Raw genomic sequence first — 115,688 nt, forward strand, 5'->3', positions numbered from 1 at the left:
ATACAGTCACAGAAAACAAGAACCTCCTGCCCAGTAACTAGCTTTGCCTCAGAGAGCCACTTGGAGAAGGAATTGCTAAACCTCTGCAACCACCCCAAATGGCTTGCTGTAAGGTTAATCTCCATCACACTTTCCCCAACCCTTCTTTCACCTCTGAGTAAGTAAGGGGAGGAGACCCCTTTGAGGGCCTGGATGACGCCCAGGGGCTACTAGTTGTAGACCCTTCGACTCAGTGATGGCTGAGGGGGGCGGGAAGGCAGGGCAGAAGCTCAATATTCTACTGAGATTGTTGAGGGAGAACTGGAAAAGACCACGCGTGGCACTCGAAGCAAATGTATATGGTTGTGGAGGGGTCTCTCTGCCACCAGTGGGTGGGGGACAGGCAGAGGGTCACAGCCCCATTTGCCCCAAATATAGAGCCACCTCTGCTACTACTGTATGCCACTTTAGAATTTCCTCTGTGTTTACCTCAATAAAATGCCATTCCCTGCAGTTATTTGTTTTTGCTTGGTCTCTCTTTAAGGAATGCTATATCCTGAAAGCGGCTGCTGAATACAGGATCCTATTTTGACGATCCAGCCCTATGATTGTTTCTGAAATTATTCTTCTGCACACCATTGCACACAACCCAGTGAGTAAATCAACCTCATATTTGCACAAACGAATAGGGTATATCTAAACGGCAACATATAAGTTTCAAGAGAGGCAATCAGGTTGGTTCTGTATTTTCAGTCATAATATGATATTGCTGTGGCCCACTGTACTCTGTAGTTTTGTATGCCTACTTTGTGACCTGCAGATTAGGATACACAGTATGCATATCACCAGCCACATATAAAACAATGTCTATATCATTTTGCAACTCCCACTGTGCATATATTTAAACAAGAACCAAATTCCTCAATTGAGTGTACAGAGTACTTTTTCAGCCTGCCATCAGATGATACGCAGATTTCAATTTGTCCCTTCAGTCCCATCACAGCTAGCGCAGTTAACAGAGCTCCAGAGTGCCCCCCCCCCGGTGTGTGCCCGCTCATTGGCAGGGAGCCAGGGGGCAAAAGGATGCCTCAGCTCATTGCTGCTCCATCAGGCTATGTTTTACCTGAAGAGGACTTTGCCCTCCCATGGCAGATCCCAAGAAAGGCACAGCACTAGGCTCTGCCACCAAATTTCCCGGAGTTGAGCTTGGCTGTTCTTTGAACAAATTATCTTTTTATAAGAGATGTGAGTGGACAGGGGGTGGGTCGCTTCAGCTGTTTCCCTTTGGCTTCAGCCAAGCCATAGAGGAATGCTCCCATTCCATTCTTTTTCACCATTACAGAGAAAGAAAGGGAAGAATCTGAAAAGGCAACCCTGCTGTTTCTCCACTGTTTTCTCAGAAGCCTCCAGCTTCTGAGGAAGCCCTTCAGATACTCAGTAGAGAAATCAAATTAGGCTGCCCCTTGCCCATTTTTATTTGCTGTAATGTTTTGCTTTAAGGCCTTCTGACTCCAAACTTTTCTTAACAAGGAAAACTTGACTAAATTCCTGTGCAGCTACAGTTGGCCCCACTCCCACCATCTCAGCAGTAGGAGCAGACCGGTATCCTTCTTAACCCTCTGTTACTACATTCAGGGTGATGATATTTGAACATTCAACGTTTGCTCTAACCCAGGGGCAGGGAACATTTTTTTTCCTATGAAGAGCCATTGACCCACCGGAGATATCAAGCACAGGGCTGCAGCTGCTGATGGGTAGAGCCAGAGCCCAAAGCGGGTGGAATTTGCAGCATAGCTTTTCCTCTCTCTTCCGCCCTGTCCCTTCTCCATCTCTTGGTCTCTTGCTTGTGTAATTCAGCTTTCCCTACCCTGGTGTCCTACAGATGTTTGGACTACAACTCCCAGCATTCCTGACCAGTAGCCAAAGTGGTTGGAGCTAATGGGAGTTGAAATCCAAAACATTTGGAGGGCACCAGGCTGGGGAAGGTTGATGTAATTGCAGCCACCCCAGCTCCAACCCTCACATTTTAGGCAACTCTTTTTGAGGGATCCACCATCAGCTTGGTATGTTCCTAAAATTGAAGCACACACTATATATACAACAGCAAATGTGTTTTCCTCCATGTGCACCAGTAGTGGAAAGTATGGCTAAACATGCACTCCTATCAAACTGAATATACAGTCATCCCACGTACACATGGAAAAACATATGCACTGCTTTTACCTTGGTGTGACTATGGCATGAATATATTTGCATGAACAATGTATCTGGTAAAGTAGCCCTAATTGCACCTCTGTGTACTTGATTTCTTGAAGTTTCCCTGGCTGTGACTTGCTCTTCTACAGACACCTGTGGCATGATACACTGGCCACGTGCATGTCTCTGCTCTGAGGGAACCACAGGATAATATAAGTCCAGCCTCTGAACTAAATGTAATGACGTTCAGGTCCCTCTATACTTTTTCTTGAGCTGCTCTGAACTCTCATAGAGTTACTATCTTCACTCATTTCTCCAGCATTCTCTCCTACAGATGCTTTCCGAGGTTAGGCTTGCCAGATTCTAACCTGGCTATGGAGCCTTTCTCCTAGGGGAAAAAAGAGCCCCTCGCCTTCTGTATAGGGCAAACACCTCTTCAGGTCCAAGAAATGAAGTCCAGCAGCATCTCAGACACAGATCCCGAATGGCTGAGAAGACACTAGCCTCATATTTCAGCTCCACAGCACATGCCTGCCAAATACTACATTCTCCAAAATCCCCTCCAAACTTTAGCCACATTCATTCATTATTATTACAAATCCAGACATTAATTTTACCTGTTAGAATCCCTTCTTAGCTGTAGAGTCCAGTCTTCAGATATATGGAGCAAATCCAGCAGAATCCAGAGAGATTATAGCCTCTCTGTGCCCTTGACAATAATGTGGTGGGCTCCAACTCTTTAACTGAGATCTGTGGTAGAGCAATATTCCTTAATGTGTTATTCCTCTTCTGCATAGTCCCACTTCCTTAATTTTTCACAAGCATCACTGCATAACTGTCAGGCAGAGAGAATGTCATCACAAAGCTTTTTAATAGTTTAATACTGAAAGTAAAAGATGCGAATGCACGCTGCGTCCAAAGAAATGGAACCTCTGCCCCTTTTGTTACCATTGTAGAGATTCTCAGGAGCACATGGGTACAAAAACTCCAGCAACTGACAAGGGGTTTTAAGAAAATGGCTCCTGCTTTGTAGCTGCATTTGTGAGTAGTACAGAGGACCTACTGCAACTCTTAGCAAGTACCAACAGCGGTGATACTCTTGAAACATTGATGGCAGAGGATGCTGGATTATCTATTAAGTATGTAGGCAATTAAACATCTGCCAAGTTATGTGGCAGGATCACTCTTATTCCAAGATATCACAAACCCATGCTCACCTAGACCACCCTTCTCCCCTCCCAAACATTTCCAGAATTAGCAAAATCTCTCATGGATGGTTACAGTGTAAAATATGAATTCAAACAACATTCAGCAATAACAGCTGTCCAGTTGTGACACTTGTTCCCCAACATCTGAGTAAAACAGGGACTGGCAACCTGCAGCACATGGCCTAATTTCAAAACTCTCTGCAGTCAGTTCAGACTTCTGGCAAGAGTGTGTCCTTCCTCCTGCAGCTTGCTTTTGGGGGGAGGGAGAGAGAGGGGAGGGAGGGGAGGGGAGGGAGAGGGAGGGGAGGGGGAGGGAGAGAGAGGGGAGGGAGAGAGAGGGGAGGGGGTGGCCCCATACCCTGCTGGTATGCAGCCCCCAACAGAAAGAGGTTCCCCACCCCTGGAGTGAACATTGCAATGATAATCTTTTACTCTTTATGGTTTGTATGTTCCTTGCCTTTCAAACCCAGTTGCAGGTACAGGCTTCCTCTTAACCATTACTGCAATCTGCTTATGCCTGTTTCTAATACCCGGAGTGACAGCTCAATCAGAAATGTACAACACATGAGCAGTATTCTTCCTTCCCTCACCTTGCTCTGGAAGAGGAGGGTTTATGGTAATACATTCTAATAGGTAGGAACTGTATAAAACAGAAGGAGTGCAGTCTTTTGTTTTGAGCAGCGCCCTGTGTATGCTGCCAAAAACCTGATGTATTCTGAAGCTCTAGTATTTTACTGCTTCTAATAATCACATGCTGTTCTCCGGGGAACATTTCCTGTAAAATCCGTTCATTTTTCCCCCTCTGATTAAAGATAAACAACCAAAATGCCACGAGAAGGAAAATCAATGTGTATAATTACTTCTGCAACTTAATAGCAAGAAGCAGATCTCTAGAATCTGCAAAACGTAACAAGTATTTCCAAGTCCAGCAAGGAAAGGCTATTAGCTATTAGCCTTAAAATATCCCAATCGATAAAAAGCCAAGTGCTATCCATTCACTTTTAGAAGGAGGCTGTCCATTTCATCTCCATGGGTATAAATTTACTTTGGTCTTGTGGTCTGTACATTGGCTTGGTAGCAAAGCTGCCACTGGTCTTGGAACTAGCACTATAAATAGGGTTTATTCTATTTTTCTAATCATTATCCTGCCATTCGTCCCAGGAGTAGCATGCATGCCCCCCCCCCCCTCACATTTTAACTTCATAACAACCCTGTAGAGCAGGGCTGGGCAAGAGGTAGTCCACACCTGCTGCAGCCCCAACCACCCCTGAAATTGGCAGTAGCAATTTTTTTTTTGCTGATTTGCTGCCAAAAATCAGCAGCAAGTTGCTACAGAATACTACAGTGGCCAAATTTAGCTTGAAATTTGGCCATTGTGGCACGCTGTAGCAGTTTGCCACTGAACATTCTGCCCTGTGAGATAGAGAGAGAGACTGGACTATAGTCATCCATCAAGCTTCATATCTGAGTGAGGATTTGGGATCAGGTTTCCCCAGACTTTGACACACTAACAGTTCTATCAAACTGGCAAACTAGCTAAGAACCTGTCAATTTGATGGCAGCACAGAGCACTATTCCAACATGTCTAGTTCTCATGTCTAGTTCTCCAGCAAGTCAAAATTCCACTAACAGTTGATATACCCACTGTTGACAAAGCATCATGTACTAGCCTGGCTACACTGTCCCCCATTGCTCAGCAGTGGCAATCAATGGCCCGATTTGCACATCATGGCTACCCAGTGTTTAAATAAACCCTGGGTGACCATGAATGAGCAGGAGTGAAAGGGCATGCTGTCTCCTGACTGCTCCTGCTCAGCTGAGCAAGCCAGGGACACTCCATCCCTGGATTGTTTATTGTGATGTCCAAACCTCAAATTGGAGGTTGTTGGAGGATGAACAACCCAGACTTGAAACCCAAGAACAAACCATGGGTTACAAGTCTGGATTGTTCTTTCCCCAACAATTTCCAATTCCAGGTCCAGTTGTCACAATAAATAACCCAGGGACGGAGCATCTCTGGGTTATTTAACTCAGTGGGAATGGGTGGGTGGGCACCAGCCTGCTCGCTCACTCCCACCCACTTCTCTATCAACAACCCATGGTTAACAAACCACAAGTTGTTTTTGATGTGCACACTGAGTCAGAGTCTATAAAAGGCATGGCAGCCAACAATTCACATAGACCCACCACAACAATTCACATAGACCTACCATAAGGTAAACAATGGCCAAAGCTGAGGCCACATCAGATACAGGCCTGGAGCACCCCTTTGGGGGGAAAGTCATACGGAGGTATGTGGCAGAGCACCACAACTTTAATGGGGTAGAGCAAAGGAGATAGAAGCTAACTAGGAGGCTGTGGAATCAATAAATGACTGTCATCTGCTATGCAGATAAGCAAACCAGGTCATGGGAGCAAGGAATACAAGAGCAAAAGAGGCAGACAACAGAACTGTGCTGGGTACCCACTGGGCATGTACAGCCCCAGCCACATTCATGAGGGATTGCTCTGTTGCATCACTGTGCCTGTTGAAATAGGCATGCCTGAATGGTACCAAATGGCTTCAAATGTAACTGTTCTTTAGCACAGCCTTCTCCAACCGCCAGATATGTTGGACTACAACTCCCAGGATCCCTGACAATTGGCTATGCTGGAGGGCACCAGGTTGGGAAAGACTGCTTTAGCATTAGGCTTTCAAATTTTCTGCATCAACTTCTCTGCTGAAGAGTTGCTCAGAGTTGCAGCGGATTCTGCAGAATGTTCAAGCAGGCTTATCCAGTTCACGCACTGCACTGGGCAGGACGGTTGGGCCTCCTTGCTACTCCACGGGAACTGAGAGCACACCTTACGAACCATCTGACTCTCTCCTGCAGCTGCACATGGCAGGGAACATTCAGGAATGGACATGCTGCCTTCCTGGGAAGTTCATCTGCCATTACTGATCTCATTTGGAGGAATCCCAGGATTCCCCAGAAAACAGCTTGAAAACCATTGAGCTAGGTTACTATTTCTGGAGCAGCATCTTTCTAAGTGATCTACCATTCAGTCCCCTTTGCTCTGAGTTCCGGAAGGAAGCTGAAAACTAGCACACGACTAACAAAATGCTTTTACAATGGGACTACTGTGTGGACAACAACTAGAGGGATCAAAACAGCTGCAAAAATACGGGGAAAATGCAAACGCGGTATTGAAAAAGACAGTATTTTTTATTATTGACTTATTTTAAGTGAATCTCTTTTCAAGGGAAATCGCCTTTTCAAATAAGGCAGTAGGATATGCTTACTGTCTTAATACTCATGGCCAAAAAACCTATTTCTTTTTACATGATTAAGACAGAAGACTTGCTCAAATCCCCTTCAAACTGCCTCATTTTTACACACAATTTCTCTTGAAAAAAGAGTTTTTTAAATGCGTTGGGAATAACAGATTCTTTTTCTACACAACACTTGTGAGGACACCTCAATCTTGTTGTAGTAGGGGCACCTCTTGCAATAAGTTGCAGGAATAAAAATATACCATGATTTGCTAATATGAAGGTAGCTGTCACTCTATATGCATATGGGCTTACTTGCCACATCAAGTGACTGAACCAAGCAAAAAGGGTTGTTTAATGATTTTATTAGGCACAATTCTTTCCAAATTTACTAGGGAAACTTTACATCTCTTCAAGGCTACAGCAGTCTTCATTTCAGCTGCTGGGCAATGCTATTTATAGAGCTAAGGAGTTCCTTAAAATAGCCATCTTCGTCCCCTTCCTTTTGCTCTTCTGCTGCCAGGTCTTCATATTCTTGGCGAAGGAGGTTTAGCGTGTGGTTGAGGTTGTGATCCCCTGTGTAGCTGTCCCTGCATGAGGCTAGCAGCACATGCACAGTCTTTAGAACCTTTTCCCTGGTGTCATGCTCAGGCATCTTCAGGAGGTTTGAAATTATTGTGCACCAGCCCTGTTCAACAATGGCTGGGACCAAGTTCACTTGGCTGTATTGCCGAGCTCTCTCCTGGATCTGAGTATTGTTGTCATGCGGGTCCGTGAGCAACAGCTGCAACAAAGTTCCCTAAAATTATTATTTGTACAAGTATACCTGCTTTCCTATTATATGCATCCACTTATATGAAGACTGGACCATCTATACTCTCTTTCACTTACAGAACAAAGACCTCTTGATTTCAGCTTTTCATGCAAAAGAGGGGGTGGGGTTTCCGATTTTTTCCAATATACTGTTGGCCTGGGGAATCTTTAAATGTTTGTTTTCTGCTGCTGTGAATGGATATCACAGAATGGAAAAAGACACAGACAAATCCAAATGGATGCCATCATGGCTAAGCAGCAATATCAAAAAGGCTTTAAAGCAGGGGAGTTGAGCCTCTTTCCACCTGAGGGTCAAATGCATTTGAGGAAGCTCTAGAGAGCCAGATTCTAGTGGTGGGTAGGGCCAAAGGTGTGTGTGTGGGGGGCAAAATACCAAAACTACCAGCTTATTTTCGCTTCAAGCTCTTACTGCTAGGAACGAAGCCTTAGAGAGGCATTTCAACCTTTTAGAATGGGGGAAAAAACTGCACAGAAGCCACCAAACAATCAGGGGTTGGGGGAAAGAGGGAGGGGTGTGGCCATCTGGGGAACCCTCAAGGGCCAGACTGGGACCCCAAGCCTGAGGTTCTACACCGCTGCTTGAAAATATAAGGCTTTATTTAGATGGGATGCCTTGTCCAAATGAAGACAATGCGGAGAAAAATACTGTGAAAACCATATGCAAGTTGACAAGAAAAGCAAGCTGAGGAACAAATTGCTAAAGATATAAAAACTGATCACAGGGGGGACATTTAGAAGCAAGAAGGCAGCCAGCGACAAGACAAGTGTTAGATGAGCGAAGTGTAAAAGAAAGACAGAAAAAAAGGAAAAGAGAAGATACATTAATTAATTATATTAACTTCCACTGCTGAAGCTCTTAGGAAACACACATCTGAACCATTGTTTGCAAGCAGCATGGTGCAGTAAGGTCATTTTAGACTCGGGATTTCATGGTTTTACAGGGCCCTCCTCTTTTGATGGTAATCTGTATTACTTCACTGACTTCAAAACGTGGTAAACCAGCCCTGCTGCATTTGTGGGCCCTCTTGCTCATTCTGCTAAAGGGGCCCTGGACGTCTGCCCCACAGGCCTGCCCTGACAGTACCACTGAGTGCATCACAAATATGACAAATAGCATGACAAAAAATGAAAAGTTGATGAAAACCTGAAGATGTAACACGTGAGCAGGACTAGACGTCATCGGCCCAAGCAATATTAAACAATGCAGAATGGGAAGTTAACAGCTTCCAACCCTTGCTCCCCACCACCCCCAAAAGTCATGCGTCTGTGTGTGGTAGGGGAGAACGGTTTTCTGACCTCACCACAGCATTTGCACGCTAAACCTGGGCTGGTTGGAAAGGGAGAGGCCTTCCACCCACCAGGGTTCAATAAAGCAGAATTTGCCAAGCCCTGATTTCTTGGAATGATAGGCTTGCCGCTCATTTTTCTATCTCAGCCTAAGTGGAGCCTTATGTGTCATCAGCCAGCCTTGTATAGGAATTTCCCAGCCAGCAATCTTCATGAAGATAGCTTTGAGAGGGGAGTAGGGGCTGGTTTGAGCAACCCCACTGGAAAACCAGGGAAGAGTGACCCCACTTAAGCAAGAGATTTCCTAGATGCAGTGGAACAACTCGCAGTACCCACTGAGAGAGAGAGAATAAAATATGAGTGTGTATGCAATGTTGATGGGAGCATGAAATGGCTTCACTACCACAAGCACAATACAATACAAGAAGGAATTATTTAAAACGCCTTGAGGATTACAGTAATAGCAAGGGTCTTTTTTTTTACAATGTACAACCTTAAATCTATCCTGCTGTGGTTTAATACCACTGCTTTATTGTCTGTCCTTTCTAGAAAAGGGTTAGCTTTGTCCTTCCTCCCCTTTCTGGAAGTCTGCTTAAATATCTGAAAACTATCAACCACTGAGGCTATTGCAGTTGATTGTTTTGGAATCACCAGTATAACAGAACTTTGGGAACAGGGTTTCTTTATTAAACAGATTATAGACTCCTGCTTTTAATGCTCTTTGGGCTCCTTGGAGAGGTAATCAAAATCATGAATGACTAAACAAAAGTGATTCTTCCAAAAAAGAAAACACAATGAGCCCACCAGGAGGGGTACAGATGACATTGGGGGTAGGAACACAAGCAAAATGCTCAAAGCCCATTTACAACCATTCCATGCAGAGTATCTTGAAGAAGGTTACTGCAAGGCAACAACCGATACTTCCCACACACCCCATGGCTGTCACTCTGTAGTTTATAGCATCTAATCCTACCCATAAACGATCATATAATCTCTGTGAAACACATATCAATGAAGTACCTCCCATAGCAGGAATGAAGGAGGGGCCTCACTCGTATGTTTCCCAAAAGATTCGGAAAACCGTTCTAAGAGACTCAAGTCTTTTATTTATTTATTTATTTATTAATATTTATATACCGGTTTATACTAAAAAAATCTCCAAGTGGTTCACATACAATATTAAAAACCACATTTAAATTTTAGTTGCTGCGTAAAGGCATCTGCAGCTGATATGCAGCACAGGAAGGAAAGAAGAAATCAAGGTGAAATTTCTCAAGCTAAAACAGATTTCTGCGGAAGTTTGGGACACGCTGAAAGGGAAGGGGTTTTCTGGCTGGAATTCCTCTGCAGGATTGTGCCCACCCTTACGTTGTTTACATCTTGTTCCCATGTTCCCTCACAAGTAAATAGCCACATATACAGGACAACCCTATGCATGCCTACTAAGTAAGTCCCATTGTGTTCAATGCAGCTTACTCGCAAGGTAAGTGTGCGTAGGATCACAGCCCTTGTATTTTTGATACAGCCAAATTGGGGGGGAAAAGAGCTGTTTTTAGATTTTTCAGAGACTTTTCTTGGGGTTCGGGGGAGGAGGTATTGTAGAGCTGTCCTTGCCCATAGCTAAACAAAAAGAAAGTTTCCTGTGAGTGTGTGTGTCTGGAGGTGGTGGGTGACGGGTGTCTGTCTGTCTTGCTGTGGTTTCTGATCAAACTTCTTTTGCACATTTTCACAGTGCTTCAGATTGTTCCCTGGAAAGGCCAAAACAAACCTCCAAGAAGTATAGCCCACATTGTTGCAACAGATGTGCACACATTTTGGCATGGCTAGCTGAGTGCCTACCAGTTGATGCCCACGTAATCCAGCCTTCTCCTCAATGGCTAGAGCACTCTTGGGACTTAAAAAAATTACATTAAAGGGTGGATGCTTACCCACACATGTATTAAATATGGCCCTTTTTTAAAAGGGCAAGTTTCTCTGAGGGTTGAAATTAACTAGACCAGAAGCTGCTTGCAATCCAGTCTCATCCGTTTCATCATTCCCTTGCTTCCATGAGATTGGGGCAGTGGCGGCAATTAGGAAATTTTCCTTATTAGGAAAAAAGAGGAAACAGGCTTTTCCTCCACAGGAAGCCCCCTCCCTCTACCTTTACACTGTACAGTTAAAGACACACACACACCCATTCTATCAGGGCTAGTCCACAGTAGTAGAGAAGGGGGAATTTGTTCCTCTTGTTCCACAGAAATAATCATCTGGACACAGCCAAGAAGCTCAGCCCCATCAACAGAACTCCCACATGGGTACTGCAAGCCAACCATCTGGATCAGCTTATGAAGTAAAAGGTTGCTTACAGCACATTGCTGCCAGACACAGAACACAATGGGGGCTGGCACTCTTTATAAAAAAAACATTCCTTTGCTTTACTTGGCAGCCTCCTGTGTTAATTGCTATATATGTGCTTCATTAATTAGATCCTAATCACAAGAATCTCCTTACTACTATATTATAATTAAGGAAGATTGTTTCTATGGGTTAAGAAGCGCAAAGTCTAGTCAAATCAGCCAAATTATAGCAGAATGCGCACTGGGAACATGCCATGCTCCCTCTGCGTCTTTGGCAACACTTAACACTTAACAGAGATGTTATCTGTTAACTTGTTCCTTGAGGATAATCCATCCAGAGATGCCCATGTGACCATGCTTGGTGAGAGGGAACAATGTACTAGTTAATGAACTTGATGCCTAACCCAAAGGATAAGCAGAACAACAAGACAGCATTCTGCAGAACCAGAGGCTTTGACAGAGGCTCAAGATGTGGCAAAAATACACTCGCTCAGATGGTTTGCAAGTCTCAGCAACTGTGCCAAGGAGTGGGGAACCTGTGGCCCTCCACAGGGTGTTGGACTACAACTCCCATCATTCCTTAAACACTGTCAGTGATAGCTGGAGGGTGATGGGGGTTGGAGGGCCACAGGTTCCTCACCTCTGTGCTATATCCAGGAGTCCTATTCACGGAAAAGCAGAGAGAAGCAGAGAAATGAGCCAGTGGCATTATCAGAAGTAAGCCACACCCAGGTTCATCTGCAGTGAGTTTAGTTTTAGTAGGGCATGGGCAGCCGCTGCTGCACCTGATGATGCTGTCATCTCCTTCCTTCAGCTAAACAATGACATGGAACTTCCAGCTGGTGGTTGTCAACAAAGCACCGAAATGAATGGATGTCTCTACACTTAAGGAAAAGTACTTTCTAAAAAGAATAATGCATTCAGGGGATGGCCTCTAATTTGTAACTTGATACAGTGCAGCATGCCAAATGCAGCCATCCATGGCTTTTGTGAAGAGTTCCCTCTTAAGAGAATATGGGCAACAATGAGTAATCACTGCAGGGCTAAATAATTATCTTTACCAGAGCAGACATGGGAGAAACATCAGCAAGCAAGTATGAGCTAGTGGAGCACTGGCTAACAGACCAAGTTAGCACTTGAAGACCACGCTGGGAATCTTGTCTTTGCAATGAATTAACTAAGTGGCGTTAGGCAAACCACCCCCTCAGCTTCCCATCTGCAATATGGGGATAATGATCCTGACCTAACTTACAAGGTTATTATAAGGATTATGTGAAATGCTTTGAATATTCTAAATCACTCCCTCTTGTGATTTGGAAACTCAGGTGGTGAGTGCCAACAGAAATGGAGCCTAAACTGGGCCACTGAGAAACAAGAGGGCAGTATGAACATGCTCTATAGAACACCAAGGTTTGCACAAGTATAAAACATATGGAGAAAAACAAACAAATACAGATGAATCAACATAGCTAGTTCAGCATCCCTATACTGCTCCCTACAGGGGTGCAGAACCTCAGGCCCAGGGGCCAAATCCAGCACCCCAGGGTTTCCCCAGATGGCTACACCCCCTTTCCCCCAAACACAGAAAAGGCTGAAATGCCTCTCCTTAGGCTTAATTTCTTTAAGCTAAAATATGTTGGTGTTTTTGGCCCTGCCCCTTGTACCTTCAGCCCACCCACTACTGGAATGTGGCTCTCAACAGCTTTTCCAAAATGGAATTACGCCCTTGGGCTGAAAGAGGTTCTGCACTCCTGCAGCAGGGCCTACAGGTTTGCACTCTGTACAAACTGTCCAGTAATGAAGACAACTGCCTTGTTCTCTAATCCTTCCAGATGAAATCCACTTGTGGAAATTACTAACTAATATCCAACATGAAGGATGATAAAAAGGGGACCTTTTGGCAGCCAAAAGGGGGTATACAAATAATTTAATAAACAAAATTAAAAGCTTAAGAGAAATGATTCTGCAGCTCTTTGCCTTGGACCTTAGCATTTGAGCTTTGCCTTGGGCCTAAGCATCTCATGAGCTGTTGCAAGAAATTAGAATGGCGTAAAGTATCCTAATTTTTTAGGCTCCATCAATCCACTTCCCTTCCTTTGTTCCATTAGTGATAAGAATGAGGTCCTCTCCCTACAAAAACAAGGGTTTGGATTTCTTAGGTGATATCTGGCCCATTCCCATGTACTCATGCTTGTTCTGAGGTTAGCGCAGCATAACAACTTCTCTTACCTTTTCCACTATTAAGTCATAGAGAAGCGTCACAATGCGGATATGCAATGTCTCCATTCCTTTCTCTGAACAGAGATTTCTAAGAACCTGAAGGCCTCCGAGCTTGAGGAACCGCTGCTGGGCATATGGAAAGTGTCGCAACATCGACGACAAAGCAAAGAGAGCCTAGAAACAAACAAAACACACCAGGTGGGAGTTTGCTTTTTTACCTTTTTGGTCTAGCAGTGCCTTTCTGCACAGCTTCTTTAGCCCAAATACCTCACCTACATATATCTAATAATGCAGATTTCTACATTTTACCAAAGTTTTGTTTTGAGGGATCCATGGTCTGAAAGGTCCAATGGCTAACACAGCTTGATCCTCCACTCAGGGTCAGGGCACCTTATTTCAGGGAAGAGCATTGTTTGTTGTACAGTGCATCATGGTAAACACATGGAAAAATTGATACCAAGATGAAAAATAATTAAATCCTGGCTTGGAATGCCACTCTCAGGACACTCCCACTAGAGGAATGGGAGTGGGGCAGAGAATTTTTAGCCAATTCCTCCTTTTCCCTGTGGCCCCTGAAAAGCTTCTCCCAGGATCCTCCAATGCATTGTGGGAGTTGCAGAGAAAATCAGCAAAAATTGCCTCCCCCTTCCTCCATCTTAAGCCACTCTGTATTCAACTTCCTAACTATCTTCTATATAAGGTTTCTAGTTTGGGCTTTTCCCCTAGACATACCTTCCTTGTGGGCACTTTACATGGCAGATAAATTTCCAGCTTGATCTACTTTGTGTCTAGGCCGTGAACTGTGTAATGTTTGAAACTGAAATGCAGGTCTGCCAAACTTAGGTGGATACATGCTAGGGAGGTAGCTGACCACATCTCTGTGCATTTGGTGTTACATGCACAGTGGACAGGCTGGAAAAACAAGCATGAAGCAGCCCTTAGAGATAGCTGTAATTGAATTCTCAGGGCCCCCAACTCCCAAGCAGAGATAAGCCATTTCAAGTGATCATTTTCTTCACAGGACTGACTCAGACCTGAACACTTGTGAGTCAAAACTATAAACACTGGAAGCAGTATGTGGAGCCCTTTAACATGTTTTTAATGATCATCATGTTAATACGATACTGGATAATTACATAGTTATCTCTGTGGCTTAGGAAAGATTCTATAAAACTCTCTGGACAGAATTTTACGAAGATCCCATTTTAGAGCAGCATTTTCAGTGGAAATCACACACAAAGGGAGGACTGTAGAACTCTCCGTTTTCGCTCCTGTTAATGTTATAAAAGGTAGCAAAGGTGCCCAGAAATCAGAACTACTGGGTTGTCCTCATGATTATCTGAACAGATTCCTTCAGTACAGTGAAGGTGAGACACCTTTCCTGTGCTACTCCTGGGCAGATCTGAGCAGGGAGCATTTTCCCCTCTCTTTCCAATTCACTCTGTGTCTCTATTACATTCTCTCCTGCAATTTAGTGGATGCATCCACTTCTTTATCTAGACTACAGCAAAGGCATGCTGTGCTGCTTCAGCTCCACTGCATCACAAAGGAATGGAAAATAAATCTCAATCATGTTCTCACGGTATTAGAATTTTGATAGGTGCAAGTATCTCTGTCCTTCTTAAATGCTAATGCAAAGGGCATTCCAGCTAGTGCTGATCCTTTTACTCAGAGAAGAGCTAGAAAGAAATACTGCAGGGGAGGCGGTCGAGTGGTCGGGATTCATATCTGTCTGCCCGTTCTGCACCCAAACTGCTTCCTGATAAAAAGAACACCTCATCCCAGGTTAGCCACTGATAAGCACTCCCATTTATTCTTACGTTGCTTTTGCTTGAGAATTTATACCTTAGTGAAGTCCTACGATGTTACCCCGATTAGTCAAATGTCTCTCAGTGTTCTCCTTCCCAGCCTATCCCCTCCCCTCTTGCTGCATTAAAGGCACAATCCTATGCACATTTAGACGGAAAAAAAGTCTTAGGACTTATTTTCTGTCTAAACATGCATAGGATTGTGCACTAACTGGACTAACTTTCTCCCTCCTTTACAATTTGTAAAGCTGTTTCCCCACGAAATTGTGTGTTAACCCCTCTTGCGAATGTATTTAGCCACTGTGTACGGGGGGAGAAGGAGTGTGTGCACAACCATGGGTGATCATGATGTCTCCACTAGTAGTTCTTGTCATATTTCATTTTATTCTATTCCCATCTGTCCGTCTTCCTGGTACCAATCATATTGAGTTGCCTGACTGTACACACATATGCAAAAGCAAACAAGCCAAATAAAGTCTGGTTGGTGCCATTGCACTCATATCTATTTGATGTGGTCAGTATGCCAGAGGTGTGGCTGGGGAACACTGTGGTGGTTTGGGGACACTATCCCTATAACCTCTCCAGGTCCTAGTGGAAAGAATTAAAGACAGTCTACCCTTCACTTAAACCAAGCTGCTTCTGCATGGTGACTATCCCTGCCCTACCGATCCTCCCAACATTCCAGAAGCTTCCTCGCCTGCACTGGATGCTGCTGGAAGCATCAGCATGGAAATTCTCCACAGGATCTGCTTTGCTCCCCCTGCCCCTTACAGGAGAGCAAGGACAGTTAACACAGAAGTGGCTTGACAGTAGGATAAATTGAGAGCCAGCATGGTGTAATGGCTAGAGTGCTGGACTGGGAGCCAGGAGATCCGGGTTCTAGTCCCCACTTGGCCATGGAAGCTCACTGGGTGACTTTGGGCCAGTCACAGACTCTCAGCCCAACCTACCTCACAGGGTTGTTGTTGTGAGGATAAAATGAAGAGGAGGAGGATTATGTACGCCGCCTTGGGTTTCTTAAAGAGGAAAAATGGCGGGACATAAATGTAATAAATAAATAATCAACATATAGACCTTCAGTCAGGTTAAAATCCCCTTGCCTCCTCAGGGCACAGCCCTAAGGAGGCACAATCTCCCCAGTAAGGCCCGCCTGGCACCAACATTTGTCATCTTTTCAGCGCCAAGTTAAGACCTTCCTCTACTCTCAGCATTTGACAGCATATAGGAGGTTTTAAATTAGGTTGTGGGATTTCTTATTGTTGATTACTAAAACTGATATCTGTCTGTCTGTCTGTATATATGTATGTGTGTGTGTGTGTGTGTGTGTTTATATGTAAATCGTTTTCATGTTGTTACAATATCATATTTTTACAGTTTTTAATCTTTGTAAACCACCCAGAGAGCTTTGGCTACTGGGCAGTATAGAAATATAATAAATGAAATACAATGAAGGGCTGATCCTTTACAGTAGCCTGCCTTCAACTCAAGCGAGAGGGAAGTGTAGAGTTTTAGCTATTCCTTGTTAATGAACCTTCCTATATAGCAGGCAAGGGGAACCTATGGCTCTTCAGATGACGTTGGACTCCAAGAACCATAACATTTAGCCTGCCTGGCCAAGAATCAGGGATGCTGACAGTTGTAGCCCAACAACATCTGGAGGGTCACAAGTTCCCCTTCCCCTGCTATGCAGATTCTTTATGGGACAACAGAGAAAGTGCTGCAACTTGGTAAACTAGGCCAGCAGTAAAGCAAGCACTAGGTGAATGGCCAAAGCAATTTGAAGAAAAGCCCTCCAGGACCACACACTGAAGTACAATGAGTAAACATCAAAGGGGAGGTAAGAGGAGATTCCTTATACAGCACCCCCCCCCAAACCACACACCCTCCACCACTCACGTTTGGACACTACTAAGCACTTAAGGCAGAGGTGAGCTTTTTTTTTTTAAAGAAATGGACAATATACAGGCAGACTGAAGGAAGCAAGTTCTCCCATCCTCCATTCTTCCCTCTAGGACACAGGCAGAACACTTTGTAAGATTAACAGTACACTCAACGTAGCTTTCAGGAACATGCCGTAAACATTTTCTGCAAGTGCAGCTTTATATAAGGGTCTGCAGCTAGGAAGGGATTCTCCCTTAGGAAGCATTTTACTCTTACATGAACATATCCATCAGTCTTGTTTCATTTTCCGCAGCACACACATCCAGAGAAACGCTGGGGTTTAAACACGGCAAAAGGCTCATATATTCCAAGGCACCCTTGTTAAAATGCTGACAGCACAGTCCTAATTATTACACCAATGCATGGTGCGTTATGAATTAACACAAGGAGCTACCTATTTACTCGCCTACTGCAAAGGGTCACTGAAGTAAATTCTGAGGAATTCGGCGCATTTGTGACCACTAACAACAATGCTAACTCCGCACGAGAGGCTAAGACTAAATGGATCTCATGCATCAGGGAGCTAATTCATCACTGACGAACCAACCCTCCAGCCCAGTCAGTCAGTCCTGAACAGTTAACTAGAGGCACTGATCAAGGCTTTGTCCCTTACCAAAAGATCAGCTATTGGTCACTGCTGGAGGCAAGCGACTGAACTGCATGAAGCAATTATCTCATTCTCTGAATGTCTACTTCTATGTTTGTTAGTCTCCGATATCCAGGCCTGCCAGTGAGATCAGTGAGTTTCCTTCCTGACAATCAGAACTATGCAGGACAATCTGCCCTGCGGTCCTCTAGACCATGCTTGGCGAGCTCCATTTCCCCCTTTCAGTGCTATGAAGCGGTCAGAAAAGCCCAGCCCAGCAAATACCAATGTAACCAAAGTGAAGGGACAGTGAGCATGCAATTTGCACCTCATTATTATTCCAGGAGAACAGCCATGCTCATCTTTAGCAGCAAGAGAGCAATGCTACCTTGGCACCATGCGCTCCTTGTTGTGACCTTCAAAACCCTTGACAGCCTAACCCGCCACACCCCTTAGCTCTCTGTTCTTGTATCCTGATACTTCCCTGCCCATGGTCTTTGCACTCCGACATCCAAAGGTCTCCTGCTCCTTCAGAGACTCTGCCCTTTCTCCCTTGCTCCCACATATGCTTGGAAGTGCCTCCCAGAACACCTGCAACTCTCTTACTTCCTTCAGATCCCTCCTCAGAACCAACCTTTTCCAAGATGCCTTTGGCGCAACCCCACTAGTTCCCACACCTTGCTGGAGCTCAGCCTGTAACAAAGGCCTAAGTGAGTGCAACTAAAACAAGTGCATGTAGCTTCCCTGTTTACTCCTCCCTCCACTTCCTGCCCCTTCCTCTGTTCTTTTCCCCCATATGCCAAATGTTAGAATGTAAGCTCCTTGGGGCAGGGACCTGTCCTCTTATACACTGTAATGCATTGTACACACTGATGGCACTATAAATAAATTTAGCCTTCAGTTTTCATAGGCCAGAGCTACAGACATGGTATAGCACTGTGGTTAATGGCAAGAACTGTGAGCCAGCAAGCCCTGAGTTCAAATCCCACCGGATCCCTGGACTCACCGGGGTTGTAGGTGCATCATAGTTCCCTTGGCCTCAGCCCTCCCCCATCAACAATATGGGATTAATACTGACCTGCCTTAGTGGGTTGCTGAAGCAATATTGGATGTACCTATTTAGGCATTTATAAGCAATATTCTATGTCGTTAATTGGCACTCAAAGGAATGGCCAAATTAAAATAAGAAACAATCTAGAACAAACCATTATACATAAGGCATCAATAAAACCATAGCGAAACAGCCAGATCAAACTTCAACAGCTAACTAAAACAACTAACAACTGACCACAGTTTAAAATGTAACCAGCCAGCCAGCAGGAAATGGCACCAGAAGACCATCAGCATATGGGCCAGGCATACGCTACAAGAGAGGACACTGAATAATGTGGGGGGACCACCACAGAGAAGGCCCAGCTCTGCACCAACATGTATGGGAGGAGATGTCTTCTAATGCATGCAGGCCCCTAGACGGTCTGGGTCATTAAAGATAAATACCAGCATTCTGAACTGAACCAGGAAGCAGACCAGCAACAAGTGCAGAGGAACTAGAAAGGCTGTCATATGCATTCTACAACTTGCCCTCTCAGGAGGTGCGGTACTGTAGCTAACTGCACCATGTAACCTGTCTTCAAATGCCAGCCCCATGTAAAGTAAAAGCAGGAGTTACTAAACATGGACAATGGAGGCCAAATCTTTTTCTGACAGAAGTGGCTGAAGACGGCTCATCAACCCAAACTAGTAAAAGCTGCTCCTTACCTCTGCTGCCTCATAGGTATCCAGGAGCAATGCAGGCTGAACCTTATCGTTTAGGGGGAATGGACCCCACCTAGCACAAGCAAAGCAGTGCCACCCTAGATCTAGGTTGGCTCACCACTGTCTCCTCTGTCTTATTGGAATCAATTTGTTAGTCCCCATCTAACAATTGCATCCAGGCATTAATTTGGGGACTAAGCCACTTTTCCTGGATTTGATGAAAACAAAAACAAAAATAAGAGTAGCTGAATCAACATATGGACAATATTCCACTTCCAAACTCCTGATCTCTCCCAGCAGCTGTATACAGATGCTGAAGAGTACTAGGGACAGATGGAATGTAGCTCAATGGTAGAGCACTTCCTTTGCATGCAGGAGGCCACAGGTAGGCTGGGAATGACTCCTGTCTGAAAATCTGGAGAGCTGCTGCCAATCAGTACAGTCAGTATTAAGCTAGATGAACCAAGGGCCTCACTTATTAGAAGGTAGTGTCCCATGTTCCTAACCTTGTGATATGCCCACAGACCATATTCCATGGGGTAGGGCAGAAGTCACCCAATGACAGTGGGTGAAACCAACCCATAAAAACAAAGGGCCTGCAGGAGAAGCCACCACCACCACCACCACCGGGGAAGAGGCGTGCTTGCCGCCGCTGGGCCTGCTGCTGCCGCCGCTGGGCCTGCTGCCGCCGCCGCTGGGCCTGCTGCTGCCGCCGCTGCCACCACCACCAGGCCTTCCTTGTGGACTTCTGCCTAGCAGACGGCCAGTCCCTGCAGGACCAGGCCCCCAGGTACCGAGCCAGCTGTGCTGCTCCACCTGCCCCTCCCTGGAGGGGCTACATAAGCTGGCTGGCTGAGGTGGCCAGGGAGAGCCAGGGCCTGCAGGAGAAGCCACCACCACCGGGGAAGAGGCGTGCTTGCCGCCGCCGGGCCTGCTGCCGCCGCCGCCGGGCCTGCTGCCGCCGCCGCCGGGCCTGCTGCCGCCACCGCCGCCGCCGGGCCTGCTGCCGCCGCCGCCGGGCCTGCTGCCGCCACCGGGCCTGCTGCCGCCGCCGGGCCTGCTGCCGCCGCCGCCGCCGGGCCTGCTGCCGCCGCCGCCGGGCCTGCTGCTGCCACCGCTGGGCCTGCTGCTGCCACCGCTGCCACCACCACCAGGCCTTCCCTGTGGACTTCTGCCTGGCAGACCGCCAGTCCCTGCAGGACCAGGCCCCCAGGTACCGAGCCAGCTGTGCTGCTCCACCTGCCCCTCCCTGGAGGGGCTACATAAGCTGGCTGGCTGAGGTGGCCTGGGAGAGCCAGGGCCTGCAGGAGAAGCCACCACCACCACCACCACCACCGGGGAAGAGGCGTGCTTGCCGCCGCTGGGCCTGCTGCCGCCGTCGCCGCTACCACCGCCACCAGGCCTTCCCTGTGGACTCCTGCCTGGCATTTTTAAGGGGATTTTAATTGTTTTCTTGTTTGTTTTATTTTGTTGGGGGGGATTTTGTTGTGTTTTTAGGGGTGGGTAGCCTGCCTGATAGGCGGGAGCGAGGAGGCATGTGTCCACCTGATGGAGGCAGTGGGGGGAGTGTTGGGGGCCAGAACATACCGAGGCTGGGCGGCAGGCGCTGGCGGAGCGCTAGGGGCAGGCCATGCCAGGTAAGGGGAACAAGGGAGAGATGTGTAGTATCTGTCCCCTGCTCCGGGCCTGTCCAGAGCCAAAGGATGTCTGGGGGAGGCGTAACCCCATCTTCTGGCCTTCGTTTGCTGCTCTGCAATGCCAGGTCTGTTACCCAGAAAACCTCCCTCATCCATGACATGATCCTGGATGAGGGTGCAGACCTGGCATGTATTACGGAGAGCTGGCTGGCCGAGGCTGCTGCTCCAACCCTTGCAGCCATGTGTCCAGCTGGATTTTCGTATGCACAGCAGCCGAGGGCTGGGGATTGGGGAGGGGGAGTGGCTGTTATCTACCGAGAGTCCTTGGTCTTCACCAGACCCCCTCTCCGGGAGACCAAGGTTGCTGAGTGCATGTACTGGAGGTTGGGCCCGAAGGGCAGTCTGGGGATTCTGCTCGTGTACCGCCCACCCCGCTGCACGACTGACTCCCTGGCCGAGGTGCTTGAGGTGGTCTCTGATGTGCGTGTACAGTCCCTTAACTTACTGGTGTTGGGGGACTTCAACGTACATTCGGAGGCCATCCTCACAGGAGCACCTCGGGACTTCATGGAGACCATGGCCTCTTGGGAGCTGCACCATATTCTAACTGGGCCCACCCATGTAGCCGGTCATGCACTAGACCTTGTGTTTGTTTCTGGAGAAGCAGGGAGTGATCTGGAAGTCGGGGGTATATCCACCACCCCCTTGTCATGGTCAGATCACTATCTGGTGATGTTGGACTTCTCGGTTCCACAACCCCTCCGCAGGGGTGGAGGACCCATTAAAATGGTCCGCCCCAGGCGTCTTATGGATCCAAATGGATTCCTGAAGGCGCTTGGGGATTCTCTGGGGCATGCCAACGGCCACTCGGTCGAGACCCTGGTGGGTGGCTGGAATGCCGCAATTACTGGGGCATTAGATCGGGTGGCTCCGAAACGCCCTCTCCCCCTGAACAGGGCTCGGACTGCACCATGGTTCAATCCGCGGTTACGAGCTCTGAAACAGGAGGTGAGACAACTAGAGCGCCGGTGGCGGAAGTCTCTCTCCAAAGACGATCAGACACGGGCTAGAGCTATATCTTCAGCCTATCACGTGGCGGTGAAGGCAGCAAAAAAGGAATATTATGCTGCCTCCATCGCGTCTGCAGAGTGCTGCCCCAGGAGGCTGTTCCAAGTGGTCCGGAGCCTGGTCGGTCCTGTGGCTCCGGAACCACTGGAGCATTCTAAGGCCTCCTGTGAGGCTTTGGCAAGGCACTTTGCAGATAAAATTGATCAGATTAGGTGTGTTACTCTGCACACTGTGGATACAGTTAGTGAGCAGGAGGCGGCCTGTGGCAAACCGGTTTTGTGGGATCGGTTCCAGCTTCTTCCTCCTGATGAAGTGGACAAGGTGCTTTCATCTGTAAGGCCGAACACCTGCTTACTTGATCCTTGCCCATCTTGGCTCATTATGAGCTGCAGAGAGAGACTGGGTGAGGGGATCAAGGCGGTGGTGAACGCCTCCCTTGAGGAGGGAGTGATGCCATCAGCCCTCAAGGAGGCAGTGATAAGACCGCTCTTAAAGAAGCCCTCCTTGGATCCTCAAGTTCTGAACAACTTTCGCCCAGTCTCAAATCTGCCATTTTTGGGCAAGGTGATTGAGCGGGTGGTGGCGGGGCAGTTGAAGGCACACTTGGAAGAAACTGATTATCTAGACCCATTTCAGTCGGGCTTCAGGCTTGGGCATGGGACAGAAACGGCCTTGGTCGCCTTGGTGGATGATATGAGGAGGGCTCTGGATAGGGGTGAATGCTCCTTCCTTGTTCTCCTCGACCTCTCAGCGGCTTTTGATACCGTTGACCACGGTATCCTCCTGGACCGCCTGGAGGGGTTGGGCATTGGAGACACCGTATTGCAGTGGTTCCGGTCCTTCCTCTCCGGCAGGTACCAGAGGGTAGCACTGGGAGAGGAGGTTTCGGACCCGTGGCCACTTACTTGTGGGGTGCCACAGGGTTCCATCCTCTCCCCGATGCTATTTAACATCTATGTGAAGCTGCTGGGGGCTATCATCAGGAGGTTTGGGGTGCAGTGTCATCAATATGCGGATGACACGCAGCTCTACCTCTCATTCAAATCTTCACCAAGGTTGGCCGTAGAATCCCTGTCCAAATGTCTGGAGACGGTGAGTGGCTGGATGGGGAGGAATAAGCTGAAGCTGAACCCTGACAAGACCGAGGTACTTTTGGTGGGAGACAAGAGGAGGCTGGGGGATGTTGACCTGGTGTTGAATGGGGTACGGCTACCCTTGAAAGACCAGGTCCGCAGCCTGGGGGTCATTTTGGACTCCCAGCTGTCCATGGAGGCTCAGGTGTCAGCTGTGAGCTGGACAGCGCTGTATCAACTCCATCTGATACAGCGGCTGCGCCCCTTCCTTCCCGACCATCTGCTCCCATCGGTAGTACATGCCCTGGTCTCCTCTCGTTTGGACTACTGTAATGCGCTCTACGTGGGGTTACCCTTGAAGACGGTTCGGAAACTGCAGCTGGTACAGAACGCGGCGGCTCGCCTGATTAAAGGCAGCCGCTGGCGAGATCACATCACTCCAGTGCTGAAGGAGTTGCACTGGTTACCAGTTGTTTTCCGGGCCAAATTCAAGGTGTTGGTTTTGACCTTTAAAACCCTATATGGTTCCGGCCCAGCCTATCTTAAGGAGCGCCTCCAGCAACACCAGACAGGCCGCTTAACAAGAGAGGCCTTCTCTCTGTCCCATCAGCCAGGACAGCTAGACTGGTGGGGACGAGGGAGAGGGCCTTCTCTGTGGTGGCCCCCACTCTGTGGAACTCCCTCCCTAGGGAACTCCGTCATGCCCCCTCTTTAATGAGCTTCCGTTGTGCATTAAAAACGTGGTTGTTCAGGCAGGCATTTGGGGTGGGCTAGGGTATTTAAAAAAAAAAATTATGGTAAAATTTTATTGTTTTAAATTGTTTTATGGTGGGTTGTACATCGCCCAGAGTGGCTGGGTGACCAGTCAGATGGGCGATTAATAAATTTAATAAAATAAATAAATAAATACAGGACAGGAACAGCTGCAAAGCAGTGTCGCCATCTCTCAAACCATCTCAGGCAGTCTAGAAGAATTTGATGGTCTATGATATCAAATGCCACCGAGAGGTCCAGAAGAATGAGCAGGACTCCATTCTCCCTATCCCAGCTATACATGATGAATGTTAACCAGAGCAATTACGTCGTTTGAGTCTCCAATCCTGAAGAACTTTGAACACTTGAAATATGCTAGGCATTAATATTATTTACACACTGTGATTGAGGTAGGATAAATTCTACTTAGTGCAGAGCTACAGATAATTAGAATACACACGCAAAGTACTACAGCAACAAACATATATGAATACAGCATGCAACAGAATAAGAATCCATATATGTCATTATTCTAGCCCTGAGATGCACAAATCATTGTTTCTCATTTTGTGGGACCAGTAATCTTCTATCCTATTATGGCGGGTTCTGAACTTTTGCTGGTCAAAAGGAAAATTCTGTTACAGAAAGAAGGATGGGCCTTACTGAGACCCTTGCACATGTTGAAATAATGGACTTTGTTCAGAGGGCCCACCCATAAACCTTCAATCAATATGTAATGCCATCAAAACTGACTTGAATTCATTAGTAGTCCCATCTTTGCTAGGAGAAAAGGATACGCTCGTTTTGCGTTACATCTGTTCCCAAAGAGGGTCATAGACTGGAGATGACACCACAGAGGAAGGAAGATATACAATCTATATTTTTATGCTGAATGCGTTCGCCGCTGTGTGACTGCATAACATGATTTTTTAAAGAACTATTTGCAACCAAATAATATCGGCTCTGCTTAAAATTTTATTCAATGAAAACTAGACTAGCCTGCCCATCCTTTCTATCACCACTTTTACATCACATGTGCAGCAACTCTAGGTTCGAGCACTTCTTCCTCTTTATAGGATCTGAAAGTGCTTATTAAGCCTCAATAAACCCAATTCAGTCAAGGCATGTAACAGAGCTCCAGTGCTTAAAAAATAATATAAACATTAACATTAAACATAAACAATAAAAAGCAGCTTTGGGAAAGGAGGATTTGGAGTGGAAAAGCAGTGGATGAAGGGTTGCCTGGACATATTCAGAGGCCCAAACCAAACAACACATCTTCTTTCATTCTTCCCCCCCCCCCCCCGCATTGTTCTTTATCTAACATAGACTGTGAACCACTAGGATAGGCTATTTTGCCTTTCACTGTTGTGTAATACTATATCTGCACTTCAGATAGAGCTGGCTCCAAAATGTAAAAGATTATCAAATCTGGAAATCACTAGGGGGAAGATTACCCCTTAAGGAGGTAAACGTAGCAGTCCAGTGAAGGGATGCAACCCTCCAGTGCACTGATCCCATAACCGTGTGCATAGCCATAAGCCTTAGAGCTATGTACACCTACAGAGAGGTCTACCAGCATTCTAGTACAAAATGCAATTATATGAACTGCATCATTCAGACACACATTGCTGCCCACATACCTTTTTCTTCACAGCCAGAGGCTGATCTGTAGCTAAAATGACCAGCAATTTTTGTAAAGCACCTCCCTCAATTGCTGCAACTTGAACTCGGGGGTTGCTGAGAAGAGAGAAAATAAAAACTCATTAGAGTCAAAGACTGTTTAATGTCCTTTAAACTTTGCTGCAGTCTGGCTTCTACAAGAGACAATTGTGGGGCAAGTTATTTTTAATATATTGCAAGGTTTTAAATGAACATGAAGCCAAGTGCAATTGTATCACTAAACAGCATCCACATTTATTTCACCTCCGGAGTCGCCACCTGCTGGTGAAACTTGACAGCATAAGAAGCCCTAGTTCATTTCTTAGGAAGCGTATGTGTGCGTTCACACACGCGTGCAGAAAAAAACAGGAACCCTTAAATGAAAAGAAGAAACTTGGCAACTGTCACGTACTCCCTTTCTTGCAAAGAGATCATCCCACCTCAACAGGATTTCAGCTGTGTGTTTTTTAATCCTAGATTTACAGCTCAAGATGTTCTCTTTTTTCCTCTTTGCCAGAGCGGCAAAAGATCAAAAGGTGCTTCTGGTTTATACCTTTGAGGTCATGTTATCATTTTTGGGAAGGCACCAATCCAGAGGCAAGAGGGAAACGACCTTGAATATCTTAAGACTTCCTCCCCTTTGGTCCTCCATTTTCTGTGTTTAAAAAATAATTAAACTAGCAAGTACATGAAAATACAAGTGAGCCTGTTTTGAAACTGTTTTGAAACTGTTTGAAACAAGTCCTGAGCAGCTGAGCTTACAGTGTAACCATGTGGAACTTTGAGGCACGTTTATGTGTTAGTAATACACAACTATGTCCCTCGCCTCACCACTGGTGTATATCAAGGCTTCACTGTATTATTTTAAATGGGGCAGATTTTAGTTACTTATTTAGAGACACCCCACTTCTATCACAATTGCTTACTGGAAGTTATGTCACACAAGAGCCCTATATAGCAATGTTGCTGTTACTTTGCCAAGCTGATCAGTAACATTATCACTTCCACCACCATCAAAGCTGCTCAGTCAACCTGTAAAAAGCGTCTTGGAAGGAAAAGTGACTGCAGACACCTGGCCTATCCCTCTGCCCCACCAAGTGCAAAGTGCACTGTCATCGGCAGAGCTGATATCTACATCTTAGTTCAAGGGTGCTGAACCTCTTTCAGCCCAGGGGCTGAATGCAATTGCAGAGATTTTCTTGGGGGCTGCGTTCGGGGGGGGGGGGGCTGATGGCAAATTAAGCTTTAGGAGAGGTTTTCCAACTTTTTAGAATGGGAGAAAAACCTGTGCAAAAGCTGGGAAACAACCAAACAATTGCATTTGGGGGAAAGGAGAAGGGGGTGTGGACATCTGGGGAACTGGTTCAACATCACTGTCCTAGCTACTCTTGCCTGCCCTTGCCTCCAGCATCTCTCATTTGGTTAGTCTACAGCCCAAAGTCTTAGTCCTTCCCCATGAGCTGAACCTAAGCTTTCTGATGTGGTTACTAGTGAGCTGTGGAACTGCTCTATTAAGTTAGTTGTAGACAGAATCTTAGCAGAATAGGTAGTCAAGTAGACAGAAACACAGCTTCCTTTATGCTGGTAGATGATGATGATGATGATGATGATAATGATGATGATTAATAAAGCACACTGATTGTTTTACAGTCATCACTGAAATGATGATTGTAAAGCACACTGTGCTTTACAAACAACAGCTTTGAGAGGTTCCTATCCCAAGGGAGTTGCAATCGGAACACAGAAAAACAGTAGAAAGAGGGTGGGGTGGAATGGAGGCAGGGGCAAACAGGAGAAGTACATGTGATATGCCAATGACATGTACTTAGGCTTAGTTACAGCACGGTATTGGCTGTTCCAACAGCTTCCTGGAAAAGGTGCTATTTGAGGAGGAAGTATATAGATTTAAAGGCAGAGTGCCACACGGTCAGAGCAACGAGAGAGGTGGATACTTTTGGCAGCAGAGTGCTGGATGGGTATGAGTTGACCAAGGTGAGACAACAGACGACCAGAGAGAAGACTGCGGTAGTAAGGGCAAGAGATGACCAGGGCACAGGTCAGGTTTTGCTGATGGGACAGAAAGGATGTATTTTTGTAATGTTGTAAAGGGAGAAGTGACATGATTTGGTGACAGACTTAATATGGAGGGCAAAGGAGAGAGCAGAATCAAAGAGAAAACCAAGGCTTTGTGACTGATAAATGAGAGAGATTGGGATGTCATCAATGGGTAAGGAGACTGAATGAGTGGAGGCTTCCTCCTCCTTTTGAGAAGCTTTGCTTGAAGCCTTTGTGTAAACTGCTAATGCCAACAAAGAGAGAACAATGGCACATTGGACTTCATTTAATATGAAATACAGATTAGTGCAGCTTTGGACTTGGGGAAAAGTGCAACGGACATTCCCAATTCTCTACAAAGTGAAAGGCTTGGTGAAAAATGTCAGTGGGAAGAAAATAAGCCTTTGAATGTAGCTAGCAGTGTCAATTACGACATGAGCTTAATATTGCAGGACTGTAAGCAATAGACGAATGCTGAAAAACTACTGTATAATCAGCAATGAAATAAGAAGGGAAATATGACTAGCAATGGAAATGAGATATAGCACATAAAGGATACATGAGGCATTTTGGCTGTACCTCTTAAACGTCATAGCATCTTTTATTAATAAAACACCCTTCCTTCACTACTGGTGCTGCTTTAGCAAGGGAATGTCTCCCTGTGCTTTCTCCCTTGAGTTTCATTTACGCAAATTAATGGAATAATCTGCTCACTTTGTCACATCTGTTCCTTAATTTTTTTTAATTCAAGCTCATTTTCCACTTCTCCCTGGCTCTTCTGTTTCTATTAATATGATGATTTCTTTAAACACTTATTATCCACAACTGCACATAATCTTATTCTAGGATCAGTCTTTCGGCTCGAAGAGAATAGATATCCCTCCACAAAAGGCAAGACATAACAATGCAGCTTCCCTAAAGGATTATAAAATGGGCCAACTCCTCTCTGGCTCAGCTGGCACTGCAAATCTTATTATGTTACATTAATGTCCCACCTTTCTTCCATGGAACTAAAAGGTGGCACACATGGGGTGCCTAGGAACTCTCCCACCCCAAACTCAATCCTGCTTGGCTTCATCAAGGCTGCCGCTTCATATGCCTTCAGGCCATTCAAAGCTATCCATTTTTTAAAGATCCAGGGCCAAAACAACAGCTTTGTTTGGAATGCAAAATTCTATTTCTACAAGTGGGACCTCCAACAAAATGTTGCAGTGTTGAGTCCTGCTGCTTGGATTCCAGCCACTCCACTCCCTCATTTTCTATCCCCCCACAACAGTCAGCATTGTGTGGCCACTGAGCATGCTCAGTTCTCCCCCCTTAAAGTCCCCCCAACTTAAAAAAATTAATTTATCTTTGCAAACCTCAGATCCCCCCCTCCCCCGCCCCAAGTTGGCCAGTACCTCCTTCTTGTACATGGATGGTGCCATTTTGGCTATTTAAATTATGGCACTCAAAGTCTGAACATCAGAGGGAATGATATGAATTGAGACAAATGATATACCATATTATGCATTAATCTGGCAATTGGCAATCACAATAGATATCAGACATGCACATTTTCCTTCTTTTCCCTGATCATGATGCCTTTACAATCAGATCAAGACAAGAGTAATAGAAGCCATCCTGCTGGCTCAAAATAGCCAAAGCTCACACTCAACTGAGCACGCTGGTAGCCTTCTGAAACAAAAGCAACATGATTTTCAGTAGGCATGTTAGCATTTGTCAAACAGCGGGAGATCTACTTTTTATCCCGCCAACTATGGTGCTCCTAGCCTGGACCATAATGTATTATTTATTGCAAAGAAAAGAGCCTATATTGCGATTTCACAATTGCTCCATGAGGGAGGATTAGGCCAACAAATGTTGCCATTTTAACAGATGGGATAATGTCAAAACAAAGTCGTCCTAGAATAAGGTTGAATAGGACTGCATTGTACAAGAGGTGCAGAATTTGCTCCTCTTCCTGACTATAAATGGCAGAATTTGCTCTTTTCCTTAACTATAAAATGGCAACTCTCCCTATTACCACTTTTCAAGGATGTTACAGAAATTATTTTTGCCTATAAAAGTACTCTTCCATCCACGTAAAAACAGTCTAGGGATATTTAGGTATTTTTCACATGATTTACGACAAAACATGTCCCAATTCCATTCTATCCTTTGCACAATATTCTTGCATCTCTGATCCAGCAACAACAACATGCTATCCTACTCACAAATAACAGAAGGGGGGGGAGAAGTGTTATTGCTTGTGAATAGCTGTGTTGCTATTTGCTTTCTTTTTTGAACTGATCGATTTAATCTGATTTTTTTTTAATACTGGTCCAACAAAGGAGAGGGAGAATACACAACTCTCAAATATTTGTTTAAAGGGGGTGGGGGGACAAATTCCCAAATGAGTGTTTCAGGGTTGTGCAGCATGATATTGCATAGCCACTGAAGAACGTAATTAAGAAAAATGGAGCCCCCCCGCTTTCCACACACTAGGCAGGGGTGGCTTTTTTTTAGTTAATCCCTAATAGTATCACAAGGAATATCCGATAAATGCCTGTGACTCGTCCACAACTACCTTCTCACATGGCATTCGCAATAGCAACAGATATACTATCTGGTAGAAATGCTGCATTTTTCCAAATAAGGAAGTATGTACTTCAAGTTCATCTGCTCTGGATGATGCCATAGGAGTGGAACAGGACTTAGAGGCCACCTCACTCTAACGCCCACTATGGGCCTCCACACCAGCTTCATGCCTCCCAAACCCTCTTACCAATCCCTCTTCCCTTTTCCAACCTACCCGATGACAGCAAGGAAGGCTCACAGTGGGCCTTCCATTAGGCCATTGACACTACCATGACATGCTCCAGCAATATCACAGGGCTGGTTTACACAATCCACTGGAGCCCACCGTGACTTATTTAATAACTCTTGGGTTATTGAAGGGTTGTTTTCCCCTCCAACAAACCATGCCCCCCAATTTCGGAGGACACAGCAAACTATGCCCCCGCCCCGCCATTCAAAATGGCCACTGGCACATGTCGCACTCCGCTGTGCTGCTGTGCTGATCATGCAAACTTGGTCATTGTCTCACTAGCATCATTCGTGACCAGTACCAGCTTTTATGTCTCCCTCCCCAAATCTTGCAGCAAATCCACCACTGCAATTCACAGCGACAAGCAACTAGGGTATCAAACCTACTCTGCCCTTCTTCTCACCCCTCCCTCCACTTTTCAGCATGTATATTTTACATCTCTTTCCCAGAATCCCCTGGCCTTTTAAATAATTATTTTATTAACAATATTATTTAACACAAAAGAACTATCTGGGGAAATCGTGATACAATCATTTAAAAGCCATACTTCCTCAGTTCAATACTTCTCTTGTTTCCACTCAAACTTGTACTATAATCAATTATTATTCAATTGGCTTTTGACAGCCTCTGCATTTATTCCTACTCAAGGACCAACATTTTATAGATGTGTCTTACAAATAAAATATTGCTGATATTTTCCAGCCTGTGAACCATTTTATGAATGGGATAACAATGACTGCATTTGATCAAATCCTTAAAAAGGCACTGTGCAGCACAGCTGGGTGACCAACTCAGCACAGCACAGCATGGATCCTCTCTCTCCCCAGCCCTCTGGCAAGGTGCGATGCAACTGCCTTGCAAAGTAGTTCCTATTGTGTTCTGCAAAGCATGGCTCTCTTCTGCTATGAAGGCCCGCCCTCAGCAACTGTTGCCATGGTTATTACACTTCAGTGCCTTTATGAAGGGGAGGCTGTGAACGCAGGATTGCTCCTAGCAGCTGTTATTTATGTGGCAGCAGTTATGAATAACGGCCAAGAAAGCCAGCAACCCCTACTATTTTTTGTTTGATCTTATCACCTTCTGGTCTGTGCCAGATTAAAACATACCATGGAAACTTGGTAAATATGCATAGAAGAGTAAACGATCCCTAAAGGGAACAACAGCATTTATCTAAAGTGAATATATATTAGAAGTAATCCTTTATGGGAAAACCCACTTTTCAGACAATCAGTCACAGAAGGTTGCAATAGGGCAGAGCACTAGAGTGGATGAATACCATTACTGGGGGCAGTAAGTAATTTTATATTGCAGCTGAAGGACGATTTCCATTTCCCCCCAAACTATATGCTGGGGGAAAGCGTCAAGCCAAGGCCATGGCTAAAAAGAGAGCTGTGAAACCATGAGTCTGTTCCAGCCCCAAATGGGAGTAGGAAGGGGCATACCCCTGGCCAGTCCCAACCAGGAATACTATGCTTCCATTGGTAGAAGCAGAGGCCTAGGGCAGTTAGTCCTTTTCTTCTTTTTCTAAACACATTGCCTTGGATTGGCCGGTCACGGTCTCTTGATAATTCAATCACTGGCAACCAGAGATTCCAGGTGGCCACTGTTGGCAGCCAAAAGCAAATTATCTAACCCTTTAAAGCAGTGATGAGGAACATTTTAACCCCCAGACCCAGCTTCCTGTTTGGCTCACCTCCCAGAGGCCAAACCCTTCCCTCTGAAGCTCCGCCCCTGACATTATAGGTGAGTTTCTCCATGCAGAGAGGGAGGCAAGAGTGATCAAACCGCCACTCATGCACATCCCCCCACCACTGACCTCTTGCTCTGAGGACTCTGTCAGAGTGAAAGAGTGGGCTCTCTGGCCAGGCCTGGATGCCTTGCTCTGAACAGGAGGTGGTCTCCAGAGTCACCTTGGACACAATGCCTTGCTCTGAGGAAGGACCTCCTCAGAGTGAGGCATTTGGGCCTGGCTGGCTCGGCAGAGAGCCCGCCCAATCTCTCACTCTGGGAAAGTCCTCAGAGCAAGAGATTGGGCAGGCGGCTGCTCCACAGAGTTGTCTGCTCAATCGCTTGCTCTGGGGACCCCTGTAGAGCGAAAGATTGGACATACAGCTGCTCTGGGGAGCCCTGCTGGTAGCCAGAGAGGCAGCAGTGATAGTACCCGTGGGAGAACCTCTCAGCATGGGAGATGTTGTGATTTGCCACATCTCCTGACCTGCCACCTGAGGCTGTGGATTTACCCCACCTTACGGGTGGCCCAGCCCTGTGTTCTTTTGTGTAGTAGGGTCCGGGAGCAAGTCAAGCACCTAACATTTTTGGCCTACAAATACAATTAATTTAAATTGGTAAAGTCTAAAGTGTTTCTTACGTTGTTACTTTTACTACAATAAAAACAACTAACAAAAACAAATACTTGTTAAACAGCTAACTGAACTAGATGCTGTATGAAGAAACCAACTAGTACCTTTTTACTTTGAGATGAACAAAAATTCTAACTCCCACACATGTGAAGCAGAGAGATGCTCTTTTATTTTGAGTGGTAGAGCGTACGCTTGCGTGCAGATCTCAAGTACAATCCTTTCCAGCATTCCCTAATCTGGGCCCTCCAACTGTTTTGGAATATGACTCCTATCAGCTCTAGTCAGAATAGCCAATGGTCAGGGATGATGGGAGTTTTAGGCCAAACCATCCAGAGGGCACCAGGTTGGGGAATCATCTCAGGGTGCAGGACTGGGAAAGACTCTTCTGCCTGAGACCCTGGAGAGGCACTGCCCATCAGAGTAAACACAATACTGGACCAAAGAAGGCCAATTCATATCGTCATCAACTCCTTTGCTTTCAAGGGAGCCACACCAGAAGTGCCATGTTTACAGCACAGGCAGGGTCAGCCCAAGTCATTTTGCTGCTGGAGGCAAAGGACAAGATGGCACCCCCTGTATTCCACCCACAGAAGCCAACTGGACTGGCAGATGAATCTTACATGGACAATGGTTATCGGACAGCATCCTCCACTGCACCTGAAGGCAACAGGCTAGCTTAAGGGCTGCAGGGCAAGCTGCCTGGAACACATAGCTCTGTCCTCCAGCAGAGGGGAACAGCCACTGCTGCCCCCTCCGCACCACCCTGCATCTGCTATCTAAGGCGACTGCCTCACTCTGCCTAATGGTAGGGCCCTGAGCACAGAGCAAGACTGGTTTTAAAAACTTAACCAAGTATTTTCTTTGTCCTTCCATAATTTTTAACCCCGTTGTCATGCAGTCAATTACTCCAGGAGTGCCTTTTCACCACTATTATCATGAACAGAAGAAGAGCCATGCTGCATCAGACCAAGGGTCCATCTCATCCAGCATTGTGTTGGATGAGTGGCCAACCAGCTGCCTGTGAGAAATCCATAACTAGGCCACGACTGCAATAGCACCATCCAACTCCTGTTCCGCAGCAACTGATGTATTTAGGCACACCACATACATAGGAAGCTGCCTTACACCGGGTCAGACCATTGGTCCATCTAGCCCAGTATTGTCAACTGGCAGCAATGTCTCTCCAGGGTTTGAGAGATAACTTTTTCCAGCCCTACCTGGAGATGCTGGGGATTGAACCTGGGACGTTCTGTACGCCAAGCAGGTGGTCTACCACTGAGCTGAGGTGGCATATAGCTATCATGACTAGTAGCCATGGACAGCCTTATTATCCTCTATGAATCTGCCTAATTCTGATCCTCCATGACTTCGTCCAATCCCCCTTTAAAGCCATCTACATTGATGGCCATCACTACATCTTGTGGAAGTGAATTCCACAGTTTAACTCTGGGCTGTGTGAAGAAGCACTTCCTTTTATCTGTCCTGAATCTCCCACCAGTCAGCTTCATGGGATGACCTATTGGGTTCTAGTATTATGAGAGAGGAAGAGAAATGTCTCCCTACCCACCTTCTCCACGCCATGCATAATTTTATGCACTTCTAGCATGTCTCCCCTCTCTCACCATCTTTCTATGCTAAACACTCCCAGATGTTGTAACCTTTCCTCTTAAGGGGGTTGCTCCAGCCCTTTGATCATTTTAGTTGCCCCTTTCGGCACTTTTTCCAAGTCTACAATATCCTTCTTTTACGTGCAGTGACCAGAACTCTACGCAGTATTCCAAATGTGCTGTAGCTATATAAGCAAAGCCATATGAGATATGCCATACCAGAAAGAGTTTTGGGGTAACACCCAGCTTTACAGCTTGTTTAGGGCCCCAGCAGTCTGATTATTTTTTCATCACAATAGCATATAAAGTACACTGCAATTTTGTTAATATACTAACATGCTAGAAATCTGGATTCAGCCATTAAAGAAATACACATTCATGCAATGATTAAAAAATCTTCACTTCTTCTACTGAAAACAATATTGTATTTGACAGCTGAGTAGACCTTTTACAGTATGGGAAAGACTAGAGATCTCTTCAAGAAAATCAGAGATCTCAAGGGAACATTTTGTGCAAAGACGGGCATGATAAAGGACAAAGAAGGCAGGGACCTAACAGAAGCAGATGAGATTAAGAAGAGGTGGAAAGAATACACAGAAGAACTATACAGGAAAGATCTGAATGTCCCTGATAGCCATGATAGTGCGGTCACTGAACTTGAGCCAGACATCCTAGAAAGCGAAGTCAAGTGGGCCTTAGGAAGCATTGCTAATGACAAAGCTAGCAGAGATGACAGTATTCCAGCTGAGCTATTTAAAATCCTAAAAGATGATGCTGTTAAAGTGCTGCACTCAATATGCCAAGACATTTGGAACACTCAACAGTGGCCACAAGACTGGAAAAGGTCAGTTTACATTCCAATTCCAAAGAAGGGCAACGCCAAAGAGTGTTCAAACTACCGTACAATTGCGCTCATTTCACCTGCCAGCAAGGTGATGCTCAAAATCCTACAAGCTAGGCTTCAGCAGCATGTGAACCGAGAACTACCAGAAGCACAAGCTGGGTTTCGAAGAGGCAGAGGAACTAGAGATCAAATCGCCAACATTTGCTGGATCATGGAGAAAGCAAGAGAATTCCAGAAAAACGTCTATTTCTGCTTCATTGACTACGCTAAAGCCTTTGATTGTGTAGACCACAACAAACTCTGGCAAATTCTTAAAGAGATGGGAGTACCAGACCACCTGAGAAACCTGTCTCCTGAGAAACCTGTACGAGGGACAAGAAGCAGCAGTAAGAACCAGACATGGAACAACCGACTGGTTCAAAATTGGGAAAGGAGTACGACAAGGCTGCATATTGTCGCCCTGCTTATTTAACTTATATGCAGAGTACATCATGGGAAATGCCGGGTTGGATGAATCACAGGTCGGAATTAAGATTGCTGGGAGAATTATCAACAACCTCAGATATGCAGACGATGCCACCCTAATGGCAGAAAGCAAAGAGGATCTAAAGAGCCTCTTGTTGAGGGTGAAAGAGGAGAGTGCAAAAGCTGGTTTGAAACTCAACATTAAAAAAACTAAGATCATGGCATCTGACCCCATCACTTCCTGGCAGATAGAAGGGGAAGAAATGGAAGCAGTGACAGATTTTACTTTCTTGGGCTCCAAGATCACCGCAGATGGTGACTGTAGCCATGAAATTAAAAGACGCTTGCTCCTTGGGAGGAAAGCTATGGCAAACCTAGACAGCATAGTAAGAAGCAGAGACATCACCTTGCCGACAAAGGTCCGTCTAATCAAAGCTATGGTTTTCCCAGTAGCAACGTATGGCTGTGAGAGCTGGACTATAAGGAAGGCTGAGCGCCGAAGAATTGATGCTTTCAAACTGTGGTGCTGGAGAAGACTCCTACGAGTCCCCTGGACTGCAAGGAGGTCAAATCAGTCCATCTGAAAGGAAATCAACCCTGACTGCTCATTGGAAGGACAGATACTGAAGCTCCAATATGTTGGCCACCTAATGCGAAGAGAAAACTCCCTGGAAAAGACCCTGATGCTGGGAAAGACTGAAGGCAAAAGGAGAAGGGGACAGCAGAGGATGAGATGGCTAGATAGCATCACCGATGCAATGAATATGAACTTGAGCACACTCTGGGAGTGAGCGGAGGACAGGAAGGCCTGGCGTGCTATGCTCCATGGGGTCACGAAGAGTTGGGCACGACTTAACAACAAATGTACATATATATCACTGCATGTTTGCTGCAATGCCATTATGTAATGAAGAGAGAAAGTGGACATCAGTGCCAGCTCCACGTTTTGGGGGGTCCTTGGGCAAGACACCCTAAATGGGCCCCCTTCCTCAGTGACTCTACCTTCGCACAGAGAGAGGGGGCCCATTGGGAGAGGGCTCACTACCACCATTGTCGCCAGCTGCTATTGCTCCTCATCTTCTTTTTCATCATTCCTACCATGTGCTTACTTGACAGGCAGAAAGCCAGTGAGCAAGTAGACAATGGCAGTGGCATCGACTGTTCCTTCTTCTCACTACCACCATGGTCAGGGTCAGGGCGAGAGGCAGGAGCACAAGCAAGATGCAGTGGTGAAGAGAAGGAGCAACTCCGGGGGGTTCTTGTCAGTGGGACCCTGAGGGAAGAGGCCTTGGTGCTGGCCCTGGTGGATATACACATAAATACCAATGCTAGAAAAAAACTATACTGGAATCCCGCAATAAGAACCATGAATTCACACGGACTGAGTGCCAGAGCAAACAACAGTTTTGCAGATTCATTCCTCTGCAAATTCATCTGCAAATATTCTTTACATTTGCTATGCTTTTTTATTTTGTAAAAGCATTTTTTTTACAAAATAATAACTTGTTTTAAGTTGCAATGCCTGCTGTGTTGCTTGGAATCTATGCTGCGAATAAAGCTGAGTGTGAGAGACTGGTACTTGTAGAGACATTGACTGGGTTCATGTGACACGAAATCCATCATGGGTGACAAGCCACAGTGGGTTGCCATGTCATGTGAACCCGGACCAATTCCCACAGGGTGGCTTGTGCGTGGGAAATTTTGCCCCAACATTTGCACAAAATGGGCCTATTATTATTATTATTCCACCCCAGGAATGTGTGCAAATGTATTTGTAATTTTTATTAGTAGTAGTAGAATTGGTCGATTTCTCACAATTGCAGGGGTACACAATTGCAGCTGTCAAATTAGATATAACCTTGCCTTGTCTATTGCCTTGTATGTTTCAGCTGTCAAAAGAAACAAAGTATACTAGGAAACATACAACATAATTGACAAGAGAGGGCTACATATAGGCTAGAATGACAGCTTTTGACAGCTGACAGGTGGGGGGAAAGGGGACCAGAACAGCCCATTAGCCAAGTTATTTTCAAGTTTTACATTGTGGGATTTACCCTTGGGGTCCCCCCTTCCATTCCACCCCTTCCCAACTCTCCCCCAAGTCATTTTAAGGATGATCTAGGGTCTACCCCATTTTTGGAGTTTCCCTTTTCATGCAAATAGGAGCTGCGAAAATGGGGTGAACTCTAGGTCACTCTTAAAACCACTTGGGGAGACTTGGGGACAGTGGAATGGAAGGGGGAACCCCCAAGGGTAAGTTCCACACTTCAAACCCTGGGGATCAGGTTGCTAAGGGTACGATCTGATCCCCATTCCTCAATTTGACAGTTGTCAGTGTGCACAAATAACCCACTAACAAGGTGGGGAAATGGAACCAGATGGACCCTTAACACAGTTATCATTAAGTTCTGAAGTGTGGAACTTACCCTTGGCCACAAAAGAATAATAATAAAAAACCTCTGAAAGCAAGATAGCAGAAACCATTAACTGAGGTGGTGTGTCTTGTTGCCACATGTCAATAAAAGAATGTTATTGGGGGTTATCTTAATACAATGCAATGCAAGTGGAGATAATATTAATCCTTTTTTTCTTATAACAGAGACAGAGGAGTTTGACAAAAAGTTATACATCTGCTTAGATTGCTAATATTTGCAAAAAGGCTGCTTCACTACTAATAGTGACCCGGCTCACACATAGCAACTACCCATGGTTTAAACAACCCATGAGTTGTGCATGAGCAGGAGAGAGCAAGCACGTTGCCTCCTGCGTGCCCACAGCTTTTACTCAACAATCTACGATCGGCTCATTCGTAGGTTGTTGAGCATGATGTGCAAACCTGGACTGATGGGCTGTATAGGGAATAAACAACCCAGTGGTTAATGCATGGCTTGTTGTTGGGTTAATGTTCGCATGTCATCCTCAGCAAACTAGATAAGCCGATCGTAGACTGTTGAGTAAAAGCAGCGAGCAAGCATAAGTTGTTGAATAAAAATGGAAGTGGCTGGCGCACTGCAGGAAGCATGCCCGCTCTCTCCTGCTTGTCCCCGAGAGCCCATGGTTTATTTAACCCATGGGCTGTTGTTATGTGTGAACTGCAGCAGTGTGTGTAAATCTTAAAATTAAGAGATGTCCTTTTTACATACACATGCTGAAGTGTATGAGCTTTGATATATTTGCCTCTGAATATTGTCAATTTTAGATTTTGTTACTTGTTAACCTATACCAGCAATAAAACATTCGAAACGCTACTGAATGAGCTTGTGAGAAAAAGTACAGCTGCTGTTTGAACAACAGAGTTAATTGATATTTGTTCATAAATGGTTAATTCTGTTCTTCAATGTATATCCAAACTTTTCTGAGCGCTGGTATACTTCTTGGCTGGATCTCCAATTCTGCTGTTTTGTTTCTCTGATTTGTACCTTAATGGTGATGTGTGTTTTGGCCATTTTCTGTACAGTTCATTACATCAATAAGGAGCGTGTTCCCTTGCACTCCCCGGTACTCCATTTCCATATTGACTTTTTAAAAGCATTTAAAATTCTGGCAGGTGTGATGCTTGTTTTGCACCACAAAGCAAATCCTTACACCACAAAGCACTAATAATGTCCCAAGTCAAACACAGGAATGAATTCTGAAATAAAATGCTTTGATGGAAGTATTTTAATACAGTTGTCTTAACTTGGTTGTGTTAATGATTGATTGACGTCTAGCTATAGGCTAGACGTCAAAAGGAAGGTGCCACAGAAAGTCACGCAAATGCTGACAACAAATGACATCAATAAGTGGGAACTTACTGATGCCTGGTTCATACACCTAATACCAAAAGTCCCAAGGGTCAAAAATAGGAGGCCAGTGGCACACAAAGGCATATTTAATCATGTCATATATGCCACTACAGTGTGGAGCTGTGACAAGCAGTTTCCACCAATTAAAGATATTAGTGGACATGCTCCATAATCCAAGTCATGCTGCAATAAATGATAGTCATGTGACACTTTAAGACCTTTGTGGCATGAGGAATCCTAAAGCTGATGTTCAAATCAGTGGTTCAAGACACTGAGAAGGACTGATCTGAAAGGTGCCAGTGACATGCAACCGGATCTGGCAGCTCTGGGAATTTTATCCAAGCAATGCAAAACTCCTGTGCTTCTATCTGGGGGCATGACTGATAATGAGAGGCATACATAGGCCCCCAAACTGAAAACCTGAGGAGATTTTGCAAGGTACTTTTCCTTGGCCCGTACACTCTCTTTTTAAATTGCAAAATACTAACCCGCTTAAATAATTATCTTTGCTTACATAAGGGTTACTAAGTTTTGCCTTACCTATCCTGTGCCTCTTGGGGGATTCTAAATGGAGATGAACATATGCTTTATTTTTAATATTCCCAAGGATAGCATATATTCTCATGCAGTGCTTTGCTTCCGAAACGTCTGGAAACCTTTCAACATGGCATGTTTTAAAATCTAATTATCATCTAATTACCACAGTGTCTACTCAAGGATCTTGTTTCTTTGTTGTAAAAGATGGCACCCTGAAAACATGTACCTGAACATTTGGATGGGGTCAATTCTTTGCTACTGCAGCCGCATTCAGCAGCTGGACAGTTCCAAGGAAGATAAACAGCCTTGTGCAGTTGCCTAGCAACTGCAGAACATCTTTAATCACTTTTGGGTTGACCAGTTCTGACAATGAGAGCATCAAGCACTTGACCACAGAGCATGCTGCCCAAATCTATACCCACTGTGTCTAATCAGGTAGTCTGATACTGCCTGTTTATTAAGGTTAATTTTTCCTTTCTGCCAAGTTCACAGAAACCACACACACATACATACAGATGCTTACCTAGACAGTGCAGCTCCCAATACAAATGATATGTATTCCTTCATCAGTGGTTCAGTGCTGTTTAGCCCATTAATCAAAAGTTGTAGCCCACCAAGGGAAAGCAAATCTTTTGCATTATCCACCTATAAAAGATTTTGTTCCACATTCATGTAAAAACTTCTGTGCATGAAAGAATTTGAACAAAACTGAAAAAGCAAACCAAAAGAAGGAGGTAAATCAAGATCAAAACATGTTCCAGATACCCAGAAGATTAAGTTAAAGAGACTTTAAAAACAAAAAAATCTTGCCTCAAGAGATACAGCGCCACCTCACTTACAGAAACGTCACACTTCACATTTGAAGAAACAGTATTTACTACTGATTCTGTTTGGGATCCACACATTGTCCCTTTTGTAAATGGAAGGCCTCCTTCCATTCGCAGAAGGAAATGAAATCCAGTGGAGCCTCCTGATGGCACATACTTAGGAAAGAGGTGATTCTTCACCAATGCCCTCTTCCTCCTGCAATTCCATCACACTACCTCTCTGTTCAGGAAGATCCACCAACCCTCCAGAGCAGCTTTTCAGGGTGGCACAGAGTGCTGAAGGGGGAAGGAGGAATCGATGAAATCACCCCCTCCCCTTCCTGCAGAGGGAGCATCCTGTGAGCAGAGGCCCACTCATAGGAATCCTGCATCCAGCCCTGTGGCTACAAATACAGAAGGAATAGTTGAAAATTCATACAATGTGATTAGCTTATTAAAACCTTCCTCAGACAATATACATACTAGAAGGAACAACACTATCAAAACAAAAAAGCTCTCCTTTTTTTAGAATACCATTATTGGGGACTTGGGGAATTATACATGATACCTATACAATGTTTTAATTTAACCGACAGGATTAGAGAGTTAGAAATACTTGGGGACTCACAATAAGCATTGTATTATTGACTAGAAACTCATCAGCTAGAACGAATGAGGTGGAAAGAGAACTTGGGATATTGATTGTGAGATGGCTGAACCAACAATGTGACACATTAACAAAGAGTTTGAATTTCAGCCTTGACAAATTCAGGGAGGTTTTTCTAATAAGAACAATGATGCAGTAGTACTTTTGTTCAAAGAACAGGCAAGGCCATAGATGCAATGCTGTGTCCAGATTGCAGCACTCATGTTCAGGAAGAGTGACTTCTGGGTATAACAGATACAAAGGAATGAAGCTAAAATGATAACAAGAATGGAGAACTGACCATGAGCAGAGAACATGGTCAGCTTAGCATACAAAAGGAAAGCAAGGAGGAGATACAGTATGGTAGCTCTCTAAAAACGCTATCAGAGGAGGAAATACAGAAGAGGAAGATAAGCTAATTAAGTTAAATATGATCAAGGTACAAGAATCAGTGGCTACAAACTAGACTTAAAACCTGGTTTAGAAATCAGAACTGTTTCTAACTAAGGAAATGTAACCCCCCCCCCCCGATAAATTATTTTGGCTGCCCCTGAAATTCACCAGGTGTTTTGCCCAAGGAAGAACTTCCAATATTCACATTAAGGGAAATTCTGGTGGCAACATTAGTTGTAACTCTTACACATTTACTTAGGAATAAGGCCCATAGATTTCAGTGGAACATGCTGAACAAGTTCAGTGGAACTTGACTAAGAGTGCTTAGTCTTGCAAACCTAGATGAAAACAATTCCCTGGACCAGCTGGGCAAACAAAGACTCCATCACTTAATTTAAAAAGTGACAGGTGTCAAAACTCAAAGCTGTATTGTGTAACCCAAAAGCCTCTCCTCCCACGTACAGGTGAGTAGAGATGAGCCTTGGTTATTCAGTGGCAATGGAAAGAGTACATGCTTAGGAGGTGCTTACTCCCACATTAATATGTCCCAGGGCATGAGCCCTGGACTCAAAACAAATTATAGAACTGGATCTTGACAAGCCCTAGCACAAATTAAAGATCCTTGTTGGGTTCAAGGAAGACTTGACAAACTTACACCACATTCTTTAGAAGACTTCTCATATGTGTGTTAGGAAGCATCAAGACATGGCAGCTTCCAAATATTTACAACCCACTTCTTCAATTTCACACTTGACAGTGATTTTTTTCCCTTACAACTGTGTACATCAGCACAGGAAAAATATCATGTGTGAAGAAGCTGAGCACCACAATTCCAAACCATCTGGTACCTCAAGAAATCTATTTTTATGATTCTACATTGCCAGAATATCATACAACAGCTGCGAATGCTCTTTAGAATCTTCTTACCTGATGAACGTAGTATTCAAGATCGTAAAGTGCTGTTATTTTCTCCTCCAGCGTTGAAGCAGAACTGTTGAATTTGCTGATTAATTTAAACATAATTTCAAAATCTGTTTCTAGCTGCAGATTGAGCTCTCTGAACTCTTCCTTGAGCTTTTCAATGGGACGGAACCTTTTTCTGACATCTTCCTGATGAGCCTTTGAAACAAGGAAAACAAACCAAAATAACACACACCAAAGATAAACACTGTAGAAATCAATCATTTTGTTTCCTCAAAGCAAGTGGTGTGTTTAGGTATATATGAATAACCTCTATTAACACAATGAAACACAAACAGTCATGTATAATGTATGCACACTAATTATGCAGCTAAATATTTCATCTAAGGGACAAAACAGATGCAACATGAGACATATGTCATTGGATCTTCTGGTTGCTTTAAAAAAAACCCACACACCTTAAAAGCAGTTGGGGAGATTGTTTCAGGGGAAAATTCTTCTGCATTCCCAAAATTTCCCATCATTCCCTCCAAACCCATTATTAGCCCTACCAGGTACCATGACTTGTGGGGAAATAATTAACTATCCCCTTCCCAGCATCACCGCCCCAATCCAGATCTGCCCTGTCCTCAATGCTGCTTTTAAGATTAAAAAGAAATTGGGGGATCTGATCACAGATCTCCCACATCATGTCCGTTTTAGCCCTAAGGTTGGATCATACATTATATCCCATCTCTTACTTGTGCATTTGAACATCTCGGGCGGAGGGGGGGTAACACAGAACAAGGGGACTTTCACAATACCATAATCCAACTTCAATATACTGCTTCAAAGCACACCCTACTCACAGATGTTGAGCTATGGAATTGTGCAAGCCCCCCTCCCTTTATCTGTTGCATGCCTTATGTGAGTAGACCACTAGTCAGATATTTAATCAGCTCATGCAACAGGTGGGATATAACATATCAATCAGTATTAAGAGAGGAAAGAGCCTCAAGAGCGGTGAAATGAATTTCCCAAGTTCAAAGTCAAGCAGCTGCAAGAATACAGTAAAACAGCAGAAAGACCAGACAACACTCCTCATTATTTACTAATTATGTTTTCTTAAGATTCTATTTATAGCACTTACAAGATAATTAAAAAATGCTTAACAGATTTGGTAACCAAAGTGACATTAACAAAGGAAATTAAATCTTCTCTTGTGGTTTTTCTCTCTTTCTCCAATAACTCCTGGAAATCAAATGTGCTGAGATACCTGTCCCTACAGAGCCAGTAGTGACTTCCTCAAAATTTTTACACACAGGGGTCAGACAACATTCTGGATCAGTTTTTAATTGACCATTCCCAAATCTAGCATCATCATGTTTAACCCGAACAGCTTAATGAAAAACTGCATTCTAAATGAGTGAGTAGATGGGCCAAGATGAAGGTACTTCTAGGTCACCAACATGATGCCTGTGTACACCTCTCTTGGTGCCCATCACACTCCCTGCCCCTCCTAATTTTTATTTCTTAAGATTTTTTTTTTAATTAACTGCAAAACACTGCAAAGCAAACTGCTGCCCTCCAGCACGATGTTTGTTTGCGCTCAAAAGTGTTTTTGTGTTTTGGAGCTCACACCCACCACTGCTTTGTAGTTAGGTTCTTGAACAACTTACTTTCCTTTTAGTGTCACCAGCTTACCTTCTGAGAAATGAGTTTTGTGACTAGCCATGTCCACCATAGCAATCATTTTATAAATGGGCAAGCCCCCACTATGGCAGCCATTTTGTGAGAGCATCCATCTCAAAATCCTAAATGTGCATACTAAGCCAAAAAGATTGGGGACCCCTGAGGTACTGCATTGCAAACAGCTTCTGAAATTCTGCTGAGGTTCAAAAGCCTATTCTTTAAAAAAAAAAAAAAATGCCAAGAGCCTAATTGTAAAAGTGCAAGCTCTTCCATGATCCTAAAGCAGCTCTCAAGATCACAGCCAGGTCCCACAGTATTAAAAAACCATACAATGATTTCCTTAAGGGCCTACTCTTAATTGGAAGTCACAGATAACATTTCTAATGCCTTATAAGAAGCAAATGAAAATCACCTGTCATTCCTCAGGCTTTTAGGAGGGGTGGGCAACTTGTGGCCCTCCAGATGTTTTGGCCTACAACCCCCATGATCCCTCACCATTGCCTATGCTGGCTAGGGCTGATGGGAGTTGTGGCCCTCCAGATGTTGGGGCTACAAGTTGCCCACCTCTACTTTTAGTAACCCCACACGTCTAGTGGGCTGAATTGGAGATAAAGAACAGCCTATCACAATTATGTGGGGCAGGGAACAGCACCTCTTGCTACCTTGGAATGGGAGTGTCCCATCAAGAATGGTGTTTGGTCAGGTCAGGAATAGTTACTAGAAAAACTGGGATATTTCACTGGGGGCAAAAATGTCACCATTGTCTCTTCCAAGAACATTCATTTTATTGGCTTTGGGCAATTTATAGATTGAGAACGGATTTGCAGTGAAAGTTCAGAGCCTAAAAATCTGCAAATATTTAGGTTCCAGTGAAATTCCATACGATATTTGGCAAGAAGTGGAAAAAAACAAGCACTAACACCAAATCCATTTGTTTCAGCAGACTCCTGAGAATCCCTACTTTCAATTCAGGGCTGTTTCTTCCCCTTTTCAAGGAAGGAGAGAGGGGAGGGAAAGAGAAAGAGCTCTCTAGCTTTAATGAACCAGTCTCTCTTTGACCTTTAGATTTATTTGTTTTTCTTTTGTTTACATTTGCTTTTGTGAGGATCTGTGAAAGTTGGAAATTAGGCAAGCCTACTTAATGGTAACCTACAAATGTATCCATCTGTTGTTATGTGTTGCTTACAAAGCCTCCATACCTAAACAGCTACTCACCAGCAACAAAAGGCCACATAACAGAAACACACAAAGGGACAAGATCCTGCAACAAGATGTCAACTCTGTCCCCATATCTACTCAGGCAACTCTATTATAGGACGTAATAACGTCAGCCACAATGTATTCAAGGGTTCATTCATCTGCTTATGTTATCATCTGCCAGCAATACCCTTCCGCATTCTACATAGGACAAACAAGTCAGTCTCTACACAAAACAATAAATGGACACAGCTGATATCAAAAACGGTAGTTTTCAGAAAGCAGTGAGAGAACATTTCAACCTCCCAGGACACCCTGTTACTGACCTTAAAACGTGGCCAGTCTTGAACAAATGAACTTAAAAATGGGAGACTCCAGTATGGAACTGCTGAAGCAGTTCAGTTCTAACAACTGTGGCTTGAATCAAGATAATGATTCTGGTTGTATTGTTATATTGTGGTTTAATGCTTTTATATTTTATTGTTTTTCTGTGTGCTTTTTGGTTTTAATTTCTGCGAACCGCCCAGACAGCTTTGGCTATTGGACGGTATAGAAATGAAATAAGTACATAAATAAATAATGGGTTTTTATCCCACTACGGATGGAAATTAGTTTACCAGTGCCAGGACGTTACATACATTTAGGGAGCAATCCTATGTCCCCTAGACAGCGTTTAGGGGACACAGGATAACTCGGTTTCTGGGATCCAAGGTCAGAACAATGGCTCCAGTCAATGGAGCCCAGAAACCGCATTTCCCTCCCGCTCATAGCCGATGTGGTTCTCACCGCGCCGTGCTCGGAAACGGACCGCAGCGACAGTGAAAAATGAGCAGTCCCGAGGAGGAGAGGAGATCGCGGAAGCTGCATTACGCAGTTTTCTATGCGCGTCCCAGCCTCCTTCCTTCCCCCTCCCAGAAGCCACACCTAGACAGGCAAAATCACCCATCTAGGAAAAATGCAGGGTGGCCGGAGCATGGAGGCACTCCAGCCACCCTGCACTGAATATTTGGCAGCCTCTGACTTTGGGGGCTGCTGACTATCGAGATAGGATTGCACCTTTAAGCTCTGTGTAAATCTCATGGTCTGTATTTCTTGCATTTCAATTCCCTCTGACCATATTGCTTATATGCTTTTCTTTACACAAACTCATATACATGCTAGCATAGAATATTTATTTATTTAAAACATTTCTATCCCACCCTATATCATTAAGATCTCAGGGCGACATACAGAATAATACTTCTAATACATAGAATAATGTGCATGATGAAGTGGGCTCTAGTCCACAAACCTTATGCCAGAATAAATTTGTTAGTCTTTAAGGTGCCACAAGACCCTGTTGTTTTTTGCTGCAACAGACTAAAGAAGCTACCCTGAAAATAATTTTATTTGGTTATTACACACATGCACACATACAAGAATTGACAAAAGATGTCAATTTATGTTTTAATCCTGTTACCTGATCAAATAAATCATATTTGATTAATTGTATGAATTTTAATTAGCCGAGAGTAATCAAGTTAGAGGGCTGTTTATCTTTCTGTCTTCCAATCTTTCCCCCAACTCCCTTTCCTTGAAAAGGGAAAAGAACAGCCCTGAAATGAAAGCAAAGATTCTCAGGAGTCTTCCCAAACAACTGGATGTGGTGTTAGAGGCTTGAATTTCCCACTTCTGGCCAGGCAGCACAGTCTGACAAAACTCATATGAAAGCCAAACTGGAACCTCAATATTTGCAGCATGGTTTTAGACACTGAACTTTCGTAACGACTCTGTTCTCAGCTCACATATGTATCACAGGATAGGCCTCTCTCATCTTATTTTCCCCAACCAGATTCCAGCACATAATTATGAAGTTTACAGTAGCATTCACACTGACATTTTTTTCTGAACTAACAATACCTTTTGTTCCAGTGTATCATCTGCTTTCATGCTTTCCTTCACTTTAGCCAAAGCCTTTTTGAGTTCTTGCCTTGTAAATGAACTTGGGTCAATATCTATGGGGCCCAGCCTTGCACAAAACAAAAACATACATCACGCAAATGAACAATTGATCCATACTGAAACCACATACAAGAAACATTTGGCTGGCAACAGACATCCTGGCCCTCCTTACTTTATTTAGCACAACACAATTCAGAAACAGCGAATGCCATAATGAAAGTTCAATCTTGTGTTCATTTTAGTACTGGCGATTTAAGCCTTTTTTTTTTTTTAACTTTAGTCATAGAAGTTGGGATCTGACAACCCATTTACATAAACTGATAGAACCACTTTTTATGCATTAACTGTATCTCCTTACAGCTCATCTGGGAATATTTAAAGCAGATTAGTTACGTCTCCAAGGCAAAAAGCAGATGTTCCTTGTCTGCGACATGGAACTCTTAATATTAAAATTTAACAAAAGCATGCTTGCATTTAAAAGTAACAGATCAATACATTTGAGGTAGCATATAAACCTGCAAAAGAAAAAAAAATGAAAGAGGAGAGACCTCTAGCTTAATTCGAGTGTATTCTTAGCATAAGGATGCAAAACTTATAATCGGCACCTCCAATTAATGGCTAGCAGGCATTCCAGTCTAGTTTGCTGTTATGTGAATCCTTCCAAAGCACACTGGAAAAAAACTCACTTGAAATAAAAAAAAACTCATTTGAAAGAAAAAAATATACAATGGTGTGGATGGTTGAGAATAAAAATCATTCCCTCTAATAGTTAACTGAGGTGGCTGAGTGCCTATCAGTTTGGAAGTGAAAAGGGGCCACCCAAAAATAAGATATGGCTTTCTGCATGCTCAGGTGATGCCCCAGGTATGCGGAAATAGATAAGTTTATGAATAGAAAGAAAATGACATTAAAAGCAAACCAACCAAAACTGTGTGACACAACCCTGCGAGCTTAAAAATAATTTATGGCAGTTGAATCTACCGCAGGAAAAACACAGTTGGGGGAGGGGAGGATCTAAAGGAATTGCAAATTAGGCAGACTATGCAACTCTACCAATTAAGTCTATAGTCCCCTTGATCTATGTGAAAAGGCCTCTGTGAGTTCTGCAAGCGAGATTGGAATGCCTGCTAACTGTTAACTGGAGGGGCCAATGAAAAGTTACCTTAAAAAAAAAAAATCAAAATGCATATGCATATAGCATAAAAAAAACACCTACACCTATTTTTCTGACATTTGCCCCTTCTGTAGGGGCTACTATGCCTGCAAATATCATCCAATTCTAACTAAGAGGGGGGAAAGTTATAGCCATTTTTTAATTTCCCATGGTGGTAAATGAGAGGCATGACGCTTCGGATTTCCCCATCCCGGCTTAGGTTTGGAACCTGAGTGAAAGCAGATGGCCTCCAGATCAATCTGAGCAGAATTGGGCCATTTTCTGAAGTGCCATTTAGGGCACGAGTCGAATCCAGGGGTCAGTGCATACCACTAATAAAAAGCCTATCTTCCAAACCATAGCAGAGGAAAAATCTACTTGTCATCCTAGATATCACAAGCAAAACACTTCCTCCATGATAATTATATGATTAAGACTAAAACAACACAGGACTACCACCATCTGGCTTGTTTGTAATATCAATATTCCTAACATCTTCTGTAAATAAAATTCCCTTCCTCAGTTGTATAAATGCATATGATGTTTCATGCTTTCCTTAAAGAAAATCCTCAGTTCAAAGAGAAAGCTCTATCAACAGTCAATATGCTTCTAGTGAAGCTTAAAAAAACAGGCTTTAAAACTGTGTGCTTAAGTGTTTCAGAGCAAATGGCTGATAACATCTGCACTGTTGAATTACTGATACTGCATGTTCCCATATAGTTCTTGAAATCTGTTTCTTCAGCCCATTATTATATACATGTGAGAATGTCGTTTCCTGGATGCTTATCAGCACCAAGATATAGGTTTAGCCTCAGCCCTTGCCTATTCACTTGTCTGTTCAAGAGGGATGGAGTGGCAATACAATGGAAAACAAAACGATCAGAGTTCCCAACAACGTTTAGCAAAATCTGAGTTACTAAATTATTTTTCCACTTTATTTTTTAACACCTCAATTTGTTCAATTTTCTTATAAATGGCTCAAAATGTCTGATCTACTTGTCTGTCTCACAAAAAGATCATTTTGACTTCTCAGAACTACAAAATTCTATTTTCTATAACATCAACTTCCCCCCTCCTGCTTAATCAGATGATATTCAGCTTTTACATGAAGCACTTTCATCTTATTTTGAACATACTACACTAAGGCTGCAGTCCTATACACACTTACCTGGGTGCCACTGAACTCAGTGGGAGTTACTTCTGAATAGACATGTACAGGATTGTGCTGTAAACATTTTATTTCTCATAAAACAATGTATCTTAAGGTCTCCGAAAGAATGGGTGACAAAACATATCACTACTGACATTATTTTGATTAGATTCCTACAGATTTTTTTTCTTTCTATCCACCTCCCCCATAATGCTCACTTCAATTTAACTTTAAAAGTACCGCGGTTAATAATAATATCAGACTAAGATTAAACCACAAATGTAAACACACACTTGAGCCTGCAAATCACAATAAACTTATAAATATAAATAACTGGAGCACTGATCATACATTCAAGGCACAATTTTATCCATGTTTAGACAGAAAAAAGTCCCAAAACTCCCAGCATGCCCCAGACAGCCATGCTGGCTGGAGGATGCTGGGAGTTGTAGGACTTTTTTTCTGCCTAGGATTGTGCCCTTAGCCATTCATACCTTATAAGCAAAATGCACTTATTAAGCTCACAGAGAAAATATCTCCTCAATAGGTTAACCAACGGAGGCCAGGCCTAGTACCACAGAGTTCGTAAAGACCAATAATAAGGACTCTCAGATTCCACTGTAATCAGTACTAATACATGAAACTACTTATGTTGATCCCACACGCTAATGGCCTGCCAAGGATTACCAGTCTGGTCGAATGGACCTTATTCCTTTGACCATATTCGTTCAGCAAGCAGCAGAGGCACATCTGACCTCTGGCTGCAAGAGACCTTTTTAGGGAAGTGCAACACACTGCTGGCTGTTTGTTTATTTTGTTAAAACTCACAATAAAAATTAATTAAAAAAAACATTGTTGGCTGGAGTTGCAGCAGGACTACAGTGGCTGGCAAATCCAAAATGGAAGCAAAGGCAAAACAAAGCATACACTCTCACACTGTCTTTCTCCCAATTGGCACTGTGCTGAAGACTCTGTTTTGCTAAGAAAAGTGGGAAGGGGGAAAGTGAAGCAGAATGGGGAGGGAAGGCAGGAGGGCTACAACAAGAAACATAGGGAGTAACAGGGGCCAGAAGCAAGGTAAACATACATATTTACAGAAACGTACCAAATAGTAATAATAATAATAAATTTTAATCTATCTTGGGTTGTCTTATGGTTATGGTTGATTGCTTGAGATTGCTTGATTGAAGTTGTTTTAGATATATGTTGTCTTGTGTGAGTTTTTATGTAAATGGCTTTCAACCTCTGTATACTGTATTTTTAATCTTTGTAAACCACCCAGAGAGCTTTGGCTGTTGAGTGGTATAGAAATGTAATAAATAAAATAATATTTCACAGGCCATTTACTAGCATTATTTATATTAATGTCCCCTGGGTATACAATATACTAATTGGATGTCATCAATTCAATAAATTTCAGACTGAGCTGGGCAACAACATGTCAATATTAATGGAAGATGTTCATGAAATTTCTCAAAATAACAAATGGCGCCTGCTTTGGTGTATCATGTATCCCTGACTACTCAATAGGATAAATGCTACCAAAGTCATTCTAGCCCCTTAAAAAGTAAAATAATCATCTTGAGGTGAGCTTCTAAAGTCTTAGGAAAGTAGGGCCTTACACCATTTCCAATACTTTATACATTATGGGTAAGTCAGGCCCTGATATAAATTGCAATCTATTTCTGAAAAACAACTGTGATTCCCACACCACTGCCACTTTCCTGATGCAGCATGACTAGCTCTAGCAGCTGGAATACTTGGGAGGCTGGGGAAGAGGATTTCATACTCCTCAAGCACTTCCTCTGCGTGACTGTCAGTGTCTTCTCAGGGGAGACAAGGGAGCAGGCTGTGAACCATCTCGCTTAGTGAGGAGACCCTGTCCTCAAAAATATATTTAAACCAGGCTGCTGAGGCCCTTTGCAGTGCAACAAGACCAGCTCTAGTAGTGAGGGTTGGCTTGGGTTTTATTTTTTTATGGTTATTTTGACCTTGCTTCCATATTTGATATGTATTAAATTTGATTCTCCCATTTTCTTGTTACCTAAATTTATGCTACGTTTACTGAGATGATTGTCCTATTTGAATTTGTTTTAAGTTTTGTAACAAATTGTTTTTCCAAACACGATACTGTATTTTGCTGTTTATTGTAAATGTCTCTGGTCACAGTTGACCATAGCACAGAAGCAAACAACTAAACTAAAGCCATGGTTCAAACTGTATGGGCGCAATCCTATCGATTGTGCCCTTGCTGCTTGGAAGCCCCCAAACTCAGAGGCTTCCAAATTTCCTATGCCCTGCCGGGCTGTAGCTGGCAGGACGGATCGTGGCATATGCCCTGGTTCAGAGGTTCTCTCAAACTATATTGTCAGTACATTAGTGACCACTGATCACCTATCTACTGTGTATACAGTCAGATTCTCCTTACAACCAGATATTATCTGGAGCCAGTTCAATACTTTACTCTGAAATAGGTAATGCATAATTTTAGTTTTTAAGAAACACTCTCTGACAAGATTGTCTTTTTTGTCTTTTACTCTAAAGTATTAGTATAACAGTACTAAATACAAGAGCTTATGTATGCATTAATTTAAACACATGAAAACATCTAACATTCTTAAACAAGGCTTCAAAGGAGAGTTAAGTACATTTGCTAGTTCTCAATGATAACCAATATCAAGCTTACCAGGTTGATTCTACATGCAACATGTTGGGGAAAGCTGATCCTAAAGCTTCTACTTCTGCGTGTTCTGAGTCTCTTTTATATACTTTTTGGATGCTATAAAATATGTCTAAACTATTTTTACTACGGCTTATATTTTTCATCTAAGAATTCTAGAGATAACCTTTCTATTCTAAATCTTCATATGTCTAAATAAGAGTACTGAATTTTGAAGTTTCTTATCAAGACTAATGTGCATATTAACAACGTTATCCAAACATCTTAACCTTCTTTGACATGTTACAGGTATGTTTTTGACACAAACCTATTCACTTGATATTGTCTTGTGACCTTGTTTTTCTTACATATTTACGGTCTCAAGTGAGGCCTCTTCGTCACTTATCTGATGGGCCATCTGACTTAATGACTTTACGAGACTCCACTAATTGAAAACCATAAACCTAAATTTAACATTGACACCTCTTTATCTGGATTCTTTTGTAAGCAATAAAAGGGTCTATTTCTAATTGCCTGGTAACTGGCAAACCTTAGAGCTAAGATGTTTTAATTACTCAGAAAGAAAGAAGCCCATACTGGGTGATATTAGGCACTGGGATCTCATTTTTAATCCCAGAATTCTCTTGGAGGCATTTAATTATAGAATTTCCTAAGCAGGGTTAAGATCATGCAGATATAAAAGGTTTGCTTGATCTGTGACAAGGAGGAGTTCCAGAGGCGATCTTTGGTTCCCCATCCTACATCTTCCCCAATTTTCATTAGATGGGCTTTTCGGCCTATCTAGTGAGGGCACTTCGGAAGAGGAGGGAAGGAGGCTAGAGGAGGCTCAGGGTAATTTGTATCCTGGCCTTTCTGGTCTCCTTCCCTCCTCGTCCACCAGAATGCCACCTTTCCTCCTCCGCCAAGGTTGCTTTTCCGAACTCAGAGAGGGAACCAGCGTGGTTCTTTCCGCACCAGCTGTGAGGAGAGGGGTCTGGGGTCAGATCTCCAACTCCCCCTTCTGAGATCGGAGTATTGTCTCTGACCTCAGAGGAGTTTTCTTGCAATCCCATGGTCCCTGAGATGCTCACCCAGGGATCATAGGATTGCTCTCTCCACCATTTGATATTTGGATATAGTGGCCACATTTGAGAATTACACTTTATATGTTAAACAATCCTACTTTTAGTAGCACACCATGAACAAATATGCAATTTCCTCTCAATATATAGCTAGATAAATTTTCCTTTCCTGCATGTGAAAGTAAAAGAGCTAGGGTTTGCTTCCCCCAAACTCCAGAAAGATAGAACAATCAAAACCCAAACAAAAATCTATGAAAAGCCAGGCTACACAGCATCTCTAGAAAGCAAGGGAAAACCATCAGAAGCTCATACGGTATGTTCCAGTTTACAGGTGGGGAAAGTATTTTAAGCTACTGTACCTTTTACTTTTTGGAGGATCTTTCATGTCACTTTTTTCATTGTTGTTATCTGGAAGCTTGGCTATTTTTTCTCCTGTCTGAAGATTTAACTGCACATGTAATCCTGCAGGAATAGCCTGACCTGCAAATAAAAGGTTAGACATTTTAGGGCACATTTATTATTCTCAGGATCTTTTTTTCTTTTGTATACTGAAGACTGACATTTTTATATCAAAGCTGTACAACAGAAGGTAGCCAATCAGAAACAGTTAAACATGACTGAAGCTCTTTCATATAACCAAAATCAAACATGGGAACATATAGAGCAGAAATGGGGAACCTGCGGTCCTCCAGATGATATTGGACCACAGCTCCCAGCATTCCTGGCCATTGGCCATGCTGGCTAGGGCTTATGGAAGTTGCAGTCCAACAACATCTGGAGAGCCACAAGTTCCCCAACCCTGACCTAGAGCCTAGTTTCATGCTGCTGTATTGTTGTTTTTACAAAAGGCTAAGAGAATAAAGTGTTTCAAATTATATATTTATTCCTATTTGCTGCTACTCCTTAGGAACAAGCCAGAGACCCCAGTTCAGATGTAATGCTCAACAAACCAGGGATGGAGGAGCCATGGTTTGTTTAGCCACTCCTTCTGGCAGGAAGAGCCAAGCGGCAGTGATCAAGCAGCATGCACCAGGACATACTCATTCACAATAAGCCAAAACTTTAAAGAATTCTGGCTTATAGGAATATAGGAACTGCCCTATACCGAGTTAGACCCTCGGTCCATCTAGCCCAGTATTGTTGACACTGACTGGCAGCGGCTCTCCAGGTTTTCAGACACAAGTTTTTCCAGCGCTACCTGGAGGGGATTGAAGCTGGGACCTTCTGCAGGCAAAGCAAGTGCTTTACCACTGAACTACAGCCTGTTTCTGTTATCATTTTGTGCGAACTGGGCCAACGTAAGTGCATTTTTGGACCACCCTAAATGCTAAATTATTGTATGAGTGCCAGTTTAAAGGACCACTCTGTTAAGACCCTGCCACAAAAAGAGTTACACAAACATTTCTGGAAGTCATACTTCATCTCCTGCTGTGGATCCTGCAGAGGGATTGCCAGATTGCCACTATAACAGGTTCTATTAATAGAAATCTTTGGAGTCCAGGTTTTTTTGCATTTGGTGATTGATCATGATTACAGCATTGACAAAAAGGGCAATGAAAATGGATTCTATAATATTAGGACTCTGTGTTCTCAGATGTTGTTTAACTGGCCAGTTGAGGGAAGACTGCATTTGGCCATTATATTTTATATGTTAGAGGTTTAGCTTTTGTTGATAAGAATGTCATGATCGTGATATAAAACCTTGCGTTTCCCAATTGTTTACATGTGTATTTCCTAGTTTGCCTGCATGTTTCTCAAAGATGCACCAAATGAAAGCTACAGCTTTTGTTCAATTAAATGATTAAATTAATTCAATTTAAATAAAAGTACACATTACCAAAACCTTAGTATATGTGCCTTTTTGAGATATAGATGGAAATGCTAGGCAACATACAATTTAATGGCTACCACTCATTAGAAAGGCCATCTACAATATTTTTTTTTACTCCCTTATAAAGCGTACACTGCTGACATGAGAACCAAAATAGCCTCAGAAAAATAATAGTGAGTGCTTAATTTGCATGTCTACCTAATTAAAGTTTGCCCTCATTTATTAAAATTGGCTCAATCAATTAATCAACAGAAATTTTAATTGATTGATCTACCAAATAAAGCATGAAAGCCCAACTAAAACACAAATACTTTAAACAAAAATGGATGAACAAAAATCATATAAAATCACTTTTCAACTTGTCTATGTACCCAAGAGGGTGTACAAACCTTTTAGCTATGGCATTCCTCCCTCTTGATTATTTGGTTTTCTATACCTAAAACAAAGAGGCATGGCAATCCCACCATTTTCAAAGGCTTCTTTAAAATTTACAGTTGCAGTAGTAAAGAGCAGCTTTAGACATTTTATCCAAGTAAATTAGACTGAACCCTTAGAAAATGAGGAGATTTGTCATGCCTCTTTTTATGCACATTATTTTGACACAGCACAAAATTGTAGATTATTATTACTATGATTTATTTATTACACTTCCATACCGCCCAATAGCCAAAGCACTCTGGGTGGTTTACAAAGATTAAAAACATTAAAAATACAGTATACAGAGATTAAAAGCTATTTACATAAAAAAAAACACCAACAGACAATATACAGTCAAGGCCAGAAATATTGGAACAAGGATAACTGTTTTGGCAGTTGGCCTCTGTACACCGCCACATTGAAGTTGGAAGGAAACACACCCAGATGGGAGCGAAGCCAGGACTTTCAGCTGTAATTCAAGGGGTTTGACAAAAGTGGGGCACTAACCATTCAGGAAGTACAGCCAGTGGCATACACCGCCCCCATCGTTGGTGGCTCATAAGTAATAGAAAAACGTCTATTTCTGCTTCATTGACTACGCTAAAGCCTTTGATTGTGTGGATCGCAACAAACTGTGGCAAATTCTTAAAGTGATGGGAGTACCAGACCACCTGAGAAACCTGTCTCCTGAGAAACCTGTACGAGGGTCAAGAAGCAACAGTAAGAACCAGACATGGAACAACCGATTGGTTCAAAATTGGGAAAGGAGTACGACAAGGCCGCATATTGTCACACTGCTTATTTAACTTATATGCAGAGTACATCATGAGAAATGCCGGGTTGGATGAATCAGAGGTCAGAATTAAGATTGCTGGGAGAATTATCAACAACCTCAGATATGCAGACGATACCACCCTAATGGCAGAAAACGAAGAGGATCTAAAGAGCCTCTTGTTGAGGGTGAAAGAGGAGAGTGCAAAAGCTGGTTTGAAACTCAACATTAAAAAAACGAAGATCATGGCATCTGGCCCCATCACTTCCTGGCATATAGAAGGGGAAGAAATGGAAGCAGTGACAGATTTTACTTTCTTGGGCTCCAAGATCACCGCAGACGGTGACTGTAGCCATGAAATTAAAAGACGCTTGCTCCTTGGGAGGAAAGCTATGGCCAACCTAGACAGCATAGTAAGAAGCAGAGACATCACCTTGCCGACAAAGGTCCGTCTAATCAAAGCTATGGTTTTCCCAGTAGTAATGTATGGCTGTGAGAGCTGGACTATAAGGAAGGCTGAGCGCCGAAGAATTGATGCTTTCGAACTGTGGTGCTGGAGAAGACTCTTACGAGTCCCCTGGACTGCAAGGAGGTCAAATCAGTCCATCCTAAAGGAAATCAACCCTGAGTGCTCATTGGAAGGACAGATAATGAAGCTGAAGCTCCAATATTTTGGCCACCTAATGCGAAGAGAAAACTCCCTGGAAAAGACCCTGATGCTGGGAAAGACTGAAGGCCAAAGGAGAAGGGGACGGCAGAGGATGAGATGGCTAGATAGCATCACGGATGCAATGAATATGAACTTGAGCACGCTCCGGGAGAGAGCGCAGGACAGGAAGGCCTGGCGTGCTATGGTCCATGGGGTCACGAAGAGTCGGACACGACTGAACAACAACAACAAAGTAATAGAACAAATGGCTGACAAGCAGCTGCATGGCCAGGTGTGGCCTGTTTCCTGGGTACTCCATGACCAATCAAGCAGATAAAAGGCCTGGAGGTGGTTCTGAGCAGTACATTTGCATTTGGTAGCTGTTCACTGGCACTCCCAACATGAGATCCAAAGAGGTGTCCATGCGAGTGAAGGAGGCCATCATTAGGCTGAGGAAACAAAATAAACTCATCAGAGAGATAACAAAAACAGTGGGAGTGTCCAATGCAACAATTTGGAACATCCTGGAAAAGAAGGAATTAACTGGCAAACTCAGCAACAGCAAAAGGCCTGGAAGACCACGGAAGACCACTAAAGTGGATGACTGCAGAATTCTGCTCATCGTGAAGAGGAACCCTTTCACAACATCTAGCCAGGTCAAGAACACTCTTGCGGAGGTAGGCATGTCATTGTCAACATCTACAGTCAAGAGATGGCTTTAGGAATGTAAATACAGAGGCTTCACAACAAGGTGTAAACCACTGGTAACGCTCAAGAACAGAAAGGCCAGATGCATACCACATCATCTGTCAAACATGGTGGAGGCAGTGTTATGGCATGGGCATGTATGGCTGCTAATGGAACTGGGTCACTGGTGTTTATTGATGACCTGACTGCTGAGAAAAGCAGCAGGATGAATTCTGAAGTGTATAGGGCTATACTTTCTGCTCAGATTCAGCCGAATGCTGCCAAACTGATAGGACGCCGCTTCATATTGCAGATGGATAATGACTCAAAACATACAGCAAAAGCTACCCAAGAGTTTCTCCAGGCAAAGAAGTGGGATGTTCTTCAAGGGCCAAGTCAGTCACCTGATCTCAACCCAATAGAGCATGCTTTTCACATCCTGAAGACAAGACTGAAGGCAGAAAGATCCACAAACAAGCAGCAGCTGAAGGCAGCTGCGGTAAAGGCCTGGCAAAGCACCTTGAGGGAAGAAACTCAGCATTTGGTCATGTCCATGGGTTCCAGACTTCAGGCAGTTATTGAATGCAAAGGATTTTCATCCAGGTATTACAGGCGATCCTTAAGTTTGAAATGATGTTGGTTTGTTCCATTACTTATGAGCCACCAACGATGAGGGTGTGTGCATGTCACTGGCTGTACTTCCTGAATGGTTAGTGCCCCACTTTTGCCAAACCCCTTGAATTACAGCTGAAAGTCCTGACTTCGCTCCCATCTGGGTGTGTTTCCATTCAACTTCAATGTGGTGGTGTACGGAGGCCAACTGCCAAAACAGTTATCCTTGTTCCAATATTTCTAGCCCTGACTGTATGCAAGAGAACATATACCTAAAACAACTTCAAACAAGCAATCTCAAGAAAACAACCATAAGACAACTCAGGATCATTTAAAACTTTTCATGTGCTGCCAGATGCCTGAGAGAAGAGGAAGGCCTTCATCATCATCACTCGTGACCGAGTAAGATTGTCTTCCAAAGATATAGTCTATATAGATAACTCTTTAAAAGGATTAGACAGGTTCATAGAAGATAGGTCAATCAACACATTAATCTCTAGCAGTGGGTCTGCAGTTTGCTTGACGTGCCTTCCGCTGAGCTTGTTTCTCCCTTTTGCTCTGTACTCGTGCTTCTTCAAAGTCCATAGCACCTTTAATATAGGCTGACCTCCAGTTGAAACGCTCATGAGTTAGAGCTTCCCAGTTCTCAATCCTTATGTTACATTTTTTTAGATTAGCTTTAAGAACATCTTTAAATCTCTTTTGCTGTCCACCAATATTCTGTTTTCCATTCATAAGTTGGGAATAGAGTAACTGCTTTGGTAGATGATAATCAGGCATTCGAACAACATGGCCAATCCAGCGAAGGAAGGCCTTAACCTGGCACTGAAAAGATAACAATGTGGGCGCCAGGTGGGCCTCATCGAGGAGATCACTCCAAAATTGGGGGACCAGCACCGAGAAGGCCCTCTCCCTCATTGCCACCTTTTGAGCTTCGCTTGGAGGAGACACCTAGAGGAGGACTTTAGATGGTGAATGTAGAGTATGGGTAGGTTCATTTCAGGAGAGGCATGCTGTCAGGTATTGTGGATCCAAGCCGTGTAGGGCTTTATGGGTTAAGACCAGCACCTTGATTTGGGCTTGGAAACATACAGGCAGCCAGTGCAAGCGGGTCAGTCGGTCGTATGCCTTTGGACCTTCTGGTCCCCATTATCAATCTGGCTGCTGCATTTTGCACGAGCTGCAGCTTCTGAACCATCTTCAAAGGCAGAACCACGAAGAGTGCATTGCAGTCATCTAACTTGGAGATTACCAGAGCATAGACAGCTGAACCCAGGTTATCCCTGTCCAGATAGCGGCAGAGCTGGGCCACCAAATGTTCAGTTACATGTTTTCAGAGTTGGTAGAAAGCACTCCGTGCCACTGAGGCCACCTGAGCCTCAAGTGACAAAGATGGCTCGAGGAGAAGCCCCAAGCTATGAACCTGCTCCTTCAGGGGGAGTGCAACCCCATCCAGAGAAGGTTGAGCACCCTCCATCCGGTCAGCAGAACCACCCACCAACAGTATCTCAGTCTTGTCTGGATTGAGCTTCAGTTTATTAGCCCTCATCCAGTCCATTGTCACAGCCAGGCACCAATTTAGCACATCCACAGCCCTACCTGAAGAAGATGAAAAGGAGAAATAGAGCTGCGTGTCATCGGCATACTGATGACAGCGCATTCCAAAACTCCAGATGTCCAACCATAATCAGTGGTTTCATGTAGATGTTAAATAGCGTGGGGGACAAATCCGACCCCTGCGGAACCCCATACTGGAGAATCCATGGGGCTAAGCAATATTCCCCTAGCACCACCTTCTGGAGCTGACCCTCCAAGTAGGAGCAAAACCTGCAGGGCCTCCCACTCCCAGTTCAGACCATCATCCCAGAAGGATACCATGGTCGATGGTATTGAAAGCCGCCGAGAGGTCAAGGAGAATCAACAAGGTCACACTCCCCCTGTCTCTCTCCCGACATAGGGCATCATACTGATCGACCAAGGCTATTTCCGTGTGAAAACCTGACCTGAACCCCGACTGAAATGGCTCTCAATAATCGGTCTCATCGAAAAGTATCTGGAGCTGGCTGGCAACCACCCGCTCAAGAACCCTGCCCAGGAAAGGAACATTTGCCACTGGCCTAAAATTATTAAGATTTTCCGGGTCCAGCCAGGGTTTCTTCAGGAGTGGTCTCACCACTGCTTCTTTGAGGCGGCCCGGGACCACTCCTTCTTGCAAGGAGGCATAATCACCTCCCTGGCCCAGCCAGCAATGCCTTCCCTGCAAGTTTTTATAAGCCAAGAGGGACAAGGATCCAGTACAGAAGTGGTTGCATGAACCTGTCCAAGCACCTTGTCAATGTCCTCAAGCTGTACCAACTGAAACTTACCCAGGAGAACAGGACAAGGCTGTGCTCTGGATCCCTCACCAGACTCACCTGCTATAACACTGGAGTCTAAGTCCCGGCAGATGCAAGAGATCTTATCCTGGAAGTGCCTAGCAAATGCATTACAGCAGGCCTCAAAGGGATCTACAGTGTCCTTAGGGCCGGCATGTAATAACCCCCGGACGACTCTGAAAAGCTCCACTGGGCGGCAGTTAGAAGATTCAATAGAGGCAGAAAGATGGTTTTTTGCCGCCCTCGCTGCCCCTGAATATACTTTGCCACAGGCACATACCAGTGTTCAATTGCATCCGCTAGGATTTCTTCTCCATCTGTATACTCAGTCCATCTCCTACTTTGTTTCATTGCTCTCAGCTCCGGGGTATGTCACAGAGCAGTACGAGCTCTACTCAGGAGAGGGCACTCAGGAACAATCATGTCAACTGCCTGGGTCATTTCTGCATTCCACACATCAACCAGGGTTTTGACAGGAGAGCCTGCCTTATCAGCCGGAAACCTCCCCAGAGTCCTCAGGAAACCATCCGGATCCATTAGCCTCTGGGGGCGGACCATTTTAATAGGTCTACCACCCCTACAGAGGGGAAAAGCCGCTCTAAGTCTAAACCTCAGCAGGCAATGATCTGACCATGACAAGGGGACTGATGCAGAGTCCCCCACCTTCAGATCTCCATCTCCATGTCCACTTGAGAAAACCAAGTCCAGAGTATGCCCCGTTGGGCCGATGACATGTTGGGACAGTCCCATGGTTGTCATGGAGGCCATGAAATCCTGAGCCGCCCCAGACAAGGTTCCCTCAGCGTGAATGTTGACATCCCCCAGAAACAACAGTCTGGGGGATCACAACAGCGTACCCAAGACCACCTCTGTCAGCTCAAATAGGGAGTCTGTTGAGCAGCGGGATGGGCAGTATACCAACAGAATCCCCAATCTGTCCCGTTGGCCCAGCATGAGGTGCACACACTCCTGACCAATAGTCAAATGGACAGGGAGCCTGCAGAGGAAGACAGAATTCCTATTACATATGCTTAATAGGACCCCTTTGAATGCTCACTAAATTATTTCATACTTTAGCTATTTACTTATATCACTTGGCTATTTCAAATTTATATATGTAAGTAAATTATGTTTGCTGTATTATTTCCTTTGCATTCATTCATCAATTTATTTAGTTAGTTACTTATTTGATTTGTACCCTGCCTTTCTACCAAGAAAAATGGCACTCAAGGCAGCTTAAAATCATAAATAAAACTTGATTAAAACAATAAAATAAATGCATTAAAACACCATTAAGACCACAATCCTATGGCTGTTCATCAGTGGCTAGAGGGCCATAGGACTGGTCAGTTCCCAGAGAACTTCCTCCCCGCTCCCTCCCTCCCCGCCTCGTAGGCATGCTGATCGTCCCCATGCTCCGTGCTTGTAAGAGCGGAGCAGGGCAAAAGGCGGGTTCCCGTGGGTAGGGAGTGCGGAAGTGCCGGTATGACAATTTCTATGCATCATCCAGCCTCCCCACCCCACGCTCTGACGTCCTGCAGCTAGACTGCTGAAATCAGTGGTCTAGCCCTGCATGCAGGGCAGCTGGAGCATGGAGGAGAGGATCCTTTCCGTGCTCCTCCCACCGTGCAGTGGATAGGCAGTTGCGTCCCGGTTCACAGGCAGTCACCTCTCCACATAAGATTGCTCCCTAAAAACACAATAACAGAATAAAAACAGCATCCAACCCAACAGGCCTGCCAAAAGGCCTGCTTGAATAAAAAGGTATTTGCCTGCTGGCAGAAGGATTAAGTGGTTAAGTTTTCAGAAACAGATTTCCCCACCAATAAGGAGAATCCAAAACTACTTATAAGACACAACCGATTCCTGTCAGAACTGGGATTAAACTGAACACTACTAGCATTTCAGTTACAGTTATTTTTGAGCTTATACTGGATTGCAGCTTTTTTTCTAATTCTATGCAGTTTCTCTTGAGTAACACAGAATATGATTTCCAAAGTTCCGTATAATTAATTGTGGTTAATTTACCTGGCAGGATTGTCTGCCACTGATTTGTTGGAGAAAATACTTCAAGGTCTTCAGAATCAAGATCCTCCTCCTCCTCCACCACCACTTCTTTGCTGTTTTGTTCGTTTAAATCACTCTCTTCTTTTTTTGTCAATGCAAACTCCTTTGAAAATAAAATACTTTTGTTTTATAATTATATATAAGTTATTGTGCTATGGAAAAAATCCCACACATTACAAACTTTTATATTGTTTAAAAGCCTTTTAAATGCCCAATTAAATATGATTAAATATTTGCATTGAAAACATAGCCTTTCCCGCTGTGCTAAAAAGACAGATTACCCTCTGAAAGAATATTTAAGGCTCAACTTATCCTGCCAATACCAAGGCATTCAGATAATTTAACTTTCTCTGTACAGTCTATTTCAATATTCAACTATTAAGGATACTTACTGCTACTCTGTCATTTATACATGAAGAGAAACCTGTTATAAAAAGCAGCAAGACCACCAAATTGAGCTTCACCGCAATGGACCAGAAACAGATGCCGTGAGACATTGCAACCTGAAATTAGACAGATCATGAATAAAGATCCCTCACCATTTTCATCATGTCAACATTACTTTCACAGCATAGTACAATTTTACTAGCTAGCAATACTCCACAGACTGTAAAACTGCCACTAAGCAGTAGATACTACCCCTCCAAGTTTACATCCTGAGGCTCTATTCCCAAAGGCGCTGATGCATGAGTAAATCTCCTGGAAAAAAGATCCAAATCTGCATTTAAGCTCACAGAATGCAATTCAATCAGCAGCAAGCCCAATAATGATTTTAATGGTCCTAGACTGTGCCTTTAGGCTAAGTTTATACAATCAATGTGTAAATTGATTTAGTTTAGTCTATAACATAGGTGTACACTGTGTAATGTATACGGCATGATCTATACTGACCCAATGAGTGGTTTAAGGTATTTTGTTTTCCTTTGTATGTCCGGAAAGATGTATAATATACAAGTGTGTACGTGTACAGAAGTGGCTTCTGTTCTTAAATATGATTATTCTTTGGATGATATAACATAGATGGCCCCTGCACCCTGACTTTGGCTGGTGGGATAATGACTGTGCTCTGTCACTAGCTGACATTACTTCTGCTTTCAGCATACATGGAGACAAGAGAAGCAGCAAGTTACAGGCCACTGTACTGATTTCAATCATTATCAATGGTAGGCAGTTCTGTGGGACCAGACTGCCCAGCAGGCAACCTTGTTGTGAAGCCAACACTTTGCAGCGTCAGGTACAACAATCTCATCCTTCAGTTCCCTGTAAAGTTGGAATAATGACCTACCTCCTAGGACTGTTGCAAAGGCAAACACAGTAACAACTCTGAGACAGGAGTGGGAGGGACGGCATTGCAGTGGTTTCACTCCTACTTGGAGGGTCGGCTCCAGAAGATGGTGCTTGGGGAACACAGCTTGGCCCCATGGATTCTCCAATATGGTGTTCTACAGGGGTCAGTTTTGTCCCCCATGTTGTACAACTTCTACATGAAACCATTGAGTGCGGTCATCTGGAGTTTTGGAGTGTACTGTCATCAGTATGCTGATGACAGCAGCTCTATTTCTCCTTTTCATCTTCTTCAGGTGAGGCTGTGGATGTGCTAAATCGGTGCCTGGCTGCAACAACGGACTGCATGGGGGCTAATAAACTGAAGCTCAATCCAGACAAGACTGAGATGCTGTTGGTGGGTGGTTCTGCTGACCGGATGGAGGGTGCTCAACCTGTTCTGGATGGGGTTGCACTTCCCCTGAAGGAACAGGTCCATAGCTTGATGGTCCTCCTGGAATCAACTTTGTTACTTGAGGCTCAGGTGGCCTCAGTGTGGCCCAGCTACGCCCCTATCTGGACAGAGATAACCTAGCTTCAACTGTCTATGCTCTGGTAACTTCTAAATTAGATTACTGTAATGCACTCTACGTGGGGCTGCCTCTGAAGTTGGTTCAGAAGCTGCAACTTGTGCAAAATGCAGCAGCCAGATTGATAATGGGAACTAGAAGGTCTGCACATATAAGACCGATCTGGCCCACTTGCACTGGCAGCCTATATGCTTCCGAGCTCAATTCAAGGTGCTGGTTTTAACCTATAAGCCCTACACGGCTTGAGACCACAATACCTGATGGCACGCCTCTCCTGAAATGAACCCACCCATACTCTACATTCACCCTCTAAGGCCCTCCTCCAGGTGCTTCCTCCAAGGGAAGCTTGAAAAGTGGCAATGAAGGAGAGGGCCTTCTCAGTGGTGCCCCCCCCATCTCTGGAACAAGCTCCCCGATTATGTCCACCTGGCACCAACATTGTTATCTTTTCATCACCAGGTTAAGACCTATCTCTTTTCCCAGGCATTTGGCAGCACTTGATAAATTTTAATCAGTCCTGGATGTGTCTTTACTTATGACTGACTGTTCAAAGTTGCTTTTAGTTATGTTGTTTGTATTTTTGTCTGTGTGCTTTTATGTAAATGGCTTTTCAACTCTGTATACTGTATTTTAATGTTTTAACTTCTGTAAACTGCCCAGAGAGCTTCAGCTATGGGGTGGTATAGAAATGTAATAAATAATAATAATAATAATAATGACTGTAAAACATTTTGAAAATTAAAAACGCTTTAATAATCACATACCAGCCATGTTCCAATACCCTCCCACAAAATTATATTGCTTGCCACAGCTTCCTTACCTTTACCCCTTCTTTCCGGTCTGTTGCTTCCTTTATCCTCCTTCCTTTTCTCCCTCTTCCTCAGTATCAACCTTCTTTCTGCTTCCTTCTTGCTTTCCTCTTTCTCCCCAAACTTCTCCTTTCCCTTTCTCCCTCTCTTTTGGCTCCTTCCCACACAGCCACAGGCGTATCTGTGAAAATGAAATGGTGGGAGCAGCCTCAGTTATCTCCTTCTTTGGAGAGGGAGGAGCTGAATCTTCTAGACTGGGTGGTAATTACAAGTTCGGAAGGATATTTTTCTCCAAGCCTCAGGTTTCCAACTTGGTGGCCATGGGCACCAATGGACCCAGAAGACACCTCCCTTAGGGCCCACCAGGACCCCTGCCCCTCCTGACTCTAATTTCTTAAGATTTTTTTTTAATTAAAAAGGACTAACTGGGATGCTGGCATGGTGCAAACAATGTGCTACCCTTCACTGCCATCTTTATTTAGGTTCAAAATAGTGGTTTTATGTTTAGGAGCTCAGACCCCACCTCTACCTTGTAGTTAGGTTCTCGGGTAAGTTACTTTTCTTTTAGTCTCACCAGTTTGCCTTCTGAGAAATAAGTGTTTTGTGACTAACAAAGTCCACGATGGCAGCCATTTTATGAATGGGCAAGAACCCTGCCCAATGGCAGCCATTTTGTGAGAATGTTCATGACACTCCCTCAAAATTTCAGATGTGCCCACCAGCCCAAGGACCCTGTTCCAAACATGCCTCATCTGTTCCAGGCTCTTTGTCCAGAATATTGGGTTTCACTGATGTCCCTGTAAAGCTAGGATAGGTAACCCAGTGCATTCCAGATGTTTTGGACTAAAATTTCCACCATCCCTGGTCACTGACTGTACTGGCTGGAGCTGATGGAAGATACAGTATAAAACATCTGGGGGGTACACCTCCCACCATCCCTGGACTTTGCCCATGCTGGAAAGGGCTCACGGGAACTGTAGTCTAAAACATCTGGAAGATACCACATTGCCTACCCCTGTGGTAAAGTGCTTCCTGCTTAAAAGACCTGCCTTGTCTTCTGAGAGCTAAATCAGCAGGGAGGTGTGCCCTGCTGTTTCCCTCTAGCACAGCTACTTTTACACCCAAACTTGTGCCAGGAATTCGAAGCACTGTGCGCTACTAGCATTTGTAAGTCCACAACCTGTGCAATCTGTTCTACCTCCTCTGGGACCCTGCTCAGGGGTTCCTCATGAGAAAAACAATGTGAAAGAGCTTCACTGTGGCTAGGAAAAGATTCGAAAGGTTTTGGAAGAAACAAAAAACTGGCCATTCCATTTTGCATCATTATCGCTACACTAGCTTAAATTAGCACGCACACATACACACACATGCACATACACATAGGCACGAGAAGCACGGCCTCACAAGTTTGGCTGTCTGTTCCTTCCCAGCTGAAGAGAAGACAGATGGAAAGGTCAGGATAGAACATGAGGGACAGGATGAATCCTCCTTCCCCTGGTATGCCCCAGAGCCAGCTTTGGGAAGCCAATGATTTTCAGTGGCAGCTGTATCTTAGAGCTGTCACTGAGGCAGGGAAGTGAGAAGGAGAGTGCAGCACCAGAAGAGTTATTCAGCAGACTAGCCTGTAGTTCAAGGGAACTCCTTAGGTCAACTCAGGCTATGACATATGTGCCTTCTCCTCCCCTAAGCACCTTAGATACACAAAGCCAAGAGGAGCTTAAGGTCAGGGTATGAAGGACCTGCACTTTTGTACCAGGCAGCATCCTGGTGACACCAGAACACTGGCAGTGGCCAAACAGTCTTTTCCTCATGCCATCCTTTCCCACTTGGGAAGACAGGGGCCAGGTTAAGTGCTCCCTGGATTCATCCTTCCTTCCAGGTGGGACAGACAGACATGAGGAGGGGGTTATAATTCCCCACTTCCCAATAACCTGATGGCACCAAGGATGTCCCATTGTGGAGAGCAGCGCGAAGATTAACTTATAGTATCACTGAAGCACAAATCTCTGAATTGGCGGTCCACAAATGTGGGTTGCCAGATGGCCAGTGGCAAGGATAAATCTCCTTCTGGCATCTGTCACCTCTTGGATCCCCAGTGCAAAATGTTCCATGCACTGGTGTGTATTTGTGGGGACTCGTGTTTGTGTGTGTGTGTGTGTGTGTGTGTGTGTCTCACACTTCATTCCAGGTGAGAAAGAATGGCATAGTTAACACAAAAGAACCACCCAGAGTATGGGTTGAGTAGGAAGCTGTTTGCATGTAACTGTGGCAAGTCATGGGTTAATTAACTCACAATTTGCCATGACGTATGCCGGGCATTGTTGGCGAATCATGGGTTGTTGTTATGTGTGAAGCCTGCACTATGGGATAACTACAGATTGTTAACCACAGACAACTCAGAGATCACAACCCAACATATAGCGACAACTCACGATTCAACAGCAACCCATACTCAACCCCCACTCTGGGCTGTTGTTACATGTGAACCAGGTCATACTCTGGGTTGTTGTTACGTACAACCAGTTCACAGAATCTAAGCCTCCCCAAAGTTTTCTGGCACATACTGAGAACTTGTGCTAGGGGCATTGCCCCTTCCAGAAACTATGGCAGCAATGGCTTCTGTTACATGGTCCAGGATTTCTGATGTTACCTTCATGGCATGGGAAAGTTACATTGCAGCACTCATCAAAATGTTTTGAGAGGGAGGTTGTTGTTCAGTCGTTAAGTCGTGTCCGACTCTTCGTGACCCTATGGACCAAAGCACGCCAGGCCTGTCCTGTCCTGCGCTCTCTCCCAGAGTGTGCTCAAGTTCATATTCATTGCATCCGTGATGCTATCTAGCCATCTCATCCTCTGCCGTCCCCTTCTCCTTTTGCCTTCGGTCTTTCCCAGCATCAGGGTCTTTTCCAGGGAGTTTTCTCTTCGCATTAGGTGGCCAAAATATTTGAGCTTCAGCTTCAGTATCTGTCCTTCCAATGAGCACTCAGGGTTGATTTCCTTTAGGATGGACTGATTTGACCTCCTTGCAGTCCAGGGGACTCATAAGAGTCTTCTCCAGCACCACAGTTCGAAAGCATCAATTCTTCAGCGCTCAGCCTTCCTTATAGTCCAGCTCTCACAGCCTTATGTTACTACTGGGAAAGCCATAGCTTTGTTTATACGGACCTTTGTCGGCAAGGTGATGTCTCTGCTTTTTACTACACTGTCTAGGTTTGCCATAGCTTTCCTCCCAAGGAGCAAGCGTCTTTTAATTTCATGGCTACAGTCACCATCTGCGGTGATCTTGGAGCCCAAGAAAATAAAATCTGTCACTGCTTCTATTTCTTCCCCTTCTATATGCAAGGAGGTGATGGGGCCAGATGCCATGATCTTCGTTTTTTTAAAGTTGAGTTTCAAACCAGCTTTTGCACTCTCCACTTTCACCCTCAGCAAGTGGCCCTTTAGATCCTCTTCGCTTTCTGGCATTAGGGTGGTATCTGAGGTTGTTGATCTGCATATCTGAGGTTGTTGATAATTCTCCCAGCAATCTTGATTCCGACCTGTGATTCATCCAACCCAGCGTTTCTCATGATGTAGTCTGCATGTAAGTTAAATAAGCAGGGTGACGATATGCAGCCTTGTCGTACTCCTTTCCCAATTTGGAACCAATCGGTTGTTCCATGTCTGGTTCTTACTGTTGCTTCTTGAACCTTGTACAGGTTTCTCAGGAGACAGGTAAGGTGGTCTGCTACTCCCATCTCTTTCAGAATTGGCCACAGTTTGTTGTGATCCACACAATCAAAGGCTTTAGCGTAGTCAATGAAGCAGTAATAGACTTTTTCTGGAATTCTCTTGCTTTCTCCATGATCCAGTGAATGTTGGCAATTTGATCTCTAGTTCCTCTGCCTCTTCGAAACCCAGCTTGTACTTCCGGTAGTTCTCAGTTCACATACTGCTGAAGCCTAGCTTGTAGGATTTTGAGCATAATCTTGCTGGCATGTGAAATGAGCACAATTGTACGATAGTTTGAATACTCTTTGGCATTGCCCTTCTTTGGAACTGGAATGTAAACTGACCTTTTCCAGTCTTGTGGCCACTGTTGAGTGTTCCAAACGTGTTGGCATATTGAGTGCAGCACTTTAACAGCATCATCTTTTAGGATTTTAAATAGCTCAGCTGGAAGACTGTCATCTCCGCTAGCTTTGTTGTTAGTCATGCTTCCTAAGGCCCACTTGACTTCACTCTCTAGGTTGTCCAGCTCAAGTTCAGTGACCGCACTATCATGGCTATCAGGGACATTCAGATCATTCCTGTATAGTTCTTCTGTGTATTCTTTCCACCTCTTCTTAATCTCATCTGCTTCTGTTAGGTCCCTGACTTCTTTGTCCTTTATCATGCCCGTCTTTGCACAAAACGTTCCCTTGAGATCTCCGATTTTCTTGAAGAGATCTCTAGTCTTTCCCATTCTGTTGTTTTCCTCGATTTCTTTGCATTGTTCATTTAAGAAGGCCTTCTTGTCTGTCCTTGCTATTCTCTGGAACTCTGCATTCAGTTGGGTATTTCTTCCCCTTTCTCCCTTGCTTTTCGCTTCCCTTCTTTCGTGAGCTACTTGTAAAGCCTCATCAGACAGCCACTTTGCTTTCTTGCATTTCTTTTTCTTTGGGATGGATTTAATTCCTGCCTCCTGAACAATGTTACAGACCTCCGTCATAGTTCCTCAGGCACTCTGTCTATCAGGTCTAATCCCTTAATTCTATTCCTCACTTCCACTGTATATTCATAAGGGATATGATTTAGGTCATACCTGAATGGTCTAGTGGTTTTCCCTATGTTCTTCAATTTAAGCCAAAATTTTGCAACAAGAAACTCATGATCTGAGCCACAGTCAGCTCCAGGTCTTGTTTTTACTGATTGTATAGAGCTTCTCCATCTTTGGCTGCAAAGGACATAATCAATCTGATTTCAATATTGACCATCTGGTGATGTCCAAGTGTAGAGTCGCCTCTTGTGCTGTTGGAAGAGAGTGTTTGCTAAGATCAGCGTGTTGTCTTGGCAATACTCTATTAGCCTTTGTCCTGCTTCATTTTGCACACCAAGGCCATGCTTGCCTGTTATCCCGGTTATTTCTTGACTTCCTACTTTAGCATTCCAATCCCCTATGATGAAAAGGCCATCTTTTGGGGGGGTTACTTCTAGAAGGTGTTGTAGGTCTTCATAGAACTGATCAAACTCAGCTTCCTGAATATTAATTATTATTGGGCACAACTACTGTGGCAGAGGAAGATGGGGAAGACAAGAAGCATTCACACAATGGAAACTACTACTTTCAAGATTCTGGCGTGAACCGTCAGGCCAAAACATTTCCACTGTTATTTGAGGGCAATTAATACAAGTTTATTTGTTCCATTATTCCTTGTGAATCTTAAGAGCAGTTCTTCTGCAAACAGGATATGAATGCTGATACTTGAGCTGCTCCTGTTTTGGTGTTTCAGTGCTTTGTATTTATAATGTCATGATTGTTTGATGTTCTGTTCTAAGTTGCTTTAAATGGGCAATATCCAAATAGTTTCCATCCATCAACGGTTATTATTATTTTTTTTTTTTTGCAATTCTCTTCCCCTGCAATCCTCCCATCTACTCCAGAGGGTCCCCCAACTCTCCAGAGCAAATTTATAGGGGGCTGCAGGTGAGATAGCTGAAAATTGTCCTGCTCCCTGTTTTGCTGCCTTCCATTAGCAGAGGGACACTAGTTGGATACCACCCTATGTTTATAACATTAAAGTGCAATCCCATGCATGTTTAGACAGAAAAAGTCCTACAATTCCCAACGTGCTGGTTGTGGAGATGCTGGGAGTTGCAGGACTTTTTTCTGTTAAAACATGCGTGGGATTGCACCCTAAATGTTAATAAATTTCAAAAATCAGTAACATGCTGGACTTATATGGCATGTTCACTAGTAGGCTAATAGGAAGGTACAGCGGCAGAATAAGGATACTCCAATTATGAAGGAAACTTTTAGCGACTAGAATAATGAATATACCCCCAACAGATAGCAGTCCACTAATTCTAGAAGTGAAGCTCTGAGCAGGTGAAGGGAGGGAGCACAGCACAAGCCTGCAAAGTAAAGAAAATACAAGCAGCCAGCAGCACAGTATACACAGGAGCCATCTGCCAATGTACAGTGTATTCTAGATGCGATGGCAGTAGAACCATATATTGAGACATGAACCAGGGTCAGGGGATCACTAATATCTTACCAACTGGCCACCTATTATTTGACTGCAGTCAAATATTCTCAAATATCCCAAGAATGCTAGTGTGTATAAATGGCAGCTCACCTATTTCATTTCAGGAAAGTCTACCGGGTAGAGTGCCAGAGACTAGAACCAGGAAGAGCCAGGGTCAAAACCTCAGAACCATGACACTCATTAGGCAACGCTGAGCCAGTCACACACATTCAGCCTAACCTACCTCACAGAGTTGTTGTGAGGATAAAATATAGGCCCCTTCCAACCCTACTATTCTATGATTCTATGATACCCACCTCGAGCTCTTTGGGAGAAGGGTGAACTAACAATATAAATAAAATAAATAATTCATTACATTTTTAAGGTAATTAATTGTTCCACAACAACAGCCAGTGGAGGCTGGTAGCTCCTCTGTCAGTGGGATGGCGAATCCACTCTGGGTTTCAGTCAGAACTCTAAAGGGGCTATCCAAGACCCTGAACCCATTTTGGGGACAGGGTTCACCCCTTTGGATAGGTCCTTTAGAGTTCTGACTAGTTCTAATTGAAACCCAGAGCGGATTCACCACCCCACTGACAGAGGAGCGACCAGCCTCCACTGACAACAGCTACTTTTTGTTGTTCTTTGTAATTAGCATAAGTATCAGATCTGTCCAGGTTCCTCTTTTTTATGATTCTCATAAGAGCAATGGCATGAGCATACTTAACCAGTATTTCACCAGTCAAACGCTCAACCCCAGCATGGACCTGCTCCAATCATGTAGCAAGCAGAGAGCACGTAGGTGAGGCGAGCAAAACTGCTTCTACCCACAGATTATTTTTCTGCACCTTCTCTCCAACACCTGAAAGGAGCTTGGCTCTGAGAGAGAGAGCGCACGAGTGCCTATGGGGGAGGCTTCTGCACTCCTCACCCAGACACCACTTTTGCTGTTAACCTCAGACCCCCACACCTGTTTTCTTCAGCTAAGCGAAGTGGTCAGCACGTGTCTGGACTGCACCCTGCATACAAGGGGCTCCTATATTCGAATGCTTCTCCACACACGCAGAGTGGACAACGATGCCAGGCGAGAGGCTTTAGCCTTCCCCTTCAGACGCTGGTTTTCTAGATGCCGTTATGTGTTTACGGAGGCGCGTTCACCCGTGCGAGGCCTCCTCGCTGCCGTCTGAAGTGATCCGTCCAGACACAAGCTGACCCCCCGTCTCTCCCCAGTGAGCACGATAAAGCCGCCTCCCCCAGCCTGGCGCCCTCGAGATGTTTTGGACTACAGCCCGCCCCACCACCACCCACTGGTCGTGCCGGCTGGGGCTGATGGGAGTCGTAGTCCAAAAAACTCGAGGCCGACAGGCTGGGGGAGGCTACCTGGCCCCGGCGCAAGGAAAGGAAAGGCACGACCGGAAAACGTGCGCAAGAGCCCAGCAGCTTAATCAAGGGGAAACTGCCGGCAGTTTCCGTCTTCAGGACGAAAGAAGAGTTCTTAGTTTCCTCCCACGCCGCAACAGAAAAGCGACGGCCCGCCGGCCGCCTTCCCACCTCCGGCCAGCCCCCTACCTCCTTTCGCGGCTTCCTTCCAGTGGGAGCCAACGCCACCAATCACGAAGAGCAACGCCACCCACCGCCTAGGGAGTGAGCGGAACTCGCCCCGCCCGCTTAGAAGAAGCCGCGTTCTTAACGCGGCTCTCTTGCTCGGGCTGCCATTGAGATAAGAAAGGGTAGAGACACACCCTATTGTCCGGGGATGGAACTTCCTGGTTTCCTAGGCCCCTTTTAAAAATCTCCTCCCACTGGGGGGAAAGGAGGGCTGACCATAGAAAACAATGGAAGAATCTCGTGTTATATCTAGGGTGTGGTCCATGAAGAGTCGGACACGACTGAACGACTGAACAACAACTCCAAGGGGTAGAGAGAGGCAGCATGCACTGCCCCCGGTAATTGTGTCGCCCTTGCCAGGAGACAGATCTAGGTAACAGCGAAGGTGAATGAATGCAAAACGTGAGGAACCAACGCGCTTAGCTTCTCGCGATGGAGGCGGGACGCGACGCAAGCGTTGCCGCGGGCGCGCAAGGCGCATGCGCAGAAAACGTCATCCGCTGGCCAGACGGCGCATGCGTTATAGGCGGAGTAGCGGTCTAATACGCGCGGTGTGGGAGTGAAACCTACGCAGCTTCGTCTCGGGGTCTTCTTTCCCCCCCTCCTCCCCAGCCCCTTTTTTTCAGCTTATGTTTGTGGTGGTGACGGCAAATAAGTGAAAGACTCAATTGCTTACTGAGGTAGGAGTGGTATAATTGAGCAGTGGCTATTCCTGCCAGGCCGCGAAAGCGTCGTTTCCTGCGCCGTTCGGCCTGGACCGTTGGAAAACCGGTGGGGGGAGGGGGAGAGAAGCGGCGAAATGATGGCGCTAGAGCGCGAGGCCAGCTCGTGCGCATGCGCGGGGGGATTAGCCGTGGAGCTGGAGCCTGTGGGGTGGTCGTGCCCGTTCACGGGCTGGGAAGTAGGCCTTGGCGCCGGAGTCCGAGGAATGGTCGTACGCATGCGCGGGTCTCAGACGCCATAGAAGTATCTTCTGCTATTGGCTCCCTCTGATGGCTCTGATGCCTTTTTGTTCCTTCCACGTTCTTTTATGCGTAGGCCATAGTTGTCCCTTCCTGCTCTAGGTAATTCGCCTTGGTTTGTAAAAGCGGTGTCTTCAACTCACGTTCTTGGCTGCTTCAATACTTTAATACAATAATTAAAAAAGAACGGAAACGGTGGTCTTCACCGGGTCCTGTTACCAACGCCATTCAAGGCCCAGAAGCAAGTTCCACGTTGTTCAAGGATGCTTACACCCAGATATATTACTAGTGGTTGAGGCATATTTGAAGAATTGCTAGTTCTTAATGGCCATTGCTTCTTTGTCCTAGAAGACTTTGGTGTAATCTGTGATCTTATCAGACCCTACCCTTGTGCACAAACCTAAGTTTATTGAACCACCACCCTAAAACCATGCCAATGTTTTCTTGTGGCAAAATGTAGCTAGATGGTCAGTAAGGTGGTCTATGTCTGGGCTGAACTACTTCAAAGTGCAGGTGTGGACTTGCATGCGGGAGAGCTCTTCCATACTTTTTTTTTTTTAACTGCAGATAGAAAACTAGCATGTCAGGAAGCAGACTAATTCCTGGTCACTTTAGTTCTTTTTATATGTGTTCAGAAATACATATTGGATGGAAGAACCCCCATTTGGAGTTTGAAGTTGTTCAGATACAGATTGACCATCTCATTGAGAGTTAGACCTAAATTAGCTGGGTTTGAGGCCCTGCTGTATTCTTTTTAAGATCTAGGGGTGATGGTGTTAATTGTCTACACAATGTACTCTGACAGATCTTATGTGAAAGCTACAACTGTTATAAGTGAGACGACAGTCATTCACACATGCAAATCATTATTACATAATCAGAGTATTCAAGTGAAAAACATACTTTTGTAAAGTAACCCCTGGAGTTGGAATTGGTAACAGTACGTGGCTAACTTGGAGCGGTTGCAGTACTCGGCTAACTTGGAGGGTAAGCTAGCGGAGTTCTTTCTGTAACAAGAAGCACAACAGGGATGTAAAAACATAAGAAGAGCCACACTAAATCAGACCAAAGGCCCATCTAGTCCAGCATTCACACAGTGGTCAAACAGATACCTGTGGGAAGCACAAGTAGAACATGAGTGCAATAGCACCTTCCCACCTGTGTTCCCTAGCAGCTGGTATACATAGGCATACTGTCTCCAATACTGGAGGTAATGCATAGCCATCATGACTAGTAGACATTGATAGTCTTATGCGTCATGAATTTGCTTAATCCCATTTTAAAGTCGTCCAAGTTGATGGCCACCACTACATCTTGTAGTAGTGAATTCCACAGTTTAACTATGTGCTGTATGAAGTACTTTTATCTGTCCTGGATCTCCCACTAGTCAGCTGCATGGAATGACCCCAGGTTCTAGTATCATGAAAAAAAGAGAAAAATGTCTCCCTATCCACTTCCTCCATGCCATGCATAATTTTGTGCATCATTGTCTTGTCTCTCCTCACTCATCGATTCTAAAAAAAAAGCTAAAAAGCCCCAGATATTGTAATATTTCCTCATTAGGGGAGTTAATCCAGCCCCTTGATCATGTTAATTTCCCTTTTCTGCACCTTTTCCAATTCTACAATATCCTTTTTGAGGTGCAGTGTACACAGTATTCCAAGTGTGGTTGTACCATGGATTTGTATAAGGGCAGTATGATATTGGCAGTTTTATTTTCAATTCCTTTTCTAATTAGGCCCAACATGGAATTTACCTTTTACATAGCTGCACACGGAGTTTATATTTTCATCATCTGAGGTCCTATCAACATATTTGTAAAGTTAGAACTTTTTGCCTCAGTCGCTTACACTGAACTGCATTTACCATTTTAATGCCCATTAAATGGCAATGTATGTTGCATCACTTTGAACTAGAACTGCAAGCACCCAGTGATATCGATTTTCTGGAAACTTTTCAATTGGAATGTTTTTGCTGTCCTACATAAATGGAGATATCTCTTACCTGTTTGTTTGACTAACAGAAAGTCTTGTGTTAATTTTCCATGATTTGTAAATATCTGAAAAGGTTTTTTAGGGTGCAATCCTATGGCCACTAGTCAGCAGCTAGATGGCCATAGGATAGGTCTGTTCCCGGGAACCCTGTGCTCCGGGGTTGGTTCCCTGAGAACTGACCACCCGTTCCCGCGCTGCCTCATGGGCCACATAAATGGCTGCAATGATGAATCAGTTAGAACTTTAATTACCTAAAAAGTATCCTGATTAATTAGACAATGGGTTTTTTAAATTAAAAACAATGCCTCTAGATGGAGCTTCCCATCTGCATTCTCCCTTCTCTCAAACAAAGGAATGCCTCTTCTAAGACAATGCCTACAAAGGCATTTATCATCTAAAAATAAAGGGCTAAATTCAGTCTTATGCAAGTGGACTAATGCTTGCGCAATGGGAGCAAGCATTCTCCTTCTCTCCCCTTTGAAACAGATTTGGGATGCTCATGGGGGTGGCAGTGGGAGGGGAAATTCAGGATATTATCCTATTCTCTGCTCATGGGAGCAACTGCTTGCATAACGGGGCTTTTATACTTCTAAAAATAACCTGAAATGAGCAAAAACACTAGTTTATCACGGAAGGGAGCTCCACTGACCTGTTCTGATCCAGAAACAAGTGTTTCCGCTTATTTCTTGGGTTGTTTTTAAAAGCACGTAAGCCCCAATGCGCAAGTGGTTGCTCCTGTGGGCACAACAGAACCAGCAGAGGTGGAGTGACCCTGTTGAACACTGCTGTCCATCTGCCAACAGTGTATGTTCTGTTGGTGGAAGGACACCATTGGATACAACCCAAAAGTTTGTTTCTTGCTTCAGGAGTGTTTTTACCCTTATGCAAATTTAATGAATAGATTAACCAACAAGAAGTTATATGAGTCAATAAACATTTATTACATTGGCTTGTAACCCTTTAAATGTGGTACAAATGTATGTGGGGGTTTTGCGACGAGGGGGGGGGAGATAAAATGTGCCAGGGGATAGCTTTTTGGCCTGTGGGCATATTTGGAAATTTGAGAAACTGCTGTGGGCACAACCATAAAATGACTGCCATGGGTGGGCATGGCTAGTCACAAAGGACAAGTAAACTGCCCAGAGGCATTCATGGGAAATTAAGATAGCAGCAGCTAGAGGCTCTCACTCTGCTTTGAAGCAATCCCATTTGCCAGTAAGAAAATACAAAATTATTTTTTTTAACAAAAATTGGGAGGAGTTGGGTGTCTCGGGGGGCACCAAGGAAGGTGTCTGGGGGCACATTGTTGCCTACCCCTGCCTATGCCATCTTGTGTATTTGGGAGTAAATCCTATTGGTCTTGATGGGCTTACTTATTAATAAACATGCTTAGGATTTTGCTATGTTTTTTGAGGCATATGTTCTTTATTTATAAAACATGTGGATCAATTGGTTCTTGGATTCATTTCTATCTGAATTTCAGACTTTTGTCCAGGTTGAGACAAAATGCAGTAAGTATCTTCTAACAACTCCCATTAAAGCGATTCATTTAGTTTAAAATTTGCCCTTGATTTTAGCTTTCTATATTTCTCCATATTCTGTGGAAGATGTGTAAGGAACAAGAAATATGCAGCAGCTACATAATGATATTTACATGCTAAAAACTTGTACTTTTAAATATATTTCCTTTTGCATAATTCCCTTCCCGGAGTTTTTAGAACATTTTATTATAACAGAGGTTGAAACTTAATTTTGTTTTTGTCTACTAATAACAGATCTAGCAGACTAGAAGGTGGCAGAGAGAGGAGAAATGAAAGGGATGGAGTGCCACTCCTGCTGCATTTCTTCAACTGGCATGGCACTCGTGTAAACCAGTAGCCAATGTTCTATCATATTTTGGTGTAATATGCTGATGCTCCTTGTGGGTACTGCCTGACTCCATCAAACAGGGCACTTTCTCCACATCTTAAGTAAATTTTATTGAAGGGGAAGAGTGGCAGTACAACATTTTAATTTTAAACTGGTGCCAAATGAAGTAGGAAAAAGTGCTCAATATGCTTAGAAATTACCATCAAGCAAAATAAATTATCCTGTTCCCAGCAAAGCATTATCTGAATTCTAGTTCTCAGTTGTCAAAACACCATTTTTCAAACTTGGTAATATCTCTGTTTCCACCAGTTTGAGGTCTGTCCTGCGGGTGGGTGGAAATCTTTCTGTCACTTTTGGCATTTCTTTTCCCTGTGATGTTCCTTCACTTCATTAGCCCAATTGATAAAACAATTAAAATATTTCTAGTCAGATGTTATCATGGGCTGTTGATGCTCAGTTTCTTCCTTTCTTCCACCCTTCAGTCTGGACTGTTTCGTGATGTTTGGCTGTGGTTTGGGGCCAGATTTAGGCAACCTGGTTTTTAAATTCAGGCAAGAGGTTATAATGATTGGCAAGTTGTGATACAGTAACTATTGATGAGGTTCAACCTCCCCTCCCCAGTCTTGTGATGCTTCTGTATCCAGTGCTGCAGCTGGACTTTCAGGAACAATTCTCACAAAGTCAGTCCTTCTTTTGTAAACGTTAATTCAGAGTCAGGCCTAGCACCTATCATTGGCACCTTTAAAACGTTATCTTGACTAATGAGGGCTGCTCTTGAAAACTGTAAGGCTTAATCTAGCACAGATTGTGCAACCAGCCTCCTGACAGGTTACAGAGTGTTATACCAGTTATACTTCATTATTTGTACTGATTTACTGAGTGAAAAGACATGCAGAGCTGCCTTCTCTTAAGTCTATTGATCCTTCTATCCCCGTCTTGTTTACTTTTTACTCTCATGTGTGATGGTGTTAGCTTGGTAAGGCTTGGCTTGCTGCATAGTTTGTACACCAGTCAGTTGACTGGCCATTATGAAATATATGTGGGATGTGCAACAAAATGTGCTCCTGTTTTATCCAGGCATGCTCTCCTCCAAGGGTACTATAAGCTGTAAGGGGCTCAAGCAGTCAATTCACTCCTGCCCACTACCCAGTTTTTCTTCTCCAGCTGACATTAAAAAATCCTGTGATTGCTGGAGACCACTCAGCATGCTGAGTCCTCATTGGGAATTTCTTTTGGGGTGGGGGTCCCTTTGGCATCTTTTTTAAAAAATTATACTTCTGCATACTTCAAGCTTCACTAGAGTATGTTGACTCCTCCTCGTTTCTCAGTGACCCTTTGGGGGCTCTGTTTGTGCCAGCACTTGAAACCTGAACTCCCTATTAAAGGGAGTGATGATTCTGTGAAACAAATACTGCCCTTATGGATGTGGCTGCCAATTTATAAAAATCTAATAGCAAAGACAGAAGTGGGAACCAGTTGCTTCCCAGCCCCTCCCTGTAGGATTCTGGGTGAATATATACATGCGCAATTTAGAAATTGACACCCACTTCCCTGTACTAGCACTCATATTCTGTTTACACACTGTATAGATAATGTCTAAACACTATTTTATTAGTTCATTTTAAACAACTTGTAACTACTTGGGTTCTCCCTGGGATTCCAGGGTAAGAGCCAAAAACTGTTCCATTACATTAGGTTATAATTTAAGTTATTCATAATTAATGGTTTTTAGTACATGTCTTTGTTACAATTCTATTAAATTAATCCTTTAAACATTCTACCATTATTGACTTTAAATATTTGACCACCAGCTGACCAGTCAAATAGATGACTAGCTATCTGGCTGTCAATGAACAGGTTGCCTCCTGAAGAGAGATATGTCAGATATTAAGTGGTGAACACATACTAAAGATTCAGCTGGCTTACTAGCTTTAAATATTTATAGAATGCTATATGTTTCACAATCTCACTTTTCTAAACCCAATATGCTCTTTAAGATAAGGAAGCTGGTTGTTTATACAGCACTATTAATATACAAGAATTAGAGCTTTATAAACAAAAACAGGTCCCTGCTCCAAAGGGAACTTAGAATCTAAAATCAACAGTAAGAAAGACAATAGAAAAAGAGGAAAGAGTGTAACAAGGGATGAATGAGTGAACACAGCCATAGGTGTTAAAGCATGCTTACAATTTCAGATTAAGGGGTTAAAACAAAAGCTTTGTGGAAAATGTAGGTTTTGAGGAGGGTTTTAGGGGAAAGAGGGGCTAAGAGTTAAATGTTTTTTAGCTATGTTTAACTTATGAATAGTATCTTGCATGTTCCAAACAACTTCAAGTGTTCAACTTTTTAGTGTACTTGTATGAAGTGGGGAGTTTCTGTCAAAACTGGAATAGTATGATTTGTCTGCAGTGTAATACTTGAATTAGTAATGCTTTGACACAGTGCTAAATCAGTTTTAGAATAACCAGCATAATAGTCTAACTCCTCTTGAAAAATGATTTTGTTGACTTAATATTTTCAGCTTTATATACATGTGCACATGCGCGCACACACACACACATATATAAATACAATATCAGTAGATGGATGTTTTAATTCCCCCAATAAGTAAGGAATACATAATTCAAACCAAGTTCCTATTAGAAACAAGATTGGTAAAGTAATATATTTTTGTAGTGACTAGATTAGGCAGCATTCTGAGGAACATATTCTGCATTAAAAGGTACCATATATTAATGAATGTATCTGGTGTGGCCCCCTTTGATACGCTGAGATGTCAGTTTTTCCATAATTCTCCCATATTCTCCTAGACCATGCTCCTACTATGGGCTAGGTTGGTCCTCTGCAGCTACCCCTCTTCTGGCACCTAATAACAAATGGGAGATCAGGTCTTTATGTAATGTACCTCCTTCAGATTCTAGAAAAGCATCCAGCCATGTATTTTTCATTCTCAGGTATGTCTCTAGAAAACTAATGGTGGGATGAAACCACCACATGTGGATCCTGTTCTCCACATTCCCTCCAGTGATTGCTAGAGGCCAGACGGAAGATCTTCAGAGCCTCAAGCAGCATGAGGTTCCATTGAGACATGGTCTTAAAAGAATTCTTAAATTCTGACATGTAACCAGTTTCATTTGCCTTGAAGAGAATTTGCCCCCCCCCCCATTTATGTTCGCCAAATTCTCTGCCTGTATCCATTTGCCAGCATGCTTTCAGCTCGGTTGAGACACCACAACACTTATTTCTGACCACAGACTATCCAGCAAAATCTTAATCTCTTACTGTAAGGGAAAAAAGTTTTTTTTTCCAGTTCTTGTAGTACATTACTCTTTAGTCATATAATATAAAGAGTGTCTCAATTCAAAGACCTAGTAGTTTCAAGTACTACTATCTCAGGATTTACACGATAGTGAAATTGCATTGTAGAACTTCAGGGAGTATCTTTTGAATGAGATTCTGAACTTGAAAAGGTGGGAGGTGATTTCTTGCTGGTATAAGCTTAGCAGCTCTTTTTCCTTCCTTCCTTCCTTCCTTCCTTCCTTCCTTCCCTTAAATTTTCTAAACTGTTTTCAGGGTGCTAGATCAAATACCAAAAATTTAAGAAACTGTATTAAGTTTTGAAAATATCTATTCTAATTTCCTTCTATTTCATATTCCTTTATCATTCGTTTTTAAGTACAATTAGTTGAGAAGTAAAATCAGCCCAGTTTATATGGGGTATTGTTGCTACTGTCCTCCTTATTGCTCCCCAACCCAATTTCTGCCCATGCACTACACCTTTTTAGTGTTCTGTGTTCTTTTCTTTTTTTTAGTGTTCTCTGATATCTCCTTTTTCTTTGTAGGTTTACATCGATTTCATAATAAGCCTGGGCAGTCGCAGCTTGTGTGGAAACCAGGCTATGCAGTGAAACCATCTGCTGGGCAGCCCCACTCTCTCAGGAGGTACTCTTCAGATGCTGCTGGGTCTGATTTTATCCAAAGCTTTCGGCAGCTGACTCAAATCAAAGGTGTAGAGTTCTGCATTTTGTAAGGAATATAACCAGCCTTGCAAACAAGTTGCCCATGTATATGTGGATTTAAAAATAGTTCTCAAAATCCAGATCAATGCTTCTTATCTCAGACCCTTGAAAACCACAAGTAATAAGAAGCTGTTCTGGAATTGCAAAAGTAAAAAAGGAAAACACATCTTTGGCAGTTTTCCTACCTTGAAATAACGTCAAAAAGGGTAGATATTCACATCCCAGAGACAGAGAAAGGAACACATAGGAAAGCCAGCCTGCTAGAACACGTGGAAGGGTGCTAATTGGCTGAAACTGACACCTCTTTACAATAAAGAGCAGTTTATACCATGGCTTTGGCAGCTAAAGGTTAACATCCTTGTCTCCCGCATCATCAGTACTTAATTTGAATTGGTGCTTATCCTGTGTTCACTGCTAAATAAGCAAAGAAATAACACTAGATGGCTTCCATTGCTGCTGCCCCCCTTTTTCCCAGGCTGGCACCAGTGTGTGTATGTGTATTTTTTTTTATCAAAAAGAGCCATTGACTTCATGTCTTTCCAGCAGAATGTAAAAATTCCTCCCATCCACTATACCATAGGGGACAGTTTGAGTCAGGCCTTGCAATGCTCCATCCAAGCAACTGTTTCCAATGTCAAGGCTCTGCCTGAAAAATTCTGCCTAAGAACTACTGCAGTAATAGGGCAACCAAGCATCTGCAAAGAGTCTTTCATCGTCTTTCTATAACTATAGCCATCCCGTGTACATCTCCAAAGGGAATATCTCGATATACAAAAATCATGATCCAGTCTCCTCTCCTTGATTCCACACAGATAGCTTCATGTACTAAATTAACAGTTGTTTACTAACTTTTGCCTGTGACTGGATCTTGGGTCAAGCAGGAGTTGAAGAAGTTAAACAAAAGAATGTGAGCAGTAGCAAACATTCCAGTGGACCTCTACCACTGCAGATAACTGAACGAGAAAGACAAGCAGTTGCTTTGCTTCTGCTGGGAAGGCGTTAGCTAGATAATCCACACATGCACCAAAAGGTGGCAGGGCTCTGTACTGATCTTTAAATGGGATAGGCTCCTCTCCTGTGGTTCTATGTTGGCACCTGCTAGTCTGGGAGCAGTTTACTTGCCCTAGGCAAATGGTTGCTTCCAAGCCTGAAAAAGAACTTTGTCTTCTAGTTCTTCCAAAGCTGTGTGCAATATTGTTACTGAACATGTGATTGCCAGCATCTTATGCAGACTGTTAGAAAACTATTTTGTTTAGAAATTCTTATGTTCAGCCAGTGTCATGAATGGTATGTTTGTCACTTGACATTTGCTCTTTCTTTCTCTTCTACTTCCATTGACATCTGCTCTGCGCTTGCAGTATTTGGACTATTCTTCTAACTCTACATTTGCATCAGTGCTTTTCAATTTGTTCCTCACCCCCATTTAATTTGATAGAATGTAACTGGATATTACAGTGAAACTTGTCTTTATTACAGTAGTGACAAAACTGGCTTCTGGGGAATCAGGTAATGGTAAACAGCCACTTAAGGCAACAAAGTTTGTGAGCTGCATTTTAAATAGTCCCTGCGCTCTCTTTGTATGTGATATAAATATACATATAGTAAAGGTTTTCAGGCAATATAAGTATACATCTATATGGTATAGCATCTTATCACTGCAGAAATTAACAGTAGCTGAGTTCTTTGGTTAAACTAAAATACTGACTTCAGCACCTTCACTTTCCAGTGAAACATAGTACACAACTCCAAGAGAAAGTACACTTGTGAACAAAACTTGCAGGGAAGTGTAGTCTTTTCCTGCTAATTGGAAAACTGGCTATAGAATATATTCCCTCTGAATGAGACGGTGGTCTACCACTGCTTATGTCCCATCCCTAAAAGATTCCTCTATAGCACGGTGGGTACTATGAGGCTGCAGTTAGGGGGATTTTCAGAAGTGCCTAAGTAAATTAAGGCTTCAGTTTTCCTTGGGAGTTCAAGAAATGCTCATTAAAAGAATAGTCATATCAATGTGTCATGGGAATCTTATTACCACCTGTGGATGTAGTTTAATGTCAGGACTCATCTGAAAGATAGCAATGCATGTCCTTTAACAACTAGCTTAATTGGAATAGTGATATAGAATTTCTCTTCTTTAAGCAAAACTGTAGTCTCTCAGTTCAAGTATTGATGCGATCTGGTCTTGATTGGCTTGAGATCTTACAGTGTAGTCTAATGTGCCATATTCATGGTGTAGTATTAAAATATACAGATACAGTTCATACGTTGTGCTAACAACATATAAACTGTTACTTGAATAAGAGGTCTTGTGTCCTTCTACCAAATGTTAAACCTGTCTTCCTTCACAAAAATCTTATATCAGCAATTCAGTTTTACTGAGTAACAGTTAGTTGGTCTCATTTAGTAACTCATTCATTAGACACTTGTCCAGATATCAGCTACTCTAAAGTTTCTTCTATCATTTTCTATAGTGGTATAGGCTTAATTTCCAACAAATCTGAGTTACATTTCTTGGTTCCATGACTAGTGTATTGTGGGCTTTTTTTATGGAATCTAGATCAGTAACATAAGATGTATGCACCCTGCTATTTAAATATGAAGGCTTGAAACAGGCAATTCTAGACAACTAGTACTTGAAAAAATTTATCACCAAAATAAAAGTGCACATTTATAGGCAAAAACTGGTGCTTATCTGGGGGGAATTAGATTTTATCTGGAGGTTATGTATAATAGGGTTCTGGATGCATCTTCAATCTGTTGAAGCTGCATAATGAAAGCCATGTAAGATCTTAAATTGTTTTTAGATCAACATGATGCATACATTTTTAAACTGCATCTGCATAAAGGGTTTTATGACTAAAATTGCTTGTTTTTCTACAGACTTGTCTGGTGTTTCTCAGCTTGAAGAAGATCTACAGTCATTATTGATCCCTTTTCTTGGCGTTACCTTTTTGAAGTGAAGTTTACCTAGCTTTCTAGAGTGAGCTTTCTTTTCAGACATCTCTAACGTTTGATCCATAATAGACAAGCTATAGTTCAGCAATGTCCAAGTCATTCCACCAGTCATCTCTAAGTAGGGATTCCCAAGGTCATGGACGTGACCTATCTGCAGGAATAGGCCTTCTTGCTGCTGCTACCCAGTCTTTAAATGTGCCAGCATCTCTTGGAAGGATGAACCAGGGTACTGCGCGCCTTGCTAGCTTAATGAATCTTGGAATGAGTTCTTCATTGAATCAACAAGGATCTCATAGTGCACTGTCTTCTGCTAGTGCATCTTCCCATGCCTTACAGTCTATATTTAACATTGGAAGTAGAGGCCCACTCTCTCTGTCTTCTCAGCACCGTGGAGATGCAGAGCAGGCCACTAACATTCTGGCCAGCTTTGGTCTGTCTGCTAGAGACTTAGATGAACTGAGTCGTTATCCTGAGGACAAGATCACTCCTGAAAACTTGCCTCAAATACTTCTGCAACTTAAAAGAAGGAGAGCTGAAGAAGGCCCTTCACTGAGTTATGCTAGAGATGGCAGATCAGCTGCACGGGAGCCACCATACAGAGTTCCTAGGGATGATTGGGAAGAGAAAAGGCATTTTAGAAGAGATAGCTTTGAGGATCGTGGTTCTAGTCTCAACCGAGTGGTTGACTATGATCATGGAAGTCGTTCTCAAGAGTCTGTTTATTATGACAGAATGGATTATGAAGATGACAGATTAAGAGATGGAGAGAGGTGTAGGGATGACTCTTATTATGGCGAAACTTCACATAAGTATCGTAAATTTGACAGTGAGTATGAGAGAATGGGTCGTGGCCCTGAGAGATCTCTCTTTGAGAAAAAAAGAGGTGCTCCTCCAGATAGCAATATTGAAGACTTCCATGGACTCTTACCGAAGGGCTATCCCCATCTGTGCTCTATCTGTGATATGCCTGTTCATTCTAATAAGGTGAGTTAAGCACCAGATGCTTATTTTTCTTTACGTTGTAGTCCCTATTGCTTGTTTCTTTGCCTCAGTTTCTGTGTTCTGATTACTTTACACAAAGTTCTCAAAAGAGTTTAAGTGGAAAAGACATTTGGTTTATTTTCAGGGTGTCATTAGCAAACACATGAAACCAGGGCTTTATGTTAATATATTGTTTCACCCACATGTCTTAACTCCAGGTCAGTTATCATTCAGACTATTTATATTTTGCATCTGCATAGTCTCTTAACTTAGTTTGGGGTAGTTTTTTTTTTCATTTTGTTTTGCAGTTATACAGAGGCTAGATTCAGCATTCCTTCCCATCTGTCTTGATTGCTAATTGATTTGTAGTTAAGATACGTCCTTGCACAGTTCTGCTTTTTTCCTCTTGTCCATGGCCGGAGAGTTTATGCAGAGTCCTGGAACAAATTTACAGGATTGTAGTCCACATTTTTAAATGAGCTCATTCTTGCTTTTTAAAATTCACTTTAAAAACTGTTTTCATACTATGGCTGAAACTTCTCATTTTTTCTCCCCTTTCACAACCTTCTTAAACACTTCAGACTCACTTTTTATTATTACATATTGCATCTATCCCTTTTTAGAATCTCAAACATCAGCCTGCTGTTGCTGTGCAATATCATGCTCTTATTGGCATTCTCTACTTAGAGTAGATCCTTATTAAAATTTTGATCAAACTTCACTCTTTATTCATAATTTGGTTCTCAAACAAAACAGCAAGTATCCCATTATGACTTTATGCAGGTTTTCTAATTGTTTTACAAACTGTTCATCTGTTTGTCAATTGGATACTAAAGTTGACTATTGGTGTCACTATCCTTACACTTTTTGTTTTCAAAGCATGTTGCGAAAAATTCCAGGTAAGAGTGCACACTATGGGCTTAAAATTGTTTCATTGGGTTGTCACTAACGCTTTCTTCACAGTAACTGCTGGGAAATGCAGATACCTGTGTCCCTTAGTCTTGAAAAATAACTTGGTGAAACAAAATTGATTTAACACTAGTGAAAAAAATTGAAATGCTGTATGTGCTCATCTGAATTCTCAGCTTGATTCTTGTACATCTGAAAGTTTACACTTTTCTTGACAGCCATGATTTAACATCTTTGTGGATTACACTGAGCTGAATGTCAGATCCACAGGAGTTTTAAAAATGCAGTTATTTAAAACACTAGCAATAGAACAGATCTGTATTATGGCAACCAATTATGTAATTAAGGTTCCCTTTTTCACTTAAATCCTGTTCTACTGTTCTGGACAGAAGCTCTTACCTTGAAAACATCTGTCTCTTCAGCACATTAAAAATCCAGTCACCTGGCTGTGTCTATTAAGTGACTGACATCAAACCTTAGTGCACTTTTTAACTATAAAATCTTTAGCTGAATCATGCCCATAATGTTTTAAAACTTGAACAACACTGATGAAAACAGACATCTTAATGGAAAGAAAGAAGAAAGCAGTCGCTATGGAATAAGGTTTGCACTCTCAACAACTGAAGGAAACTTTCCATTATTATGGAATTTGCATGTAATTGAAAGAAAATGCATATTAAAATGCCTTTGAATGGGTAGAATTAAGAGCTTCTACATCACCAGTTTCATCACTCAATCAAAATATTTCTGCTGAGAGTAGGGGTGGGGGAGATAGAACATACATTCAAGTGGGGAAATCCTCTTTCATAGGAAACTTTCTTCCTTTTTTCTTGGAAGTTTAACGTAAATTTTATAAATGAAATCATCTATGCAAGGAACACTTCAAAATATGGGAAATATTCTAATGAATGCCTTGGATCAGGTTTCTTACATATTATAATTTTGTATTCTACCCAAGTTGCAGAAAAGGCAACGAATTCAGTTGAAACATCTAGATAAAAACACCCATCCAAGCTTCCAGAAATGCCTGTTTGGGAGCTAAATTAGATATGACAAGAAGGAGGGGGTATTTAAGCCTCCACCCATATACACTGTTTTCCCGATGAAGTTCCCCCATGCCCTGGTGGGCAGTTTTCATCAGGAAAACAGTGGGAGGATGGGACACAAGGTTGCTCTTCAGTTAAAAAATGAGAAATCCAATCAGATCTGTGGCCTCTGTGTCATTAAGCAGACAGCTTCATATTTACATTTGTTTATCTTGAATGGAGGAAACTTCTTATTCTAACTTCAGATGTGTTCACTTATTCTGCTCACAGGTGTTTCATACATTCACTATCTATACCTGATGCATCTGTTCTAGAGTCTCAAACGTGGAGCTTCTAAGTCCTGTACAGTGTGGTGTTTGAATATAGTTTCTTTAAATGCAAACAAAAAGTTTTAGGAAACTTGGTACAGGTATCTAGAATGAATCGTGTTTCAGCCTGCTTCTCAGTAGTTTGATCTATCTGGAAAAAACACACATAACGAAGCAGAAATGTAGTGTGGAGTAAGGGGTTCCTTAAATGTAAGCAAAAGACTTGAGCTGTCCCAAGTAGAAGGACTGCTAATTTGGGATGGACAAATCTGCCTGTTGTATTTTGTCTCATTTGCAATTTTTTCATTCACAATTTTGTTCTGTCATGTTTTTGCATCAATCTGCAACTTTTCTTAAAAGTCTTGATGAAAGTATGCATTTCTCCTGATATCTGCAGTTGCCCATCTTTTTCCCCTAATATCTGCATTTTAGTGCAATTTTTCCTTATGTACATATTTTTCATGCAGTTTTCCGTAATGCATGCATTTTTGTAAAGCATATTGTCATGATTTTTTTTTAAATGGAGAACTGCATCACAAAATTGTGAGAAGTGCAAAAACCAGATAACTGCATTCCAGTTTACGTATTGCTTTGGGGAGTGCAAATTAGGTCGGTTCTTAGTAGAATGTGAACTGAATGAAATTTTCCTCCATCCCTACTAATAATGCAGTAGACTGTGACAGATGGCTTTGAAAAATACTTTTCCTCCCCTTGGGAAGTACTACTGACATGATCCTTTCCCCTGTTAGCCTCAGATCACAGCTAATATACTCTGTAGGGGTCAGACAGGAGTGCAGTATCTAGGCAGCAAAGGAACTAGGAAAAGCTCCTTGGAACCCTCTGCTTGGAAATGTATAGTTGGGAGGAGCATCTTATTTTAACAGAGAATGTTTTATTTATTTATTTTATTTCATTTATATGCCACCTTTCTTCCATCATGGAACTCAAGGTGGCTACATGTGGTTCCCAAGTGGGCTCCCTTCCATGCACTGACCAGACCCAACCTGCTTAGCTTCAGCAAGGTGGCTGCTTCATGTGCCTTCAGACTATGCCCTGGGATCTCATGTGCCTTTAGACTATGCCCTAAGAATGGTAATGGTCTCAGAGAAGTGTTGGAAGTCCATTAACCTTTAATTGTGTGTATAGAAAACTTGTAGGCCTTCTCAATTTTTAAGCTTATTTTTAAATACTTCATGGCTGCAAAATAATTTCAAATGTGACATTTTTCATGAATCTATAAGTGATTAAAAATGCCCTAAAAGCAACTTTGTATTTTGTGTTTTAAAATTTGCATGAGTTACCTAATAGCTTGTACCAAGATTTTTTTAAGTCTATGACCTATGTAGGTTACGCAAGTGTAGCAGATTATCATAGTTTTGTATAATTCTGTATTGTGGGTTATGGATGGGCAGGGAACAGTGCAAGGTACTTAAGCCGGACAAACCCCTGGAAATCCTACTCAGCCTCCTCATTTTTGAGATCTCACCAAGTATTATCCACACTCTTCCAGCCCTGTCTTTGTAGCCATGAAGGCTAGAAATTTGCTTTGAAATTAAAAGGAGAGTTTGAGATTCACAGGATAGTGAATTCTGCATGTGGGACCAGTTTCTGTGCTTATGGAGAACCCCTATAAATCTGCGTTAAAAGTGGCAGGTTTCTTTAATTTGCTGTTAATGTTTGTAATTGTGAGGACAATGGTGAAAGCTAGAAATGCTGATTCGGCGAATGCAAGGTAAAGGAGCAACTAGAGAAGTTTTCATTTTTTACTTTGTACAGTTATTGATTCTTGGGGCCGGTGTTCACATAATGCAGCCCAACGTTTAACTGTGGATAAGGGATTGGGAGACAGCCTGTAGGATCTTTTGATCCCAATCCCCTCCCCTCCTGTGCCAGCCTTAACTATGGTTAAGGGTTGTCAGAACTGATGTTAACCATGTCTAATGTGAAGTAGGGGTTAAAGCTAGTGTAGAAACGGATTGGTGTTGAACACAGTTAAAAGCTAGTGCCAACATAGTCATAACTATATTTAAGGCCAGTAGGACGATTTTGGCCAGGGGGGGATTGTACAGTCATCTGGCCTGGTCCTCATCCTTTAGCTATGGCTATGTCTGCACTGAACCATACCAACTAAAGTTAGAAATGGCCTGATGCTTAGAAGCCTCCTGCTTTTATTGGAGGCTGGTGAAAAATGCAGTCTTGAGTGGTGGCTACGAAGCAGTACTTGCTTCCTCCTCATCCTCCCTGAACTTGAGTTGCAAGCTGTTCTTCTGTTTTTGTTTATGTTATGGGATGTGATACAAAATAAGATGTGCTAATTAATTAGTACAGCTATATAAGTAATGAAGGGTGTGTGCCCCCTGTTGCTGCTTCTGACATCTTGCTTCCCTTTGCCACACAAATATTAACTTGCGCAGCAATCTCAGTTTTTTTTACTGTCTTTCCACAGTCTGGAATGTAGTGAACCAGCTGTCTTGGTGGATGTTCCCTTTTACAGATGTTAATCAACCAAAGGCAACCTACTTTTAGACTTACATTGAAATACAGTTTTAATATTTTTTTAAAGTTTGATTTAAGCAGATTGCATCATTCAATATTAAAGATGGCTTGATTATTCTTTGTATCTCCACTTTAGATCTTTATAGCTCCTGTTCTAATATTTCTCTAATCTTTAGAATACCAAACTCATATAAGCAGTGGGTTGTATCCAATGGTAGCTTTGTACTAGCAAAAAGTACTTTTGCTTTTGTAAGATGGGGCACTTGATTTTAGCCAATCCCCCTAATGCACTGCAACCCCTCTTGTCCCCCCAAAAGCTGTTACTGAGGGTTGGGGGACTCTCTGGAACAGTATGGGATATTGCATGGAGGGCTGCAGTAGGAAAGGGGGATCAGTGACAATTGGCTGCCTTGCCTTACATGAGCAGAAGTGTTTTCCGCCAGCACAAAGCCACCATGGAATATTGGGGGGCGGAGGCGGATTTAGATAGATTTACTTAACTCTTAGATTTACACTTCTCCCATGATAAAAACTACACATTTGGGTTCCAAACCAGTCCTGGTTTGGATGACACTTTCAGTATCCTTTTGATCATGGTACAGGTCTTCAGATAAAGGCATTCCCTTGTACTTTTACACTTCGTATTTTGGTTGACTTGCAAATTATTCTGTAGCCGTTTGGAGTGTGCTTTTTCAAAACATTGTGTTCCTGATAATTCTTGACTTTGTACTTTGCTGCAGGAGTGGAACCAGCATATAAATGGAGCAACACACAGTCGACGTTGTCAACTCCTCCTTGAAATGTATGGATCTGAACATTTTAAAATGTTTCTTTTTCATTATAATTGCAGTATACCATTTCAGAAAGCACAAGTGTTTCCATTTATGAAGTTTGAAAATAATTAACTTAAACTGTTCCAATAATGATTCAAATTTTCAAGCTGACTCTTTGTATACCACTCTGAAGGCAAAGTAAATTGGTTTTAAACATTCCTTGAAACCATTTTCTATTTTGTAAGAGATTGTAGACCATAACAAAACGATGCAATGCATCCACAAAAAGCCCCCCCCCCCCATTACTTCTGACTGACTTACATAACCCAAAGGTGGTAAACCTCTTTCAGCCCAAGGGGCAAATTCAGTTTTGGAAAAGCTCTTGAGGGGGGCCAAAATGCCAAAAATACCAGCATATTTTAGCTTAAAGTTATTACTGCCAATAACTAAGCCTTAGGAGAAGCATTTCAACCTTTTAGAAAAAGAAAAAAATGTGCAAAAGCCAGAAAGCCACCAAACAGTCAGTGGTTGGAGGAAAGGGAGTGACAGCAGGGACAAGGGAAGGGTGTGTGGCCATCTAGAGAAACCTGAAGGGCCAGATTTGAACTCTAGATGAGCCAGATCTTGCCTGCAAGCCTAATGTTCAACATCACTGATGTGGCCCAACGGGATTTGTGGGTGGGGTCCATATTAACATTTCAAACATCCATGAAAAGTTTTAAAACTTTTCTCCTGTATATAAGACTACTGATAATATTTAATAGAAGGTTTAAATATTTTAAAGATTCATTATAAAGTTTGTAATTGGTTATGGATTCCATACTACCCAGGCTTTTATCTAAGGTGCCTCTTCTCCATAAACGGTGGCACAGACTAAATGTGTTCATTAGTAAATATTAGCTACTCCTAGGCCGCTCACTGTCTTGCTATTTATTTGCTAATAATTTATTTTTGTGGTGTTAGGAATTAAACTACTTGCTTTATGTAGATTGGAATTATGTTCCTTTTAATGGAGCACTTTATCAGACAGAAACATTCTTTAAAGCTATCTGTACTAGCAGCTATCAAAATATGCTGTGGCAGTGAATTTTGTAGATTATTGGTAAGGAATCTTATTGATGCTGAACCTGCTACAAATCAGTTGTAATCACATGACCCAGACATCTTGAGTGTGTTAGAAATTTCTCTCTACTCTCTCAACACCATTCATATTAGAAATCTCATGCCTCCCTAATATTTTTTTTTTTCAAACTAAAAGTAAATTTGGGGTACAGTGAGATGTGCCATTGACATAAACAAAACTTTCCCTTCAGTTTCACGTAGTATTAGAGATGTAAAAGCCCAGGGGAAAAAAATGGAAAATTAAAAGGTTTTTCCCAAGTTTTTCACCATTTTTGTGTGGGTTTTCATGTGAAAAATTGAACAGCTTTGGATTATGAAATACGTTCTTTTGGAATTTAAGACATGTTGTTTATATGTTACCAAGCCTTTACTCCCCCCAAATGATTTCTAAAAACTATATAATAAAAAGCCTTTTATAGAAAGACTAGAGATGTAAAATGTCTGGAAATAATGAAGCCATGAGGATAAAATGTTTTTCATCCTCTCTGTAAAATTCTCAGCATAATTATTTCTTCCATTTCCCATTAACATTATTGATCCAATGTATATTTTACTGATAGCCATTTTGGGATGCTCCAAGTCATGCTGAGTTTCCCAACATGTGAAGAGAGTCACCATATCCTAATATGGAAGAAAACATTCTTGGCCGTTTGAGTATTGTGGGTTTTGTTCTACAGAGTCCTGTGTTTCTGGACTTCTTCCTCCAATTCTTCCTGCTTCTTCTGACTTCTAGGATGTTTCACATGTTTCAGGGACTAATTGCTGAGGTTCCCTCTGGTCAGATATAAACTAAGAATCTAAAATATGTTATGTATAACTTGGTTTGTTCATAAAATTAATCATGTTTGGTATATTAAATTTTTAAAGTATAGTTTATTCTGACAATAATTACAAATTTACTAATAGAATTCACTTTTTAAAGTTTTTGAATATAATGATAATTTTCTGAGGAAACCATGTTATACATAATACAACTTTAGTAATAACTTTAGCCTTCCTCAACCTGGTGCCCTATAGTTGTTCTGGATTATAATGGCCAACATTTCTGACCATTAGCCATCCTGCCTGAGGCTGATAGGAGCTGAAGTCCAAAATATTTGGAGGGCACCAGGTTGGGGAAGGCAGTCCTAAAGCGACTTTAAAGAGTGCTTAAAAATAAGTATTGCTTAGTTTTCCATTTTTCCAAAAATGTCTGGCTTTACAAAAATAAATAAAAAAACAGGAAAAACCTGTTTTTTCCATAGCTTCAAAATTTCCAGAAATTTTTATATTTCTACATAGTATATAGTATTCAGAATAGTGTACATGGTGAATTTTCTATGGAACTTACTTCCAGGTATGTATCCAATGGATTCTGGAATCTAAAGTAACCTGTATACTTGCCTGTAAGAGAGATTGATTGCTTTGGTCATGTGAACTGAATTACTTGATGTGTTTCAAGAACACAGTACTTTAAGATACAAGAAATAAGAACCAAGATAGATAATGTTGAGCAGTCTTTCCTGTTGAGGGTTGGTGTGAAATTGCAGTAGTCAATTTATTTCTTCCACTTGATGTATTCGGAATGTTGGTGCTGTGATGAAAAATATAACTGCGTAGTATTTCTCTAGCCATAACATTTGCATTGCAGAGAATGACTTTATTGACTTTTTCTTTTTAAGATATCCCGAATGGAACCCTGAGAGTGATTCTGGACCTGGAATGTAAGTAAAAAAAAAAAATACTTTGCAAATGGAAGGAAACAAGTTGGCAGCATTTGAGAATAGAGATGTGAAGGCTAGGGAAAAAATGGGGAAAATTGGGAAAAACCAAGGGCCTTCTTGATTGTTATTTTTTAGACAACAACCATTTTGGATTGTGAAATATTTTCTTTTAGAATGATGAATAAAATGTTTAAGATAAGGATCTGGTTTGCCCATCGTCTGTTGCCCTATCCAGCGTTTGCCTGGCACATGATCAGATAAACCATGATCTCAATCCCTGGGTTGTTTGTTCCCCTTCTTCTGGTTCCTCCCTGTATCCCAAATGCCTTTGCAGTGCTGTAATACACAGCTGTGCAGAGTGGCTGGGGTGTTTTTTTGACATCTCTGTAGCCTGACAAAACAACCCACAGTTCAGGATTCACACAATGGTTTAAACAACTCAAGAGGTCACAACCTGACAACAAACCATGGGTTCTCTTTCTGGTTTGTTAGCACATCTGGGTTCACACATCACAGCAGCCCAGAATTCAACAACCGATGGGTTAAATAAACCATGGTGTTATGTGCGAACCAGGTTGCTGTGTTCAAATATTGGTACCCAGCTTTTACTCCCCTGAAATGATTTCTAAAAATTATATTATAGGAAGACTAGAGATGTAAAATTTCTGGAAATGTTGAAGTCATGGACGGAAATGTTTTTTTTAATCCCAGCGTAGTTATTTCTTTCATTCTTATTAGAATCTAATGTTTCTTTTAATGATAGATATTTAGGGATGTTCCAAGTCATGCTCAGTTTCCCAACATGTGACTAGAATCACCATATCATAATATGTGAAGAAAATATGCATTCTTCACAGTGCGGGTTTTGTTTTATAGACTCCTGTTTCTGGGCTTGTTCTGGCTAGATGCTGTAGTATTAAATGACCTAGTTTGCATGTCACAGCCAATTCCTGGGTTGTTTGAGGAATTGGTGGGAGAGTGCGGGAGCGAGTGTGCTGCTTGCTACTTCTGTTCACAATTAACAATCCTGGAACAGGGCATCCAAACCTGGAACTCGAGGTTGTTGGCTTAACTCTGGATTGTTTAACCCAGAGTTTCCAAGTTCTCATGTCACAAAACAACCCAAGGACAGGGCATTCCTGGGTTGTTAATTGAAAACAGAAGTGGCAAGTGGGTGAGAGGCAGCTCGCTCGTTTCCCCCACCCCTGCCAATTTATGAGTTAAACAATGCGGGAATTGGCTGTGGTGTGCAGACTGGGTCAATAAATGTAGTTCTAAACCCGACATGTGAGAAAAAACACTGTAGGTTATTATGTCACTGCCACTACATACAACAGAATAACGTATAGATTAACCCACCTTAGTTTGTTATTTTAATAAACAAGGACTGGGCTTGTACATCACAATAACCCACGATAGATTAAATAAGCCACCATGGTTTATTTAACCCATCATTGGCTATCGTGTCATCTGTTGGGAATGTTTTAATCCACGATGGCTTATTTGGCCAAAATAAGCTACTCTGATAACCCACGGTCTGCAGTAAGGGTTATTTAATGCACCGTGAGTTATTGTGTCATCTGGTGCCCAGTGTGGCTTATTTCGATTGCCTACAGAGTCGCCTGGCAAGAGCAGTCAAAACCATTGTGGCCGCTCTTCTCAAACCTGCAGAGTTCTGTTTCCAAGATCTGACAAGCAGCCAAGGAACAGCTGGAGCCAAACAAGCACAACCTTCCCTGATACTGTGCTACAACAAAGTTATACAGTGACAGCTTTCCCAGAGCACAATTATAGCTTCCCTTGATTGTGCCATTGCAAGGCTTCCCTGATCGCTACTGTGACTAGGGGAAGAACTGCGCACTTTTCCACGAATAAGCAAAATTGTGCAGTTATCCAGTACCCTATGTGAAGGCTCCCCATGAGGACACCCCACCTGTGTAGTTTGCCCCATTCCAGCACACTGTCAGGGAGTTATAGCTCCCACCCCCTTTTCCCTTTTCTGTGCACTTTCCCCAAGGAAGCAAAACTGCACAGTTATCCTGTACAGCTTTTGGAGGCTCCCCATGAGGGCACCCCACCTGTGCAATTTTGCGCCATTTCAGCAGACTTCCAAGGAGTTATAGCCCCCATTCCCTTTTCTGGCCGCTTCTCCGTGAAAAAGCAGAAAAGTTGGGCAGTAGCAATCTGCTGTAGTGTGGGCATGCTGTGTGTCAAGTTTTGTCCTGAGCGTTTACAGACACCACTCCCTTTTTGGCACTTGGGATTTTTGCTTTTAAACCCATAGACAATACTGCAGTAGCCAGTTTTAGCTGTTCCCCATACTGCAGTAGCGCTAATTTGCTCTTTCACTATATCACAGTTGTGCATTTAGATCCGTAGGTGGTACCCCTTTAAATGTGCAACTGCGATATAGTGACAGAGTGCTTTAGCGATACTGAGAACAGAAGCGGCTCTTCCAGGAACATCTGGGGTGGGGGAGGAATGCATAATTCCACTTTAGCATGAAAGCTATAGCACTTTGTCAATTTTGAGAACACTGAAGGTGTCTATGCCAGCAATGGCTATGGGGGGAAATGTGCCGTTGGGGGTTTTGTGGGTGCATTGGGAGCCTCCCAGCTAGGGGAGGCTGCCTATGAACTTTTGTGCTGATCCTGCAAACTCCCAAGGTGTTATAGCCGCCACCTCCTTTTTGGTGCACCTGGGGTTTTCCCTCCTCTGGGGTAATTGTGCAGGGTTTAGATGGTGCATTGGGTGCCTCCTGACTGGGAGAGGCTGTGTGTGAACTTTGGTCCTGATCCTGCAAACTTTCAAAGGTTTATTTGTGCCACTCCCTTTTTGGTGTACGCTGGGATTTCTTTCCTTGTAGCCTCTGCTGCGATGTAATGAATGGATGAAACAGCACTGCTGCTCTGGCAGGAGGACTATAGCGGGACAAGGGGCAGGGTGATGGGTCAGAGTAGGCATAGTAGCTTAATAAGCTTATTAACCCAGTCGTGTGGTGGGGCATTGTGAACTATTTCAAAAATAAGCTACTGTGAGTAGCTTATTAAGCCACCATGGCTTAAAGTGACATCCAAATGCAGCCAAGTACTTTGAGGCTTGGGTCTATGGAGCTCACCAGAATTTTTAATAAAGCTCCCAATTAGGCCTCACCGTTATGGAATGCTCATCAGCTATACAACCTTTTAACCACTCCCACCAAAATAAACCCTTTATACCTAAAAGAGTAGCTTTGTTTGTACGGCATAGGCATGGGATTGACACCACCACTAGAGACAACCTTCCAAATGAACAAAAATTAAGATGTTTATTAAAGGGAATTAATTATGAAAGGAAATAAAATGCCACTCTTCAAAAAAACAGGTTGAGATTGCAAACAAAGTTATAAGCTCTCAATTGCTTTTCCTTCAGACCATATTTCCCTAAGCTCCACAACCAATCCCTTGCAAACAGGTATAGATGCATACCAGTCTTCTCCCGCCTCCAGCACTTCCTGCTTCTTCTAGCTTCTAGGGTGATTCAGAAAGTATAGTTTATTCAGACAGTAATTCACAAATTTACAGATGAGTTTAGTTCTAAATGTTTTTAACTTTAATAGTGATGAACAAGCCACATTATACATAATAAATTTTATATTTCTAAAGTAACAAAAGTGACTTTAGATCTGTAAAGAGTACTAGAGAGCTTTGGCTATTGGGTGGTATAGAAATAAATAAATAAATAGAAAACATACGCAATATTTATTTATTTATTTCCCCCTAAATATTTGTTTTTTCCCCATGGCTTCAAAATTTTCAGAAATATTATATCTCTGTTTGAGAAATCTGATTTATCTCCTAGTAGCATGAAACTACTAAGTTCTGGGGGTAGGGAAGCAAGCTACTCATCTCAGTATTGTCTTCCTGAATAATAGTGTGTGTGTGTGTGTGTGTGTGTGTGTGTGTGGTATATTTATTGCTCGCTCCTCATGGTGGTAACAGATAAGTTTAGGGAGGGGAACCACGTCATCAGATATGTGCCTCGCAGCATGCATCCTCCGACCCTAATTTCATTCCTCCTTCCAGGAAAATTCAAGCTTTAAGGGTTCTACCCTCTTCATGATAGAGCCTTTGGAGGGGCAAAAAAAGTAGGATTGGAGGGGCAAAAAAGAGGACTGGAGAAAATATTTTACCTCTGATCCTAATTAATGCCCTTCCCCACCAAAAGACTCTTAGCTTCAGTGTGGTCAGAGCCCTTAATGCCTTTAGTACCCCAAACTCAGGGTATGGGTAAAAATGCCTGCCTCAGAGTACATGCCCTGATTCTGATCTCTCACACCTCCCACCCCGAGATACCTTACACTGTTAGATCAGGCCAATTTCCCTCAACTTTGTTTTTAAAAAATAATCAGCTGACACCCTCAACATTCCATGCCTCCTGGCATGCTCAGCCCTCAACAGGTTCAGCGGGGGTGGGTTGTCTTATTTTTTCTTTTTTACATTTACAAACTTAAGATTTTCTGCATCCTGGGGAGTCCCCCCAAGTATCTTTTTGTGGATGGCCCATTTCACTGCCCAGCTGAAAGGCACTAGACCACTATTTTGTATTAGAAAAATGATAAAATAATGCATCTGAGCTTAGTTTAAAAACTGTCCTCCATAAGTGTTGCTCAGAGGAATAGATCTGTTCCTGGTATGCATCTCCTTTCCCACAGCTTCTACTCCAGCAGTACAAATTATCCTCACTGATCTAGTGGAATTTTTACGATGGCAGTTTAGACATTGTTATTGAATCAGGATGTTTCCACACAAACCACATATATAAAAACAGTGAGCATAGCTCAGAATCCTGCAGCACTACTTGTTCTGTTTCCTGTTCACCTGCCACCATCACTGTTTGGAGTTTCATGTGGAGAAGCACCTTTTGAAGATCACAAGTTTGGCTATAAGTTTATTGGAGATCTGTGTTGTCCTTGTTCAGTCATGCCAGGCAAGTATTACCCACTAGTATCTGCACATGAAATGAACTGTGATGCAGTGGGATTCCTGTTCCTTTCATCTATTAGTTTGATGTATTACCATTTCTGTGTAAAATATGACTGGAGGTTATGTAAACTGCTGTATTTTATTTAAAGAGTCATGTGGCTTCATTTTTGTGTTCTAGGGGTGATCCATTTATGTTGCAGTCAACAAATCCAGCCCCAGGAATTTTGGGGCCACCTCCACCTCCATTTCATCTGGGAGGGCCACCAGTTGGGTCAAGAGGTAATAAGATTAAATGCATCTTTGAGTGGACCCTAAAATATCTAGTTCCTGGCCATAGGAGGCTTTGCTGATCAATAGGTAGTTGTGCTGTGTGAAGACATGGAAGGTGCAAGTCTCAAATCTGTAGCAGTACTAAAAAGTGATGTGTGAAAGTTAGATGACAGAGTCTGACTTGATGCCTTAAATGTCCTTGCTCTATTAAATGTTCTAGAGTATTGCGAACAAACCATTCTCACTCCCTGGATATTGTACAGAAACACTGAATTCATGTGCTTGACACTTGTAGGTTTCATTTAGGGATGATCATGGAAATGTGAACCTTCAGACAGTGTGTGTGGAGCTAAGATATAAAGACTTGTTACATCTTATATAAGGCTTATAATGAAAAAATTCTGTCATAAAGTCTAATTTAACTGCTTTCCATATTGTGATGTGTGAACCATCTTGTTAATTATGTAACTATCCCCCCCTTTTTTTCTCCCAATGTGTATCAAGGAGCTGGAAATGGAAGTATGCAAGGACCAAGACACATGCAGAAGGGCAGAGTGGTTAGTATTGAAATAGGAACTGCTCTGTAAAAACAGACTTTAGACTGAGTCTCTGGTTGTGTTTGGGTATTCAACACAATTCTTACTGTTATTAGAATGAGATGAGAGTCTGCTTTTCACATAAGACTAGCATGTTGGGGAGACGGGTATGGAGGAGCATTTAGTCACATGAGCCTCCTATTTTCAGTCTGATGTGATGGAGCCCAGACAACTGAGAACATGGTGTAAATTAGCTGGTTTGGGGGCCCTGCTATCTATTCAAGATCTAGATGGTCGGTGTCCTCAAGACACCATGGCAGAAATGTAACACACACTTGCCAGCCTTTCTCCTGAGGATATATTTGCTTTCAAATGAATTGGGTTCCCCACCCTTTACTTTGCACACCTCAAATTAATCCATGATGAAGTTGTATGCATTCTTGTTAAAATGTTGGAATTGACTTGTTCATCACAGAATTAGCTAAAAGATCTAAAATGAGTAGGATGACCATTTTAATATTCACTTTGATTAACGTGTTAATTGGTTGATCATTACTGCCTGCCATTAACAGGAAACAAGCAGAGTTGTGCACATCATGGACTTTCAGAGAGGGAAAAACCTGAGATACCAGCTGTTACAGCTTGTTGAACCATTTGGAATAATCACAAATCACCTAATACTGAACAAAATTAATGAAGTAAGTATTAGTCTTGTCATACCATAACATTTTTCTACATCACTTGAAACAATCTTAATGGAAATGTTGATCTACTATACTTTGAGAAGCAATTCCTTGAATGATGCATAATTGAACTTACTATAGTGCTTATGTGAGAGGACAAAACCTAAACCAGGAGGTGGCCCCAACGCTTTTTCTTGTACTTGCAATCTGAATAATCCTAGGCTTCATGCTATCAGAACGTAATTTTCTAGTCTGCAAAGTTGCGGAGCGAAACTTGAACAGGGAAGATTAAACCTGGTTTAAAGTACACTTTTCAGCATCAAACAAATTGCCTGTTCCTGGTTAAAAGATATTTACATTTTCAAAATGCAAAACTCTTTATTTCAGATGGATATCAATAACGTTGCAAATCTAAAGTCTGCATTGTATATATATTAAATGCTGTCTAGAATCTGTTACCTAGCTGCAGAAGACTTGCATATAGTGCTTGGCAGATGCTCCCTTGACAATGTTAAGGCCTTTCTCCTCCTTTTTTATTTCATTCTTGCTCATATTTTACTCAAAGACATAGTCTGGAAGAGGAATACTGAACTTATTTATCTTTTACAATTTCAGGCATTTATTGAAATGGGTACCACTGAAGATGCACAAGCTGCTGTAGAATATTATTCATCAGCACCAGCTTTAGTGTTTGGCAAACCTGTGAGAGTCCATTTATCACAGAAATATAAAAGAATAAAGGTAACATCTGTTCTATTAATCTTGCATTTTCATTTGTAATGTTTATCCCCTTCATTTTGTGCGCCAGTTTCTGACATTAAGGTTAATAACCAATATAATGGATTAATAAAATGTTCTCTAATTTTTTTTTTTTTTTAGAAACCAGAAGGGAAGCCTGACCAAAAATTTGAGCCTCCAAAACAAGAACTTGGTCGTGTGATCCATCTCAGTAATTTGCCACATTCAGGCTATTCTGACAATGCTGTACTTAAACTAGCTGAGCCCTATGGAAAAATAAAGAACTACATACTGATGAGAATGAAGAGTCAGGTAATTCATAAGATGCTTGTATAACCAAAAAAATCTGCTATTCTATACATTGACTAAGGCTGCAAATCACGTACACACTTACCTGGGAGTAAGCCCCATTGAACTCGGTGAGACTTACTTCTGAGTAGACATGTATAGGATTGCACTGTTAAACATTGTTTAATTCTTGCTAAGCATTTTGGTAGGAATATATAATAAAATGTGTGCTTATGTGTAACCCTGAAACGAAGACTGTACGTCTCTTCTATGGGAAGGTGGATCTGCATTCCCAAAATGTTGCACATCCTCCTGCAGGGGATGTGCACAGCCCTCTGCTTTGTGCGTTATGAAGAAGTGTAAAACCAGACATGAGCTCAGTCATTTTAACGTTTGGCTAATGGTCATTACAATAAACAAGTTTTAAAATAAGAAATGTAAATAAAAAGTGTATACAATATGTATGACAAATGTATATTAGAATAAAACAGTACACAAAAAGTATCTTAGCCATTGTTGCCTGTAAAAACAAAAAAACATTGTTTTTAAATAGTCTAACTATATCTTATGTGTAGACCTTACATAGCAAGCACAAGCTCACTCATATCCTATTTTCCTATATATGTCGAAGCAATTCTTTATCTCCTCAGTGTTAAAAACAACAACAACAGATGACAGAATTCTGGAGGATATTATCTCCCCCCCCCCCCCCCCGCGTTTTCTTAAAATGCTTCTGAAGCAGTTCAGATTGGTTGAACCTATTAATCAACTGTGATTCTTTTTCTTCTAAATGAGAATGAACCTAGAAAGTATACTGGAGAGTTAGGAAAATACTGATTGAACCTGAAATAAGCCCAATTTTTAATGTTTTGTCTCGCTGCTTCTTGAGCATGCTTCTGGCAGCACCCTTTCTCCCCTATCGTGCTTTGTGTGATGTCCTAGGCATAAGAAGTGATGAAAATGCTTGTCATGGCCTTCAGAATTCATTGTGTAAATTTGTGTTCAGGAGAAAGGAAAGGTTCAAGAATCCCAAGGTTTTGGCATGTTTTTTCCCTCCTTCCTACCAAACACAACTACATGATAGAGCAGAAGCTTGTGCCCCTGCTTCCTATTCTCCAGGATGTTGGTAAAACAACAAGGTTAAACATCTCATTAAAGAGTCACCTGTCGCCCAGCCTCCTTTTTCATTGGCAACTGTATGCAAATGTGTACTGAAACATGGTCAGTTGGAATGTGCTGTAGCTGTGGGCATTGAGGAAAACAGGGAGCAGCTGAGCGCTTTGGGCAAGTCAAGGAAGGATGAGAGCTGGAAAGGGAAGATGGGGTTGGCACTTGACCACTTCTTCCTCTATAACTCATCTTCATGGCCCCATTTCAGTGCATGAGACTATCATTTTGTGGGCATCTGGCTATTACCTTGGACGATAGAGTAGAAAATGTTTAGGCCTCCCTTTTCCAGAGTTTACAGCAAGAAATAAGATCTTATCAATGTTATCCTCACAGCAACCCTGTGCAAAAGGTGGTGAATGACAGACTTGCCTAGCAAAAGTTAGGGTGCAGTCCTATGCATGTTTAGACAAGAAAAAGTCCTACAACTCCTAGCATGCCCCAGCCAGCCATGCTGGGAGTTGTAGGACTTTCTTCTGTCTTAACATGCATAGGATTGCACCCTTAGTCATTGACTAGAGGCACCAAGAGAATCATTTTAGAATACTATAAACTGAAATCTCTCAACTCTTCTATAGGCTTTCATAGAAATGGAGACCAGAGAAGATGCTGAAGCAATGATGGAGCACTGTTCCAACAAAGCCCTTTGGTTCCAGGGGAGATGTGTAAAAGTGGATTTGTCTGAAAAATACAAGAAATTAATATTAAGAGTAGGTATCATGTGTTGCAGTCATTTTTTGTTGTAGCTGTTGAGTACTAGTTCCATAATATTGTAATGCAAAGTATAAGTGTTCTCTTAACTAGCGCAATAGCATCTGATTAGCCTAGCTGCCGCTAGCCTTGGGAATTGTGACAATAGGAAGGATTATGTTGAGTTTTGGAAGAACAGCTTCCTTACGAGAGAGGAAAGGGATCCTCACAGTTAGACTGCTGGAGGATCTAGGACATTTATCACCACCAGCTCTGACTAACATCTTGAAACATTGTCAGTTTTAGAGTGTGTGTGTGTATGTATGTATATATATATGTATGTATGTATGTATTTATGACCATTATTTCTATGCCACCTTTCAGGATACAAATCCTACCAAGGTGGCTTACAAGTAACATAAAGCTAATTCACAATAAACAATATTAACAATGTTTTTAAATCATCAGGCTCCTTCCCTCAGGGCAGTTGGTAGAAGATGGGCCTGGAGGCAGGGAGAGTCCAGCTGGAATAGGACCAGGTGCCTGGTGTTATCCTCATCTACCTCCCTCTCTCTCTTGGAATCCTTCCCACAGGGCAGTTGATGAGCTGTGGAGAAAGGGAAAGTCCAGCTGCACCAGGCCCTGACATCTACTCTATACTATACGTTACTACTATATGATTGTAGTAATCCTTCTCTGCTTCTGTACTTCCCATTCTGAGGACTAGTCTACAGGTGTTACTGCACATGGAAAGTTGGTTCATTCCTAGGATTTTTTTTTTCCAGACTACAGTAGTCCATCCCTTCAGCAGTTGCACTTAACATTGTTGGTGCTGCTAGTTGGGGCTTGAATTGTGTGCCGTTTAAAGCAAACACAAGTTTGCACAGGCTCTGCTCATACATAAAGCTAGGTATCATCTTTCATATTTGTATAGCTCATGGGCTTAAGCAGGGAGAGGCAGTCCCACATCTTGGATACCTGGTGTTGACACTATCACTGGTGTAAATAAGAAATATCTGGTATCTTGCTACAGCTTGCTAACTGTTACTACATGAATTGTGCTGTGAGAAGCCTTGAAGGTTGGAAACCTCCTGTATTGATCTGGGGTCCTGATTCTGTCGGGGTGCAGTCAAAATAAATTATTTTAGATTACCAAGATGAAACGGCCCCTTGTGCAAAAGGATGACAGTTTATTGATAGAAAATAGATGCAGAAAGAACAATGCAAAAAAGTTCACACTTCTCATCAGTTGACAAAGTAGGCACCTTTATCACAAGCTGGGTGTCTTATCTGGGCCCCAAGATAGACAAAAAGTCATTCCTAGAGCCACAAGTTTCTCCAGGCTGGTAGTGTGCTTTCCCCCATGGAGCGAGACCAAAGGACAAAGCCTGCGAGTTGGATTTTATAGGTTTCTCTCAGCTTAATTCAGAAACTGACAGGCTACTTTTGCCCATCGCAGAGAGGCAGGCTCCTTTCCCCCTGGGAAGCTAAACCTATCTCGTCTCAGAATGAGTTAATACAGCTGGCCAGATCAGCTCCAAGGTGAAAGCTTTAAATTGCCAGCCCATGTGAAAGGCCTACTTAATTAACTATAAAGCTGCTGGTTAAGCCAAACTACACAGGTCTCTAGGTGGCCACCAACAGCATGTAGTAATACTCACTAATAGACTCGCTATACTTGAATAGCCACGGAGTATACTCCTAATACTATAATTCATAAGGGTTACTTGTAGAATTTAATAAAAAGTGTGTTTGTTGTTTCAGATTCCCAACAAAGGAGTAGATTTGTCCAAGAAAGATAAACCAAGGTAACAATCTTTCAGATGGTTGGTTTGTTTAAAAATACAAAATGAAATGGGTAAGCAAAATTGCTTTTCTCCTTTTATAGAAAGAGAGGTCTTTCTCCAGATAGCAAAGACTCTGGAAGTGAGAAAAAATGTAAGACTGATGATAACGAGAAAATTGAAACCAACAGTACTGAAGATAAAGAAGAGAAGAGAGATGAGGCAGAGGGGTTGGATGTAAAAGACAGTGAACAGGCAGACCAAGAGGAACCAAATGTACTCCTTGAATCTGAAGATGAACTGTTAGTCGATGATGAGGAAGCAGCAGCATTACTAGAGAGTGGCAGCTCAGCTGCAGATGATACTGATGTGGCCAACTTGGGTGATGTGGCCACTGAAGAAAAGGAGGCAGCTGCTGATGGTTCCGCAGCAAAAGCTGAAGAGAATGCTGCAGCTACATCAACAACCAAAAAACTCAAAAAGGTAAGCAGAAAAGAGTATTCCTGGGAAAGACTGACCCAGTTCGCACATCACACAATTCTTGGGTTGCTTAACCCAGAAAATGCCCGAGATGAGTGAAGCGACGAGCACACTGCTTCCTGCATGCTCGTCATTTCCACTTTCAGTTAACAATCCAGGAACACTCCATTCCTGGGTTTTGTGATGTGCAAATCAAGAAACTCTAGACACTCAACCCAAACTTAATCCAGCAATTGCTCATGGATTGTTGTTGGGTTAACTCTGGGTTGTTTAACCCATAAGCAACCCAGAGTTTCCTGGTTCACACATTGTTTCCTGGTTCCCACAATGCCTGTTCCTGGGTTGTTAATTAAAACCAGAAACAATGAGCCCACAGGAGGCAGTGAGCTCATCCTTCATTCATTGCCAGCATTTCCTGGGTTAAGCAACCACCCAGTGCTACTCTCTGGACCCCACCCTGCAGATAGGAGTGGAGCCACTATAGAACAGTCTCCCCAGTTCCCAACCCATAGAGACGGTCCAGGAAGATACCATTGTCGATGGTATCAAAAGCCACTGATAGAGTAAGAGTAACAGGGTGGCACTCCCTCTGTCCCTCTCCAATGACAAGGTTGTTATGTGTTCAGGCAGAGGGTTTCTACTCCAGAAATGGTATATATGTTCATACTCGCATTCCTAGAGTACCAGAGAGCAAGGAGTTCTCATTCCTCCTTTGGTATTGGGTGATGCCATATTGAATGAATTAAAATAAATAATCAGCTACACCCAAGGGCATTCTTGACTACTTAATGGGATATTTTACCAACTACTGATTTCACTGGTCTGTTGATTCTCTTGCCAACCTACTTTATGGTATTGTCACAATTGAAACAGTAGTTTGGGGATGGAGTAGTTTGGGGCAGGAGAAATAAGTCAAGCCAGCAGTATGGGAGAAGTCATAAGCAAGGCCACAGCTTGAAGGTAGAGCACAGGTTTTGCATACCAAAGGTTTAATTCATGGTGTGTCTCTGCGGTTAGGCAAGGCACAACGAAAAGCAGGCTGGGAAATGAACTTTAGAGACATATCTTTAGCCCCAATACTCCACTATCGATACCCCCTTCCTTCATTGTGGTGGCAGCACTACCATGAATTATCCTACTAGTAGGTATAGGGAAGGGAGCACACCTGTCTTTTAGGGCCTGTCTCGTCACCCTTGCTCAGGAGTTGTGGTTGGTTAGGAGGGAATATGTTGAGGCTAGTATTAGTGTGTGCCAGATGCCCAGTGTTGCCCACCCCACCCCACCCAGAATGTGTCCCCTGCTGAGTGTTTCTTGCTTGCATGGCTCCTCCTTGTGTTCACTGTGGCTCAGCCATGTGCCAATTTGTGGAAGTCTATTCTCATTCGCTGCTGAGTAGGAGATTGCTACATGGTTTCCCAATGTTAGCTATACTGTTATGTTCTGTGGCTGTCGGTGTTCCAGTGCTGTCCAAACCAAAATGTCTTTTCTGGTGAGCTCTTCATAGACATAGAAATGAGTGGATATCTGTGTATCAGATAGAACTGCACCATTGAATGTAGGTGTAATTTTTTCACAAAATAGAATTAAGAAAAGCCATATCTAATTTAATGGACTGGAATAAATTTCTCAACAGCGACATGTAGGTGGATTTCCAAGGAGCATGGAAGGTTTTGTCACTCTCGATGAAGTTGGTGATGAGGAAGATTCTGATCACCAGAAGCAACGTAAAACTGGCATAGTTAAACCTGCTGTAAAAGGTGAGGACGGTGTAACTGAAACTAAGGCTATAAAAGCAGAGGAAATGGAGCAGGAAAATGAGGCATTGGAAAATGGCGCCAAAACAGAGAACTTGAAGTTGGAACCATCTGAAGTGTCTGACAGCACAGTGACCCAAGAAAGAGAGAAAAAGGAAAGCACTGATGTGCAAGAAACTAAGACAGTCCGCGAAAAACGTGCCACCTCAGATGAACAGAGAATTGGACCATATCAGCCAAATGTTCCTGTTGGTAAGAATACTTTCCTCCTCCTCTGAACAACAAATACTGACTCCTTGCTTCTCTGCTGTAAGGAGGCATTAGCTTAGAATCTTTGCCAGTCAGTTCATATTTGATTACCAAAATATTATAATGGGCACAAATGAATATAATGGACTTCAAGTCTTCAAACATATTAAACAGAATAAGTAATTCTACTAGAGGTCTAAGGACACTTAAAGACAAGGATGTGTGTAGCCATTATAAGTTTACTGATATCAGTCAAGAGCCTGGACTATTACCCTATTCAGTGCAAAGGGAGCTTAGGAACTCCCTTGGTAGTGCTTCAAACATTCTGGATCAGATTTGCAGTTCTGTTTCTGTGTTGTCTCTCTAGGTGTGAGCTATGTGGTGCCCAGAACTGGGTTTTACTGCAAATTGTGTTCCTTATTCTACACCAATGAAGATGCTGCAAAAAAGGTCCATTGCAGCAGCCTTGCACATTATCAAAAGTTGAAGGTAAGGCAAAATTTCTCAAGGCACCTTTGTGTAGCTCATAGGAGAAGCTGAAAACCTGAGGATAGGTATCTTATCTTTTTAAGGCTCTCATTAAAATATACACTGAAAATAGCAAACTTGTGTGCCCCTATTCTTAATCTCACATTATTTGTTACCCCGTTTAGCTGAGACATTCAGCTGATGAGATGGATTGTTCACACTATTCATGCATACAGCCAAAATTTAGCTGTATTGTGCACAATATAATTTACACATCAGCTGTAGCATTTGAAATAAATCCATCACAGTCTTCCTAAACTCATGAAATACTGCTAATCAACGCACTCAAAGACCGTGCTTGACAAAGCTTTGATTCAACCCTTCCTTGTTTTCTTTATTACAGAAACGCATGGACAAAATGGCTGAAGACCCAAGACAGAAAAAGGAGGCTTAAATGTAGTGGGGGAAAGGCTTGAGGATTTAAGGAAAAATGGTTTTATTTTTAATGTTAATCTCAATACAGTAGAGTTGGGGAAACGCTATACTACATAGATTTTAGTGGAATAAAATAGAAGTATAATTCTGTTTGTGTGTTTATTGTTATGGCAACATCTTGCATTATCAAATCTTTTTGTTTATTAAAAAAATTGGGATGAAAACCCAGAATTTCTGTGCTGATTGAAGCTTGAAGCTACTGAAGAACTGTTACAGCATTTTGAAGACCAGAGATAATTTTATCAGCATTATTCTTTTTTCAGGCTTCAAAGAACATCTCTTTAAATATTGGTTTGGTTCAGTTAAATATAAAGGTACTCTTTTTTCTCCTCTGGAACATTCCAGTTTAAGTCCAGCTGATAACTATTTTCAAGGGACTTCCATGATTTCATTTCACTTTTAAGAATCTATTAAAATTTATGTGGCTTTTAAAAATGGTAACGTTTTCTTTTAGTATCCGTGTATTAGGTAGTGATTAGGAAAACTGATAGCCAGCTTTAAAAAAAATTGTGAGTGTTTCCCGCAGTCCTCATTTTTCTGTCCTACTCTTAGCAGAAAGTAAATTCTTCTGACCAGTATTATTTTTCTGAACTGTTGCTTGCGTCTTGAATTTAGTACCTTTTCATACATCAGTATAAGCAAAAGCAGCATTTGAACCATAAATTGTAAATAACCCTTTTTTATGTTTGTACTTCACCTCTGATCCTAGACTAGATTACTAAGGTTTCACTGAAATCAGTGGGACTTGCTTCAAAGTAACATGTTTAGAATTGGGGCATACAAATTCAGATTGGTTTCATCCTAAGATTGTGATCTTGATGTACCTTCATGTAGCTGATGTGAATGGAAGTTTGCGTGTAAAATCTGTTTTCATGTAGTTTTATTAATCATTTAACAGCTTACATATATGTGGATTCAGGTTATTATGTCAAACCAATAAACCAAACCAGTCAAGAGTAAACTTTCTTAGCCTTTTTACTGTTGACTCAGTTTATAAGTCACCTTTTATATAAAGGAAAGCAGATGAATGACCACACTGAGTGGCACTGGTTGTCAACCCAGCTTTCTAGCTAAGTCATTGCTTGCCTGCTACCATGAAGTTGATAGAAGTGTTCATCATAAGCTTCACAACGTGAGCTTTCCCCTTCATGAAATTTCCATAATTTATAGCATAGGATAACTTTGTCTGAAACGAATGTGCCATAGTAGCTCATTACTACACTTAGGCTGGGACCTAAGGAGTCCAGTGCATATCCCAAATGGGCCTTGAAATCCTAGCCTTGGATCTTTCTTCACACTGTATTTTAAGAATGCTGTGGGCATGCACTTCTGAAAAATTGTGCTACCTTAATCAGTTGGATTCTTCTCTGTAGGTTCAATTTTTAAACCATCTAACCAGTTGTTTATTTCCATGGCATGTCCAGATCCCTCTGCAAAAACAATACGGAAACCAGATGTTAAGTATCTCATGATGCATTACCAGCAAAAGGGACCTGGGTATCTGCACGGCTGACATCTGTGTAGACAACAGTTGACTCCGTAATTCAAAACTTACTTGTATGGCAAGAACCATTCTATACATTATTTTAAGCAGGAAAAGCAGCAGTGGGAGTATTATGAAAAATAGATTAATTAGCATTTTCATAATTAGGTGATATTTGGCTATTGCCAAGACTAAAGATAGGACAGGAACTTGATTAAGGACACACAGAATGCAGTAGACACAGTTGTGGAGGCTGAAATAAGGAGGAATGAAGAAAGCTGATCGACTGGATAATGAGTGGAGGAAGCAGTGGCCAAGGAAAAGGAAACTATTTCAGGAGTGGGGGAGAGGCAGAAGAAGGCTGAGGGAAGATGGGACAGAAGGTGCAGAAAGACGACTTTCCAACATACGGAAAGGAGGCGTATGTTGAGTACTGAAAGAACTAGCTAAGGGTGGGAACAGCTGGGAAGTTAAGCTAGTACTTGCCTGCCTGGATAGAGCCCATCTGTGTGCCACACTTGCTTCCATACTATTCCCACCATTTGGTAGGTGTCTTCCAAAGCTGAATTGGTAGCATAAGTGTTGGTTATAGCGAAGAGGGACTGAAGCATAGGAGGAAGGAGCTAGAGAAGGCAGGGAGAGGCCTGAAAAGGGAAGTGCATGGAACTTCAGCCAAGTGAGGAAGAGTTTGCCTGCTCTCCATCATTGTGGTAACCTCTTGGTCCATACTACTACCCATTGGTGAGCATCTCTTGGATTGGCACCTGCTCCTGTGATGTTTTGAAGATGGCCCCTCGCCTCACACTGATGCAAACTGTCTGTATCCTATGCAACATACTTTTTAAAAAATGTAGGAACTACAGTACATACACTAGAAGCCATAGCAATTGCATTGCTGTTTCACCAATCAAGATCTCATTCTCTCCGTGTTGACACAGAACTGCTAAGTGGGGGTATGTCATTCTTGTGAGCTGCTGGAAACATGGCCTCTGGTCACTTTCTCACTCATTCAAGCACACAGCCAACCCTACAAGAGATTGTGGAGATGTGACTTGAGTCTTGATCAGAAAACAGCTGTGATACAAAGATGAGCCAAAATCTACATCCAGATAGATGCCCATTTCTTCCTCTTAACTTATACCTGTTCAGTTAACTTTTCAATAAAATGTAACAGTTACATGTCATTTGCACAGCTGAAATGTATTAACAGTTGATTCTCTCCCCCAACCTCCTATTATGGCTACTGATGTTCTATACATTATTTGAGTGGAGAAGTGTGGGGTTACTATGAGAAATCACTTAATGTAGGAGACATAGCATTAAAACCCAGTTTCCCAGAGAAGAAACACTAGTCATGCTGACTGATTTGCAATGGTTGTAGATTGATGGTAAAGCACTGCACACACCTAGGTTCCCATGTTCAGACCTTGGCAACTCTGTGTTTTACTGCTGTAATTTGCCTTGGGAGGGCTGTGCCCTGAAGTGGCCAAGAAATGTTTTAAATAAAACTGCAGGATTGCCAGATGGCAAGATTGAGAAAGGCCCTGCCTGAGATAACGGATCAATAATTATGCAAGGCAGCACCTTATGTTTGTCTGCTTTGCTTTGCCTTTTGTCTTCAGTTCCTAACCAGTCCGCTTCTCTTATGGCCTATCTGCCTGCAGACATACATGCTTAGTCGCTGAGTGTGCCACACCACCAGATGGCTTTTCCAGTATACTGCATCGGTGGGTGGGGGATAGATATCTACCAAAGCCTGTCCCGTACCGTTTTGAGGGAGATGCTAACTCCTGTCCCTGGTGAATCACTGAAGCAGGGTATCCAGTGGTGAACAGCTGCCCCCTTTCATTTAGACTTTACCGTGATATTTAAGGTACCTTTCGACAAAACTTGTTCCCAGAGCTACGTTATATGTTGTACCTCCCTGCTTTGGGGGGCACATGAGTGTGGGTGGGGGAGAGTTTTGAACAGTGGGACTGAAAGCGTATGAAATGTTCCTAACATTTCTGAAACATTAACGGAGAAGTGGAGTGACCATTTGCACCAGTAGTAACTAGCAATCTTCCTTGCTTTTGCTCATCATTTACTACCTATATTGGAAAAGTACACCTTAGCCACTGGCAGATTTACTGTGTGGTATGTTTTGTAATTATCCCTTCAGCCCCACAATAGATGTTAGTCTTTGAGGGTGCAAGACTATGCATGTCTAGAAAGTAAAAAGTCCTACAACTCCCAGCATTCACCAGCCAGCTACAGAGGACTTTTTTCTAACTACGCATAGATTGTGCTTTAAAGGTGCAATCCTAAACATGCCTAGCATTGCGATGTAAGGTGCCACAGAACTCGGTTTTGTATTTATTATCATATGGCACATTTACATCGCATTACAATAAAAACAGAGCATAATAAATATGAAATGTAAAATATAAAATATAGACAGGAATATTACAAACATATGTCTAGGTTACAGATACAGTTTTTTACTTCAGTTGTCACGGCCAGGAAATCAGCAAAGTCTCCATTGTAGGCTCGGTTTTGACACTCTGTCACTATATGTTGACAGATCCCCTTCATGGATCACTGCCTTGTTGTGGCGAAGGGGCTTGCGTAACTCAGTGAAGCCATAAGCTATGCCGTGCAGGGCCACCCAAGACGGACAGGTCATGGCAGAGAGTTCTGACAAAATGTGGTCCACTGGAGAAGGAAATGGCAACCCACTCCAGTATTCTTGCCAAGAAAAGCCCATGGAACGTATCACAAGGCTAAAAGATATGACGCCGGAAGATGAGCCCCTCAGGTCGGAAGGTGTCCAATATGCTACTGGGGAAGAGCAGAGGGTATTTCCAAGTAGCACCAGAAAGAGTGAAGCGGCTGGGCCAAAGCCGAAAGGACACTCAGCTGTGGATGCGTCTGGTGGTGAAAAGAAAATCCGATGCTGTAAAGAACAATATTGTTTAGGAACCTGGAATGTCAGATCAATGAATCAAGGTAAGCTGGAGGTGGTCAAACATGAGATGGCAAGATTGAACATCGACATCTTGGGAATCAGCGAACTAAAATGGACAGGCATGGGCGAATTTAATTCAGGTGACTATCATATCTACTATTGTGGGCAAGAATCCCTTAGAAGAAATGGAGTAGCACTCATAGTCAACAAAAGGGTGGGAAAAGCAGTATTGGGGTACAATCTTAAAAATGATAGAATGATCTCAGTACGAATCCAAGGCAAACCATTCAACATCACAGTAATTCAAGTCTATGACCCAACCACTGAGGCCGAAGAAGCTGAGGTTGATCGGTTCTATGAAGACCTACAACACCTTCTAGAACTAACACCAAAAAAAGATGTCCTCTTCATCATAGGGGATTGGAATGCTAAAGTAGGAAGTCAAGAAATCACCGGGATAACAGGCAGGCATGGCCTTGGTGTACAAAATGAAGCAGGACAAAAGCTAATAGAGTTTTGCCAAGAGAACATGCTGATCATAGCAAACACTCTTTTCCAACAGCACAAGAGGCGACTCTACACATGGACATCACCAGATGGTCAATATCGAAATCAGATTGATTATGTCCTTTGCAGCCAAAGATGGAGAAGCTCCATACAGTCAGTAAAAACAAGACCTGGAGCTGACTGTGGCTCAGATCATGAGCTGCTTCTTGCAAAATTTCGGCTTAAATTGAAGAACGTCGGGAAAACCACTAAACCGTTCAGGTATGACCTCAATCATATCCCTGATGAATATACAGTGGAGGTGAGGAATAGATTTCAGGGATTAGACCTGATAGACAGAGTGCCTGAGGAACTATGGACGGAGGTCCGTAACATTGTTCAGGAGGCAGCAACTCAATCCATCCCAAAGAAAAAGAAATGCAAGAAAGCAAAGTGGCTGTCTGATGAGGCTTTACAAGTAGCTCACGAAAGAAGGGAAGCGAAAAGCAAGGGAGAAAGGGGAAGAAATACCCAACTGAATGCAGAGTTCCAGAGAATAGCAAGGAGAGACAAGAAGGCCTTCTTAAATGAACAATGCAAAGAAATCGAGGAAAACAACAGAATGGGAAAGACTAGAGATCTCTTCAAGAAAATCGGAGATCTCAAGGGAACGTTTTGTGCAAAGACGGGCATGATAAAGGACAAAGAAGGCAGGGACCTAACAGAAGCAGATGAGATTAAGAAGAGGTGGCAAGAATACACAGAAGAACTATACAGGAATGATCTGAATGTCCCTGATAGCCATGATAGTGCGGTCACTGAACTTGAGCCGGACATCCTAGAGAGTGAAGTCAAGTGGGCCTTAGGAAGCATTACTAACAACAAAGCTAGCGGAGATGACAGTATTCCAGCCGAGCTATTTAAAATCCTAAAAGATGATGCTGTTAAAGTGCTGCATTCAATATGCCAACAAATTTGGAACACTCAACAGTGGCCACAAGACTGGAAACGGTCAGTTTACATTCCAATTCCAAAGAAGGGCAACGCCAAAGAGTGTTCAAACTACCGCACAATTGTGCTCATTTCACATGCCAGCAAGGTGATGCTCAAAATCCTACAAGCTAGGCTTCAGCAGTATGCGAACCGAGAACTACCGGAAGTACAAGCTGGGTTTAGAAGAGGCAGAGGAACTAGAGATCAAATCGCCAACATTCGCTGCATCATGGAGAAAGCAAGAGAATTCCAGAAAAACGTCTATTTCTGCTTCATTGACTACGCTAAAGCCTTTGATTGTGTGGATCACAACAAACTGTGGCAAATTCTTAAAGTGATGGGAGTACCAGACCATCTTACCTGTCTCCTGAGAAACCTGTACGAGGGTCAAGAAGCAACAGTAAGAACCAGACATGGAACAACCGATTGGTTCAAAATTGGGAAAGGAGTACGACAAGGCTGCATATTGTCACCCTGCTTATTTAACTTATATGCAGAGTACATCATGA

General features: G+C 42.9%; 2 protein-coding genes across 8 annotated transcripts; one reads left to right on the forward strand and one right to left on the reverse strand.

Annotated features, from left to right (window-relative positions):
• Positions 1–3,037: 3,037 nt before the first annotated feature.
• On the reverse strand, positions 3,038–73,573 carry SIL1 (SIL1 nucleotide exchange factor). 6 transcript variants are annotated; one of them, XM_084825852.1, is made up of 12 exons: positions 73,528–73,573; positions 70,536–70,741; positions 65,764–65,933; positions 63,483–63,593; positions 63,052–63,193; positions 54,040–54,160; positions 47,595–47,703; positions 42,834–43,025; positions 40,585–40,706; positions 25,581–25,677; positions 13,326–13,490; positions 3,038–7,420 (listed from the first exon to the last, which is right to left on the reverse strand). In XM_084825852.1, exons 4-12 carry the CDS (start codon positions 63,585–63,587, stop codon positions 7,067–7,069), a joined length of 1,407 nt encoding a protein of 468 aa, XP_084681978.1. In that variant the 5' UTR covers positions 63,588–63,593; positions 65,764–65,933; positions 70,536–70,741; positions 73,528–73,573; the 3' UTR covers positions 3,038–7,066. The 6 variants fall into 6 exon arrangements, with proteins under 6 accessions (XP_084681978.1, XP_084681938.1, XP_084681931.1 ...); XM_084825812.1 differs by lacking the exon at positions 70,536–70,741 and adding an exon at positions 71,772–71,845; XM_084825805.1 differs by lacking the exon at positions 70,536–70,741.
• A 499-nt stretch (positions 73,574–74,072) lies between these two features.
• MATR3 (matrin 3) lies at positions 74,073–110,231 on the forward strand. 2 transcript variants are annotated; one of them, XM_084825784.1, is made up of 16 exons: positions 74,073–74,246; positions 82,235–82,334; positions 85,292–86,350; positions 91,847–91,908; positions 94,663–94,704; positions 99,847–99,947; positions 100,443–100,495; positions 101,047–101,172; positions 101,773–101,898; positions 102,037–102,207; positions 103,929–104,060; positions 105,805–105,848; positions 105,929–106,307; positions 107,938–108,310; positions 108,675–108,796; positions 109,179–110,231. In XM_084825784.1, exons 3-16 carry the CDS (start codon positions 85,454–85,456, stop codon positions 109,227–109,229), a joined length of 2,679 nt encoding a protein of 892 aa, XP_084681910.1. In that variant the 5' UTR covers positions 74,073–74,246; positions 82,235–82,334; positions 85,292–85,453; the 3' UTR covers positions 109,230–110,231. The 2 variants fall into 2 exon arrangements, with proteins under 2 accessions (XP_084681910.1, XP_084681920.1); XM_084825794.1 differs by lacking the exon at positions 82,235–82,334.
• Positions 110,232–115,688: the final 5,457 nt, after the last annotated feature.

The sequence above is a fragment of the Heloderma suspectum genome, chromosome 1 (genome assembly GCF_057233095.1).
Source record: "Heloderma suspectum isolate Gila_16-S chromosome 1, 16-S_ref, whole genome shotgun sequence".
NCBI classification, from domain to species: Eukaryota; Metazoa; Chordata; class Lepidosauria; order Squamata; family Helodermatidae; genus Heloderma; species Heloderma suspectum.

Coding starts and splice junctions, on each gene's coding strand:
- SIL1 (XM_084825805.1), bottom strand. CDS start 63,587: ATGTCTCACGGCATCTGTTTCTGGTCCATTGCGGTGAAGCTCAATTTG. Junction 43,026..47,594: donor ATGATACACTGGAACAAAAG/GTATTGTTAGTT, acceptor CTTGTTTCAAAG/GCTCATCAGGAAGATGTCAG. Junction 13,491..25,580: donor CTCTGGCTGTGAAGAAAAAG/GTATGTGGGCAG, acceptor GTTTGTTTCTAG/GCTCTCTTTGCTTTGTCGTC.
- MATR3 (XM_084825784.1), top strand. CDS start 85,454: ATGTCCAAGTCATTCCACCAGTCATCTCTAAGTAGGGATTCCCAAGGT. Junction 99,948..100,442: donor GCCACCAGTTGGGTCAAGAG/GTAATAAGATTA, acceptor ATGTGTATCAAG/GAGCTGGAAATGGAAGTATG. Junction 105,849..105,928: donor TCCAAGAAAGATAAACCAAG/GTAACAATCTTT, acceptor CTCCTTTTATAG/AAAGAGAGGTCTTTCTCCAG.